Consider the following 144,179-nt stretch of genomic DNA (forward strand, 5'->3'; position numbering starts at 1 on the left):
AATCCTTGCTGAATAAAAGTGTTGATTTTATTAAAAAAAAGAAAGAAAGAAAAATTACTGACCCCAAATTTCTGACCAGTAGTGTATATTGTTATTACAAAATATTTATATTTTAAAAACATAGCTTCTTTTTTTAATTTTTTTTTTATTTTTTATTCACCAAAGTATCCTAAAAAAGTATCACATGTTCTGAAACAATATTAAGCAGCAGAACTGTTTCCAACTTTGATCATGAATCATCATATTAGAATGATTTCTAAAAGATCATGTGATCTAAAAATTCAGCAATTAATGATCATTTAAAGTATAATGCAATTAAAAACAATTATTTTAAATTGTAATAATATATCACAATATTACATTTTTTTTCTGTATTTTTGATCTTTGAGGCTTGATGAGCAGAAGAGACTTCTTTCAAAAACATTAAAATAGTAATGTTTCCAAACTTTGGAATCATAGTTTTTTTCAGTGTTTTCCATTTTCATTTTCATTTTGGATTTTTATTAATTATTTTAGTACCTCATGTTGTTAAAAATAGAAAATGTTTGTTTGACAAATTGACAGATTTTTTCTATTATATATATTTTATATATATTTTTTTATATTTATGAAGTTTTATGTATCAGCAACTACGTTTAATTTTTAAACTACATTTTTAATTGTGTTTTAGTTTAGTTATGATTTTTGATTTATGATTTTTGTCATGACAGCAGCAAATTTATCAAATCACCTCTGATACTGGATTTCATTTATGCTAAAGCAACGAATAAACCTAAACTTACCTTGAACTTTTACACGCAAACATAATATTTCCTACTATTTGTTATCATTGCTGTTGTAATTTTAATACATCTAATTATTTAGAGAACTGAATCAGATATTACGTCTGTTGACCAGAGTTTTATAAAAGGTGTTAAGGGCACTAAAAACCCTGTTGATTCATTGTAGTGTGGACTCAAGCGCTCTAGATTTCCAGGGCTCTTCCACAATTGGATTATCTGCAGGTGTGTGTTCTGCTTGTTCAAACAGCCCTCAGCCATAATTAAACACCTGTCTGTGCTGTTAATATGTCCATTTTAATGAAGAGACTCTGGTTCTGTATAATGTGTGCTGGAGAGCGTTCAGTCAGCCTGCATCACTCAGCATGAACTCTGTCCAGATGCCCACTCCCAAACAAGGTTATATGAGTTTGGTTTTCCTTTATTTATCACACTTTCTTCAGTGTTTTATATGTTGTGTACAGTAAGTGAAATGTCAGTTTTTAATCTTCACAACTCTGTATAATGACATGGGTATGAAACAGGTATTACAAGGAGAGGGTGACTTATGAGAACATAACCCATGTCCCTATTTTTCAAAACGCTTATAAATCATACAGAATGAGTTTTTTTTGAGAAAGTAAAAATGCACAAAGTTTCCTGTGAGGGTTAGGTGTCAGGTTGGTGTAGGGCCATAGAATATACAGTTTGTACAAACAATTACACCTATGGGATGAACACACTTTTCACAATATAAATTTTTGTGTGTGTGTGTGTGTTTGCTGATCTTGCTGAAACTAGCAGTCTGCCGGTGGAGGCTATTACTGACCATTTTTAACGTTGATGTCTCTGACATCTGCTGCATTCCTACAAAATAAATTTGATTCATATGCATTCGAAATGTATCGCTCATTCTCATTTTTTCTAAGTTGCACCAAACATCTAGATGAAAAATCAAAGCTATAAAGTGATTAATTCCCTCATATGGTGTTTTCCTATTAGCATTCTGATATTATTTTGCCCTTCACAGAACAAAAGAATGATGAAGAGGGTTCTGTGTGCACGTGTCCAGTGCTCAATACCTGCTCCCGCTGTCACGAGCGTTTATCTTTCTGTCCAAGTTTGTCTTTGCAGCTTTTGCTTATACTAGATTTTGTCATTCCATTTTTTTTTCTTATGCAGAAGACATGAGGGCAGAAAAACGCTTTGCTGAAGTGTTCTGGGTGGTTGCAAGGTCATTACTATATAGTTGATAAGGTATTCTGGGTGGTTCCCAATGTGTTGTTATGTAGCTGCATCCCTGTGCTGTTTGCTTTCACAAACAAGACATTTCCTGTCAGCCAGTCCATATAACATTTACACAGAGCTGAGTCACGCTGAACTCACTCACTGACAGCTGTAGTGCACACTACAAAGGCTGCACCCTGGGCTGTTCTATTTATGGAGCGGCTTTGTTCAGGCTCCATCCACTGCACCATGAGACTCTCAGTGGATTTCAATTGTTCTAGAATTCCCTTTTTTTCTTGTTCTTTTTCACTAAAGGGACATGCTTAACTTTCACAAATCATTGTTCATTCACATCAGAAGGTTAACTATGTCCTGCTGTGGGTGCTGCAACCTATATGAGGTTTGCTAGAATGTGAAACAGAGTTGCAGATTTATCTTAAATTAGGTTATCGGCAAGGGCTGGCTTGATTGGTTCCAGTTGTTTGCAGTAATTTAAAACGCTCCCTCTTAACTAAAGAAAAATACTTGTTCACAATTTTTAGTAACAGGATTATATGGTTAGCATGATATTTTTGGGATGCTACATATAGGTACAAATAATATATATATATATATATATATATATATATATATATATATATATATATATATATATATATATATATATATATACTTTTTTTTGTATTTTATAATAAATTAAATTTACCCAGCAGACACATCATAAGAGGTAGATATTTGGCTAACTTTCGGTTGTGACATTGGATGAGCAAAATGTAATGTCAATTCAATGTCTAATATCAATGTTTCTTTTATGTTTAATACCGACGTCAGCTGATGTTGATATTTTAGGTTGTGTTACCAAAAATGCAACGTTTGTCCAACATCATGTCCAACGTCAACCTGCCGTTATATTGCTGTCCTGTGCCTGCTAATAACAGAGGGTTTCAAAATTATTATATTTTTAATAGTGTATTTGAATTATTATATTTTGATATCTGAGATTTAAATTGTTGGACACCGGAAATAACATTTTACTTAATTAAAATTATTCTTTAAATTGATTTAAATTCACTTAAACTATTTAAAATTATGTTTTTAATTTCTTTTTATTGTTTCTATTTAAATCATATATTTTATAAATGTAGATAATTTTTTAAATATTTTTTTAATGAATACATTTAATTTAATAACAGTGGCTATTAAATTTATTGTATTTTTATTATGTTTAGAATTATTATTTTGATATCTGAGATTTAAAATTGTTGGATAAAGTCCAGAAGGTCAAGAGATATGATTTGGAACAGGCCAAAATCAATGTCTGAAGATACATGTAAATAATGAAATAAAGTTTTATATTTGGGGGGTGAACTATTCCTTTAAGAAGTCATTTGTAGCCTATTTGTGGAAAGCGAAAGCTTCTCAGTGGCTGAAGAACTGATGGGACAGAATGCTGTTTCATAGTTGCTAAGCTGTTCCTTTCTTTCTTTAGCAGAGTCTCTGTGGAGCAAAAAGCTCATTGCTTTCTCTGAGTTCACTTTTGACGTCATTAATGCATCAGAGCCTCAATGGATGAATCATAAGTCTTTGTTTTGAATATGCTGCTCACACACACACACACACACACACATTTTAGTTAACCTTGCCATGCCCGAGTGAGATGTGCTTTGTTTAAGATCAGTCAGCCATGTTAAGTGGATGATTCCAGCTATGCGACGTTTGCCTCCATCAGATAAAGTGTGACATCCATTCAGATTATACATGAAACAATCAGTTAATGAAGTATTACAAACAACATCCATAGTCTATGTAAATAACCTGCGCCAGATGGCCTTTGTGTCTTTATGACGCTTCAGCTGAGAGAAGAGGTTGTAAGCAAATTGTTCATCTTTCCTAAAAATGCTTGAGGTGAAGAGAAAGAGGATGCATTCATCCGTCTGATACATCACTTACACTCCTGCAGGTGAATGAAGTCACTGAAGCAAAGGACTTTCACTAAGCCCCGCCTTAAACACTTTACTGACCAATCCTGGCCAAACAACTGTTACCATCTGCAGTAGCTTTTGGGCTTTTCTGAGATGCTGCCTGTGTTTGAATTACTTTCAAGTGGAATATTTCAAACATGTTGTTGCCTAAAACAGTTTTATTAAATTAAATGTCTAATTTGGTACAATAACTTTTACTGACCTGTTTAGTGGTGAGTGCAATGCAAAAAAAAAAAAAAAAAAAACATCATTACTTTTTAGAGAAAAATATTGTTAAATGTTATTTAAGTAAACAAACATTAATTGGTTTACATATATGGTGAAACCTATGCAATGTTTATAATGTATATTTAATGTAATGTTTTTTTTGTCAGTAAAAACAATAAATTATCATATTATTTACAGTAATTTTTTTTTTTTTTTACATTTTAAGGTACAAAAGCAGTTTTTGCTTATTCAGATATTTTAACATTAAATCACTTAATAAATATATAGCTGTAAGTTATAAAAAATATACAGGCATCCTGAAAAACTGGAAACATTACCAAAGTATATTTTCCTGTGAATTTCTGGTAACCCCAGCTTCCATTTTTTCCCTTGTAAATTGTGTTTTATTATGAATTTATACATTGTCTTACTTTATTACAGTAATTAGTTAAGTTTTTATTAGTTTTTAGTTAAGTAATTAAGATTCTTTTGTATAAAAACACAGTTAGTAGTACTGATGTGGCTCAGTGGTAGAGCTTTGCATTAGCAGTGCAAAAGGTTGTGGGTTCGATTCACAAGAAGCACACACTGTGTGATGAGAATGCCCTGAAAGTCGCTTTTATCCAAAGTGCTGATTAATGCATAAATGTAAATATAGCAGTAATTCCATAAGCTCAATATGCAAATATATTGATGAGACAAGCTGATTTTGTAAATGCATGAACAACAACAGACGTGGGATTTATCTGCCTAATGCATGAGAGAAATATTGTGCCATTTACAGAAGAAAACATCCACTTAAAGCTGTTTAAATAATTAGTTTTTACACCTGTCTTTTCTTAGATATAGTGTTTACTGGTTTGTCCTCTGAACAGCTGGTGCCGTCCACATGTGACTGATAATGTGTGTCACGGCCTCTGAGTTCCCTCTGGGAACGAGGTGGGGTTTTTTGGATCAAGATGGTGTTCCCGCCTCTGTCGTCGCCCACAGCTGCCTGGAGCAGGGTCAGGATCCTCTGAATCAATCAGCGAGAGGGTACCACCACACAGATGGTCACACAGCAGGTGAACCGAGAGCAGAACAACACCTGAACTGAGACTGACCCCTCACCCGACGACCGCGATCATCTGATCAAGACCAGGAACCTGTAAGAACAGCAGTAAGGTGCTCTGTGAGATACCTGTGGCGAGAGAGAGAGAGAGAGAGAGAGAGAGAGAGAGAGAGAGAGAGCTGACAGATGAAGAGACCGCAGACAGTGATTCAGCATTTAAAGGTAAAGATAATATTTTGGAAGAGAGCTCAACTGATGGTGAGTGTGTGTGGGGGTGTTAGATTGCTGTTAAGTGATGTTTTAGCGTGCACGACGTGCCACACATACACAAGCACGGAGGGAGGCAGAAAAATATAAATGTTTTTATACCAAGCCTTAAATCGTTTCAGAGGAAGCAGATTAAAGTGAAGATTTAGCAAGCATCAGAAATTAACGGCTGGATTAATCCTCATTCTAGTTCAACATGACATATTTAATCTGCTGATGACACTTTGGAGAACGCTGATGTAATGATTCAAGGAATAGTTTGGGTCGATGACAACACTAAAACATTTCTGGAAACATTTACTGGTATTGTTATTCTAAACGTGCATTATTTTTGTGGACTGGGCCTGGTTAGCTCCATAAAAGGACCGTAAAAGAATCATAAAAGTAACTCCCATAACTCTGACTTGTTTAACCTAAGATGTAACCTAAGTTGAAAATCTTGCTTTAACCCCCGTTTGTTCTTCCAGTATGCAATCTATATGAAATTAATATTTAAAATATTAACTGAACATATTTATATGGAGGTTTTTTTCATTTGTAGTGGACAAAAGCTTATACATGAAAAATATTTGCACGAGATATCTTTCAAATTGATCCATCAAAAAATTGTGGAAAACAACTGTTTTCAACGTTGCTAATAATCAGCAATGCTGTTTGAAGTACAAATCACATATTACAATGATTTCTGAAGATCATGTGACACTGAAGGCTGGAGGAATGATGCTGAAAATACAGCTTTGATCACAGGAATAAATTACATTTTACAATATTTTCAAACAGAATACAGTTATTGTAAATTGTAAAATATTTTACAACATTATTGCTTTTACAGTATTTTTAATTAGGTAAATTCAGCCTTGGTGAGCAGAAGAGACTTCTTTCAAAAACCCCAACATTTAAACAGTATACATGTAGAATCCTATGCTCCACAGAAGAACGTTCTACAGTTTTGGAAAGACATGTTGTTGAGTAAATGACAGAATTGTAATTTTTAAATAGAATTCCGCCCCTTTAATGACCACATCAATACCCCACAAACACACATGCACACACTGTCACTCAGAGACATAAGAAATAATCCCAGTCTCTGTAATTAGTTTTCACACATGACTGGTTAACCATCCCCTGAGCTTTTGTCGCAGGTGAAATGTTCTGTATGAAGAGGCAGGAGACCACAAAAACGAATACTGAACTTGAGCTTCGGTGTGTAAGAACATTCTTGAATATCTCAAAGAGCGTAATTACGAATGGATTAATTACGTACTGGATTTATTCAAGTAAATCCATCTGTAGACTGATGGAGACCACTGCACATGTGGACCAGCCTCGGCCAGTCGAGAAGTGAATTACATTTCAGTGCAAGATTTTGAACACGTGAATCTTTTATTTGTTGAAACGTGTCAGGACACGGCAGAGAAACGTTGTGATGAGTCTTCATAAATGTAAAAGTGTGTGTGTGTTTTAATAGATGTTTACTGCTCATAAACATGCATGAGACATAAAAAAAGAGTTGAGAGATGAGAACAGAGAGAGAGAGAGAGAGAGAGAGAGAGAGAGAGAGAGAGAGAGCAAATTCCAGACCATATGAGACTTCATCCAAAGTTTGTGTGAGCATGAATTTTCATTATTTTTGATTTATTTTGACTGTTAGGCAGTAAAATAACTGTGCAAGTGTGTCAAATATGTAATGATCTTATCAGTGTGCATTACATTTCTTTTCCATCTAACAAAATAATGAGTCATAATGGGAAAATTCACTGTATATTGCCCCAATTTGTACATTTTGTATGTCTCACTATAAATGAGAAATCAAGCCAATGCATTGCAGCATTGGATACAGTATTATACACAGTGTGCATGTTTGTATGATGCACACTTTGGCGAATGCAGCAAGTTATCTGTGTATTCCATACTTATAGACATTTTGCATACTTTGCATAATAGAGTCATGGCCAAAAGTTTTAGCAGTGGCATACATTTTGTGTTTTGCAAAGTTTGCTGCTTGTGGTGTTCATTCACATTGTTTCTAGATTATTGTGATCAGATGCATTTTAAATAAGTGCTAAAAGCTTCATTGTGAAAAACTTTTCACACACACAAAAAAAAAAAACTAAACAAAATTTCCCAGTTTTTTTTATCCTGACACAAAATGACCAGCTAACATTAACTGAATAATTATATGAGCAGCACATGTGAACGTGTGAATAAGTACTGGTCAGGTTAATCACTATACTAATAATGTTGTAAAAGCAGACTGGTTGCTATAAAAGGAGGGAAGAATCACTTCCAGTCATTGTGTTGTATTTAGCAATGGTTACGTCCAAAGAAACACATCATCGCTTTGCATCAAAATGGACTCACATGCAAGGAAATTGATACAAATAATATTGCACTTGAAAGAACCATTGACCGGATCATCAAGAACTTCAAGGAGAGAGGTTTGACTGCAGTGAAGAAGTCTTCAGGACATCAGTAGTGTCCAGCAAGCGCCAGGACCGTCTCCTCCTGAGGAGCCAGCTACAGAGTTGTGTCTCCAGCAGTGCAGAGCTTGCTCAGGAATGACAGCAGGTCGGTGCGAGAGCATCTGCACATAGTGAGAAGAAGACTTTTGGACAAAAGCCTGGTGTCAAGGACAGCAAGCAGGTGTCTGTTCAGAGAAGAAAGGTGAACACTACCATGAGTCATGTGTTAACACAACAGTGAAGCATCCTGAGACCATCCATGTGAGGGGTTGCTTTTCAACCAATCTCATAATTCTGCCCAAAAACTCTTACAGGGATAAAGAATGGTATCAAAGTGTCCTGCAAGAGCCACTTCTTCCAATGAGCAATTTGGTGATGATCCGTGCATTTTCCAGCAAGATGAGTGATATAGAATTGGCTCGAAGATCATTACATTGAAATTTTGGATCCGTGGCCAGGCAACTCCCCAGATCTCTATCCCATAGAGAACATGTGTTCAGTCCTCAAAACTCGAGTGGACAAGCAGAAGCCCACAAATTGTCATCAACTCTGAGGACTAATCAGGCAAGAATGGATTAATCAGGAATTGGCTCAAAAGCTAATATCCAGCATACCCAGAGCGAACTGCAGAGGTTATGAAGAACAAGGGTCAACACTTTAAATATTGACTCATTTTATTTTTTATATATAGAAACAAGTGGGAAAATAATCTACAAATACTGAATAAGCAAATTTTGCAAAACACAAAATTTATGTCACTGCTAAAACTTTTGGGCATGACTGTTAACGTATTGCATGCTGCTAAACTAGCAGTAGCATAGTTTTATGTCATTCTGAACCATTATCAGTTCTTAATGTAATCCTTATATATCCTCAATATAGCGTCCGATAACATGTTGTTACCCGGTGAGGAAACACAAGTCACCGTGAGAATCTGGATCAGATCTCTGGAGAGTGTTTCCCCCTCCCATCCAATTAATCACACGCCTCGTCCCCCGTCCCTGCTAGTGTTCAGTACGGGTCTGTGAGAGAGGGTCTGCGGTCAGAGAAGACAAACACATGCAATGTTTCATTAGTCACACTGTACGCACACTGAACCCCTGTACACACACGAAGATCCAATTATGAGGGAGTGAGAGAATGAAGGGGTGGGCGTTCACAGAGGACGACCCAATGGGAAGACAAATACCCTCTGTATCCACAGATAAAAATGGCATAGGATAGAGAGAGAGAGAGAGAGAAGGGGCGGGCTATTTCTGTCCTCTGGTTCTCAGGAGATCGTACACTTGTATGGGTTCTCCTGGTCATGTGACCCTGCTCCAACCTTGGGATGAACAGAGATAGAAAGAGAGAGGGAGGAGAAGAAGGAAAAGAGAAATGGAAGTAAATATGGAAGTGGGAGGAAAGGGAAAGAGGAAGTGGAAAATAACGTGAAAAAGAAACAAGAAAAATATAAAGGAATAGGGTGTGGAAATATTCATATTTACAAATAAATATGACATAAATATATACATAAAACACAAGTGTAGACTAAATAAAGAAGAAATATGAAATATGAACATAAAGAGGAAGAGGAAATAGAAATGAATGTGGAAAAGTAAAGGAAAAGGCATATATGTATATATATATATATATATATATATATATATATATATACAGTGGGGATCGAAAGTTTGGGCACCCCTTGCAGAATCTGTGAAAATATGAGTAATTTTCAAAAAATAAGAGAGATCATACTAAATGCATGTTATTTTTTATTTAGTACTGTCCTGAGTAGGATACTGTACATAAAAGATATTAACATTTAGTCCACAAGACAAAAAAATTGCTGAAATTATTAAAATAACCCCACTCAAAAGTTTGGGAACCCTTGGTTCTTAGTACTGTGTTCTGTTACCTGATGATCCTCGACTGTCTTTCTGTTTTGTGATGGTTGTGCATGAGTCCCTTGTTTGTTCTGAACAGTTAAACTGAGCAGCGTTCTTCAGAAAAATCTTTAAGCTCCTGCAGATTCTTCAGTTTTCCAGCATCTTTGCATATTTGAACCCTTTCAAGCAGTGACTTTATGATTTTGAGATGCATCTTTTCACACGGAGGACAACTGAGGGACTCAAACACAACTATTTAAAAAGATCCAAACATTCACTGATGCTCCAGAAGGAAACAAGATGCATTAAGAGCTGGGGGTGAAAACTTTTGGAATTTGAAGATCAAGGTAAATTGTACTTAATTTGTGTACCGGGAAACATACAAGTATCTTCTGTTTCTTACGAAGGGCAGAACTAAATGGAAAAAAATTATATTTCAACAAAATAAGACAAATTTGGCCATCTTCATCGTGTTCAAAAGTTTTCACCCCCAGCTCTTAATGCATCTTGTTTCCTTCTGGAGCATCAGTGAATGCTTGAATCTTTTTAAATAGTTGTGTTTGAGTCCCTCAAATGTCCTCAGTCTGAAAAGATGTATCTCAAAATCATAAAGTCACTGCTTGAAAGGGTTCAAATATGCAAAGATGCTGGAAAACTGAAGAATCTGCAGGAGCTTAAAGATTTTTCTGAAGAACGCTGCTCAGTTTAACTGTTCAGAACAAACAAGGGACTCATGCACAACCATCACAAAACAGAAAGACAGTCGAGGATCATCAGGTAACAGAACACAGTACTAAGAACCAAGGGTTCCCAAACTTTTGAGTGGGGTTATTTTAATAATTTCAGCATTTATTTTGTCTTGTGGACTAAATGTTAATATCTTTTATGTACAATATCTTACTCAGGACAGTACTAAATAAAATATAACATGCATTCAGTATGATCTCTCTTATTTTTTGAAAATTACTCGCATTTTCACAAATCCTCTAAGGGGTGCCCAAACTTTCGATCCCCACTGTATATATATGTGTGTATGTGCATAAACAGTCATGGCCAAAATATTGTCACCCTTGATAAATATGATCAAAGAAGGCTGTGAAAATTCATCTGCATTTTTAATCCTTTTGAAATATCCTTATGAAATAAAGGTTTTTCTCAATTTCTCGTTGGACACAATTATTGGCACCCCTAGACATTCTTATGAGTAAAATATCTCTGAAGTATATTCCCATTCATATTCACAATTCTGAGCACTCCAGCGTGATTATAAACATGAAATTATCCGGCTCTGGCTTCCTGTTACATAGAAATAAAGAGGAGGGAAAACAAAGGCCAAATTCCCTTAATCATCCACCAAAATGAGAAAAACCAAAGAATATATTTCTGATGTGCAGCAAAAGATTATATATATATATATATATTTGTGTGTGTGTGTGTGCGTGTGTGTGTGTGTGTGTGAGTGTGTGAGTGTGTGTGTGAGATCCTGGACCACAAAACCAATTTAAAGTGTCAATTTTCCTAATTTGAGATTGATGCATCATCTGCAAGCTGAATAAATAAGCTTTCTATTGATATGGTTTATTAGGATCGGACAATATACAACTATAAAAAAATTTAGTTTTGAAGTTGTCCAAGTGAATTCTTAGCAATGCATATTACTAATAAAATATTAAGTTTTGATATATTTACAGTAAGAAATTTACAAAATATCTTTATGGAATATGATATATGATCTTTACTTAATACCCTAATGATATTTGGCGTAAAAGAAGAATGATAATTTGGAACCCATACAATTTCTTTTTTTTTTTCTTTTTTTTTTTTGGCTATTGCTACAAATATACCCCAGCGACCTAAGACTGGTTTTGTGGTCCAGGGTCTCTCTCTCTCTCTCTCTCTCTCTCACACACACACACACACACACACACACACACACACACACACACACACACACACACACACACACACACACACACACACACACACATATATGTATGTATGTATATATACAGGTTCTGGTCATATAATTAGAATATCATCAAACAGTTGATTTATTTCACTAATTCCATTAAAAAAGTGAAACTTGTATATTATATTCATTCAGTACACACAGACAGACATATTTCAAATGTTATTTTTTTTTATTTCATTTTGATGATTATAACTGACAACTAAGGAAAACCCCAAACTCAGTATCTCAGAAAATTAGAATATAACTTAAGACCAATACAAAGAAAGGTTGCTGGCCAATTAAGAACAGGGATACCACGGTTAAACCAGGTACTGGTAGCTTTGGCGCTGGAACTGAAATCTGCATCTCTATAACGTTGGTCAGCAGCAGGAAGCATGAAGTGCTCTAAAATTTCCTGATATATGACTGAGTTGATCTTGGACCTCAGAAAACACAGTGGACCAACACCAGCAGAAGACATGGCACCGCAAACCATCACTGACTGTGGAAACTTTACACTGGATCTCAAGCAAAGTGGATTGTGTGCCTCTCCTCTCTTCCTCCAGAGTCTGTGACCCTGATTTCCAAAGGAAATGCACAATTTACTTTTTAATCAGAGAACATAACTTGGGACCACTCAGCAGCAGTCCAGTCCTTTCTGGAGCGAGACGCTTCTGATGCTGTCTGTTGTTCGAGAGTGGCTTGAAACAAGGAATGCAAAGCTGAAACCCATGTCTTAAATACGTCTGTGTGTAGTGGTTCTTGAAGCACTGACTCCAGCTGCAGTCCACTCTTTGTGAATCTCCCCCACGTTTTTGAATGGGTTTTGTTTCACAATCATCTCCAGGGTGGGGTTAGCCCTATTGCTTGTACACTTTTTTTTTCTACCACATCTTTTCCTTCCCTTCGCCTCTCTATTAAAGTGCTTGGACACAGAGCTCTGTGAACAGCCAGCCTCTTTTTCAATAACCTTTTGTGTCTTGCCCTCCTTGTGCAAGGTGTCAGTGGTCATCTTTTGGACAACTGTCAAGTCAGCAGTCTTCCCTATTTAAAGGCCTTTGCAGGTGTTTCGAGTTAATTAGCTGATTAGAGTGTCGCACCAGGTCTCTTCAATTTTGAACCTTTTCACAATATTCTAATTTTCTGAGACGCTGAATTTCGGATTTTCCTTAGTTGTCAGATATAGTCATCAAAATTAAAAGAAATAAACATTTTAAACATATCAGTCAGTGTGTAATGAATGAATATAATATACAAGTTAAACTTTTTGAATGGAGTTGGTGAAATAAATCAACTTTTTGATGATATTAATTAAATGCATCTGTATATACTATATATATATATAGATAGATAGATAGATAGATAGATAGATAGATAGATAGATAGATAGATAGATAGATAGATAGATAGATAGATAGATAGATAGATAGATAGATAGAAAAAGATAGATAGATAGTATAAAAAAATCAGTATATGGAAATAAATTTAAAAAATAAAGTAAATGGAAAGGAAAGAAAGGGGATATATATGTAAATATTTGTGAATATAAAAAGAATGAAATAATAATAAATCAATGTGGGAAGGAAAATAATATAAATTGAAAATGTCAAGAAATTTGAATATGTAAAAAGAATATATGTGTGAATGAAGCAAAAATTTAAAATACTATGGAAAGTTTGAGAAAGAAAGAGGAAATGTAGAAAGAGGTTTCACTACAGACTATAACATACTGTTCTATAATAACATCCCAGCTGTGTAAGATGAATCATTTCTCCATATGTAAGGTAATATGTAAGTTTTTCATTTCTTTCAGCATGTCCATCAGTGAGTAAGACACATTAGGTTTTATGATGAATGTCGTCAGTCAGTAGGCGGCCAAGCTACATTACAGCTTTCGACGGTTTGTAAATAGCTTTCAGAAATGTTTTTCATGCAAGATCAAGGCTGGTTGGTGCTTGATGGCCCGAGGGAACATTAACAACACAGACTTTCTGCACAGTAACTTAAAGATGCGATTTAGATTTAACACTGTTGCAGTGACGACTGGCTCCACAGCAGCCCTTGAGCTGCTAAGATGACCTCCAAAAAAATTAAAAAAACATTCAATGTGTCCAGTTACTGTATTATAAATGAATAATATATAACTTACAATATATAACTCATGTTCATATAATGCTATTTAAAATCAGTGTTATTTAATGTCAGAACTATGTAGATAGATAGATAGATAGATAGATAGATAGATAGATAGATAGATAGATAGATAGATAGATAGATAGATAGATAGATAGATAGATAGATAGATAGATAGATAGATAGATAGATGTTTATACGGATCTGCTGTTCTGAGAATGGAGCACTAGTCTCCTCTAGTGGAGAATATTAAATAATGCAGTGGAATCTGAAACCAAAGCATTGCATCACGACGAACAATGGTATGGAATTCCAGACGTGTCATTTAAATATATTTAAATATGCATAACTTTAGGTTTCGGGTATGCAAATTCAAATTTGTAAAGCTGCATTGTCAAGGAAACATTTCCCAATTTTCTCGAAATAGATTTATTGAACTCTGTCAGTCATTACGTGTAAAACACAAAATATTATTCTTTACAAAAAAACAAGGCTTTTGGGATTATACAATTTGTATATTTTACTTCTTTTTTAAATGCAACTATTAATTTTAAAGGATTAGGTAGGCTCATAGATATAGTCATATTAAATAAATAGGCCGATGTAATACTATGTAATTAAATTATTATTAGTATTTTTTTATTAATTTTTTTTACATTGTATAAGAAACACGTGTTGAATAAAGCAAATGCCCATTCCTCCAAATCTGACCATAGGAATGACAAAGCCAAGTCTTGGTGTGTTTTGGGAAATGTAGTTCTTTCAGTGCTGATAAAAGTAGTAAACATTAACCCGCCCATAAGATTCGCAATAACATCAGATAGATTTGATCATCTCTGATTACATTAATGTAGGTGTTTCGTTAGTAACTTCTTGTATAACCGGCTTTTATTTGATCATTTACACTCTGGCAGTCAAACAGAAGACACAGGAAGAATGCGTATCCGCCCCTTTTTGAGTTCACGTACACTCTCAACTACATTTCCCAGAATTCCCTGCCCGCTGTTCGCGCTGTTGTCAGCGACACTGCATTATGGGAGCTGTAGTGCCAACAGGCCGTGCTACCGCCAGCTTGTTGCCTGACGTCTGGAGGAGCATTATACATGAGGATCTCTGCAGAAGGGAAGTCCATCATAGACATGAAAATAGAGGCCAGGTAACCTTGCTTTTCTTAAAATTTATACAAAAACCCACGTTTACGTGGAATTTAGAGCGTGTATGATGATTAAACACGAAGGTAAAGCGGACTTGGTCAGTTGCGCAGAGGACAGAAACGCCAGTGTTTTATAGCTGCGTTGGTGGTTTTCACGCGAAGCGGCGAAATGATCCGATTCTGTGGCTTTTTATAGATTCTCAACTCTCATTTAGATGCATGTCTGAAGTCTTGTATGGTAGTTAGGATGTGAATGTTATATATTAGACGATATATGGAGAAACAGCACAGTTTTCACATTTAAGACTTGAAAAATAAACCGGCCTCTATTATGCCGCAATACTGAGGATGTCTCATGTTCTGCGGGAAATCCACGTCAACTTTAACTCGATATTAAACCATAAACATATGAATACATGCCGCAGATTTGACGTAATTATGCAACATGGGCGCTGTTGAGTTATTGTCCAATCAGAGGCCAGATTAATGTGGCAAGGCTACAAAGTAACAAAAGACAGCATGACGTTACATACACTATGACTATGTATCATTCACAAGTCGCATCTGTTTAACAATATTTTAAAACGTGTAGCAGATTTAGGACTGAATAGAGCTGTCATAATCATGTGGCATATGTGACCCTATGCTGACACCCATTCAGTTTCTGTATGCTGAAATGAAAGTATTATCTGCAGTTGTGTTCATTGCTCTAAAACCCTTAAAAATACCACAGGTAAAGAATAGATTTCACCATACTTCCCAGCTGAATAAACAGTAAAAAATTCACTCTTTTTATTTGATTAGATTTTTTTATGAATAATATATTGTATAATAATAATCAAATTATGTATTGTATACATTTTCAGAATATACAGGATTAAAACTTTAAAGCGTGTAAATGCTTCTGAAGTGGATAAATGAAATCTTTTGGAAGCAAAATAGCCAAAAGACTCACAATTAACCAGTGCAGTAGTGTCTTGCTTGAAACCAAGACCCAGCAAACGTGTTGGTTTATTTGTAAATCTGTCATTTTTCTCTTCCAGGCTTATTTGAGGTTTTGGAAACATGTCCAAGAAAAGGGCCAGGTGAGTAAAAACAATAATGTGCTGTATTAGAATGACAATACCATTAAGATGATGTTGCAGGGATACCAGTATTTGTGCACCATGTTAATAGCATAGTAAATAATGTTTAGCACGATATGTGAGGATGCGCCTTTGATTGCCATCACTATTAGTGAGTGACTTAAAGGGATAGTGCACCCAAAATGAAAATTTGCTGAAAATGTATTCACCCTCAGGTCATTTAAGATTCTTCTTCAGAACAGGTTTGGAGAAATGTAGCATTGCGTCACTTGCTCACCAACGGATGCTTTGCAGTGAATGGGTGCAGTCAGAATGAGAGCTGATAAAAACATCACAATAATCCACAAGTAATACACATCACTCCAGTCCAACAATGAATGTCCTGTGAAGTGAATAAAAGAGTTGTTTGGATTTTTCTGATGTTTTTATCAGCTGTTTGGACTCTCAGTCCGACGGCACCCATTCACTGCAGAGGATCCATTAGTGAGCAAGTGATGTAAAGCTTATCTTGTTTGTTTTCAGTACATTGTATTATATAGCACATTGTCTCCTGATATGTTTCTGTATTTGCCCACATCGGTTAACCACTAATAAGTACAGTATAGTCCCAAATTGACTTCGATTATCAGCAGCTCCAGGCTGATAAGAATATTTTGGTAGCTGGCCGGATTATGCTGTGACATTTCCAGGAATGTGTTTTGAGCGTTAGAAACGTTGATTGACAGACGCAGACTGGTAGCAATGATTGATTAAACTGAGCTCTGTACTCTTGTGCTCGGCTGAACTAAACTCAGTTGTGAGATGCATGCTGGGAGTTTTATTTAAAGGTCAGCCATGTGGCTACTGTGTAGCTAGTCATTCTTCATCTCATGTGAGTGAGTAGAAAACATTTTTCAACATATTTGTCTGTACTTATTTCTATGTAGAGTCGATTTGATGTATCTCCTGATGAAAGATTATGATTATAAGACAATAATGTTGTTAAGATTATAAATGCTTTATTTAGAATAATGTACATTTTAATTCAGATGTTTTGGGTCACTAAGATACCAAGGTTGCATTTATGTGATCAGAAATACAGATATGTTGTGAAATATGATAATATTTATATAAAATCAAACTATTTAATTACTGTGTGATTTGCATACAGTAATTAACAGCATTAATATGCTGATTTGCAACTCAGTAAATATTTATTGTTATTAACAATGTTGAAAGCAGTTTTTTGTGGAAATTGTGATGCTTTTGGTTCTTTTTTTTTGTTAAATAGAAATTTCAAAAGAAGGGCATTTATTTAAAATAGAAAACCTTTTGTAACACAATAAATTACTTTGTCACTTTTGTTCAATTTGATACATCCTTACTGAATGAAATTATGATATTAATTTTTATAACTATTCATTTATAATCCTAAAATAATTCAATGATTATTAATATATTACATTTTTTTTATATTATGCCATTAAAATGATTATTAAAGGGATGCTCCACCCCAATATGAAAAATTTGTCAATAATCACTTCCAAATCCATCATCGTTCCAAACCCGTAAAAGCTTTGTTCATCTCTGGAACACAGTTTAAGATATTTTGGATGAAAACCGGGAGGCTTGTGACTGTCCCAGACTGCAAAGTAAAATACAATGTCAAGGCCCAGAAAATCATGTAAAGTATCGTCAGAATCGTCCATCTGCCATCAGTGATTCAGCCATAATGTTATGAAGAGACCAGAATACTTTTTGTACGTGAAGAAAACAAAAATAGCGACTTTATTTGTCTTTATTCGAATTTATATTCGACTTTATTCAACAATTTGTCTCCTCTGTGTGTGTCCACATTAGCGCAACTGCATTTTGGAGAATATGAGCTGAACGCAGGCAGCGGACGCTCTTCTGTATCAGCTGTGCCACAAGGATGCGTTTTCTACATATAATTACACTTTGATTAAAAGAAATCAGTGCAAAACAGGAGAAAAATTGTCGAATGAAGTCGTTATTTTCGGGGTGGAGTATCCCTTTAAACATAATCTATTTTTATTTCTACTTTTGTTTAGACTGCTGATATATATATATATATATATATATATATATATATTCAATATCACTTCAGACTAATGCACAACATTTGTATCTGTTACATGCACCAAATGCATTTGGCATATGATTCAATAGAGAATGTTGTGCAATGTAAAATCAATAAAATTGAAGTCATAAGCTCTGAGTTGTAAAACAGTCCTTGATCAGCACTGCATCAGACTTAATGCAGCCTATTACGTTCCTGTTTTGTTGTGCTCGACAGGAAGCGCAGCAGCGGCGAGCTGAGCGACAGTCTCACCCCAGATCCCAATAACCTGCTGGGCCGACGGATCCAGCACAGCTGGAGGGAGAAGGGCGCGCTGACCAAGTGGAAGGGCACCGTGCTGGACCGCCTCAGCGTAAACTCCTCCCTGTTCATGGTCAAGTACGACGGATTCGACTGTGTCTATGGCATCGAGCTCTTTAAGGACGAGAGAGTCTCTAACCTGCAAGTTCTCACAGAGAAAGTGGGTGAGTAGGTGGATCAGTGGTGATGTGAACAGGAAACAAGCCAGGGACAGGAAGTAGCACATGTGCAAAGATTATTAAAGTAGCATTTATAGTGCATGAATTAGTTTCTGATAATGACTCATCATACTAAGACATCGTGTGCTACTTTAGGTAAAATATGTATGGCCATCATGATATAGGTAATTCTGTATTCCAGTAATGGCATGGAGTCAGTTTTTTTTTACTTTTAATACTTTTTATTCAGCAAGGTTGCATTAAATTGTTCAGAAGTGAGTTATAGACTCTCATAATGTAACAAATGTTTCTTTTTCAAATAAATGCAAACAGATGTTTTTAACACTGATGATGATCAGAAATGTTTCTTGAGCATCAAATCAGAATATTAGAATGATTTCTGAAGATCATGTGACACTGAAGACTGGAGGAATGATGCTGAAAAATCAGCTGCGCATCAAAGGAATAAATTAAATTTTAATATATAGTCACATAGAAAACAGTTATTTTAAATTGTAATAATTTTTCAGAATATTACAGTTTTTACTGTATTTTTGGTCAAATAAATGCAGCTTTGGTTAACAGAAGAGGCGCTACCTTAAAGTGGGTGATTTTTATTTATTGTTATTTTTTTTTTTTGCATATCTTTGATTTTTCTCTCCTACTGCAGTGTTTTTATTTTTTACCTGTATGCAGTGATGTGCACATCTGTTCCCTAGTGATGATAAAACCGTTAGAAAAACTAATGAACTGAGTACTAAAGCACAAAATAAAAGAGACTGTCTTGGAAGGAGACATTTGTTTTTGATGATCTTTGCAGTTGAAATGATAGAGGCAGATTATGTTTAAGAAAAATGCATATATTTACACTGTCACAATGGAGAAGATATGAAAATGTTACACTGTCTGTTAAGTAAATATGGGTTTCATCAAGAAAGCTATGAATATGAAATATTGTTAGCAGAATTGTAGTCACTGTTTGTTTGGCACAGCTTTACTTTGTTTAAAATGTAATATCTTATAGTCTAATAAACTATTTTGCATTTTTGAAATGATTTAATACTTTTATTCAACTAAGGGACAAAAACAATACTTATTATAAAAGATTACCGTTTCAAATAAATGTTATTCTGTTTAGCTTTCTATTCAGTAAATAATCTTGAAAAATAAAATGCATCATGTTTTCCACAAAAATATGAAGCAGAACAACTTTTTTCAAAATTGATGATTTTCATAGATAGAATGATTTCTGAAAATTCAGCCGTGCATCACAGGAATAAATTAAATTTTAAAATGTATTAAAATAAGAAATAAAAATAAGTAATGATATTTTACAATATTACTGCTTTTTTTTAATCAAGTTAATGCAGCCTTGGTGAGCAGAAGAGACTTCTGAATCTGTAAACTATTGTTTATTTGATTTAATCCTATGTAAAACACACACACACAGTAGTGTAGGTGACTATATCGTATTGCTGTTTTGGCTGTACATACATGTATAATACACATTCAAACCAAAGCTTTTTACCAGGTTAAAATCACTGTGAAACTCAGCTTCTCATTCTGCTGTTTCCAAACCTTCAAAGTGAACAACAAGATCAAGGTTCCTCACGACGCAGAGGAGCTGGTGGGAAAAGCCGTGGAACATCTGTTTGAGAAGGAGGACGGAGAGAAGAACGAGTGGAGGGGGATGGTCCTGTCCCGAGCACCCATCATGACCAACTGGTACTACATCACCTACGAGAAGGACCCCGTGCTCTACATGTACCAGCTCTGGGACGACTACAAAGACGGAGACCTCCGGATCTTACCTGAAGCGGGTAAATAAGATGACGTTTTTAATAATCTGTCATCTCTCACAAGTTTAAATGAATGATACATTTGAATTGCACAATTCTAAATTCGAATGATGCATTTAGAAATTAATATTATAATGACAACATTTAAATTGCTGCTTTTATCAGGTGCTTTTAAATTGTAAATCTGCAGATTATCGGTTACTAGAAATCTTGTATCTTGATTTAAAATAAGGAATTAGAAAGAAAAAGAACGAAAAACTGTATAGCCATATTTAAAACAAAACTAGTAAAAATTACAAAAGCACAACAACAACAAAAAAAAAAAAACGTAAAAACTTTAGGAATGATGCTGAAAATTCAGCTTTGACCACAAACAATTACATTTGAATATATATATATATATATACATTAGGGGTGTAACGGTTCACAAAATTCACGGTTCGGTTCGATACGATACACTGATGTCACGGTTCGGTTCGGTTCGGTTCGATACGTTTTAGATACAGCAAAATGTAAAAACATCTCAACTTTTCAGAATGCTGCAAGTGCAACGCGGGTCATGTGACAAGAACCAACCAATCAGCTTCATCCTTTCCCGTAACAACGTTGAGAGCTCAGCCAAGATGAAGGAACAGCTGATCATAGTTGTATATGGATTGCAATTTTGAAATAAATTCAGTAGCAGAGCTACTGCAAGCGATTTTTAGAGCTGCAAATCCATTTATCCTTCGCTGAAATTTCCGCGTCTCATGGAGAGAGCACGTCATTGTTGCTTAGCAAAGACAGACGCCTCAGGAGAAAGACGCGCTTAGCGTTTTCCATGCGTTTTTAGGCACGATATGTGAACGGCCCCTAAGGCGCTCGCTCACTCAGCACGCGCTGAAGGCTCGTTGCAAAATGTCTAATGCATTTAACAGACCAGAAATATAAGATCTGGTGTTTGGGTTGGATTCCCTGTAAGCTATAGTGTCTAAATGCTGCAGGGATAGTTTGCTGCGTGCATGTTTCTCCTTTTTTTCGTCTTTTCCCAGATAGTACTGACGCATATATCCCAGATATTCCCGCTGCTGTTTTTTTTTTTTGTTTTTTTTTTTGTAATCCCGCTGGTGTACCCTGTCATGTTGCAGATGCGACATACCGTTGTTTATTTATCCACCACTCTCTTGCCATCACCATTATAGCTTAAAGGGAATCCAAAGTGCACCCAAACACCAGACCTGTTGGTTATTGGAGGATCTTCTCATTTCTAGTCTGTTAAACGCATTGGCTATTTTGCAACGAGCCTTCAGCGCGTACTGAGTGAGCGAGCGCCTGCTGAGTAGCCTAACATAAACATATAAGATGGTGTTTTTTTTCTTCTTCGGGAGTGTCAGGGGCGTTGCCTGTTACGTTGTTTGGGTTATTGGGCTACCTTGTTGAACGCATATCATTATATTTCTATCTCTCTCTTTTTTTTTTTTTTCAAATATAATTAATTACTCCAACGAACCGTTCGGTATACATAATGCGTACCGCGTACCGAACCGAAAGCGTCGTACCGAACGGTTCAATACGAATACGCGTATCGTTACACCCCTAATATACATATATATATATATATATATATATATATATATATATATATATATATATATAAAATAATTCACATTATTGCTGTTTTTACTGATTTTTTTTTATTATTAAATAAATGCAGCCTTGGTGAGTAGAAGTGTTAAAAAAATTAAATAAAAACCTTAAAGTCTTAACGAACCCATCCTTTTTTTTGTTGTTGTAATTTTAGAATTTAGTAATTTTAGAATTTTTGATTATGTATTAAATTATTGGTTTTGTTTGTAGTTATAAAATTTAGTAATATTATTTGTATTAAAGGGATTTTTCACCCAAAAAATGAAAATGACCCCATGATTTCATCCCCCTCCAGGCATCCGAGGTGCCCTGGCTCTTCATAATAGCATTGAATGGGTGTTAAGATAGTGTTTAAAGCCCAAAAAACTGCATCCATCCATCATAAAAGTGCTCCACACTCTAACATCGTAGGACGTAGGCATAGCGTAAGCTGAAGGAAGAAAGTCATATACACATAGGATGCTGTGAGGGTACATCATGGGGTCATTTTCATTTTTGGGTGAACTTTCCCTTTAATTTGAATGAATAAATGAATTAAAATATTATAATGTTTAATATTACATTTATTATTTTAATTTTATTGAAGTTGTAAATCTGTCATTTTATTGTAAAGTCAAGTCATTCCACTGTTTTCTTTGCACAGAGAACAAACACCTGCTGCCTGCAGACAGGAAGCCCGGTGAGGAAACAGAGAGCCTTGTGGGTAAGCAGGTGGAGTATGTGACGGATAAAGGGGTGAAGAGAACAGGCCTCGTCATCTACCAAGTTCCCGCCAAGCCGTCGGTCTACTACATCAAATACGATGACGATTTCCACATCCACGTGTATGACCTGGTCAAGACCACCTAAAAAACCACAGACAAAACAAAGAAACCCGCAGCGCTTTAAGTGTCCTCGCCTCTCGTTGTACAGTGTGTCATGCCTCGCCGTGAATGGCTGGCTGTCGAGGAGCTGTATGAAGCGTCCGTGTACAGGGTTTGTTATTTTGTGTTGATGTCACAGCTTAGGGAGACGATTTTTACAACCGTCATATCAAAACAGTGTATTTATACGTGTGCGTTGGGCATCATTTCGTATGTTTCTAATCTCATGGACTAGCTTTCATTCACCCGTAAACCATGGAGAAGGTTGCATTTTCATATGTATGAATGTTCGGGGAGTTTTGAATTGTAAATAGTTGTGACCGCAAAAAAAACAAAAAACAAAAACAAAAGTCACGTCAGAGTTACATTTAAAAGTACAGTGAGACTTTCTAACTGACCTATTTATTGAACTTATACGCTTCCTAACCCAGAATTGCTGTTAAAACCTTTGAGTTGGTATTATGCGACGCATATTGTGGCTTTTAGTTGAGTTTTCCCCCAAATCAGATCATATCTGCAGTGAAACACATGAGTGCCATTCGAGAGGGTTGCCCGTTTTGTCCTGTATGAAATAATTCATGCTTTTTTATTTGTTTTGTTGTTAAACAGCAGAAGAGCACTTGTATCTGAACACCAAACCAACCAAACTAAATCTACGATTCTGAATGCCAAGCATAGCAAAGATGTGTCCCTGGCGCACTAAAGCAGTCTTGAGTCAATTTGTAGCAACGGCCAAAAATGCATTGGGTGGGTCAAAAAGATTGATTTTTCTTTTATGCCAAAAATAATTAGGATATTGAGTAAAGAAAGCGTCCTACCCTAAATATATCAATATTTAAACTAATATTTTTTATTAGTAATATGCATTGCTAAGAATTCATTTGGTAAACTTTAAACGCATTTTTCTCAATATTTAGATTTTTTTTTTTTTTTTTTTTTTTACCATCTGATTCCAGATTTTCAAATAGTTGTATCTCGACCAAATACTGTTCAATCCTAATAAACCATACATCAAAGGACAGACTATTTATTCAGCTTTCAGATGATGTATACATCTCAATTTTGAAAAATTGACACTTAAGACTTGTTTTGGGGTCCAGGGTCACAAATGTCTCCTGTTGATTGTAGTAAAAATGATTTCAAATTTACAGACAAAAATAAGACCTGTTAGACCTCTACAAACATCATAACATCTGCCTTACTGTGAAACAGATTGGTCTGAATTCATTATATTCATGCTCATGTTTCTCAGCTGAGCTTCATGAGTAGTAATGAGTGATTCTTCATGTGTCAGATGGACTCGCAGCCCTTAATAGTGAAAAATCAGCACAACTTTAAATGTCTTTTGTGATGCTTTTTCATGGCTTCACGTTTTGTTATAAATGATGCACAGGAGCGTGATGATTGCCCACCTGTTCATGTAGCTGATTAGGCCTTTTTTCGCTTGTAGCATTTGCACTTTATTCTTTAAATGTAGTCTGTAGCTCCAAAGTGTCCCAAAGAAAAAATTAATTTTTCAGCTACAAAAAAATAAATAAGTGTCTTCCCTGATTGGCATCGTTAAAATAAAATATACAGCAAGCTATTTGAACTAAACTGAAATTGTGCAACTTCTATATGATATTACGAGTATATTTTTAACCCAATCCCATGTATATATGTATATTTATATATGGGATCACATCAGATTTATCCACTACTTACAATTGACTCGTATATGAATGGATTTGGTTATGGAAATGCAATGCATATAAATGGGGATTTCATATGTAAATGTGGGACGGTCAGCTCTGCTCTCTGATTGGGTGTATTTGCTGTGGTTTGCATGTGTTTTTCCTGGACAGACCGACGGTTTCTGAAATCCTTCAGTACATGAGCGCTTCACGCAGATTCATCAGTTGTTTATTGTGTAGTTTTATTTTAGTTAGATATTCAGTATGCCATTATCAAAACATTGCAAGTTTAACTTATTTTTGGGGGAGAAGATAACTGATTTGTTTCTCATGACTCAGTAGATCTTTTGGGCAAAGTATTGTTCAGTGAAATGCACAGTTCTGTAAATGAATTCAGCTTTCAGCTGTTCATATGGATTGAGTTTCCGGTCCGTTTGCCTTCACATCAGGTGGATCGCTCGCTGTATATTCTCCGTTGTGCTTTAAAAACACTTGTACTATATTTCTGCTTTGCCTATAGACAGAAGGTTTGATGATTTTGACACGTTCAAGGCTTCACGACCCTCGCTTTTTCTTTCTCCTAACTGTGAACGAGTAATTCTCTCTGGCTTCTCTGTAAATGTGTTTTATCGTGTGGTCTGCGAGCTTCTGCCTGTTCCTCTGGTTCTTCTGTTCTTTTGCTGCTTTTTACCAAAGTTATGTTTCAGTAGGTGACGTTGAGGAGTGTCAAACTATTCATCCTGTCTATTTGTGTAATGATGTTATCGTAAATAATAAAAGAGATATTTTTTGCACTTAAAATGTTGTCTCTGTAATTTCTTTCCTAATTATTAAATTTGTCTTATATTCTTAGACACATGAAAAAATTCTGTTAGATGACAGTAAATGCCTTTAATAGGAATAATAAACAATGTTTCACAAGTGTTCAAAGAAGGTGATGCATGTGACCGGAGACATGTCGGACCCCGAGAGAGTCTTGTGGAGAAACTGGGTGAGAAATGACTTGGAATAATTAAGCAGTAATGTTGTTTTATAGTAATATTTTTTATGTGAATATATTGTGAAATATAATTTATTGGGGTACTGCGCAGCTGTATTTCCAGCATCATTCCTCCAGTCTTCAGTGTCACATTATCCTTCAGAAATCAGAATAATGTGTGGATTTGCTAGTTATTTCTGGTTCAATGTTGAAATATTTTTTGCTGCTTAATATTTTTGTGGAACCCATGATGTATGTATATATTTATTCAGTATTCTTTGATAAATGGCATTTAAAGAACAGCATTTATTGAAAAAGTCTTTACATTTTTTTTAATGTGTCCTTGTGAAATAAAAGTAGTAATTTCTTACTTGAAGTATTAGATATTACCTTCTCTAAACAAATCAAATTGAATGGTAGCACAGCTGTTTTCAGCACTGATAAGAAAATCATCATATCATCAAATCATTAGATTCAGAATTTCTGATGGGTAAAAATTCTTAACAATTCGGCTTTGCATCACAGCAATTTATATATAAATTGTAATACTATTTCACAATATTGTTGTTTTTACCTCATCGTTTAAAAAACATAAAATGATAATTATTCCAATCTTTCCTGAACATATTCAGCATGATACTCCTGATTTCTGTCCTGCAGGTGGACTGGACTTTCCAGCGGTGAATTATGTTGGAAACACCAACACTGGAAACTCTGGAAAGAAGACTCTGATCACGTCAGGTCACCCATGCAGGTAAAACACAGGATTTCCTTGCTTCAGTGTTGCAATGTGTGGATTTGTTCACTTTCACACTGATCTCTCACGTGTTGCATGTAAATTTTGTGAGTTGCGTGCACATCTGCTGGATCCATCATTGCAGAGTCTTCAGTGGCTGTCAGTCTTTAACTTTAATGGTGCACTTTCAATTATTATCAATCTAAATTGAATTTTCCTGCTGAAAATCGAAAGAATACTTTTGGCTCTTTTCCTCCCTGATTCAGGTCCATCTGTGGCTATGTACACCACTACCAAGTGCACTATGAAGTCTTTCTTCAGAGCGCTGCACTCAAGAAGAGCATCTGATAAGACACAGAATCAGCATGAATAAGATCAGGTTGGTTTTCTGCTATAACGCTCCACTTCAGAAAAAAACGATGGCTTTGGATGTTGTTGTTTGTATTATCAGAAATGTTTTATTCAGCCATAGTCATAACCATTTTTTATTCACGTTTGTCAAGTATATCATATAAATAAATTATATAATTAAAGCCATTTGCTTGAATCAACATTTCTATCATATATCTCATGTTTCATAAGTGCAACAAAGGACTTACATATTCTGCTGGCAAATTTTTAGAGGAGATTTTAATCTAAATGTAATTTTTATTATCTAATAAATAGTAAGAGTCATGTTTATTGACATGCAAAACATGTTTGATTAAATATTCTAAACATATTAAACATTTTGATTAATTTGTTTGGAAAAAAACACATAAAACAACAACAAAAAATGACATTATGGCTTTGTTTATAATATGCAATTTTATTTTTGGTAGTACTTTACAGTAAGTTTTTAGTACATTTTTTAGCATTAATTAACTGCATTGTTTGAAATAACTAATGAAAGTACATTTATTAACACTAAGCTAATTTTAGCATGTACTTATTCAAGTGTTTGTATGGTCCACATGCAATCAATGTTTCTATTCTATTGTGTGCATCAATCACACACTGACACAACCACAAGTAACACTACATACAAACGGGATTTTTCTTTGTGCATTATATATTATTTATTTTGATAATTAATGTTTTATGTGCACTTGAGGCCATTTTTACATAGATAATAATAGCCAGTCAATAGTGCATCAGTAGTTTTTGTTAAAATATTATATTTATACCCCAATTTAAAAACCCAGATGTGTAAGAGGAGCCAACACAACATAGGACAAATAAAATGAACACAATACGCTGTTAATGACACTTAGGGAATTATTATTATTTTTTTGATATCTTTATGAAAGACTTTCAAGAGTCAGTGCATATTTATTAAAATGTTTGTGCATTTATTTGTCTGGTTTAATTAAGTGTTGAACTCCACCAAGACTCTGTGCCTTTGGGATCTGAACTTGCAAATATGTATAAAGTTTAATTGAATTAAATTAATTAAACACCACATCAGTGTGTATCCGCAGTCTTCATTTAAAAACTAATGTTGAAATATTAACGTCAGACGTGGGATTTGCAAAACTTTACCAGAATGAACAATGCTCTCGTTCCCCTGTGTGAATTTATTTTTCTCTTCCAAAAAAAGAAATCTAATTGTAGACTCAAAGCGTTTCCCATGAGCACTGTGGGACGCTGAGCACGACTTTGCTGAAACCACTGAAGGAAGTCAAATCTGAAATGAAACTGTTGTTCCTCTGGTTACTGTGACTCTCAGAGACATTGGGACAATTCATTTCCATTTGTGCAAGTCATTTATAATTAAACATTTGAAAGTCTCCAACCATTAAATGCTTTTTTCTAGTGAAGTTATTAAAGTTTTGACGGTATAACCATAATGCAAACATCACATATGTGTTATGTTACACGGGTCACACTGGTTAATGAGCAGTCGTGGGAGCAAGGTCAAAACCATCAAGAGTCTGTCAGAAACTGATAAATGTTAGAAGTGAAACATTAATCTGCCGTATGAAATTAGTTAATTGCATATGACAGTTTTAAGTTCATCTGAACCTGAAGTTAATGCACTTTTTAACTCTTTGAGCTCAACTTCATGTCATGATTTGATGTGCAGTCTTACTGTGGCCCGTGTTTCTGTGAAATGAAATACAATTAAAAGAAACAAGTAATATTTTTATATTTCCTATTGAAAAAAACGAAAAAAACGAAAACCAAATACTACTGAAAAGCAGATGGAGATACCACCGCAACACTTCTACTGTACTGTTTTATACTGATGTCGATATACAACACACTCGCTCTCAAAAAGAAAAGAAAAAAAGAGCTTAAATGCAAAAGATATTGTCCAGCTGATCTTGGATGTCTCTGCATCAGGCTTTACAGTTTCTCTCAGTCACTTTGGTGCATTTCTCAAATCAGAAATGAAATTCTCAAAACTACTTGTACAACCTCCACATCATCTAGTCATTTATACACATCACAAAAACAGTTTCTCATTCTTTTGAACAAGTTGCGATAGCTTTTGTACATTCATGCAATTGATTATGCACATTTATCTGCGGTTTCCTACATTATCAGTTGCTAATGTCATGTCGCTCAAAATGTATTATACAGTTTTCTGTTCAATAATCTTACTCCTCAAAACATCTAATTAATTCAATTAAATATGGTTAATCTAGTTTTCATAAACTGCCAAGCACTTTTATTTTTTACACATTATTATTCGACTTCTTGTAAATCTGGCATGAATTGTGCAACTGAATCTAATGAAGAGAATGTAGATGATAAACCAATGATAAACCATTTCTCTGAAATAGCTCAAAGGTTCATCTCATGAGTCTTCAGTTGGAAAGCTTATACTGTATAGACAGAGGACCACACAAGAGTTACATATTCTGAAAATTGACTTATTTTACATCTTTTCTTTATCACAATGACATTGTAAAGGTTTTTTTGTATAATTTTTTTTTGGTCAGACCACTAGTAAAAGTGTAACTGGGAATTCAATCCAGTCTCTTCCAGTCAATATCCCACATACAGTAATGTGTAAATGTGTACTTTTGTAATGGATATATGGCATACATAATCATATGGCATACTGTTCAATACAGTAACTGTCATCCAAAATGTTGCTATAGTTTACATCAGAGCATCCCTCCAGAGTACACTGTTATATTGACAACATGACTAAACAATACTGTCTTATCCGTACACAATGACACAAGGACTTGTCATTCGATGGCACTGACATGTTCATTGACACAGATATTTACTTTTGAGAGATGAACTAAAGATTTTGAGCAAGAGACTGGCTTTTGCAGGTAATCCAGGGTGTTTTGCTATTTGTATGAGTTGTTTTGAGAAATGCACTTACTGTTTTACATATGTCAAGGATGATTCGTGAAATGTACCTAAGCGACTGAGAAAAACAGTAATGAGATCTTGAGTTCTGCTAGAAGACGGCTCGTTTCCATGGTGACCTGCTCATGCACAACACTTCTTTGCCAAGATGAGATGAGAATAAATCCCAAATCAGCAACTAATCTATACAAGCCTTTCAGATGTATTCAGTGTTTATTATTAGAGATAAGTTAACAAAATGTATTATTTAGCATTACGTCATTTATTAAATGCTAAATTTCATAACAAGACTGACAATTCAACCAAAATAAATAAATAAAATTTAAAAGACATTCACCATATAAAAAAATATATAAAAAATAAATGCACCATAAGTAAAAAATGCTAAATAATTTCTTTTTTCTAAAAAAAAAAAAATATATATATATATATATATATATATATATATATTTACTTTTGAATATATATATATATATATATATATATATATATATATATATATATATATATATATATATATATATATATATATATTCAAAAGTAATAAAATAAATAAAAATAAAAATAAAAATTTCAAAAGTAAAAACAAACAACAAAGAAAAACAAACAAAACCCCTAAAAACAAACCAGAACAACATAATTTTTTATTTTATTTGAGATATGCAGATACAGACGCTAAATGTAACTAAAAATCATTTAAAAGCATGATTAAACATGTCCTAACATGCAATACATCTATTTCTATATAAAAATATGACTGTACTGGACAAATGAAACAATTATAATGTGCATTCAACCACACAGTGGCACTATAGGAAAAGAAATCAATGGAAATCAATGGGTTGGAAATGATATTTTTACCCCTGTCACCCCTGGCATTTCTTGCTTAAGGACACCTCAAAATTTACATCAGGAGATATTTTTAGGCATTCATTCATTCAGTGAATGCGGTGTTCCTATGAGATTTGTGATGATAATTTTACGTGAGCTGAAATATTACATCTAGAGATCATTTGTCTGCCACATAAACTTTTCTGTGATTACAGCTAGGCTGGTCTAAGGACAAATCTGTATGCATATTAACATTTCCTATTGCTAGTTAGATATCTCGAGGTCACAACCTCAGAGTAATGTCTCTGATAAAGAGATCGTAAGCAGATCAATGTCTCATTTTAACAATCTCTTTACAAATGATGGAGAGAATAGCAGGAGGGGATTGATTTTTACTTGTCTTCTTCTTCACAGAGAAATACATTCTGATCTAATAGGGCTGTTACTGTTAGTGAGATGTATGGAGCGCCGCTGTGATGAGATGTTTGTGGGAGAGCTGTCCAAACCAAAGTTTTTGTTGATTAAAAACTGATCGGGATGGAGAGGTGATGGCAGAGACTCAGCACTTTGGTTTGCAAAGCTCAGCAAAACAGCGACGAGCAAATGAACACTTCATCAGAGCAGAGAGATCCATCGCCATACATCTGATATCTGCAGTTTTCCTCCACAGATCCAGAGTTACTCACTGTACAGTGGATTATTCACAAATGAAAGCACATGCAACTTGTTACGAGACCGTTTTCAACTTTAACCCTCTGATGCTCAAAACATGTTGTACTCTAAAGCTGTGAGAAAATAAAAGCCAAAAATCTAAACAAAAAATTTTTTTGTTCCAAATTTGAAGTTGATATCACAAAAATAAGCTGGTTTACCTTGAATAAGTCAATGTACATTAGTCAACATCTGAAGTGGATCAAAACCTTTCATCGAAGTTGTCCTTAAACCTAAAACCAAAATGCATTCTTGGCTTAGGACAATTTCCTGAACTTTTTTTTTTTTTTTACTATATATTCAATACATTGACAGCAACTCCCTTCCCAGTAAAAACTAATAATAATAATAATAATAAAAAGAAAACACAGTCTGGTATACATATTTATGCAATATTTTACCAAAAGCAATGCATAATTTCAGTGACACTTCACTTTTATTATTATTATTATTATTATTATTATTATTTTTACAATGCATTAAAAAAAGATGAATAACAACAACATTTTGTCAACCGAATATTACTCAATAGTTGTGATGATGGCCTAAAGTCAATAAAAGACACAGGACTGTTAAAGGCACTTAACACACCACACAATTATCAAACATAAAGGAGGTTAAATTCACTGTGCACGTTTAAGATATTAAGACATATTTATAATTCACATATATCAATGCTAATCAACATACTCAACTCACAACACTCAGTAAATAACACATCAAAGCAACTTTTAAACATTCATACTCATTAGCATTATATTAAACAGTGTTTATACTCAAAAAGCTAGTGTACCTGCTGAAAACAAACACACATTTACAGAAGTCTGAATGGTTTCCTCTACTGATACAATAAACCCCCCCCCCCCCCACTGTTAACCATTAAAACAATCACCTGTAGTGTGTTTTGGGCCATATCCTATTAGGGTTTAATGGTTTTAACATGCCACCAACAGAAGCAACAATTTACCAGCACAGACCCACAGGGACCATTGCAGTTTCCATTAAAACCAATGCAATGCCCATTCTAGAAAAAGATCTGTACTTCCTCAGTGGTGGTTTACCTTGAATAAATCAATATATTCAGCAGTAATAAGACAAAAACATATTTTACAAATACTGCACCTGCAATCTTTTAGTAAAGGCAACGTACAAACATAGTATTTCAGAGACTTGAGTCATTATTTTTCTTGGTTTAAACCACATTGTAAGAATATTTTCGAAGAAACAGATGAAAAAAGCAATAGGTCTAACATTTTGATCTCAATCCTTCGTCTTTAAATTCAAGCAACACAAACATTTCGTTAAAGCTGAATCAACAGGAACAAAAAGGGTTAAATGTAGCTACTAAATATGAAAGATTAAGACACTGTTTACCTTTGAAACTAGCATTATAAACTTTTGATTTAAATTTATAATACATTTATAAACATTTATAATACTTAATACAGTATATAACCACATTTTTAACAGTAATAGCTCAATAGGGTTTATGCTAAACAGTGTTTATCCTCAAAGCGGAAGAGTGTGTTGTGTATTTTGACAAATACCTTGGCTTCCTCAATGGTGGTTCACCTTGAATAAAGCGTGATATGTTGGATGTTCAGTCATAGAGTCAAACTTATTTCACTTCAGATGTTTTTTACTCCACAGACAGGATTTATAATGATGCAGCAGACGCGATGCTTGTCCTTCATGCTTCAACACAATCAATCTGTCCGTTTATCGCTCTCTCGTCGTATTTGGTCTCGTATCTCTCACAGGCCGCTGCCCTTAAACTTTTAACTCTTGTCAGACTTTCACCTTCTGCTAAGAAAAGCTTGAGATAGTCTCACAGACGGCTACATTAAGAGAGTTCATTATGAGAATACTAATTCATAATCTGTGACCCTGAGAGAGTTCAGATGAGACGAGAGTCAGATTGATTCTCATTAACTGACGGTAATAAAGATGAACTGATGCCTTCAGTCATCCACCACATCAGTCCCTTCATTATAATTGAACATTTATTGAAGAAGCCACTAAGTCACTGTCTTTGGTCCTTTGCCACATTCAAAGGAAAGGAAACTTTGTGTGTTTGACTAAAAGTGTTGAAGTAATGTTCTCCTTGAAGATGACATTGATCTCTCAAATGTATTCTCTGTTAGTTCGAAATGAAAAGTGTTGTTTCAAGCTGTTTTCAACACAGTGAAGGTACTATAGATACAAACTTAATTATGAGCACACATTTCATATTATAACATTATTTTTGTTAATATTGTAAATTCGATTTGGGCTTTTTGTTTTCATTTTTATATATATATATATATATATATATATATATATATATATATATATATATATAAATATATATATAATGTTTTACAAATATTTTATTTTATTTAGTTATAGTATTAAAACAAAAAACTAAAAGTTGTTTTAAAATGAAATGAGAAATATTTAAAGTTGAATTTAAAATTATTTATTTATTTATTATTTTTTAATATTAAGGTTAATTTTATAAGTAACATAAAAAATATATATATTTTATTTTAAATGTGTATGATATATTCACATAATATATTCATATATTATATATTATTATTTATATTCACCTTTCTTCATTTGTGGTCCATGTCTGGGCTTCAGCAATTTTGTTTTTGTTTTCATATATATATATATATATATATATATATATATATATATATATATATATATATATATATATATATATATATATATATATATATATATAATTTTTTTTACAAATATTTTATTTTATTTAGTTTTAGTATTAAAAAAAACTGAATGTTGTTTTAAAATGAAATGAGACATATTTAAAGTTGAATTAAAAAGTATTTATTTATTATTTTTTTATATTAAGGTTAATTTTATAAGTAACATAAAAAATATATATATATTATTTTAAATTTGTTTGATATATTCACATAATATATATATATATATATATATATATATATATATATATATATATATATATATATATATATATATATATATATATATATATATATATATATTATTATTTATATTCTCCTTTCTTCATTTGTGGTCCATGTCTGGGCTTCAGCAATTTTGTTTTTGTTTTCATATATATATATATATATATATATATATATATATATATATATATATATATATATATATATAATTTTTTTTTACAAATATTTTATATTATTTAGTTTTAGTATTTAAAAAAAAAAACTAAATGTTGTTTTAAAATGAAATGAGAAATATTTAAAGTTGAATTAAAAAGTATTTATTTATTTATTAATATTAAGGTTAATTTTATAAGTAACATAAAAAATATATATTTTTTATTTTTAATTTGTATGATATATTCACATAATATTTTAATATATTATATATTATTATTTATATTCACCTTTCTTTATTGTGGTCTATGTCATCAAAAAGACCTAAAATATGGTCACAGTGTATATATATATATATTTTTTTTTTTTTGTTTGTTCTTGTTCTTTTTTAAATTACAATTGAATGTTAGTATTGTGTGCATGCTAACTGTCTTACATCCTGATGACAATTTTTATTTTATTTTATTAAAAGTTTAATTTTAATTTTAAATATTGTTCTGTGCTTTATCCCCTTTTATTTATTTAACATAATGCATTCCATCCTTTCACTATGATTCCTTTGTGACTGCATCAACACAATGATCCGAGAGTGCTGGTAAGCATTTATCATTTTTATTGTAAAATTGAAAAAAGAAGAAAGACAGAAAAAGCCCCAATAATCATCATTTATACATATCATGTCAAATGATAAACTTAAAGTTCACACAAAAATATATAAATAAAACCAATGCAAATGATCAAATTCTAATAATAAAAATAATCAAATAAATTAATGAGCAAAACAATAAATAGATCACCATAATTACACATTTAATTGTCAAAGCAGCAAGTTCAAGAGGGAAGATAATGGGACAAAATTGGTTCGTAGTTGTTCAAAAATGAAACGGAAAGGAAGGTTTGCTCCTTTACACCTCCGGAGAAGGGCTTAAAACTCATTACAGAAACATCTGCTCGTGTCCCACACTTCCCTATATAGCATTTAAACATAGATTCATTTTTTAGCTTACATCTGTTTGTATATTGTGCTAAGAAACCCTAAGATATAACACAATCATCCATAGCAAAGCCGACCCGAGTTGTTTTCCGTCGCCGATCCGGATCTAGTGTTGGACTCCAGCTCCCACATAGAGCTGATCTCAGATCAGTCACGACACAAAACGCCGGGAGCTTTTGCTCTCAACTCCCCATTGTACCTGAAAGAAGCGTTCTGTGCTATCAATATCCCCAGCAAATACAGATTTCATGAGCCCGTCCCTTCGCATTCATTACCTCCACAAATATAAACAGAACCGTTCATAGGAATATCATACCACTAGATTAATCTATAACCATTTTCTTCTGTACAAAACATTCGGAGTATTGGCTGGAACAAATCATTCCATCAAAGACGCGGGAAAGAAAAGCAAACGTGGATGGAAAGCTTGAGGTTTGTATGTTTGGATGCTGTATGCAGCGTTGGCTCTAGCAGAGGACTATGGCAGTATATGGGGAGTATATGAAAGAAGAGGACATGGCTTAGTTCAGGTAGTAACATCGTATGAATAAAAAACACAGTTTGTAAAACATACTCCCAAAATAGCCCGAACCCCGAAGAGCATGTCCAGCGAGTCCAAACGCAGCACTGTGTTTCCATGATATCTGTACTGCATGATAGTACGCTTGAAGACTACAGAGCGTGAGCTCCTCTAGTCGCCTTGAAGCTTCGACCGTTACCCGAGGAGGTACTGGTTAAAAAATCAAACCCAAAAACTGGTGCATTTTTATCTTTTCTATGTCTTTTACTACAAAAATGTCTCTCTACGTCTCTAGCAATTAGCATGCACAAAGAGTGATTTAAAGAACTATAGGCAGGGCAAGCTATGAAAGAAGAACTCCTTTTCTCTTTTTTGGCAATAAATAGAATAAAAATGGACATAGAGCATGAGAATTCATGTTTATACAGCATGTATGTTAGTATGAGCCACAGGTTTAGAAATATCCAGACAAAATAATTGCGTGTGCCACTGTGCAAGGATCAGCTGCCGCACGGCTAGGAATGTCCTGTTGTTTGGAATGGAACACTAGTGTACACTTCTCAATGCACACTGCATACTGCATACTGTTCTTTTGTTTCAAATGTCAGTCTGTGATGCAGAATGGAATAATACGTTTCAAACACACTGTAAAAAATGATTATTCAAAATTGTAAATAAAACTACATCTAGTTCAAAATGTAGCTTTTTATTTAATGTGTTACATGCAATTTCTTTGCAATTATTTGTGAAATATACTAGCAGTGAAAACAAGTTATTTTCCAGTGCATTTGTAAAAATAGGCAAGTAATGGGCTAGAAGTATATTTAATTATGAAATTATGAAATGTGATACCAATGCCAATGCTAATGTATATGTGTGTGTGTGTGTGTGTGTGTGTGCGTTTGTTTTTGTGTGTGTGTGACCCTGGAGCAATAGCCAAAAAAACATTGTATGTGTCAAAATTACACTTTTTTTTTATGCCAAACATCTTAAGGATATTAAGTTAAGATCATGCTCCATGAAGATATTTTGTAAATTTCCTACCATAAATATATAAAAACTTAATTTTTGATTAGTAATATGCATAGCTCCGAACTTCATGTGGACAACTATAAAGGAGATTTTCTCAGTAGTTATATATCCTATCCTAACAAACCATACATCGATGGAAAGCTTGTTTATTCAGGTTTCAGATTATGTATAAATCAAAAAACCTTAAGACAAGGTTTTGTGGTCCAGGGTCACATATACTGTCACATATACAACTACACTAAAGAAATGATATGTAGACAGTCAATTTCACAAACACAAACGGCAAGTAAGACTGAATTAAACATGAAAAATGAATTTGTATTATCTTTTAAAACATGTTCCATAATCTTAGTTAATAAAAAATAGTTAATAATAATCTTAGTTGTTATTTACAATTTAAAAAATGCATTGTTTACAGTGTATATAATACTGTATATACAATTCATTGCTATGCGTTTGCATTCTGTGTATTTGATAAATGCAGTAGAGAAAAGAACAGTATGCATACTGCAAAAATAGTATGTGGAGTAAGTTAGTGTGCTTCTGCCGACACACCACTGATCTCACTGGGTCGCGTCTTAGAATGATGACATCACTTAATAGTAACCAAATCAGTTTTACAATATTAAAACACAATGAATGGAAGATGTCAAAGTGAAGAGAACTGTGCCCTTGAATGTTGATTATGTAGTGACCTTCTGCTGTGATCATCTGACGAGTCTTTAATTGAAAAGCTGCTCCATCCCTGATCACTAATTTGAGTGTGTGTGTGTGTGTGTGTGTGTGTGTGTGTGTGTGTGTTTATGGACCCTGCTGGGCTACAACTGGCTTTAATGATTCATTCCATATTAGGAATGACAAATAAAAGTCTATTTTAAGACCATTACATTATTTATTATTATTTTTTTTGCTCCATTATTTTGAAAGACAATTAAGCACATTTTTTGTACTAAATTCTCATTAACATAATTAATAAAAAATCTTATGCTCATAATAGAAAATTAATTAATTAATAAATGTAAGTACATATGCACCATTATAGTATTTGTGGTTAATTTATTATCTGCTTTCCGACGTATTCATTATTGTATTTCAGCTTTTTATTTTGGATTTTATATTTTGAATTACAGTAATAAGACACAAATAATAACTGAGAATAATGTCAATTACAAAACTCAACAATAATATAATGATGACTCATAATAATAGATTTTGCATTACATTAATGAGAATTTGCATGACTGGAAAATGTGCTTAATTTCTAAATATCCCATTGGTCCTCAAAATTGCTGTATATATATGTTTGTGTGTGTTTGTAATATTTTTTACAATATTTTTTAATGTATTTATTTATGCTATGCATATATATGATACAATAAATATATATGTATATGAAAAAATCTTAAGAATTTTGAAGAATTTTTTTACGAATGTATTTATTGTATCATATATATATATATAAATAGCAAAAGTTACTACAGTTTAAAAATATGTATATTTTTTTATTTTTTTATTTTTTTGTCCTGCTGAATAAGTTTTTAACTTGGGAACTCGTCCATTTCTAAAGGGAAACCTTTTTTTGCCTTAATATTAAATCATGTAATTTGTTTGACCTGTAAAGCACTTAAGATCCATTTTGTCCCCTAAATATTAAGCGAGAGACTGACCACTTTTCAAGATCCAGAGTGAAATGTGCTGTCCAGTCACATTAGCTTCAAGAAAGTAAACTCCTAGACGAGAGGCAGCGTTTATCTTTTCCTGAAAAAAGACGGCACTGAGAAAGTATCGCTTGTTTCGATTGGAGGAAATTGTGCTGTTGTGGCACATTTGCACGGTCAATTATCATGGCAGGCTGTGCACGAAAACATCCTGCTATCAACATAACAGGTTTGGTCCAAAAAGTGTGGGTCAAAACAACTAAGCATGATGTCAAAGTCAACATGAAACGGCATTTACGACCCATTTTACTTCCGCAATGTGCCATATTTCTGATTAAACATGAATGCATTTATTCATTTGCAAGTATGCGCACTGCAGAGTCAATCAAAATAAAATTAGAAAAGTGTTTTCAGAAAGCAAACGGGATTTCATGTTGACTTTAAAATGAACGTCCCCATGTTTTGCAGTGGTGATGTGGCCTCGCTGATTCGTATCTATACGTTTTCACCTCTAAACACTATTTTTCATACATTTTTGCTCCTTTACATCACTTCTCGGTCGTTTAGGCCATAACTGTGACCTGGCTCTACATAAGTACTACGTTTACATAGGCATGCACAATACAGTGAGACTATGAGCAATTACCAAGTTCATTTAAGTGTAATCACACATGAAATACCTGAATAAAGCATGAATAGAGGAAAACTACTGTCTTTAAAAGTGTCTCTCAAGGCTATAGAGATGTTGAGAGACTGCTCATCTCTCTGTGTGCTGTGTGTTATGGTTTGATTTGTCTAATAGAAATCTTCTAGAAGGCCCTTCTGGCAAACAGCATATTAGTGTAAGCCACTGAAACAAATTCAACACTTTACTATGGCACACTGTACTGTAGGCTGTTTCTAAATGAAAGGTTTTCCTGAATTCTATCTCAAAACAGCCCGTTCTCACAATGGAAACTTCACTGCAGCGTGAACCTGCAAAACCCCTTTCTCTGGCTGTTTTTAACCTCATTTCAGAGGATTCGGTAAAGCCTAAAAATTCTATTAAATAGTTTTAAATAGTGATTGTGCTGTATGAATAGCATTAGTTTAATCACTGGGTATTCTTCACTATTTCAAATTACTTAATGCAACGTACACATTAGCACGCAGCAAGCTAATATACAAGATTCAATGTAAAAAAAAAAATGCAATGTATTTTTAATTCTATTAAAATAATGAATTAATGCATGAATAAATAAATAAATAAATAAAATTAGAGTAATTTTAATGTATGTTATGATTTGATGATCTGACAAATTAAATTAAATAAAACTAAACTGAATAAAATAAAATAAATAAATATAAACATACAGTAGTGTTAATGTATGGCAGGTAGTGTATTTTTATTTGATTGTTATTATTTTTTTTTATTTTAATGTAAGCCCTGCCTTGTACTTGGTAAGCTGACAAAATTAAATTAAAATAACTAAATCAAATCAAATAAATAAAATAGAATTGTCAGTTATGTTAATGAAAGACCTGCTGTGTACTTTTATTAAAATAAAATAAAATAAAATAAAATAAAATACTTGGTATGCTGACCAATTATAAAAAAAAGAGACTTTATTAAATCCTCAGTTTGAACGTTAAAAACAGCCGCTAGGAGTTTTGCTGGTGCATGTTTCCTTGCGAGTCTTTGTAGCTCAAAAACAAGAACTGTTTTGTCAAAAATATCCTTGTGTTGTTGTGTTTGCAGTGGTCATTTGTTTACAGTATGATGCATGAATTAAACGATATCGCGATGGATCGAATGCCCTTTTCTCCACCCGGCAGCTTTCTGAAACGAGTCGTGCCGATGAACAGCAATTCAGAATGTGCCCAAATCAATATCAACACACTACATAGTCATATAACAAGAGCCTAATATACCCCACTAATCTATCAATATCCCTTCGACTGTTTTGCGCACATAGCATGGAAACTAGTTTTTCGCCAAAGGTTTTCAAATAAAACACACCCCAAGTCCCCGTAAACCTACACTATACACCCTGAATGAATTGTGTCTAACTCTTAATTGGCATATTATATGAAGTAGCATGTAAGATAATCGCTCAGTGGTAATATTGTACATGGTTATGGTACCGACAGAGATGAAAAAGATTTGGTCCTCTGGTCCCTACTGGAGAGTTCGTTCGTCAGTGGCATATACACATTTTATCGGTTAAACCCTCATTATTCCACGTGAGTAAAAGCTACGGCTGTCTTTTGATATGTGCATGGATCCGTGTTTAGCTTTAGCGAACTCTACCAGTCCCAGCCATGCACTGCTCTTCCAAAGTGTTCGGTATATAGCGTTTTTCAAAAGAGAAAAAAGTTTTCAGTTCATTTGTTTTCGTCCTCGTCTCCGCCGTCGCTGTCGTCCCCTCGTCACAAAACACACGCTTCGTTAAATGCGATATGCTTCGCTCCCTTATGCGCTTGTTTTTCCACTTTGTTTGCTTCTTCGTGTGTTTTTTTTTTTTTGTGTGTTTTTTTTTTTTTTCGTGTGTTAGTTTTTCAAGAAAAGTTTCCATCCATCAAAACGTCAAAACTACAACTGTTCAAAACCTGCCGGAGAGAAAGAGAGAAAGAGAGAGAAATGTCAGAGTTTGACTCGGGAGACAGACAGCAGCAGTAGAGGAGGAAAACAGCTCAGCTTCATGCTGACAGCTTGATACCTGGATGTCAAACCAGGAGCCATCAGACACAGCCGGAGCCGTGTGAAGCTCAAACTCAGGCCTGCGCTCTTGACATCACATTAAATATGACAGAAGCATCCAGAGAGATGACATGATACAGGTGTGTCGATGGATTGCATTATCTGCTCCGCGGCTTCAAGAGAACACTTTTACTGTTAGCCGGGAGAGTTTAGCGGAGAACTTTGCAGCTTTTAAGGAGAGATTACTTGATTCAGCACATGCTTTTATACTAAAACTTGGGATGTAGCCATACAGACATCTGGATGATGATAATAACAACTGATTATGTCTCATTGTGGCCCATTTAATAATAATAATAATAATAATAATAATAAATCAATTATTTATTTTTTTATTTAAAAACACAATTACTTATTACTAATAAATATTTTATTGAGTCTTATTATTAACAGTAATAATAATAATTTATTTTTGTTTCTTTTTTTATTTCATTTAAAAATAGAATTATTAATAACAATATTTTCCAATTACCAAAGTATGTACTTATTATTATAATTAGTAACAACATCAAAAACAACCATAAGACAAATAATAATAATAATAATAATAATAATAATAATATATTTAAAATATAATATAATTTTTTTATAATTTTCTTTTAATATAAAATATTATTGTTGTTGTAAAAACACTAGTTAAATCAGATATTAAAATGTTATATAAGTTACAAATATACTTTATAATAATAATAAGGAATGTTATTATTTTAATTATTTAAAAAAATATATATGCCAAAATAATAATAATAATAATAATAATAATAATAATAATAATAATAATAAATATTATTTTTAAAAGTTGCAATATACTTTAATAATATCATTATTTATTTTACATTAAAATATAAAATATTATTGTTGTTGTTGTTGTAAACAACATTAGTTAAATCAGATATTAAAATATTATATAAGTTACACATAGAATTTATAATAATAAATATTATGATTTTAATTATTTAAAAATATTCAAAAATAATTATATATATATATACATAATATATATATACATATAATATACATATATATATATGTTGCTGTTGTTGACAAAAAATATCAGTAAAATCAGACATCAAAATATAAGATAAGTTACAGTTATTATTTACATTTATAGATTAGAAAAGACATATCTGTTTGTACTTGGCATACAATAATGTGTTGGCAAAGAGTATACTTTGAAAATGATGCTTTCAGATAATTGCAGTAAATAAACTTGAAATATAACAGAATTGTAAATTGTATTTAATCTTTACGCCATGTTTTTTAAAATGATCACTGAGCAGAATATTAAAAAGTTTGCAAATGAACAAAAGCAACTCAAACCAGGCTTTCCACTTGTTTTTAGAGTAAAAGCCACACAATGCTCTCTTGCAAAGCCAAAGTATCTGCATAACAAACATTACGGTATGATTCTTATTATAGGTAGGCATATTTAGATCATCATAACTTAATAACTGCAATAGAGAGATGATATATTCTACACAAACGTCAATTAAATTAGGCATCTTGAGTGAGTCAAGAAAGCCAAACACTTTACATAAGCCTGCAGTACATTATGATAGATAGCTCTGTGTTTATTAAAATATTGACTTTCAAATGTGCATCCCTACCTCTCCTAATGGCTGAGAGTGCACGTATGCATCCCTGGCTGTGGTCAGTATGGACGGCTGGCGTCCTTCGGCCGTTTCAGCTGCACTTTCAAGCGTTTCATGCCGATCTGGAAGCCGTTCATGGCCTGGATGGCAGCCTGAGCGCTGGCGGGGTTATCGAAGCTCACAAAGCCTGCAGACGAGAGAGAAACCGAGTCTGCTGTTCATGTGTGCGTATCTTACAGTCCCAGCAGTATAACGGCCACACACGTCCAGATTTACTCATTTTAAATTCATGTGGAGGGAAATGGACAACAAATCCTCAAGGAAACAAATAGACTGAGAGGACTGAATCAAATTAAACTAATGGGAGCGAGAGGGAGAGATTTCAGCGCAGGGATCGTGTTCCAGAGAGCTGCCAGTGTGGTGTGAAGAGAATGAATGTAAATATATGTAATTCCAGACAGGCAAGGCTTTTGGGGTGAGTGAGGAGACCAATAAACCTTCATTAAGCTCACTACAGTCTCTCACACACACACACACATCTGGGATGTGGCACATCATTGGCTGCATGGCACCCTGGATCCAAAATTTACATTTGGCAAACACTGAATGCATGCTAAAATTGTCTTTGGGGTGCAAATAAAATGGGTTAATTGGCAATTGGCTGGTTGCATGTCAGAAACTGAAAACTAATGCGTGCATTAAGTGAAAATGTTAGAATGAAAGATGTTTATAAGGGAAGCCATATGCTTGTATTTGTTATGTTTTAATAATCAAAACTCTGCATGTCAACAAAACAATAATATGTGACCCTGGACCGCAAAACCAGTCTTAAGTCGCTGGGGTATACAGTATTTTTAGCAATAACCAAAAAACATTATATGGGTCAAAATTTTAGATTTTTCTTTTATGCCAAAAATCTTTAGGATATCAAGTAAACGTCATGTTCTATTAAGATATTTTGTAAATTTCCTACCATAGATATATCAAAACCTAATTTTTGATAAGTCATATGCATTGCAAAGAGCTTTATTTGGACAAATTTAAAGGCGTTTTTCTCAGTATTTAGAGTTTTTTTGCACCCGGAGATTCCAGATTTTCAAATAGTTGTATCTCGGTCAAATATAGTCCGATCCTTTCAGTGGAAACCGTATTTATTCAGCTTTCAGGTGACGTTTAAATCTCAATGTTAAGAAATTGACCCTTATGACTGGTTTTGTGGTGTAGGGTCACATATAGGGAATATCGCGTTGTGGCATGGGGACATAACGTCTCCATCGCTTCGATCAGGGAACGAGGGTTATGTACATAACCGAGACGTTCCCTATCTGTCATTCACTATGAGTTGAAATTTGCTGACCTTGGCATCTGCAGGGACCAAAAGGTGAGTTCATTGCTGCTGGATATAGCCAACACGCTTAAGTGAAGGGATTTTGGCTGTCAACAGAGTGGCATCTTTAAAAAAAACGCAAACCGACCGTGACTTGCTCTTTTAGAGAAAGTGCCCAGGGGATTGACTGATGACAGGGACACCACTGTTGGCACCGTAACACAAACCAGGAACAGCTTCTTCCAGTCAGACGAGTAAAGGACTTTGTGGAGATCAAGCACTATTATCCACTCGGTCCCGAAGCAAAAATCTGAGTGCATGCACCTGTCACCTATTTATGCCCGTATGCACAGGGAGTGGCTAAGGTATGCAAAACCCATTAGCCAAATTTCATTAGCATTTTCTCCTAAAGTCAGAGAGGATTGGGGTTCCCAAGTGAACCCCCTATATATCATCACGACATAACTCTTAGTGACCGACAGATAGGGAATTATATATTGTTCTTATGTTGACTTATTTCCTCTCTCTCTCTCTCTCTCTCTCAAACACATACACACACACAAATATGAATACATAAATATAAATAAAAAAATATTATATACATATACATATACATACATAAAATCAATCTTTATAGATATAGATATGCACTGTTCAAATGTTTAGGGTCCGTAAGACGTTTTATAAAAAATGCTCTTATTACAGTGAATCCTATGTTGTCACTTTTGATCAGTTAAATCTATCCTTGTCCCCAAACTTTTGACCAGTAGTATACTGCTACAGAGATGCAAGCGTATGTAGATCTAGAATTGGTTGAAAGCAGGGAGGCGTGTCTGACCGAAACATTTGCTCTGATTGGTGGCTCGGTCCATGAACACCTTTGAGGAGATGACGGATCCGAACGGAAGAAACATCTGCATTAGCTCGTTATCACCAAACTCCTGCGGCAGGTGATAGATAAACAAGTTGCAGCCCTCGGGACCTGAAACAGACACACGCATATTTAATATGCTGTCGCAGACATGAACATGTACTTTTAGAAAATTATGGAAACACAAATGAAACATGATGGAATCATACGACTTAGCGCCAAGATTTATTATTTATTTAATGCAACAGTGAATTATAATAGAAGCTTGTTTCCACCACGGAATAAATTTATTTAAAGTAAAGCAAACCTTTTATTTTTATTTTTATTCTTTAGAATCAGTAGTAAAAACTGAAAAAGAAAACTGTGAGATATAAACTCAGAATTCTTCCTTTTTTCTAGTAATTGTGAGCTTCTATTTTGCAATTCTGACTTTTTTCTTTGGAATTCTGAGTTTGCATCTCACAAAAGTGAATTGTGACTTTTTCATCTCACAATTCCATCTTTTCTTCCCAGAATTCCGAGTTTATATCTTGCATCTCTGCATATATATATATATATATCTTAAATTAAATTAAATTAAAATTGTTATTCTGACTTTCTATCTTGCTATTCTGACTAATTAAAAAAATATATATACTTTTTTTTTCTCTGTTCTGCTTAATCGTGAGAAAAAAATTCAAGTAAAAAGTCTCATTTACCATGTGTATTATTTTTTTCTTGGCAGAATTGGGCTTACGTAAAATATATTTAATTAAGAAATTATTTAATTTACATAGGCATCACAATCAAATAAATCATAACATCATATAACTGATGGAATCAGTGTTGTTTTGAGGGTCTTGAGAGCATTATAGTCTTTATTTTGCATCTTTGTGCTTCACTTGGATTGTTTCTTTTAATGTTTTATGATTTGTGGAATTTAAAAAGTTCAAATGCTGCTGGCCAATCAGGAACCATCTGACATGTGATGTAACTGAAACTGAAGATTCTAAAATGGAACTAGTAGAATCTTCACAGGGAACCAGTTGATTCTACCTTGAAATAGGACTATCTAATCTGAATTTTATTGGCTTATTAAAGCACAAGGGGCCGAAGAGATGCCTCTACGCCAGAGACTGTTAAAGATAGTGATAAGTAAGAGAAATGAAAGCTGTGGTTTCTATCACTCACCTTCCCGCTGCTGCTGCTGCTGCTGGATGATTTGAGCAGGCTGTGGCAGTGTCTGACCTATAGGAGTCAGTGTTGTGGCAGGATATATGGCTGCAGATATATGCATGATCATACATGAGAGACAGAGAGAGAGAGAGAGAGAGAGAGGTACAGATGAGGCAAGAATAAGGACAAGACGAAGGTTGACCTTTATATGCTAATGAAATATGACAGGATCACAGTGCAATGAAATCTGAAAGCACGTTCATCATATATCAAACTGATTTAAAATGACAGATCTCTAGGCATCCGTATGATAGCTGTAATATCCAGACAATTCAAACACAACCTGAGGTTTCAATCACAGCAAAGTCACCTACCAGCAATAACACTCCATGAGGAAAGTTCTTCTTCTGTGAAAGTGACATTTGTGAAAATATCAACAATCACATCAGTGAGATCTCTTTAACATCTCAGCTCAGGTTAGGAAAGATACCATTGTGATATCTCAAACATAATAACTCTGGATTCTTCTAGACAATACTGAAATAAATATTTTTAATATTTTAAAATTTTGTTGAATTTTTTTAAAGTCTCCTGCTTCTCAGATGTCTCTGCCCTGAAAGAGAAATACTCCAGTAATCTCACGTCTCAAAATATGCTCTTTTGCAAAAATACATGATATATTAAACAGCATTTCTAAAATTGTAATCTAAAATATGTCAAAATAGAGTTTTCATGCCTCTAAGATATATATAATACCCCAGTAATCTCAAACATGTCTCCTCTGGAGTTTCCCTGCACATTTTTCTAAAATGTGAAATAATCTGTAATACCTCAATTTTTTTTCTTCTAGACAACAACAAGATCAAATGGAGAACAAATTGAGAATTTCACTGAAGCCTCCTGTATCTCATATGTTTCTCTTGAGAAAAAGACTACATATTCGAGATCCCATTTGAAACCTCAGAGGAGACACATGGCATTATGAGAGTCTGTTTCTTAGAATACAATTGAGGTGTTTCAGATATTAAATGCATGCAAAAATCGTATTTTTTTCTTTCCATTTAATCCCAGCATTGTCTAAAAGAAACCGTATCTCCTCTAGAGTTTCAGATGAGTTCTCTGTTCTCAAATGCATTTCACAGCTCTACATTCTTGCTAGATGACATTAGTAGAAATACTGAAAATCAAATGTGTGTGTGCAGTACCTGTGTATTGCTGGACGCCTGTGAAGGCCTGCTGGAGCGTGTCGGCTGCGCTGGGGCTCTGGGTGGAGTACTGCGGCAGGCCGTTGGTGTACATGGCCTCCACCGGATGACCGTTGGCTTGGTGATGGATTCCACCGAATCCGTTAATAATGGGAGTCACAATGCTCGGCATGGCAGAGGAGGCCAGATTAGCCGGCGGAGAGCTCAAGCCTGCGGCGAGACGGACAGAAATCACTGATCTGAGACCAGCGCCATGTCCACACTGAACTTCACAAGCTGGAATCTCTTTTAATTACTGCCGTTTTAATGATATTGTGCTGTTTCGACTCAATTCTCCGCATCGATTCTACATCCCAATTGATTGCACGTCAGAATGTGCTGACAGATGATATCGATTCAGCACACTGTGGATGTAACCAGTTTATGCCTGCAGGGCAATTTCAGCCATGATCTGGGTTTTCTGAGTTGCACTCAGAAAAACATATTCAATTGCAGTACATTTGATGCTTTCCTGTAAACAAACTAAGCCACTTCCTGTGAAATGAATCAGGATTATAGATGCTGATTTATTTCATTTTGTTTCGTTACGTAAGGTGCTGAATTTAATCAAATAATTAATAACAGTGCACTCCTGGATCTGCAGATAACCCTACAGATGTCCATGGAATCAAGCTCCAAATTCTACACATACCGATGATGGTGTTCCTGTAGCTCAATTGGTAGAGCACTGCGTTATCAAGCGTAAGGTTGGGGGTTCGATTCCCCGGAAACACATGATATGTAAAAATTGATAGCCTGAATGCACTGTAAGTCGCTTTGGATAAAAGTGTCTGCTAAATGGATAAATTTTATTTAATTTAATTTTAATGTTGACATTAATATTGTGCTTATATTTACAATGCTTTCTAGGGATGCACCAAATCCAGATTTTTGGGGTTCGGACGAATACCGAATCCACTGTTTAAAATTCGTCCGGATCCGAAACCGAAAACCGAATCCTACTCGCATCCTTATTCCATTAACACAGTAAAACACATTAATGAAGTAAACAACGTCCACAGCAATGTATTTTTCACTTTATTTCATTTTAACTGTTAAAAAAAAAAAGAAAAAAAAAAAGAATAGGCAACATTATGCCAGGATGACAAGTGAGAAAAACTTTTTTGACAATTACCAAGCTTATGCTTACCCAAGTAAACAACCAAAACCTTTCAATAATAGTGCAGCAATGCAAAGAAAAGGGTTTTTCTTTTCTTTCTAAAAATCATAATAAGTTTGGTGACTTAACTGAAATGAACGTAATTGAACATTAACTCAATAAACATGGATAGTAGGCTGTTTAGTTTTCGTTTATAACAGTATAGGCTACGATTAGAACAGTAGCCAAATATTACGAAAAATATTACGGAAGATCACACACATCTCCTGCGTCATAATTAAATTAATGTAAAACCTCTAATCTTTCACATGAAATGAGTTTAATAAAAAAAAAAATTATCTAAATGACGTCGACCAGCGTAGCGCAAGCCTAGGGTTCGGTTCGGTGAAAAAAAACCCCTAAGGTTCGGCCAGAACCGAACCCCGTCAAAAAGCCGCATTCGGTGCATCCCTACTTTCACCTTACCAAAGTGTTATACTCTACCTTTTGTAGCGAAAAAGTGCTTATTCAGTATTCTTGTTTTCCAGCACAAAAACCTAAACATTCTTAAATCAAGATGCAGTTACTTTAGAAGTAAAATGATTGTTTTCTGAAAAACTGGTAAAAATGTGCTGTTTATGCTTAGTAGCATTAGAAAATCGTCTTAAATTAAAGGGAAAACAAAATGTTTCTTGTCATTTTCGTACCCCATTTGCAAGTTTTTTTTTTCTTTTTTTAAAACATAAAGTTGTTTAAAAAAATAATACATTTTGATTCTCAAGTAAATGTATCTTGATTCAAGAATGTTCAGATATTTGTAATAGAAAACTAGACAAAAATACTTTAAACAACCTTTTTTGAAGCGTGTTTACATCCATATCACATTTTATTTTTTACCCCCAAATCAGCTCAGAACATGTCATGTGCATATCGCAGTTTTCACAAAAATATGAAGCAGCACAACAGTACTTTAACATCGATATCAATCAGAAATGTTTCTTGAGCAGCAAATCAGCATATTAGAATGATTTCTGAAGATCCTGTGACACTGAAGACTGGAGGAATGATGCTGAAAATTCAGCAGCGTATTACAGGAATAAATTTAATTTTACACTATATTATAATAGAAATCAGTTATTTTAAATTAGAATAATATGTCATAATATTACAGCTTTTACTCTATGCTGTTCTAAATAAATGCATCCTTGGTCGAGCAGAAGAAACGTCTTTCAGAATTATAAAAACTAGGGCCAGGACTCGATTAAAAAAATTAATCGAATTAATTAGAGGCTTTGTAATTAATTAATTGAAATTAATCGCATTTTAATCGCATATAAATATTTGACCTGAGAACAGTGAGAAGTAATTTTTTTTTCACATGGATTTATAGTATACCATTGAATAATGACTGAATACATAAGCTTAAGCAACAAAATATTGTTTATTTTTGTTTAACCAAGTCTAGCAGACCAGTGCAATTTTTGCCATGAAGTGTAGCAATAGCATATTTAGAAACAATTTAGAAATAGTACATTTCAGAAATTCAGGAAGCTTATAGGTGCTGGAACCTTCTGTAAAGTGTTTTTTAAGTAAAACACAATACTGTCAATTACATTCAGAACATTGGAAACACTGACTATTAGAAAACATCTCTCTGTTGCTTCAGAGGCCATAACATACTAAGTCCAACTCTCAATAACCTTGGCCAAAACAATAAAGAGTTCAACATAAACTGCCAGTTATTTACATAGTTCAACATAAAGTGTAAAGTCCACGCTAGCTGCTATATGTTTTGTGTTGAGGTGATACTTGAGGCTCAATGTGCTGCGGTGATGTGCGAACGCTAGTTGGTGCTTCAGTATAATCGGTCCCGCCGAAACTCATCCAGTGAGAAACGTTCCGCGGTGCAAAAATAAGTTATTAAAAATGCGGGAAATTTTTTTCTGTAATTAATCTTAATTAACGCGTTATTTTTTGTGTAATTAATTAATCTCAATTAACGCGTTAAAGTCCCGGCCCTAATAAAAACATTAGGTCTCAAAACAAAGCAAAGCCTCATAAATGTTTCTGAACAGCAGAGTACAGCAGCTGTGTACGGTCTGAAGCAGAAGCGTGATTATGTACATGTCTGATGTGCTGCTGGCTGTAACTAATGTTGGACAGATCAACACACTTCAACTTTACTGTCAATCAAACCGCACAAGAGCAGGAGGTTAGAAAAACAGCTCGGTTAGCCCTAGAAGAGGAGCAAACAATACAACATACACTACATAGGAAAAAAAAATAAAAATAATTCACTGGAAAATGCACTGCATGTTAGATGTTATGTAGAATAAAAGCTTTCCATACAAGGAATATGGGAGTCGATTTAAACACTACAAAAAAGTTTCAAATAGGATAAACAGTGCTCATGATGAAATAGCAGAGAAATACAAACACCTGAGAGAGCCAGAGAAATCGCATCATCTCTCATTCCCGCTGTCTTTGTGTAGTGCACAGTGGGTTTTGTCGACTTTGAAGGGTGTCTACTGCTCTCTCTGAGGACTGCGCTCTTTAATGTCTGATCTACAGTCGAATGAAAAGAGTCGTGTGTTTCTGTGCTGTCCGGTCTTGTGTAACACTCCTGTTCATTGCTGAAAGACCCAGCTTAAGTTAGTAGATGGATTTTGTAGCATAGTAGATGGTTTAAGTCAGTCTGGACCTGGTTAAACTCTTGGTTAAGGGCCCTTTAAAAGGGACAGTAAAGACATTTATAATGTTCTGTTTCATATAAATGCTGTACTTTAGAACTTTCTATGAGTCAAAGATTCCTGAAAAAAAAAAAATATTGCACAAAAATATATAGCAGCACAACTGATTTGAAAATTTATAATAATAATAAATGTTAAAATCAGCATACTAGTATGATTTCTGAAGGATCGCTCTAGAATGGAGGGATAACGCTTAAAATTCAGATTTACATCACATGAATAAATTATATTTGTAAATTTATATTAATATTATATATATAAAAAAAATTATTTATTATTTTACACAAAAATAAAACATTTTTTTTTCAGTAAGTGTTAGTATTTTTTTATTTTTTTTATTTATTCATTTACTTTCTAAAAAACTCTAACAAAGTTTAGGTATTTCAGTTATTTATATTTCATTTATTTTATTTTTTATTTATTTTTAGTAGTTTTAGTTAACAATAACAACACTGTTATTTCTTAATCATGTTATTCCAAAACCTACATGACTTTACTTTTTGTTTGGAATATAAAAGAAGATATTTTGAAGAAACTGTAAACTGACTTCCCCCTTACGGTCAAAGAAACAAAGCCATTCTGTGCTCCACTGAAGAAAGTCATTCATACAGGTTTGGAACAGCATTGAGGGTGAATAAATGATGCCATATTTCATTTTTGGGTGAAATATAATTTTACAATTAACAACAACACCTAGACAAAAGCTCAACGATAATTGACCACCTTCATTTTCAGTCATTCTGGTTAAAAATTCAGAAAGGAATGTGCTGTTCTTAGCCAGAAAAAGCTGCAAATAGGACCAAAATTTATGCTGACAGTCTAAAATCTGCTTTAGTCGCAAGACTAGAGGAAAAAACAGAAGCTGTGAAATCTTGCCCTACAAAACTTGAAGTCGCTCAGGGTATTGTGTATGTACAGCTCCTGACTGCAAGCTAAACAGGTAATGAGTGCATTTGCATTTACTGTTGCAGAAAGTCACATCACAGCACAACTGTAGACAAATATTTACTCTTTATGGAGCAGAAATCACTGTGTGTGTGTGTGTGTGTGTGTGTGTGTGTGTGTGTGTTTGTGTGTGGGACAGCACGGGCCCAGGAGAGCTTTTGTGTCTTTTGCAGTGCTTTGTGGGTCCCATGGAGCCGTGATAAATTAGGCTGCCATGTCTACTACTGTCTGTTCCACAGACTCCAAGATACTCTCTGTTTCTCCTTACCACACACACACACACACTGGGAGTGAATGCATATTCTGTAAAGATCTATAACACACACACACACACACTCACAGCTACAAAGGTCAGTAGGCGGTCAGAGTAACAATCAAATCAATACACAGAGTGGATGCTGGGCGAGTGTATGGTGTTATTGTGTTTATAAATGTGTTTTTATGTTCACTCAGTATATTACATGATCAATGTGTAGAAACCGAGTGTATTATAACACACTCTCTCTTGTGTGGTCCTAAAGAATCAGTTTACACAACCAATGCATGACTTATTCAGAGCCAAAAACATGCTACAAACACTATGAAGCCTGCATATACTGTAGAGCGCAGCATTAATATTTGTGTCCCTGGAGAATAAAACCAAGTCTCTGGGGTATATTTGTAGCATTTGTTCCATTAAGTTATTTGGTTATATTAATTTCCTACCATAAATATATCAAAACTTCAGTTTTGATTAATAATATGCATAGCTAAGAGTTTCATTTGGATAACTTTAAAGGTGATTTTCTCAGTATTTAGATTTTTATAATTTTTTTTGCACCCTCAGATTCCAGATTTTCAAATAGTTGTATCTCAGACAAATATTGTCCGATCCTAATAAACCATGCTTTAATGGAAAGCTTACTTATTTATTATTTATTCGAAAAATGTACACTTAAGACTGGTTTTGTGGTCACTTATAAATGGCGTTTAAACGTGTTGTAGGTTAATACGCACATTGTATTAATTAAAATATTAAAACACTATATATTAATAGTAGTATTATACTATATTATTTAATACTATGTCATGTAATATCAATATAATTTGAACTAACTAATATTAGTTGTATATAATAATAATTATATAAAATCTGTATATATATTTGTAAATATGAATATATCAATTTATAAATCTGAATATTTAAATGTAAGCCTGAATATATGTATGTATATACACAAAACAGAATACATAAATATATAGTTATAAGTCTGAATATATACAAGTAAATCAGAGTATATATTAATAAATCTGAATATGATTTGAATTAAGCAATGACAGTAAAAAAATATTAATTCATAAATAATATTGACAAATATATTAAATTATTTAACAAATATATTTTAATATTTATGTATTTTTTTTAACGAATCTTAATATATATATATAAAGTATATATTAAACAAATCAGATCAATAAATCAAAGTAGAAGGAGAAGAGTGTCAGTTAAATGTGATCAGTAGCTGTTTGTTGGAGGGGACAGATTTGCACAAAGCATCAGAGCGCACTGATCTCAGATCAACATCCTGCTGGTCACATCATTAGATTGATATGAAAGGCAAACGCTGAGCCAGAACAGCACCCAGACTAAAGGTCATCGTGTGCGCAGATGAAAGCATCTGTTCTGTGTGGCACAGATCGCTCGAGCTCCAGACGATTACGCTTGTCAGTCAAAGGCCTGGCATTTCAAACTGCGTGCAATTACAGGAGACTCCAACCAATCGCAATCCAGCCGAATCAGATTCATGTGGCTTTTGGGGAGCCGAATGTATACCTAATTAAAGAGCCTATGAAATCAAAACTGGACTATGAGTTCGGTACATGTGTGTCAACTACAAGCTACTTTTTCCTCCTAAACATGGTCAAACATGTTTTGTCGAAATCCTGAGTAGTGGATGGATTTTAAAGTGCTGCTCAAATTCAGGAGCTTGTTTTCACGCGGGACCCTGTGGACTATCTTGTATCCCTGTCTTTAAGCGTCTGCTACAGGAGTGTGAGCCTGCAGCTGTGTGTGTGTGTGTGTGTGTGTGTGTGTGTGTGGTGGACATTCATGAGATGTGGTTCACATTCAGCTGATCGATTCCCACGGATCGATAGGAATCTCTAGCGTGTTCCAGTCTGTGACACTGATCAGGTGAGGTGGGAGTGAAAGCAGATATTCAGCGTGAGATGTGCTTCGATTAACAAACCGAGCGCAAATCTGACCGAGTGACTTACTGCCAGTAAACTTAACAAAAAATATAGTGACATGTCACTATCTACACACACACACACACACACACATACATCTGCAATATATATATGTATATATATATTTTTTTACAGCATTTATTAATCTTTTGTAATGTTAGTAAATCATTACAACTGAATTACAACTGATAAAAATTTAATATAACTGTTAATTATTCATGTTAGTTTACTGTGCATTAAATAATGTCAATACATAGAGCTTTTCATCTGAAAAAATGTATTAATAAATTATGAAATTAATATTAACAATGTGTGTGTGTGTCTGTGTGTGTGTGTTTGCTGTTTTTGTAGTTTTAAGTAAATTTATATTTATATTTATATTTTCTGTTTTGACTGTAAGATAAAGATAATTTTGTTACGTCATGTTTTTATTCATTTTTATCTATTAATTTGAGTTGATTTAGTTTGAGTTATTTTTACTACTTCAAATTAAACTGAAAAAAAGAAATGCTCCCTTGCAACTCGCTAAACAAAATAAATGTAAGTTTTATTTTAAATAATTATTTAAGTTATTTTACATTTTAAACTTTTTTTAAACTTATATTTTTTATTTTAAATAAAATAAGTTTAAGCTTTTTTATTTTACTTTATTTCACCTTACTTGTTTCCAATTAATGTAATTTTTTTAGTTTAAGTGAACTATAATATCCCTCTTGTAAGTTCATGCTAACTAATGTAGTTAATTAAAAATGGAACCTTATTGTAAAGTGTTAAAAAAATACTTCTTAAGAACTTAATCTGTCTAAAAAATATATTTCACACATTAAAGCAGAAGCCTTCTGATTAGATTTTTTAAATTAACATTTAAGGATAAAGCCTTACCCTTCTTCTGTTGTGTTGAAAATCTGAGATCGGACTGACACCTAAATGCAATTTTTGTTAAGGCTGTGCGTCGGACTCACCTGACACAGGTGTCATCGGGGTGGGCGGCAGGCCGTTCATGTTGAGCGCCCCCACCTGGTGGATCTGTGTCGCTGGAAAGGCCACGCTGGGCGCTAAATAACCGCCGTGAGAAGCCGCCATGATCGCCGCCTGCTGCTGCATCAGCTAAACCCAGAAAACATGTGACATTATATTTAATACACATACCATAAAATAAAGTGTAATCCACATTACCATGGCATCTCGTTCACAAAAAGTAGCAGAGTTAGTTATATAACTTGACCCTGTCAGAGATGCTACATGTGTCTGTAGGTGTTCAAATAAGTTTGATCAGAGTACAATCCTAAAGTGAATTAATGAACACAAATGCACTGTAGCATAGCTAATTACTGTAATTATATCACAACCGTCTGCACAAACACAAGAGTTCAAAACAGATGTCATGTTCCTCGGAGTAAATAAGCCCTGAAATGACCTCATATTGCACAAATAGGTTTTATTCTGGCCAAATAAAATATATTTGAAACACACTGAAAATGTATGGTATTAACAGTTCAGTTGAAATAAGTTTTTTAACCAAACTGAATTTTTTCAAATGATTTCCATATTTTCCAAATGTCAAACTATATTGTAAAATAAAATCTCCTGGCTTCAGGGGCAAAATATATTAATATTTTATCAAAGTGCATTTTAGATATATGTGCAAATGTGGGTGAACTTGAACAGACTTTTTAATTTTCTACTTCTTTTAATTTCATGAGGTGTATTTTGAAAATATTTCTAGGGATATATACACACACACACACACACACACACACACATACAAAATAAAAAAAATTAACTAGGGATAAAAATCTAGGGATATCACAATATTATAATGATTGTAATTTTGCATGACACACACACACACACACACACACGCACACACACACATAGCCCATAAAAAAAAAATATATATATATATATATATATATATATATATACACACACTCCCACACACAAACACGATTAATACATTTAATTTATTAATTTATAAATAAAATATGAGGTAGATGATAGAGTGTGCCTTTGTGGAACTGATACAAATGGACTTTCTAGAAGACGGCTGTAACTACACACACACCAACTGACCACATCTTGACACGGACAGAGTGTGTAATCTATTCACACATCAATATAAACCACACTGATCTATAGGATAAACCATTAGCATGCATTCTTAATGACCGTGCTTTGTTTAGCCGTGATGCTGGAGGATGAGAAGCTCTGTCAACACCAGGATCCACATTCATAGTATGGGATTCTCTGAATTACAGTACCCTGGAGTACAATGCAAATCCAGTATATAGTGTTGTATGAATATTGCAATCATTTAGTAGTGGAGTGCATAACAGCATACCATAATATATCACTAGCATACTGTTGATTACTACAGAAAATCATTTCAAATTGACATATGTGTGTCTGCATTTTGCTTCAGCAAACCCTAAAATGTCAAATAAATGCAACTATTGTGCTGAATATGTTTCCAGCAGTTTAATTCTACACTTCTGCTAATCAAATTCACATGGCAAATGAACTCCCGTCCAGCCCTTAGACACAAAGACGAGCAGAAAGCCTCTGTGATAAACTCATTTACTGTGTGTGTGTGTGTGTATTTGTGTATGCATCTGCGATTTTATTGAATGCTAATGTGTGCTGAACTCCCCAGGTACTGGGAGGCAATCAGCGCTCCATCATGGGCCAATTACTTGTGTAGTGGCACTGTGAGAGGCTTCATATGCTCACATGGGGATAAGGAGGACGGCACGCGTGTTTATGTATGTTTGCAGGCACATGCTGACACGTGTTGGGAAAATGGAAGTGCTTGGTGCATGAAGAAATGAGATGACAATAATCACTTGTTTTGCTGCTCAGTCTAAGTGTAGCTGTAGTTTAAATGGTTGGGCAGCTTCAACGTGCAACAATATAAATGTGTCAACTGGTAGATATCCTGCTGAGGTGTTTATACGCAGCAGACAACACAGCATGCAGATTCGTTTTTTGTGAACTAATTTATTATGAATAAATAGATTTTTGGTACATGTGCATCAAAAGTGCATAAAAAAAAAGTAATGGAAAAAAATGCATATATATATTTTTGTTTTAAATGTAAGTTTTTGTTATAGAAGTTTGTTTTTGCTACAGGATGAAAAAAAGGATGAAAAAATATAATTGCAACTTTTTATCACACAATTCGTTTTTTTATTTTTTTTTTATTATTTTCTTAAAATTCAGAGTTTACAGCTAACAATTTGCCCTTTTTCTTGCAATTCTGACGGGAAAAATAAGAATTGTAAGACATCAACTGAAAATTGTGAGATATAAACACAGTTTTGGAAGAAAAATAAGAATGGCAAAGATACAAATTAAAAATATGGATTTATTTCAGAATTTATATCTTACAATTTTAAGTTTATAAATTCTGTTTTTTTTCTTACCACCACATAATTTTTTTTTATTTTTACTTTTTTTTTTATAAAAAGTTGTATTTGAAAGAAAACAGCCTGCATTAAGAGATAAAAGTCACAATTATCTTTTTTATTTAATTATATATTTTTATCCCATGGTGTAAAAAAGCTGCACCAAGGCTGCATTTTCATTTAATTCAATATCCAGTAAAATCATTAATATGGCCATACTTTACTTTTTAAAATAGCATTTTTCTATTTTAATATATTTTAAAATTTAATTTGAAATTTTGAATTTTCTGCATAATTATTCCAGTCTTCAGTGTCACACGATCCTTCTGAAAAAATGTGTTTCTAATATGCTAATTTGCTGCTCAATAAATATTTTTGATTGTTTTCAATGTTTAAACATTTGTGCTGCTTCATATTTTGTGGAAACTATAATAAATCTGTTTTCAGAATTCTTTGATGAATAGAAAGCTCAAAAGAACAGCATTTATTTTAATTCAATTATATGTAATACATTTCCAGCCAAAAACAATAATAAAATGATATATGCACAGTATCATAACCATGACAGAAAATTTACGCCCACTCGTAGCAGAGGCTCATCATTGCTGTTTTGTTTGTGTGCTCAAGTCGAACAAAGCACGCACAACTAGATATGAATCACGAAAATCACATTAAACAACAAGAACGCTGGGAACAAATCATAATTAGCATGACAAATACTCAAGTCAGGTTAATATCCTCTGAATTGTTTGCTTATGATTAGCAAAAGCTGATTTTCTGTGCAAGAGCCAGGCACTTGCTGTGTGCAATTGTACGGCGATCCACCAGGAGGCAGTGCAAACCACCAACCGCTCCTCAATCACAACACAACACAACACACCCACTCACTCATGCTGTTTTCAAACTACAGCATGTTTTAACATCAGTCTGGAGCTCTGTTCACAAAATGAACACCATCATTATTGTGCACAAACCCCTTTCATGGTCACTATAAAAGGCTTTGGATTGAAGCATGACACAGCAAAATTGCACCGCCATAACGTGGTTGAAATGAAGTGGATTTGTGCCATGTTCTTTGTTTATATTGAGAAGGTTTCTGAAATGCCCTTCATTGCTCGACTGCTCGTGCCTTGGTTCTTGAGCAGTGTAGCCTCAACATTACAGCCTCCAATCCTCTTTCTCTCTCACCTTTATTTGTGTCTTCTATTCCAGTGCCAGGCCTTTAAGACATCAAAGCTGAGCCAGAGAGAGTACAGTGTCAAATAATCCTTACTGGTGCATTGATCATCATTTCTAGTGCACAAATTGAGATGTTACACCTGCTGTGCTAATTTTTCAACTTTAAAAGGAATAAACCTGGAAAAAGGATATAGAGATGAGATTGTCAATCCATTCTGAGCATGAAAGAAAAACACTAAACAACCACAGGCTGATCTCTTCAGGGTTAACCTGCCATTTCTAGCACTGAGCAGATATCAAAGCTGTTAGTTAGTATTATCATTAACGAGCTGAACTGCAGCTTCAAACAGAAAAGTACTCAGCCGTTCTGTAGAGAAACTGCCAAGCTCCAAATTCCACCGACCCTAGTCATGTGGCAATACTTCATTCTGTTCAATTCTATATGAATTCTGCTGTATTCTATTCTGTTTGTCTGTTCTGTCGTGTCTCGTTAGATTCTACATAGCACCATTCAATTCTATATGATTCTATTTTTTTCACTGTATTCCATTCTATGTGGTTATTTTCTGTTCTATACTATCTCTTTGTTTTGTTAGATTCTTTATCGTTCTGTTCAATTCTATGTGGTTCTATTCTATTCTATTTCATTGTATTCAATTCAAAATGGCTCTTTTGTGTTTGGTTAGATTCTGTACAATATCATGTGGTTCTTTTCAGTTCTATTCTATTAAATTCTATTCCATGGTATTCAATTAAATATGGTTAGTTTCTGTTGTGTTTTGTTGGATTCTATATAGTTAGAAAAATGTTGTGACTCTATTCTATTCCATTCTATTCCCTTTCAATGTATTCAACTCTATATTGCTCTTTTGTTTTTGGTCAGATTCTATACAATTTCATGAGGCTCTATTCTATTCTATTCTATTCTATTCTATTCTATTCTATTCTATTCTATTCTATTCCATGTTATTCAATTATATATGGTTAGTTTCTGTTCTGTTTTGTCCAATGACTATTTTGTTAGATTGTTTATAGCTAGTTAGTACAGTTTTATGTGGCTCTATTCTATTGTACTCTACTGTATTCCATTCTATATGGTTCGTTTCTGTTCTACACTATCACTTTGTTTTGTTAGATTCTATATAGTTCTGTTCAATTCTATGTGGTTCTATTCTATTCTATTTCATTGTATTCAATTCTATATGGCTCTTTTGTGTTTGGTTAGATTCTGTACAATTTAATGTGGTTCTATTCAGTTATATTCTATTAAATTATATTCCACGGTATTCAATTATATATGGTTAGTTTATGTTCTGTTTTGCTGGATTCTATATGGTTAGAACATTTTTGTGACTCTATTCTATTCCATTCTATTCCCTTTCAATGTATTCAACTCTATATTGCTCTTTTGTGTTTGGTCAGATTCTATACAATTTCATGAGGCTCTATTCTATTCTATTCTATTCTATTCTATTCTATTCTATTCTATTCTATTCTATTCTATTCCATGTTATTCAATTATATATGGTTAGTTTCTGTTCTGTTTTGTCCAATGACTATTTTGTTAGATTGTTTATAGCTAGTTAGTACAGTTTTATGTGGCTCTATTCTATTGTACTCTACTGTATTCCATTCTATATGGTTCGTTTCTGTTCTATACTATCACTTTGTTTTGTTAGATTCTATATAGTTCTGTTCAATTCTATGTGGTTCTATTCTATTCTATTTCATTGTATTCAATTCTATATGGCTCTTTTGTGTTTGGTTAGATTCTGTACAATTTAATGTGGTTCTATTCAGTTATATTCTATTAAATTATATTCCACGGTATTCAATTATATATGGTTAGTTTATGTTCTGTTTTGCTGGATTCTATATGGTTAGAACATTTTTGTGACTCTATTCTATTCCATTCTATTCCCTTTCACTGTATTCAACTCTATATGGCTCTTTTGTGTTTGGTCAGATTCTGTACAATTTCATGTGGCTCTATTCTATTCTATTCTATTCTATTCTATTCTATTCTATTCTATTCTATTCTATTCCATGTTATTCAATTATATATGATTAGTTTCTGTTCTGTTTTGTCCAATGACTATTTTGTTGGATTCTTTATATTAAGTACAGTTTTATGTGGCTCTATTCTATTCTACTCTACTGTATTCCATTCTATATGGTTATTTTAACGTTCTATCCAATCACTTTGTTTTGTTAGTTCTATATGATTCTGTTAAAATATATGTGGTTCTATTCTATTCTATTTTATTTCACTGTATTCAATTCTTTATGGCTCTTATGTGTTTGGTTGCATTTTATTCAATTTCATGTGGTTCTATTCAATTATATTCTATTCAATTCTATTTCACGGTATTCAATTATATATGTTTTTTTTTCAATGTTTAGTCCAATGACTGTTTTGTTGGATTCTTTATGGTTAGTACAATTTTATGTGGTTCTATTCTATTCTATTTTATTTCACTGTATTCAATTCTTTATGGCTCTTATGTGTTTGGTTGGATTTTATTCAATTTCATGTGGTTCTATTCAATTATATTACATTCAATTCTATTACACAGTATTCAATTCTATATGGTTTTTTTTCAATGTTTTGTTGGATTCTATATGGTAAGTACAATTTTGTGGCTCTCTTCTATTCTGTTCTTTACTCTATGCCACTGTGTTCAATTCTATATGGTTATATATGGTTCTGTTCAGTCTTAAGACTGTTTTGTTGGATTCTTTATGGTTAGCACAATTTTATGTGGCTTTATTCTATTCTACTCTACTCTATTCCATTCTATAAGGTTATTTTTCTGTTCTGTTTTATCCTGTGGCTGTGTTTTGTTAGATTTTATACAGGTCAGTTCTATTCTGCTCTGTTCTATAATATTCTGTCCTCTTTTGAACACTCTGCTGAGTCAGAGTTGGCAATCTTTATGAAACCACAGCACACTTTTCAACCAACTCAACCCAAACCACTGACAAAAAGAACCACAATTCCAGAAATCTTCCTAAAAAACTCTCATGCTATTATGCAAATGCTGTTGGCAGGATGTATAATCCCAACACTTCCTGTGCGGGATAACAGAGCTGCCTGTGTGCTGCAGTATCACACTATGACCAAAATGAATAGTCTATTTCACTTAGTGTATGTGTAAATGAGTGTGTGAGAGAGTGTGTGTTCGTTCTGCCTGCTTTAGGGCAAGATTTCACTATTTAAGGCAATGTTTGAAGTGCTACTCATTCCTATTTAAATAATCCACATGCAATTTAAATCTGAGAGTCTGAACATGCAGAGAAACTGGGTTTGTGATCTGCAAGACACTTTGCATGGCATATATCTAGAAGGAACATACTGTAAGTATGCACATGTGAATGCTAGGTTTGTGTAGATAACTGATATAAGTAGAGGTTGTCAGTTTAAAATAACTTTCATTTGCTCAGAATGATCCTGTTACTCTCTATTCACTCTCCATTTGATGTAGTTGTTGACTGTTCTTCATGGGTTGCAGCTTATATAACTTTTCGTCTATGCTAGTTGCCAAAACAACATTTCTAATTTTATAATTTTATAAATAACTTACAAATAAAATAAATAACACTTTCTCACACAATATGATGAGCATTTAAATCTATTTTTCCAGATTGTAAATTAAATAATACATTTTTAATTTATATATATTTTTTATTAAATATATATCATTTGTATATATTTTTTTTCAAGATGCAGGACTATGTATATCCATGATCCTAAAATAACACTAAATTCCCATTACACTGCCCCTGAAAATGCAACGCAAACTCACACTATTAATTGCATAGCACTATAATGCATTACACTGTGCATTGCATTCTGGCACATTATGCAATGCAACAATGTGTGAAATCAAACTTTCACACATTGTGTTTCATGCACAAAATGTTTCATGCACTTAGTTATTTGTGTGCACATTTCAAGTTGTATGTGTGATTATACATGTGTGGTTGTATTTACTGTGTACGGGGACACAGAACAGGTGGATGATGGGATACCTGGGGGTTTTCCTTCTGTTGGTTCCATGTTTAGATGTCACAGAAGGAATTGCACACAGATAGCACAGTATAATAAGGGATAATAAGAGGCGAGCCGCTTGCATGGTGAGGAAGCACACACGGTTCTGGCGAAGCATCATATGGATTATAAAATCAAAGCTGTAGTTTGAAATGTCACACACACACACATATGCACACATTTTATCGCAGTGTAATTAAAAACTGAACGCCTGCAGGGTATATGCTATATATAGAGCACGGCGCTCGGTTTGACACGTGATACGGATCCTCATACTTCCCACTTCTGTGAGACTCTGTGAGCTGAAAAGTATTTAAAACAGCAGCTAACTTCCACACTATCAGATCACAGGCTTAATCTGTATCTAATGCTGTTATCATTTCAAGTAATACGCTTATGAATATGCACAGAAATCCATGTGCTTTGAATACATTATCCATTCCATAAATGAAGTGCGATTCATCTAAAGAAGATGAATTACTCAAAGACGCATTTGGTTTTTCTAAGCCCGCTGAGTGTGCTGAACTAGGCCAGGATGATGATACTAATAATAAAAATCATCTTGATATTTTTCAGCCTTTTGATAATATTTGATATATATCTCTATATTTATGTATTTACTCTGAAATGGCTTAAAAGGAACCATCATTTCACCCAAACAGCCGAGGATGCCAAGTCGATTTAAATGATTGATGCAAGAAGTATAAGAGCTAAAATCTAATTAAAATTAATCATATTTTTCACTAAACGGAAAACTGATAATCATTTTCATTTACGTGCACCTAAATTATCATATAAAGTACATTAAAACTATTTTTAAATGCTATGCACAGACTTCAGTAAACATTTTAATTGACTGACACAAACTGAATGAATCAGAGCTTTGAACCGACTGATTAATGCAAGAACACAGCAAAAATCGAATTCAAAATAATCGTTTTTCGCTAATAGGAAGAATGATATGTAATTATTTTCCTAAATAATCATACAAAGTAAATTTTAAGACTTTTTACATGTAACATGCATACTTTAGTGAAAATGTTTCAATGACTGATGCCAAAAGTTTATAGTTGCTTAATTCAAGAAATGAAATGCAAAAAACGAATTTAAAATATGTTTTTCATGATCTGACAAAAGAAAGAATAACATGTATTCATGTCATTTACATGCACCTAACATATTTTATAAAGTACATTTTAAAATGCTACATTCAAACTTCATTCAATATTTAATAATTTATTTAATTTTTAACTGATTCATAGAAATGGCCAACTAATTGGTGCAAGCTGCTTATTTTGTATACTTATATTCAAATGTACTCTGAATATTTAATATTTCACTCAGCTCTACTGCAAACACATCAACTCAAAACCACAGGTAACAAAAGTGTCCTTTATAATAAAAACCAAATACTCAAAATGCAAATAAACCATAAAAACCGCACGCTAGATCAATTCGATTCATGTTACTTAGTCCAATGGGATCAAGAGTTCAAATTGCACAGGAACTCTTGGGTTTTTCTGCAAGTGTTCATGGGTCGGGAATTGAAATTATGTTAATGCATTATTCAGCAGTGTAGTGAGCGCGAAAAGCGGCTTCAGATATGGACAGTGGTCATTAATCTGAGGCTATTACAGGAGACTGTGCAGCACAAAGGCACAGGATAAGTGTGTTTGATTCTTTAGGCCCTTTAGACACGTGCGATGCATGTTGTGTGTGCTCACCGCGTGTGTGTAAGTACTGTAGGTGCTGCTGTAGGTGCTGAACGGCAGGGCCACGGTGGGGTTGAAGATGCCAAACTGGCCGACCATCTGTTGCATGCGGCGTATGGTCCTCTCTTTATCAGTGTCAGCGAACTTTACCACCAAACTCGACGAAGCTCCCTGCGAGAGACACAAGGACAGTTGTACTGTTACACTGCAACATGCACACGTACATGAATGAAATTCATCATACTGTATTCTACGCTTCTGTAGCAAATGGTAGCAAATTTGAAATATTAATATAAACTACAGGCAATTAGAATAACAAAATAAAATTTGTCCCTTTTGAAATGTCAAAACATCAGTGCTCTTTTATTGTAATTGCATGCAAAAGAGAAGAAAGAAAATCATGTGGGTATTAATACAATTGTTTTTTGCAGTCTATAGCAACATCTCCATCTTTGTCACCTGTTATTTTACCAACCCCATCTTTTTTCTCTCTCTTGGTGCTAATAAAAAGTGCAGTGCAACATCTCACAATTGCAAACACGTGGACTCATTAAAAGATTCTTGATGATTTACTGCACCACTTGACCTTTCGTTTGCTCGGCCTCTCTGACCCGCTAAACCAGCACGAGATCGATCGGCCTAAAGGCCACAATATTCCCCTCATCTCCCAGAGGCTCTGAAGATCTGGACCTCTGGGGATTCCATCAAAAGCCTACACAGTACTTCAATACAGATTAAGGGTGAAAGTGAGCATCGTACTGAGGGACCCAGCACTTGAAGTGAGCACTCAGAAGTACTGTATGTGTGCATCCTACACAAAGACTTGTCACTGCCACTTTGGTCTAAATTAGCACTGATTTTGAAGTAGCAAAAAAAAAAAAAAAACATGTGCATCAAATCTAGTATTGTTATGTAAAAAGCAAGAATGCCAGAACAGCTTTGAGATCTGACACTGAACAACAATGTGACAAACAAGCTGTAAAGTGATGCTGAAATATATTAATGCATTAAAATTGGTATGGTGTAAAGCGTAGCTCTGTAGGACTCAAACGAACTGTAAGGCTGAGCTGTTAATGAGGACTTTGCTAACTCAACGCATGGCTCTGAATGTGTAATGAGGAACTATTAAAATGTCCCTGAAACTCAGTACAGCTGAATGCTTTCTCATTGGCTCTGTTCCAAAACCTATGTGAGCTGTCTACACAGTCAGCAGCCTTCACACGCAGCATGTAAACTAGCTTGGAATGCACTGCATTAGCAGCAAATGCACCAAACTAAATTGTTATGGGTTTGACAAGATTTTTTAATGTTTAAAGGCATCATTTAAGTGATCAAAGATATTATAATATTGTGAAATATTATTAAAATTTAAAATGACTGTTTTCTATGTGAATATATCATAAAATGAAATTAATTCCAGTGATGCGCAGCTGAATTTTCAGCATCATTCCTCCAGTCTTCAGTGTCACATGATCCTTCAGAAATCATTCTAATAGGTTCTGATTTGCTGCTCAATAAACATTTCTGATTATTATCAACTGTGAAAAAAGTTGTGCAATTTTTGTCTTTTTTCAGGATTCTTTTCTTCAGGATTCTTAGATTAATAGAAAGTTCAGAAGAACAACAATTATTTGAAATCAACACCTAACATTATAAATTAATTTCCTGTCATTTTTTATATATTTAATGCATCCTTGGTGGAAAAAAACTATGAATTTCTTTAAAAATAAATAATATAAACAAATATAAAAAATAAAAAAATAAAAATAAATATACAACTTTTGACCGTTAGTCTCTGTGATTAATTTTTAAATTTAACAATGCGTATAAAAAAAGAAGAAAATAATAATAGTGAATACTGAACCTAATGGTGCTTCTGCTCTGAGCAGTTTTTGATCAGAATCTCCTCATTGATTTCATTCTCTTTTTAAGTCAGATTGGACGCCAACCACCAGCTGTTATCTTACCCAGAAATTTGACAAAAGGTCTAAATCCATAATGAAGGTGCACCAGACAATGATATTACAAAGACATTCAATAGGTCAAAAATGAATGAGAAGCAGCTTTGTGAAAACAATTTACCGTAATGACAGACATTGCTTTCTAGACGGGATTAGATTTCTCAGAGCAAGTCATTTGATCTGTAATTTTGTGCAGGAAAATTACAGACTTGTTTGATTTTGGCAGAATTAAAGTCACAAAGCAAGTCTGTAAAACACACATTTACCTGACCTCCTCGGGGAGGTCTCATTCACCCAAAAATAAAAATTTGCATAGAATTTACTTACACCCTCAGGCCATCCAAAATGTAGATGTGTTTGTTTCTTCATCATACATTTGGAGAAATGTAGCATCATATCACTTGCTCATCACTGGATGCTCTGCAGTGAATGGGTGCCGTCAGAAAGAGAGCCCAAACGGCTGATAAAACATCACAATAATCCACACTACTCCGAGCCATCAGTTAACGTCTTGTAAATAAAACCAATCGATTTGGTTAATAATCCATAATAACGCTCCCCCCAGAGAAGAAGTCCATCCCCTGTTGTCCTCTCAAATCAAAATCCACCAAAATATTTGTTTAGAACTGTTTTTCTGCATGTAAACAGTGCTTGATCTCCTGATTCAGATGAGTTAGACTTTTTTCACTGGAGAAAGCAATTTTATGTATAAAGCAATCTTATTTCAGGTTTTGAATTTGTTTCTTGCAAGCACACAGATTTTGGCTTCACAAGATGTTAACTGACGGACTGGAGTGGTGTGGAATATTGTGATGTTTTTATCAGCTGTTTGGACTCTCGTTCTGACGGCACCCATTCACTCCAGAAGGTCCGCTGGTGAGCAACTGATGCAATGCTACATTTCTCCAAATCTGTTCTGATGAAGAAACAAATCTCGAATGGCCTAAGGATGGCTACATTTTCAGCAATTTTTCATTTTTGGTGAACTGTTCCTTTAAAATCTTGGCTGTGTTGGCCATTCAAACTCATTTCTCTTACTCATCCGTTCTGTCGTCGAGTATGTAAATGCTTTTAATTATCGGTATGCGAAGTGTGTGTGAGGGTGAGATACGGCCTTGAACGTTCATTTGAGGATAATTACTCTCAAGGTTGAGCTGAACTCCAAACACACATTTACAGTGGCTCATCAGAGGCATTTCTCCACCTGTCTTTCGTCTCGGTGACAGTTAGACGCTGTCTGAGTGTTTGATCATCTGTACTCCTCCCTCTCCTTCTCTTTTTCTCTTCTTCTTGTCCTGCTCTCAGGGGATGGAGAAATACACCTCTTTATCTGTCCTTTCAATGCGTGGCAGAGGAATTATTCATCTGAACCTCAGAGATGAGGTGGGAAACATGCAGAAGGAGTGTGATAAAGAAAGCGAGAATAGCACACTAACATACTGCTTGTGTGCTGTATTGCAGTGTGAATTTTCTGTGTAAGGAATACCCAGATGGTGCATGAGGAATCTGCAGCATTTTCTGTGCTGATTTTGACTGAAAAGCTTTGGAATTCTGCAAAATAGACTTAAATTCTGTGTCTTTATTCATCCAACCTCACAACATTTCGAACATGCATGACTTGTTCTGTGAAGGAGAAAAGATTAATCATAGTAGTGGATCTTTTGCATGCAATTAGACCCCAACTGTGACAAAAAAATCAAACGAAGACATCATAAAAGTTGCTATAATTCCACGTTTATGGAAATCATACAATAGGTATGCTGTTTGTGAGAAACAGACTAAAACTGAAATTTGTGATAACATTTTACGATATGTTTCAAGATGTTCCTCCTGTATAAGGTTTGTTATTTTGATATATGTTCAAAAATACTGCACTTTAAATTAGCTATTTTTCATAAGCAGGTTGTTATATATCTTATACTTCATAAAAAGAGAAAATTTTGCTTAATAACTTTAAATATTTAAATGAATATAATATTAAAACTATTATCTTTGTGCAAGTTAAATATTATTATTTTATTTTTTTGCTGATTTTTAGAGAAGATTTACGATTTTTTTATTCAAGTTTAAATCAAACCATTGTAAGATAGTTTGGATATATTTTATTAGAATTTTACATATTAAAAATAATAGTTATTAATATTTGCAAATGAATATTATGCATGCATATAAGTTCATATTTACTGTATATGCTTGCAGTAAGCTAGTAGTCCATTCAGAAGAGAAGGCAGGACGAAACAGAGAGCCTGACAGCAGCTCATTTGCACTTATATTGGGACTGAAGCTGTTTGAGCTCGACACATGACAGCAGCTCTGCCTTCAACATCCACAGTTCATGTGTGCGCTTGCTGTCCGTTAACTTGTTCAACATTCTGTCAAAATGCATATGAATGCATAGGTAAAAGTGAACATTATAGGTAATTTCCCTTTAAATGCATGCACCTCATACCCCAATTAATACGATCTTATAAAAGCTGTGTGAATAATAGTGTGTGGTTGTACTCACTGGCATGGTCTGACTCCCGTGCAGCCCACCGATGGCAGACTGAGCCTCGGTGTGTGTTGAAAACTTTACAAAGGCGCAACCTGCAAAAACACACACACACACACACAAAAGAAGAGCAGAGAAATAATGAGGAAGACTGGTGGAGGTTATGAGCAGCGGAGTGTGTGTCTCTGGTGAATGCAACACTGGAGATGAGAGAGAAGACGTGCACATGCACACAAACAAAACACTCTCTTAGAGCACCTTATTATCCATATATGCACTATGTATGATTTATTTTATGACTGTTTCTAACCGGATTAAGCTTACTGTACTGTATTTGATATGCAAGTTTCTAAGGCTCGACATGATTCAAACTCAGCTAAAAAAACAATGGTACACAATCTACTCCAAGCCGAATTCTGTCGTCTTGTCAGAGAGTTTAGACTTTTTAGTAAGTGAAAGGTATTTTAGTGTAATAAACAAATGTCCACCTTCAGCTCATACAATCAAATCTTTACTGATTTTTATATATTATATTTGAATGTTTGACTCAAGCGGGTTGAGCGGACCATTACATGCCAGGCTTTACAGTGGTAATAATCACAACATATCCGTGCATTGAAAGGTCACGTGATCGAACGGCACAGCTGATCATCAAATCTTAATGATTTCTTGTTGAGTGCAAAACCTCTCACATCGTTTCTCTCTTCATGATTGACCTCTCTTGCTCTCCCTTAATGGACACAGCGATCGCAGTCGGTGTAAATAATTCCTGCCCAGACCGAGCCGGGGTTTGTCAGGCGATATCGGCCCCCACCGTTCTCCAGAATGGTTTCTTCCATGTTTGCACTGAGAAATCCCATCACAAAGCGTCGGCTTGACGTGCACGTGTTCGAATAGACTGACGTGGTTTAAATAAAAGCACTTCTGCTCAAGGTTCAATGCTGCTTTTCTGTTTGTTTTTACTTTGTCTTTTTCTATTGAAGGTCACTATTTATCTATTTATTTTTTACACTGAACATAAAATACCCCTCAGACTTTACCCTGAAAGACACGCGGATGTCTGTCATCTGTCATTCACTAGCGAGCTCATAAAACTGCTGTGAATGCTGAAGAAAGAAAGAAAACTCACCTTTACTGTTTCCATCAGGGCCTCGTAACACGGTGCACTCTTCAATCACTCCGTAGGGCTCAAACAGACGGTACACGTCCTCTTCTGTCTGCTGCTTATTCAACATGCCCACAAACAGCTTCCTGTCCTCTGAAACACAAACACACAAAGAGAATATATACTGTATCTCCACACACACAAATGGCAAGAGGACAGAAAATCTGAAAGAAGATTAGATATTTAGGCCACGAAAATCAAATTTGCAGTTTGTAGACTGAATCATAGTCCTGGATGGTGTCAAATAATCCCAAAACAATAAAAAATCAACAATTGTTGCTGGCAGAAATGTATCACATCGGGGGAGTCCGATTCACAAACAAATGACACTGATGAACAAATGACTCTTTTGAATTGATTCTTTAAATGGATCAATCAAAAAGACTCCCACTGCTGCTTAAAGGGGTAGTTCAGCCAAAAATTAAAATTCTGTCATTAATTACTCACCGTTACTGTCGTAAAGCTATGGTTTGAAACACTGATGTCACATGGATTATTTTAACAATATCCTTGCTATGTTTCCACCTTGATCGTGTCTATGCTAGGGACAGGGGGTCTCGAAAGGCTTCAAAAATATCTTAATTTGTGCTCCAAAGATGAATGAAGGTCCTACGGGCTTGGAACGACACGAGGGTGAGTAATTAATGACAGAAATAACATTTTTGGGTGAACTATCCCTTTAACCGTTTTAATCATTGTAATGAATGATTCACTGAATCAGATTCATTCAATGATGTCAGAATCAAACTGTATAATATATAATGTGTAATACATATTATATGATATTTAGATATGTTTTAAAAAATACATTAAAACAAATAACAAAAAAATATTTAAACATTCACAAAAGATGTTTTTTTGTCGTAGGCTATACATAATTAAATAATGCAAATATTAGAGTACAAATACAAATATCAAAATGAATATACAAATATTTTAGACATGTATATTTCTAAAAAATGCATAAAAATAAACTAAAGTAGAACAAATTTAATAAATAAATATTTTTAGTTTGTAAAACATGTTAAAACATATTGGAGTCTGAATTCTATCATAAGGTCTGGTTTGTGCATTATCAGGCCTGAGGCTGCAGCAGACTTCATCATCTTTATGAGTCCAGGTCTGGTCTCTCCCCATCAGCACTGAGCTATATACAGCAACACACTAACGGCCAGAGACACAGACGGAGAGCTGCGTCTATATACAGCATCAGTAAAACGCCATCAAGAGCTATGCAAGGCCAAAACCTGGACACACACACACACACACACTTCATGGCCCTGATGGAAACAGTAAAGGCTACACATCCTTCACTAAGCTCTCCTCTGGGATGTGTTACATCTGTGAAGCTTTCACTTAGCTGTAGAAAACACTCGCACCTAATCCCAGAATAAAATGCATGCAAATAGATTTTATTTTAAAAATGTTTTTAATGTTATTTTGGATTCCTTGAGATATTAGTAGTCTTTATTTAAATATTTTTATTTTTACATTTTAAGTTACATTTTTATTAATACTGTTGTGTGTTTTAGTAATTCAAGTAATTTTAGTCTTTGTGTGTGTGTGTGTGTGTGTGTGTGTGTGTGTGTGTTTGATGCAAAGAAATATGTAATATTAATTTTAAGGGTGTGGCAGGAGAGTTGGGTCAGTTTGAAATATGTATCAGAAATATCATAATGAATCTGATTCCTAAAAGTGGAGCTCTCACGATCTCCACCAGATTGTGAACTGATGACCACATGACGGAGTGTCACAAATCCAGTTTTTTTGTCCTTGCTGTTCAGCATCCCGATTGAAATCAGTGCTTTCTCTGTGTTCTGTAAAGTGTAGTGTGCACGTGCCCTGAGTTTGAGTTGTTGATGCGCTGCTTGTGTTACAGATGCAGAAATAAACACACACCAGCACAGTATGTATAAAACAAGACTCTCAAGACATCTCACAGCGACACACTCTCTTACCATCCAGACACTCATTCCCACTGCTGTTTACCCTTGAAACCAAGTTGCATCATCTGTGTGTGTGTGTGTGTGTGTGTGTGTGTGTGTGTTCAGTGCATTGGAGGCAGTAAGTCTTTGAGATCTCTCTGCGCTGCTGGTTGCAGACTATTGCAGTTGAGTTGCAGTGCTGTGGATCTGTGACCTGTAGCCTTTAATGAGAGAAACCACCTCACACACACATGCACACACACACACACACACACACACACACACACACACACACACACACACACACACACACACACACACACACACACGCGCGCACACACACACACACACACGCACACACACTGCCTGAAACACAGGCAATATGCTGAAATTCAGCTGGGTTTATTTGTGCTGCTGCTCTCTAGAAATGGACCGTAGGAAAGAGAAATCATAATGATATCTTTGTTATTTCATTTGTGGCTTCTTGACTACAGTGGAAACAAATGGAGAATAAATGGACATGTTTGCTTAAGTCTCCTGTTTCTCAGATGTTTCTCCTGAGAAAATCAAACATGTCTCTACTCATTCTCACGTCTCTACATTTTCTGTGGAGATTTCCAAAATGTCTCTTACACAAGGGATTCAAAACATTTTTCAAAATTTATTCAATTTTTATTTTCCATTTTAGTTTAGGTTTTAGTCATTTTATTTTTTATTTAAATATTTCTATAAATAAAAATAGTTTTAATAATTGTATTATTTATACTAAAACTAGTTGCAGATGCAACATTTCTAATGTTCATTTAAGTTGTAAAAGTTTTTCATCTAATATTTAAATTTATCAAATATCTTATTTCATCTTCATTTATATGACCAAAAATTGTTTTTCCTGTCTATATTCGGAAGGCTTTTACAGAAGGGTTTTGTTCTTATAGCTTTTGCCAGATTTTACACATCATTTTTCTAAACAAATGGTGAAAATGTATTATTGTAATATAAAATGTATTATTTGTATTATGTATTATTATGTATTATAATAATTAATGTATTATTTTCTGGCTGTTGCCAGTATTTTCTGATTTGTCCAAAATCCTCTCAGTAAAAAAACATATTTTGACTGTAATTTGTCAACAACTTGCACATAGTTCAAAATGCATAAACTTTTACCCCATTCACCTGTAAAAGAAATAGAGATGAAGAAATCAAAGGTAAAACATCGGCCACGCAAGATTCAGAAAATAAAAAAAGTTATATTCACAAGATTAAATAATTATAAAACTGACTTTAGTAATTTTAGGAGAAAGATCTGGAATAAAGTTAAATATTAAATAAAAGCAACTAAAAATATATATTGAAACTGCACTGTGCAACACACTAATAACTAACAGACAATCCTGTCCATCTACATGAGATACTCAAACAAACAACAGTGATTCGTAAGCACCACAGTCCCAGTGTTTTGGGAAATCAACCTAACTTAAAAGTTGTCTCTGCATATTAAGCTGGTACAGAAGAAAGTATTCTAAAGGCAGCATCTCAAGAGCAATCTGTGAGTAATAAAACGCTCCTCTCGGTAACTGTCACTTTGATTGACAGACGCACTCAGTTGCTGATGATGCAGATAAATTACCTTATCCGTCAATAAACGCGTACTACAGAGACACCATATTTACAATTTATATTAGACCACTGAAGCGTCTCTCTCTTTCGTGCCAGATTCTGCTGGCCACAATTCTAATTATCCACACAGACCCCCTCATTTGCTTCTCATTAGCATGTTGAATATTCATGAGTCTAATCTGTTAGCCCCTCCCTCCCAGGGGTCCGTCGGAATCTACACACACCAGCTCTGTTCCAAAACCTAGTGAGCTGCTTTACACACGGCACCTCGAAAATAAAGGATTTGATGCCTTAAAGGAACAGTTCTTCCCCCAAAATATGCTCCATCCAAAACAAAAATGAGGTTCTTCATGGGAACAGATTTGGTAAAAATGTAGCATTCCATTACTTGCTCACTCATAGATTCTCTGCGGTGAATGGGTGCCGTCAGAGTCCAAACAGCAGATTGCTTACAGACAATGCTACATTTCTCCAATTCTGATGAAGAAACAGTCATCTACATCTTCAATGGCCTGAGTGTGAGTACATCTTCAGCAAATCTGAACTATTACTTTAAACAGATGTCTAAAAACAGAGCTATTGAATAGCTTTTCAAGCATTGGAAAAGCATTTCCTTTTCATTTCTTTGGAGCGTTGCATTAATGTGTGATGAAAAACCCACTGGTTATTGTTTCTGTGAGCTCTTGGAGAAAAGAAAGAGAAAGACATCAGAGAAACGAGTGGAAGAGAATGGAGAAACAGTACATGGAGGAAAACGGAAAAGGCAAGGAGAGATGATGCAAGGATGAGTAAAACGCATGCAGTCCTGAGCTCTGCTGCTTTGTGCTGGAGGGAACATTAATGTTCAAGACCTGTTTGGCAATAAAGGACACACACACACACACACGTTTAAAATGTGCCATTGGGGATTGGAGTAAAAATGGGAAGCAGTGTGTTCATTCTCTTTTTCTTGACTGGAATTTCTAAATTGGCTATAATGTCTGGGTTTTAGTTCCCAAAAAGAACCTTTCAGTGATCAGTTCTTAAACCAAACATTTTTCTCTTAGTGTGAAGAACATTTGAACAATCTAAAGAACCTTTTTCCAGTATAAAGAACCTTCTGTGGAATGAAAAGTTTCCATTGATGGGTCATCGATGCCAATAAGTACGCTTTATTTTAAGAGTGTAATTTTATGTTGCTAGCATTAGCTATTGAAGCAGACTGCCTCATTTCTCAAAAACTCCTCTTGTACAAAATCATATCAGCAAATCTGATGTTATCTCAATGTGACTGACAGGCTGAGACCAACTCAAAGACTTCTGATTGGCTAAACAGGCATGTGTTTTTGGGCCTAGGGCCGTCACACTGACAGGTGTGATTTCTCAGGACTCTTATTTCAGTGATGTCTGTCAGGAAGTGGGACATTTTCTGTATGCTGTTCCATAAAAATATTGCTTACGGCACATTTAAATAATACAACACAGTCACATACACACACACAGACACACTGTTTTGCTCCGTATGTAATCTCGGTTTGCCTCAAACTGACAGAAAACTCGCCGCAGATCAAATAAACGCCTTTATTAATAAATCAGGAGACATTAGAGTCTGTCAAACAGTGTTTGATGATGACAGAGCGGCAGGCAGAGACTGCAGATTTTCTACAGCGCTCGGACATTTCATCCGTCTGATCCTCATCCATAAAGCATTTGACTGTGACATTACATCAGACGCAACCAGATGATCTGCAGCTGTTTAAAGCAGTGGTCAAACGATATGTGTTTTTTGACAGCCGATGCTGATGCCGATAACTTGGAAAGCAGGGGGGCCAACAGCCAATATAAAGCTGATATAATTTTTTTTATTATTTTTATTATTAATATTTAAGAAATTTGAAATCATTTTGCAATGGATTAAAAAATAAATGTGTAAAAGAAACATACTTATACGTCAGATATTTTTCACAAATAAATACATATTTAGTAAAATTATAATATATATATATAAATAAAAAAGTAAACACTGTAACCAACAGGGCACTCAGTATTCTGGGAAGTTTTTGTGAATTGGGAATAATATTTTTCAAGTAAAGCCAGGGTAACCCTCATTTATATATATATATATATATATACACACACAGGCACAAAAAATTCTGTGATTCATTTTAACACTGTCCTCACATAAATTTTGCATCTGAAATTTGGAAATTAAACTCCTATAAATGCATTTTCAATAAGGTCAGTCGCAAAAAATAACTGTGTCCATGCCCTTTTGGTGCTGATTCTTGAGCATCTTTACTAAATCCTGACAGTACTGTTTTAATGCCAAAAGATGGTTTGTATTGGCGCAATCTGGCTCTCTCTATATATTGTACTATTTCCAGCTAACTTTAATACATACATTTGTTGGTACATATGAATCTATTTAGGTTGATTCAGTGACGTTAATAGTACTTTTTACTTGACTAAAACAAGCTCATTTTATGTTTCAGTTTCAACACACACACACATTTCTGTAAACAGAAAATGTGTATTAACCATTGTAAAGAATGTAGAGTTTTGGAAAAATCATAGGTGCACAATTTGGTTAAAGCTGCATGGTTATTAGTTTTTTCCAATAATTTAAAAATTGCTTCTGTTTTGCAGACCAGTCTATATATATATATATATATATATATATATATATATATATATATACACAGGTGCCGATCATATAATTAGAATATCATCAAAAAGTTGATTTATTTCAATTCAAAATGTGAAATTTGTATATTATATTAATTCATTACACACAGACTGATATATTTCAAATGTTTATTTCTTTTAATTTTAATGATTATAACAGACAACTAAGGAAATACCCAAATTCAGTATCTCAGAAAATTTGAAATTTACTTAAGACCAATACAAAGAAAGGATTTTAGAAATCTTGGCCAACTAAAAGTATAAAAATGAAAAGTATGAGCATGTACAGCACTCAATAATTAGTTGTGGCTCCTTTTGCCTGAATTCCTGCAGCAATGTGGCGTGGCATGGAGTCGATCAGTCTGTGGCACTGCTCAGGTGTTATGAGAGACCAGGCTGATCTGATAGTGGCCTTCAGCTCTTCTGCATTCTTGGGTCTGGCATATCGCATCTTCCTCTTCACAATACCCCATAGATTTTCTATGTGGTTAAGGTCAGGCGAGTTTGCTGGCCAATTAAGAACAGGGATACCAGGGTCCTTAAACCAGGTACTGGTAGCTTTGGCGCTGGAACTGAAATCTGCATCTCCATAAAGTTGGTCAGCAGCAGGAAGCATGAAGTGCTCTAAAACTTCCTGGTATACGGCTGTGTTGACCTTGGACTTGAACACAGTGGCCCAACACCAGCAGATGACACGGCACCCCAAACCATCACTGACTGTGGAAACTTTACACTGGATCTCAAGCAACATGGATTGTGTGCCTCTCCTCTCTTCCTTCAGACTCTGCGACCCTGATTTCCAAAGGAAATGCTAAATTGACTTTCATCAGAGAACATAACTTGGGACCACTCAGCAGCAGTCCAGTCCTTTTTGATGCGTGATGCTTCTGATGCTGTCTGTTGTTCAACAGTGGCTTGACTCAAGGAATGCAAAGCTGAAACCCATGTCTTTCATACGTCTGTGTGTAGTGGTTCTTGAAGCACTGGCTCCAGCTGCAGTCCACTCTTTGAGAATCTCCCCCACATTTTTGAATAGATTTTGTTTCACAATTCTCTCCAGGGTGTGGTTATCCCTATTGCTTGTACACTTTTTTTTTTTCTACCACATCTTTTTCTTCCCTTCGCCTCTCTATTAATGTGCTTGGACACAGAGCTCTGTGAACAGCCAGCCTCTTTTTCAATGACCTTTTGTGTCTTGCCCTCCTTGTGCAAGGTGTCAGTGGTCATCTTTTGGACAACTGTCAAGTCAGCAGTCTTCCCCATGATTGTGTAGCCTACAGAACTAGACTGAGAGACCATTTAAAGGCCTTTGCAGGTACAAACCGTCTGCAAAATGCATAGATTTAAATTTTTAAATTTTAAATTTAGAGTGTGGCACCAGGTGTCTTCAATTTTGAACCTTTTCACAATATTCTAATTTTCTGAGATACTGAATTTCGGATTTTCCTTAGTTGTCAGTTATAATCATCAAAATTAAAAGAAATAAACATTTGAAATATATAACAAAAAGTGTGAGACAACTGAAAATATGAAATATTCTAGGTTCTTCAAAGTAGCCACCTTTTACTTTGATTCCTGCTTTGCACACTCTTGGCATTCTCTTGATGAGCTTCAAGAGGTAGTCACCTGAAATGGTCTTCAACAGTCTTGAAGGAGTTCCCCGAGAGATGCTCAGCACTTGTTGGCCCTTTTGCCTTCTGTCTGCGGTCCAGCTCAACCCCTAAAACATCTGGATTGGGTTCAGGTCTGGTGACTGTGCAGGCCAGGTCATCTGGCGCAGCACCCCATCACTCTCCTTCTTGGTCAAATAGCCCTTGATGCCTTCTACAATTTTCATAAGTCATGAAAATAAAGAAAACTCTTTGAATTGGCCTGTCGCTATTAAAAACTCTTACAGAAATCATAATATAAGTGCATTTTAGTGCACAAGACATCACTGACGAACTCCTACGGGAATTGATGAGCTGCCCTTTTCACCCTAATCTTAACAGACAGCAGGAGCGAGACAGCTGCAGATCCAGGACAGGCCATCCGGCAGGTGAACGCTTCAAATCTGCAGAACAGCATGATTGCAGACTTTCTAGTTTTTATGTGTCTGTTCTCGACTGAGAAGGGAGTATGAACCTGCTCTTGACACAGAAATCAAACCGGCTTTATATGTGTGTTTGTGTGTGTGTGTGTGTTTGTGTGCAGACAAAGAAATAGAAAGAAAAACTTTTAATCTGTGTGGAGAACAGTCAGCGCTTTACATGGCGAGAAACAATGTGGTGTATTTAATGCATGGAGTGTTTAAATTCTGAGTGCTAAACCTCAGATTAACCCCGACCTTCAGTCCAAACCCTGATCAAAACCATCAAACATCAATCCCTGATGGAACTTCATTCAGACATTAGAAAGCAGAATGAGTCATGTATAGATGGAAATCCTATATGATGTTCATTCATATCTTCATCTAAACCTTGACTTGAGTTTGAATCCGGTCTGCGTAACATTTTATGACACCTCAAACTCTTTTAATGTTACCATGCAAAATATACTAGTCATATTTCAGTGTAAAACTTAAATAAATTAGTTTGAGTTGAACTGATAAAATTACTAAAACTGACAACAAACAACAATACCAAAAAAAAAAAAAGAAAAACCCTGCAAATAAATAAATAAAACAAATTCCGCTATTGGTAGTACAAAGATTGTTTTTGTTGTTTTATTTGATTTTGTGCTATTCATTTTCTTACTAGCTGTTTACTTGTCTTTCATAATTGACTCGAAAAGCCTGAAGCAATGTTTACTTCACTGAATTATAGTTATGGCGTCTTATGAATGTTTTCATTGAATGTGTTGATATTTATATTAAAATTCTTAATTAAAGAATATCGTTAAATATCATATGGCATGGAAACTGCTATTCTTATGGTATGGCATTCATATATGAACTCCTGAATTGTTGGTATATCATGTAAAGCTGCGCGACGTGCAGGTATTGAGAAAGGAGCTTGTGTCTTAGAAAGTAAAAAAGGAATGACAAATGCTCTGACGCGCCGCTCATCTACTGTAATGCTGTCATTTCAGAAGTGAGGAGGATCAAATAATCATCTCAGCAGAGGAATCCAGCCGAGCTCCTCAAACCTCCTCTCTCTCCTGTATGAAACCAGATCAGCTCAATCTCTCTTCCCAGCTGAGCCCAGCACACACACACACACACACACACACACTCGTCTCAGATGGCCTGCTGGGAAGGTCCCGTTCAGAGCTGGAGTGTAATTATTCCGTATCAAACCATCCGCTCTCTGGGAATACAGTGAGTTTGCTGTGACAATACTGTCTCCTCACAGACGTGATAAATGTTACTCTGGACCACAAAACCAGTCATAAGGGTCAATTTTTCTAAACTGATATTTCTAAATTATCTGAAAGCTGAATATTAAGTTTGTTTATTAGGATAGGACAAAATTTGGCCAAGATACAACTATTTGAAAATCTAGAATCTGAGGGAGCAAAGAAATCTAAATACTGAAAAAATCACCTTTAGACTTGTCCAAATGAATTTTTAACAATGCATAATACTAATATAAAAAATTTGTTTGAATATATTTACACTAGGAAACTACAGCAAAATATCTTCCTGGAACATGATTTTTATTTAACATCCTAATGGTTTTTGGCATAAAATAAAAATTTATAATTTTGACCCATTCAATGTGTTTTTGGCTACTGCTACAAATATACCCCAGCGACTTCAGACAGCTTTTGTGTTCCAGGGTCACATACATGTGTAATAGAATGCTTTAAATTACTACTTTAAAACAAAATAATTCAAATCGAAATAAAAACTCTTTCATTATGTAATCCGTAAAGATGTATTTTATCTATTTCTCCCTGGCATGTCCCGAGGAGATGGCAAGTCAGGATCGACAGTTTCATCTTTGCAACACAGACTCAGAAAACACTAGAAATTAATAAATAATTTAACATCTTATTAATATTTGTTATTTGTTTTTTGTTTGCTTTATGTGCCAAGATTGTGTTCGTATGCAGTACAAATACAGCACCATTTGAAAAATATCTTACTAGTTAACATTAATGTGATAATATTTTAAGAATAAAGTCAAAATTATGATAATAGAAAAAACTTTATATTGTGTCTAAAAGCCTGTGACACATTTAACAAGAAAAACAGCAATAAATCGTAAGATTCAAACTTTCCTTTGTATTAAATTGTTATGATTTTTTTCATCATGCATTCAAATATTTGTTCATGTTTATTTCATGCCGCAAATATTACAGAAGAAAATATCACTGATTCACATGCTGCTTGGACTGAGGTAAATAGTTATCTCACTATATTTTAAGAGCATAAAAACACATTTATTTTTTGTGTTATTTTATCATGAAGTTGACAGAAGGCTGAGACTTTTTGTTTTAATATAAATAAAGCACAAAGCACAAAGCTTATTATTAGGTGGCTTGCATGCTACAAATGATGAATGGACTTGAAAACATTAAATATTATTTCCAAGCATTTATATCATAAATAAAACAGCACGTGAATAGTCATGTAACTTTAATTACTTCAGAAAAATCAACAATAGGGCCTTTGATTGCGGTGTATGCACACTCAGATTTAACACAATAACATACACAAAGCTATCAAAGTGGCTGCAAACATATCAATAGAGTTAACTGCTCGCATTCCCTTTCTTCTCTGCAACTGCTGATTTGCAAACTTAGTCATTTAGCAGGAGGCACTTTTATCCACAGCGACTTACAAATGAGCAACTGCTCGGCCTTGAATCACTTCATGGACATTTCTCGCAGCAGAATGTGAATTATTTGTTTCACCTAAAAAATAAAATAAATAAATAAATAAAAGCACTGACAAATAAAATGTAATGACATACTATAAAGTTGTTTCAAGTGCCATGTGGCTGATTATAATATATTAAAATCATTTCTCCAACTAAATAAATACACAAACAAATAAATAAATAAATACGTTTAAAATAAGCACTGGCAAGACATCTAATTAAATATAACAACATTTTACTATATATACATTTTAGTTTGCAAGTGACATCTGACTGATCATACTGTAATAAAACTCCTTATTTTACTGAATAAATAAACAACAAGTAACAGTTATAGTTAAATAGTTAAATCTCCTTAATAAATAAACTTGCTGATAATACATCTACTAACTATATAATAATAATAAATAATAATTTAATATTTTGTCGGAACACACATATGCTTCTGAATGAAGAATGATTTTGCTCACATCGTGATGCACTTACAGCACCTGTCCAGCAGGGGTAAATGCAAAACTAACCAAGGTTAACATACTGTACGAGTGATAACACATCAAAACAGACTCCACACACACACACACACACACACACACACACACACACACACAATGTTTAGAGATTGCAAAAGTCTTCCAAAATTTTACAAAAGATGGTTGAAAAGGGAAAAATGCAAAAACTAAGTGCAAAAGTGCAGAGCAATCTATAAATGCTAAGCATGAGGCATTGAGTTTATAACAATATAATTTGCACCTGCTTAAACTTTCATCAAAACGCACACATTAGCATTCCACAGTTCTCAGAAGCATGCTTGTGTGTGTCGTCGGGTCTTTCGTGGACATGCGCTGACACCTGCTCTCTAAACGCAGACCTCTCCGAGTCAAGATGTGAATTCTCAGTGCCGCTTTAACATGAATGAACTCACACTGGAGTGGAAGAGACAGAGCGCACGGGTGCTCCCATCCATCATCTCATGACAGACCGACACCAGACCTTATGAGGGAGCAGAGATGCTCACGGGAAAAACACACATGTGCTCCAGAAAAGCAATAGAGGCTCGTAATGAGTCTGTGCTGATGGCAAATGTGGAGAGAAAATGAATTAATTTGTTCATATTATCATATACTGACATGTACTGTGATGGGAATCACTAGGTATATAAACACACAAACACACACACACAGTGTGTGTGACCAGTTATACATGTGTCTGAGAGAGGCAATATATTGACACTTGAAAACCATGCTGTCTATTCTATAACATACTCTTCCAACTTCATCTGCTATTGACAATCTTTCATCAGATTGTTTGTGTCAAAATGAAAGACTTTCATCTGCTGCCTCTGTGTGTGTGTGTGTGTGTGTGTGTGTGGCACAACAGGAAGCCAAGGTCCATCTGAAAGCCTTTCTCTCCTATTAAAGGACTCTCACATATAGTGAGAACTGCAACTGCTCATGTACCAAAGCATCTTTATCTCAATTTAATGTGTTTCATCAGAATTCACAACTTCTGAATGCAGAAAGATGCTTTTTGTTATGCAGTTTAGGCATCTACCAGCAATGGCTAAAGTGATCATGCTAACCTGACAGGTTCTAAGTCTGGAAACAGCTATGTACATGGTGGGCATGACTTTGATGAAAACCAAAACTGGTTTTGTAAGACTACACGGCCCCTTCCAGTCTAAATGGACAGTTATTGATCAGAATAAGCAATGATTTGGCCTGGACCTGGTCTAAAAGTCAAAAGTCTGACTGTTATTTATTTTCGTCTAAAGATACTGTCAACGTCAAACCATCAAAGTCTTGTGTTGATCTCTCTTCCACTTTCTCTCTTTGTCTTTCTCCTTCAAAAACACTCACAGGTGTCCAGACGAACGGCTCCCTCCGCAGATGTAAATCCTGGCGTCTCTTTGCCCTTCACGCTCTGTGCCGGCCGGATCAATGAGCGCTTGCATCTTCCATTTATCTCAGAAAACACCCACACGTGGCCAACAGGCATCAGAGTGTAACCACTTCAATTAGCCCTGCTGAATTTACTGGGTCTGGTGTAAGCGCTCAGATGTTCAACATGCAAAAGAATGATAGAAGCTTGTTTAATGAAGTCCTCTTATGACCCAGAGTGTTGTTACAACACTCATTTGATTATAGAGAGCCATTGTATTTAATGAGAAACATTTGCCTTATGTTTGCGCCGCTTTATTAGGTTCTCTAAAAGCGGGATTGGGAGGCTGGTGTAAATAAAAAGGATATTCTGGGATGTTTTCACCTTAATGTCCACTTACAGCATCTGTGGCATGCTCTTGATTACCAAAGACAATCATCTCGACCTGTCCCTGAGTTTGCATAAACATAGCAGAAAATGTGTTAACTATAGTACACTTCCAATGCAAACCAAGCAGGCCAGCTGGCAGCACAGCTAATACATGCTTAAAAAAATGCCACCAAAACATGCCATTATTACAAAACAAAACAAAACAAAACAAAACAAAACAGGTAGCATAATCAGTCTGTTTGTGTAAAGATATATTGTGTAACGAAAAAAAACCCATAACAAAATAAAAAAAACTAAATATGAAAAAAAGTATAATTCTATAAAATAAAATAAACAAATAATAAACAAAATATGTAAGCAAGTAAGTAAATACATAAATAAAAATAAACTAAATAAAATTGGGAAAAAAAAAAAACAGTCCCCTAAAATATATCTTAACATAACAACACACAGTACTGTAAAAATAAAATGCAAAACACAAAAAGCACAAAATAAACTAAACTAAACTAAAATAAAATCACTCTATCTGTGTTAAGATTATATTGATGTTTAGGCATGCTGGAGGATTTAAAAGAAGAAATATTAAAGTGTATAACATGAGACTGAAAATAAGCCAGAAAACCTTTCAAATTAGAAGTGATTCTGTTCTGTAAACTGTCAGAGTACGGAGGCGCTCTCTCTTTACATCCCGTCTCGCGCTAATTTACACCTGACCAAAAATATCTCCCAATGGTGTGAAAAGCGCAGCAAATGAGGCGCACGGCATGATGGGACAGGATATATATCTCAGAAAAGAGCTCCAGATGGAGAAATACTATTCATTACTCTGTTTTTCAGGAGAAATAAAGAGGGTGAAGGTGTTTCTTTTAAATTATGATTTAAAAACGGCAGTACTGTATCCCAGGGAGCTTTTATATGAAAGCAACAGACAGATGCTATTGAAGCAAAATAATTAAAACCATTTTCTGTAATTTTCTACGAGTCCCTCTTGCCGCACACATCCCTGCAGTGTGTCTCTTTGGAAAGGCATGGACAGCCCAGAGCCTGCTGGGAAAAATCATTATGTATAATTACTGCGTCTCTGCCTATCACTTTCATTTCAACCACAAATACAATTTCAGCTCTCATAAAACACAAAGAGGAAGCGACAGAGACGAAAAAATTAGATGTTCATATCTGTTCCGTCTTCCTGTTTCTGTTCTCCAGTGTTTTACTGTCTTAATGTGTGTCTATAATGGAGCACAGGGTGGATGCTTAAAAACAAAACACAGCAACTAGATGAATATTTACAGCAAATATCAACTCAATATTAAATTGTCCAAAATATTATGCTCTTATAGCTTTCTCATGCCAAACTAAAGTCTGTGTGAAAATCTGGACTGGATTTGGGCTCGTATCAGTGATCGTTCATATTCAACTATTCATTTTCTCTATGTTTATTTCATTAAAAAACTTCAGTAAGAGGTTTGAGGCCATGAACCAAACCAACCAGCTCTAATATTAATAACTTTACAAGCTTTGATTTAAAGCAAAAAATAACTGAACTGGCAAAGCACTTGACAATACATCTAACGAGGCCCTGTGAATGACAGAAAAGAATCAAAATTATATAATATTATATTATATATTATATAAAGCCACAGTATACAACTATAAACTTGTTGTCATTAATTATAAATGTAAGAACAATATATATTTAATATTATAACACAATTTCCAGAAATATACTAATATATACAACATCATATAAAAGTTTGGGGTGCTAATATTTTGTAAAAAAAAAGTCTCCTATGTTTAGAAAGTGTGCATTTATTTGATTAAAAATTGCAGTAAAAATAATAAATGATATTCTAATTTAAATTAACTGTTTTCTATGTAAATATATTGTAAAACGTAATTTATTCCAGTGTTGTAGAGTTGAATTTAAGCATCATTACTGCAGTCTTCAGTGTCACATTCTAATTATTTTCTGCTCAAGAAACATTTCTGATCATTGTCAAAGTTGAAAACAGTTGTACTGCAAATATTTTTGTCATGATGATGATCATATGATGAATAGAAAGCTAAAAAGGACATTATAAACATCTTTATTGCATCTTTTGATCACTTTTTTTAAAACTCATTATTCAACTGAATTTTCAAATGTTAAGACATTTTAACAAAAAAAAAAATAACAAAAAAAAAAAAACAAATATATATATATATATATATATATATATATATATATATATATATTTGGTGCATACTGTCTCACAAATTGTATTATTTAAACACAAAAAAATGGTTGGTAGAATGTATAGAAACACAGCCACAGTCTATCACACATAATCTCATCAGCATCTATCGCTGATGGTCAAAGTCATTCTGTCTTTAAGGAACAGGGTGAGCCAATCACGGTCATCGCTCTAGTGGTTCCCATGGTAACAGGATGCCTGTATGCTGCAGCCAATCAGGAGTGTGATCATGCACTCACATTCTGTTGTCCTGTAAGTGATGTGTGAAAGGTGGTAAACAGCCGGTCATGTTTGTTTTGTGGGACGCGCTTGCAAGGCCTCGACCTTTGGGATTGTTACAGGAATTGCAAGAGCATGTGCATATTAAAGAAGTAAGGGGAACAAATTTAAACACACACACACACACACACAGACAAACTCTTGTCCCTCGGTAGAGACTCTCATTTCTTACCCTGAACTTGACAAGCATCAAAGCAGAACAAAAGTCGGCTAATTATATCCAAAATAAAATGAATGCTTTCTGTGACCATGAAAAAATCCCAATTGCTCCGCTCAGCAGGACACACACGCGACTCATTCTCACGGCTTAAAGGCATAATGAAAGCTGTGGTCACATGTTTTTTAAGAAATAGCTGACCCAAAAATGTAAATTTGCTGAAAATTTCATCACCCTGAGGCCAACCAAGATGCGTTTGTTTCTACACTAGAACAGATATGGAGGAATGTAGCATTAAATAATTTACTCAGCAATGGATGCTCTTCAGTGAATGGGTGCCGTCAGAATGAGAGTCTAAACAGCTGATAAAAACATCACAATAATCCACACCACTCCAGTCCATCAGTTAACATCCTGAGAAGTGAAAAGCTGAGTGTTTGTAAGAAACAAATCCATCTTTAAGACACTTTAAACTTCAAACCTTTGCTTCTGGCTAAATTATGAGTACTTTGTGCATATTACGGCTTTCTCCAGTGAAAAAGTAATCTTGTTTGAATCACAAGAGGAATCTGCACAGATCAAGCACTTTCTAACCAAAACAGTCCAAAACAAACGTACTGTGGGTGGATTTTGATGTGAGAGGACAACAGGAGATGGACTTGTTCACTCCAGGGAATGTTATGATGGATTATGAACTCATATTTTGGACAGAAGCAACAATTTAAAGTAATGCTGCAATTTGTTTCTTACAAACATGCATCTGTTGGCTTCACAAGACATCAGTTGATGGAATGGATTGGTGTGGATTAATTGTTGATTGTTTTTATGTTTTTATCAGCTGTTTGGACTTGCATTCTGATGGCACCCATTCACTGCAGAGCATCCGTTGGTGAGCAAGTGATGCAATGCTACACTTCTCCAAATCTGATGTTTCCTACATCCTGCATGGACTGAAAGTGAGTAAATCTTTATTTTTGCGTAAACTATTCCTCTAACAACTACGTTAAACATGTAATCTATCTGTCCTACAAGACCGAACCACTCAACTCATCCTCAACCACTGATTTCATTCCAGATGCTAGGAGCTGCATGCAAATGACTTCACCAAAGTCAACGTTTCATTGGCAGGCCAATTGGGACAGGGGCGGTTCTGCAATCATCCGCAGTTTATAACATCGGGACGTTTGCTGCGTGCAAGTCATGCGCTGAATATTCCACCCGCATATCACTGTTAATTTGTATGCAATTATGATAATACTCCTCATTCCGTGTGGCTGATAAGCATCTCTTTGCAAATGGAAGGAAAAGTGAGTGAAAGTGAAATGCGGATGAGGGAACGCTGTTGAGAGACTCACTAATGAGGGTTTCTACAGTCTCTCTGGACTTATGTGGTTGATCCCTAATGGAAAGCAAATTGAAAATCAGTGGTCCCGTCGGGGGCTGCGTTAACCTCTGCTCCACGTGCACATGCTGCAATCAACAGTCCCATCAGGGATGGCATTAACGCTGGGAAAGCACGGTTGCTGTGGTGAAAACGTATGACATGCAGACGGGACACACACGGCTCCCAAGGGTTCAGCTACTACGGATTAGGGCTGTGCAAAAAATCAAATGCGATTTTCATGCGCATCTTGTAAGTAAAGGCACTCCTGTGATTAGTAGTATCTCTCCAGCATGTGCGTTCAGAACAGGATTGCCAGGTTTTTAAAACAAAACCTGCCTAATTACTTCTCAAAACTAGTCCAATCGCGTTTTGTTCTGGGCGATACATTTTTTTTTTTTGCCGGGGTTCCCTTGGTAAAATTAGCATTTTAGGGGCTAAACATCACGTTATTTGTATTGGGGTTTCTTCAATCCCTGGAAATGGGAGCAGGGCTAGTTTTAGACTAGTTTTGAGAAGCAAGTGTGCAGGATTTGTTTTGAAAACCTGGCAACCCTGATCTGAACGCATGTGCTTGAGATATACTACTAATCACAGGAGCTCCTTTACTGATGAGATTCGCATGAAAATCGCATTCGACTTTTTGCACAGCCCTATAACGGATGCCCTAATGGACACTTTTTGATGCCAAGGACCCCCTTGCGAGAGGTCTGTGGTTAGAGAGCGATATATTTAGAATAATTTCAAATATTTCGAATTCTAAATATTTCTAAAACAATTTTAAAGATGGAAAAGCTAGAAAAATACAGCAAAACCCTACACTTACGATGGCTTGAAGAATTGGAATTAGTTTTTTATCCAATCCAATGCAGCACATTTAAAAACAACCATACTTGACCAAAGTTCTGCACAGGGTTTGCAAAACACCCTGTCCTGCAGTCAATGTAGATTTTGTTTTATCCACTTTCATATGCTACTTTCACATGCATATATGTGAATGTTTATGTACTGTACACAAACAGTAGCCAATATAGCTTTTGTAGAGCAGAAATCAGAAAAAAAAATACACACATTTTAATATAAATATTATAAATATATAGTATATTTATTTTTTCTTTATAAATAACTTTTTTATTTATTATTTTGCAGTGCAACTAAAAATTTTGTAATTTTCTGAAATAGTACACTACTATAATTTAAGTAAAATATTTAGTATGCAATTTTTTTATGTGATGAGTAATGACTTGGCAATTTCAGCTTCAAACTATCTCATAGTTTAGACTTTTTTAGGTTATAATTATAATGTTTGTCATAGACATTTTGTTGAATGATTATGAGTTTATTTATATAGATATGCTAGGGATGGTTCGGCATGTGCTGGGACCGCGGTTTAACTTTTATCTGACAACACATCTGTAATATGGTTCGCTATACATAACATGTAAAACAAACAGGGTTTGGCTAATATGTTTCTGTTGATGGATGCACATTCTGGCTTTCCAATACATTACAACAACAGTGACAAAAAAAAAAAAAACCCTGGACAAACCATTTACTCTTGTACAATGCGAATGCCATATGCTGGAATATGAGCAGTCATTTATTCTGTCATTGTGCTTATAGCGCGCGTGCACAGGTGAGACCTGAACAGCACACATTGATATCTGTGTTTAAACTAAACTTGATCACGTGCGCAGTGAGAAGATCTGTGCGTGCGCTCATCCGAAGTGCCTTAGAGCTCCCTTTAAAGTATATGTGTTTAAATAGACAAATGCACACATAAATTGTCAAAATGCCCACCTTGGTAAATATCTTATTGCAGACATAGCCAGCTGAAAGTGCTGTATCAGTGCATTCTCTTAAAGTGACAGCACATTCTTATTAACCAATATTAATCAAACAGCAACATTGAAACATTGATTAGCTTTTGCAACTTTAATAAATATTGATTTTTAATTTATACAGCTGAATATGCAATGCTGTTTTATATTTCATTACTTTATTAAATTTCTGTTCCTAAAAACTAGGGTTAGCCCTACCTAAAAAAAAAAAACTGAAAATCAGTTTATTTTATTTGTATCTTTAATATGTTGTATTTATTTTTGCTGTTGCTTGTAGTTAGATAGATTATTCTTATTTTCTTTATTTTTATTTGACAGCATAGTCAATATTTTTGCCTAGACATAGCACATACCGAACCATACTGAAACCGTGACTCTAACCATGAGTAAATTGAAATAAAATAATTGCATCATCATCATCATCGCTTCATATGAAGTGCAGAAAGATAAGAAGAACCAGGATGAGTACAATAACAAGTCATGTTGGTCAAACAGCCTTTATCAGGTTAGAATGAGTCTGAATGAAAGCGAGGGATGTGAAAGCTGCTCTTTAGTAGGACAAACACACTCCAACCTCATTTACATGAGCCACCCGCTCTGGAAATAAAGCTTGAGTAGTGCCGCCCCGCAGTCAGGCCACTGAACCCAATTAACAACAGACACAAAGAGAAACCAAGAAATACCAAGCGAGAAAATGCATGGACATTAGAAAACACTAGATTTATCATTTTGGAGAAATTGCACTATTTTCCCAGACTTCCCTGCAGCGTGATGTGTTAATTGAAAGCGGGCAGCTGTTATGTGTGTTTACATTAGCGTGCTGAAGTGTTTTACGGTCGGGGATTACAGCGTGCCATTTCCCTGGGTCTGCGATGTGCAATGGTGTTGATAAACCTTGGAGGAATTCTTTATCCTCATCTGCACGCTTTCCTTCACTCCTACATTTCATTCTTTCCCTATTCCCTGCTTTTTCCCGGGAAGCTCTAACTATGCCAGTGGAGTATTTTCATGTATCCATTTCCTTTAATTCAGTAGCTTTATCACAGAAACACACCAGCAGGGACTCATTTTCATCAATAATGCAGCTAAAGTGCCTCGATTTTTCCCGAGCTTACACAAATCACCTGTGCTGTCATGTTGCTGCACTCGCCAAGTATGAGTAATAAGCTACTTCAGATCCGAGCGTGTGTGTGTGTGTGTTCTGTGCGCTGACCTATATTTGGAAGAAACCGCGAGGCATGATCTGATTAAATAATTTGGAGAAAGTGAGCACAGATGCACTGAGATGTACAGACTAAACACGGCGTGGAGCTGCTGTCGGGTCGAGAAACATTTCACACTGCACAGTCATTGACTCTCAGCTCATCTAACCCTGTTCACATGGACAATTCAACAAGCCAATATGTTTTTCCTTCTACAGAAATATGCACTGCATTATTATTTTTCAATAGTACTTCAAACTAAATCAGGGGGGAGAAAAATCTACATTACAGTATGAGGTGATAAACCAAAATTATGAGATGTAAAGTCCAAATTATGACAGAAAACTCAATTATGAAAAAAAAAAAAACAAGTTGTTTTTTGTCATAATTATGACTTTTTATTTTATACTGCAGTTATGACGAAGATTCAAGGTTTTGTAATAATTATGCATTTTTATGCATTAACTGTGAATTTCAAATTCAGTTTGTCCTAATTTGCTTAATTATTTAAGGTTTAAATAATACTTGTGTTATAATATTTCCATTTTGGCATAACCATGACTTAGTACATCATGATTATAATTTTTTATATCATATTTGTGACTTTATCTGATAAATATTACTTAGTAAGTAAATATTTTCACTTTAATGTCATAATCTTATTTTCTCTCTCTCTCTCTTAAACATTACTTAAAATGTGGGAATTTTGTCATTATTGTAATATAATATATTATATTAATATAATATATATATATTATTGTAATATAATATATTGTAATATACAGTATTTCATAATATTAGTATGTATATTTAGATTTTGGCATAATTGACTTATGTAATAATTTTGATTTTTCATCTCTCACTGTATATATTGCTTAGTATGAATTTGACTTTATATTTGTAAGTCACAGTCTCACAATTTAAACTTTTTATCTCATAAAATTGGTATGTAAATATTCTGACTTTCTACATAATTATCATTTATAATTTGTCTGTTAATATATATATATATATATATATATATATATATATATATCAATTTGTCTTTTATTTCATAATTTTGATTTTTTTGATCACAAAAGATTACTATGTACAAATTACGAAAATTATAACTTTCTTTCATAATTATGACTTACCCCGATTTAGATTTTATATGTAATTTATGACTTTTTCATCTCTTAATATTTAGTATGTAATAATTTTGACTTTTCTTGCCATAAATATGGCTTATGTTATCATTTTCTTATAATGTTATAATCTTATTTTAGCTGTTTATCTCTAATATTACTTGGTATGCAAACTGTTAGACTTTTATGTCATAATTATGACTTAGTATGTCAAATTGTCTTTAAATGTCATAATTATGATTTATGTCATATTAACTTTGTTTTGCATAAATATTACATAGTATGTAAGAATGTGTAATTTTCATGTCATAATCATGATTTATTTTTCTCAGAAATGGCCTTGTAGAATACTTTTATAATATATACTATACTAAAATATATGATTCCTCAATTTGCTCTTGCTAGTATTACAGCATTGAAAGACCACAACAAATGTTTTGTTCTGGCTACAATACTTCACGTCACTTTTCTCCTCATCACTTTTTCTATTCTCACTGTTACACACTGCAGCTAGCTTGCTTTCTTGAGGCTTTGTCATGTTTTCTTATTAACACAGCTCACCTATAAACCTAAACACACACATAATTCCTCGAGATGCTGTTCACGGTTGAATTGTTTAATTGCATTAATATCACCGCATCAGCTCACAGATTCTAGGGCGTCACGAACATCATCCGACAAGGGACCGTCCCACGAGTGTGTGCACACGAATGCATGAGAAACACACACGGCGCAGTTTTCTGGCCTAGTTTGTGCAGTTTGTTAATGCTCTGTGCTAATGTCAAGCCGTATCTGTAGCAGGGAGGAAGAGGAGAGGTCGTTACATAAGCGTCTAGACATCAATGACAGTTCAAAGGATTCATTGCAGAAAAAAGTTAATTAGCCAGTGATTCCACCCCACGTATTCTCATCATCTCCTTTCCACCTCTGTCTTTCATCTCGGTGGCTTTTGAAGCACACAGGCCTGTTCAAATACCGCACGGGATTGTGGCTCCCGCTTTCCGGTGACATACTTACAACAGAAGTGCTTTTCAGGCGAGAGATCTGAGATGACGGTGAGCTAAACCAAACGATTTTTAGCGTGTTATTTTATATTTAAGTATTTCAGGAGTTATGTAAGGTAATGAAGACGGGCTTTGGGACTGACTCGCCGTACTAGACAGAAAGAGTCTCTGAAAAAAGATGTGGGTTTAGACTAAAAGGGACAGTTCACCTGAGAATTAAACATTTTTCATTATTTATCACATTTTTCCAAACTATGAGTGTGTGATTCCCCCATCACGTGTGTAATGATGCTGAATATTCAGTTTTACATCACAGGAATAAATTACATTTCAACATATATGCTAAAAGACATTATTTAAAATGTAAAAAATATGAAACGATTTTACAGTTTTATGTATTTTCGGTCTAATAAATGCCATTTTTGGGAGTATTGACATAAAAAAAAAATAGTCTGACATCCCATTCAGATCCTTGTCAGATTAAACAAAAACTTATAAACTTATAAAATAGCATTTTTGGGGAAACATGAAGATGCGGAGAACTGTAAATAATGACCATTTTCATTTTTGGGGCGAACTATCCCTTTAAATTTAAACTGACAGACATTTGTACTATTATGCCCTCATTTGTTTCTTCTTAAAATGTTTTATAGCTAAAGAAATGAAGAGTAATTTTGACAAAATAACCCAATTTGCCAAGATTCCATCACAGGAATAAATTACATTTGAACATATATGCAAAAAGACATTTTAAAACATTATTTAAAATTTCAAAAATATGAAACGATTTGACTGTTTTATGTATTTTCGGTCAAATAAATGCAGATTTAGTGAGTATTGACATTTTAAAAAAAATAGTCTGACATCCCATTCAGAACCTTGTCAGATGAAACAAAAACTTATAAACAAAAACATTTCTTTGATTGAGAAAAACAGCAGTTTTGAGGAAACATAATGGTAAATAATGACCGTTTTCATTTTTGGGTGAACTATCCCTTTAAATCCAAACTGACAGACATTTGTACTATTATGCCCTCGTTTGTTTCTTCTTAAAATGTTTTATACCTAAAGAAATGGGGAGCACTTTTGACAAAATAACCCAATTTGCCAAGATGCCAAAGTCTCAAATAAAATTCAAAGATGTCAATAGGAACCACATTCATTTTATAGCTCTAAACTCTCAAACAAATGTACTTTTGAAGAAACTCTGATGAATAAAATACTACCGAGAACTCCACCAAGACTCCTGAGCTATCTAATGACCAACCTCCAAACAGTAAAATGTCCCTTTTTGTCGAGTTTGTGAGACATCTTTGTGAAGGTCAGTGAAAACTCAACCTGGAAACATCTGCACAGCCATCTGCCGGATATTTCCTCACCACTCCAAAGACATCTGCTGCTCTGGGAGTCATGGCAACTTGCCCATGAGCTGCCCAGGGTCCTGAACTCAACATAGGAGTCTGTGTTACTGCCTGCTTGAAAACTAATTCTTCCTGTGGGAGAATATTGCACGTACTGTATGATTGCTTTCTTTGTGCAAACATGATTGTATGTGCATTATATTCTGCTGTGTGCTTTACACTAAAGCTCCACTTATACTTCGCCCGAGACAATGGTTCAAAACACTTATGTAAACTATGAGCAACATTAACAGAAAAGCTTGACTCAGCAAACACCACTAAATATTGCAGCATTTATCTTTTTGAAACTACTTCTATCTCAAAGCATCAAAACGCATGCAAAAATCCAAAGACGTCAGAGGCTTTGAGAAATCTTCAGAAACAAGACTCCTCCTGTGAGAATGGGCTGAAAAACAATCTTTTTCACAGATCTGGAGATGAATGGAGCTGAATGAATGATCTACTGTACAGAATCACACTAAATTTAACCTTGAAAGTAGATCGTCTGATGCAGTACTCTGTGTTATTGTTACTCAAGCAATACTGCAAATGCACAAAACATTTTTTAAGAAATGCTTTGTTGTTTTTTTCATATTCTCTCCAACAGAGAGAGAGAGAAAGATGAGGGGGAAAGCTCTAAGCCGATTAAAAGCTGTAAATAGGCTTAAACATTGACACAACTGAGAGCCCAAATAAATATGTGCCTTTATTTTTCAGCAGGACTCAAACGGAGGATTGCGAAAGCCTGAACGTAAAACGTTTTCCCTCTTTGCTACTAAATCCACCCCACCCACCCTTTTTCTTGAACAGATAAACAGACTTTGTTCTATCCCCGGGTCATATTTTTCTAATATGCTAAGCAGTTGTCCTACAAACAGAAGCATCGCAGGTGGAGTGGTAGTTTACACCTTAATCATGTTGTGTGTGTTTTGTTTGCTTGGAGAGCAGTCAGATGGGACTGGCGTGAACGGGAGGGCTTTTTATCTTTGTTTGTTTCTAAAAGCGATGACAGAGAACATCAGTGAATGCTGCCGCAGCAGAGCGTGCGTGTGTGTGTGTGCGTGTGTGTGTGTGTGTGTATGTCTGTGTGTGTGTTGCAGATAAATGAAAGCGTTACCCCGTTTAACCCACATCAACACACTTTTGACTTGACAGATGGAGAGAAAAGCATGATAAAGTTCACTTTAGCATCAAGTAAATGCAGTAAATCCAGTAGCCGTGTGATGCAGTGGTTTACTGCAGTTAGCAGGTGCAGTGATATAGATAACTCTGACAACTGAATTATTAGACAAATACTACACTGTTTCTTACATCTCACAAAGGAAAAAGTTAATACAAAGTCTCTTATGATGCTGCACTGTTGTGACTTGTTTCTAGGGTGTTGCTAGGACACTGTGAGAGGTTTCTGGGGCGTTGCTAAGTAGCTGCAAGGATGCTGTGTGTGATCGCTAGGGTGTTGTTAAGTGGTTGTGAGGGTGTTGTGGGTAGAGGTGTAATCGGGCCATAAAAGTTAGGCCCGACAGGACCTGGTTTCAGCCCGAGCCAGACAAGTACATTTTGATTGACAGCTTTTTAAAAGCACGAACCCGTTTACAGCCCGACATTATTCTAATGTATGCACACACACAGCTCTGTTGCCTTTGTCAAGAATGAGTAATTTATACATGTTTTAATATAATTTATTCATAACTAACGTAGACTAGACCACTTGGAAGTTGGAATAAAGAAATAAAATAGGTCCTCTGTGACATCTTAACATCTCAGCACTCTAAATAGACATAGGCTCATTTAGCTTATAAATATACCAACGCACCAATAACAACGAGTCTTTTTTAACAAATTAAATTAAGATACATTTTAAATTAAGATGGGTATTTGGCAATAACGAAATTAAGATAAAGGCTCCGCCGGATTTGCTTCTCCACATATCAGCTGACATTTAATAAAAGAATAATGCCAACATTAGCGTAAATACTCTGTCCACATTATGCATTTAAGACTCAATGAATATTTAGGTATCATTTGAAAAACCTTTACTCACAGAGATTAGGCTAGTCTACATGTTTTTGTAGAGGAAAATGATTGAATCCACTGTAGATGTCTTCAGCGTGTTCCTGTGCTCACTGATGGTGCGTCATTATTCACTCATTATGAACATGGTCAAAACTTTTCCACACCTCAGACTTTGCTTTAGTCGCCGGTGCAACTAAAACGTAATGGTAATGGTAAAGCCTCTGTTAAACCTACTCAGCATTCATTTTCACATCTTTCTCGCGCTAATCGAAACACATCACATGACCTCTCGTTTACCTCGCAAACTGGAGTGCAACCCCGAGCCCGCATAAGATGAAATAAATTAAGCCCGAACCCGACCGAACCAAAGATTGGGCAAAGATCTTAAGCTCTAGTTGTGGGTGGTTTCTAGGGTGTTGCCAGGATGCTGTGTGGTTTTTAGGGTATTGTTAAGTGGTTGCAAGGTTTTTTTTATGTGTGTTTGTTTTGCACAAAACTATATCCAGCCTTTAAGCAGCTCATCCAATCAGATTCAAATGCACAACTATCTGTTTTATAAAGTAAATAAAACCTGCTTGTTTCTTTTTCTGTTTTGGAATAACAAAATATAACTGTAGTTCATCTGTTGACAGGATTGCAAACACAGCTCCAAACACACACACACACACAGCAGTGTCAGTGGAGCCTGAATGTTCTCTCTGCATTGCAAACCCTTCAGATGAAATCAAATCAGCCCGGCTGAGCGCAGGACACACAGGAGAGGCTAGATTTACCTGCTAATGCACACAACAACAAACACAGCTCTGAGATGGTCATTAATGCTGAGCGAACACTTTACTTCACAGAGTTCACCAAGGTGAATATTTCAGCTTGATACAGCAAACCGCTTAAGTTAAGGAAAAACCCTACTAAACTTAACTTAAGGTCTGTGCTGCAAACTGGTCCAGGTCCTTCAGTCCTGGCACTGAAGGTAAATGAGGAATTACAGAAACGGACAGAAATAGAAGTAGACCCACATCTCTACAGTTACACAAATTTCACAGGATCAACACGTCAAGAGGCTTTCCAAGTAAGGTCTAGTCATGAAAACCTTTGTATCTAAAGCATTTGGCGGTGCATTTTATTATTTACTATCATCTATCACCATCATTATTTATATAAACTAAGCAGGTCCAGCATGTGTTTTAAAGCAAGAAAACTATCAAAATTGTTATAGGCTCTTTAAAATATAATTTACAATTCAGCTTTGAAATTAATATGCCATTTTCAGAAGCCAAATAAATTGCAATAACGAAAGAAAATCTCAAATAAAATTGGGTTGGTGATTAACTCTGCCATTCCTGTTGCCAAAAAGAAGCAGTGAGGTGACAGTACTGACGGCATCCGTGTTTCATATCACACAGCAGAAGTGAAGACAGATGAAATCCAGTGGCATAATGCTGGACAGATCCCATGGCAGCAGGAGAATATTAGAGACAGAAGTCAGAACAGAAGGACTGAGACACATGCACCTACAGCGCCTCAACGACAGCTACACCTCGCCGTACAAGAGACACGCAATCCTCGTCACCTCGCCGGATAAAGATGAATTACATGCTGAGTGTTGCTGGTTTACAGCAGGTTTTATAAAGGTACATTTAAAGGGGGGGTGAAATGCTCGTTTTCACTCAATATCCTGTTAATCTTGAGTACCTATAGAGTAGTACTGCATCCTTCATAACTCCAAAAAGTCTTTAGTTTTATTATATTCATAAGAGAAAGATAGTCTGTACCGATTTTTCCCGGAAAAACACGAGCAACTGGAGGTGTGACGTGTGGGCGGAGCTAAAGAATCAGGAGCGCAAGTAAGCTTTTGCGTTGAGAGCATGTGGAAGCTGTGACATTACCGTGAGGAAAAAAACATCCAAAACAAACCATGGCTAACAGTCAGATTCAGCGTATATTTATGATCCAGAATCAGATCCAGAGGCTGAAATTGAACAAGAGCAGCATCAGCAACGACGTCTCTATGTGGTATGTACTGAAACTGTATATATTTGCTTAGCGGTTTTGGAAAATGACTAAGTTCCACTTTGTCATCTTTTTTTTTGTACATGTGGAAAGTGCAGTTTGATGACAACATCGCATGTTGTTTACTTGATGTGCTTACACGCGGATAGCTAAGTTAACAACACAGAGATATTTGAAGCAGTTTTACTCACCGCCTGCGGTTCCAACACACGATCGTGACCCTTTTTCGTTGGGATTGCATCATCCTTAAGAAATAAACAATGTGCAAATCCGGCGTCAAACTGGGCCTTGTTTGTAAAACAAGCATCTTCGAAATGCAGGGAACAAACACAAACACTTGCACAACTCCGTTGATGCTCTGTAAAAATAAACTCCATCCACTGGTCCCTTAATGCTGTTTCTCTTTTGGTAATCTGTGCAGGGTTGTCTTGCCCTGGCAACCAAAAACACACTCCTTTTGTGACATTTGGCGACGCTCTCGCTCTGATCAGTGAAGTCTGTTGTGCTCTCAGTGCTCTGTTATACGGGAGCGCGCGCTCTTCCGGCAGAAGTGCCTCAGGACCCATATAAGGAAATTCCACTCCATCTAACGTCACACAGAGCCATACTCGAAAAAAACTTTCCGAAACTTGTGACAAACCGGAAGGAGTATTTTTGGAACAGAAATACTTCTTCAAACGTACAACTTAATTTTTGAAACTTTGTCCATGTTTAGCATGGGAATCCAACTCTTTAACAGTGTAAAAAACTCAGTATGCATGAAATACTGTAGCATTTCACCCCCCCTTTAAGACTTTTTTAGACCAAGTACCAACAATTTAACAAATATATTAAATAGAACTCTAACTCTGATCTAAAAATGATCTTTTTGGCCTTAATTTGTAAGTGTCTTGAAAACCCTTAACTACTTATAGAAGGGTTTCTTATTGTTGAGTCGCAGTGATTGCTGTGTCCTCTCCATGTTAAAATTGAACACACCACCATGTATAATGCAACACACAAGTCAGCAGTAAGCAGGCTAACATAAATGATGCAATGGATTGAAAGCCATAAAAAATACATAAATTGACAGTAACTTCATCACAATGAGATCCCTGCTACATTTATTTTTTTAATACATGTTCACAGTTTATTCACGCTGTTCCAAAGAAAAAATTAAATTAATGTATGCAATAATTGTAATATTTTACTCTGCCTATGGAATGATTTTCCTCTCACCCAAAGCTTCATGGAGAGGGAAATGTCTTTGACTACCGTTGCAGGTAATGCAGCATTTCTGTCTTTAACTACATTAAATAAAATGCAATGTTAGACTACAGCAATATTGAGAAGACAACTGTTCTATTGCAATATAATGTAAAATGTGATTTATTCCTGTAATGCACAGCTGTATTTTCAGCATCATTACTCCAGTCTTCAGTGTCACATGACATTTCATTTATCTTTCTAATATGTTGATTTGCTGCTCAAGACACATCTCAGATTATTATCAATGTTGAAAACAGTTGTGCTGCTTCATATTTTTGTGGAAACCATGATGCCTTACCCCCAGCATTCTTTGATGAATAGTGAACAGAAAGTTTATTTGAAAGAAGAATATTTTGTAGCATTATAAATGCCTTTACTCTCACTTTTGATCAATTTAATGCATCCTTGCTGTAAAAAACTATTGATTTGTTAAGAAAAAAAAAAAAAAATCTTACCCAGTAGTGTAAAATCTTTGCAATTTAATGTTATCTAACACAAGGTTGCGAGGTTAAAAACGATCTATTTATAAATCTATAAAATCACGGTCTGTGTGTAGCAGGCCAGAACTGTTCGACTGAATTACACAGCGATGGCCGTTCCATTAAGAAGGTATTGGTTTCTTGAAAGAGCAAGCAATAACCAGTCTAAACCCACATTTACGTTTCAGTCAGCTAGTTCTGTCCAATTCAATACATCATGAGCCAATTAACTTAAAAGCTACAACAAAATCTATGATGCAGACCGTAATACAATCATAATGTACAATTAGCCACAGTTTGCATCATTAACAGAATGTAGTACGCCAAATCTTTCCATGCGAATAAAAAAGCTAACGTTCAGTCTAGTGACCCTTAAAGAGTGGAACAAAATGTCAGAGTTTAACGAGCGTATAACAAATATCCGTCCTCATTTGTGTGTGCTGTGATTATGAGATTTTAATGGTGGTTCTACAGCACAACCCCGAATGACCTAAAGTGACCCGACGTCTGGATGGAAGTTTTTCAGAATAATTAGCCTTAACTTTGCATTTGCTTTCGCATTGCTATAAATAATGATTGCATGGACATTGCATTGTTTTTTGCTTTTTATGAAACTAGCTGCAGGGCAATGTCTAGTTCACCCAAAAATCAACATTCGGTAATCATTTACTCACCCAAATATTTCTTGTTTCTGTGGATCATAAAAAAAAAAAAAAAGACTTGTAAATTCATACAGTGAATGTCAATGGAGTCCATTGTTGTAGGATGTCAACATTCTTAAAAATATCTTACAGGTTTGAAAAACAAGAGTAGACAAATATATAATGCATTAGAAAGAGTTATCAAAGGGTATAATTGCAAATACCCGTATTTTTCAGACTATAAGTCGCACCTGAGTATAAGTCGCATCAGTCCAAAAATACGTCATGATGAGGGAAAAACATATATAAGTCGCACTGGACTATAAGTCGCATTCATTTAGAACCATGTACCCTCAAGCGCCCTCTGGCGGCTGGAGACGGTAATGCTTTCTCTTGGTTAATTTCTCTCGGTTAATTTCTCTCGGTTCATGTCAAATTAATTTTTATAAATAAGTCACACCTGACTATAAGTCGCAGGACCAGCCAAACTATGAAAAAAGTGTGACTTATAGTCCAGAAAATACGGTAATTATAACCAAATTTAAAATACATAATGTAACAATGAATTGATATATGTTTTACAACGCATTATGCATAAAGGCTAAAGTAAAGTGTAGGGGTGTCCCCGACTAAGGATTTTCATAGTCGAATCTGAATTTTCGAATCTTGCTGATATTCGACTGATAGTTGAATCCTATGTTTGGGGGCAGGGCAAAATACATTAACAAGAGTCAAGTCAGACATTCAACTAACATAATTACTGATGTTGATACACAGGGAAAAGCTGTGACAAATGCCTCACAGATACAAACGGGGTAAATAATGTTTTCATGTTTTGATTAAAAGATAGTTAACACTAAACGTCAGAGTGAGCATTTGATAGCACATTTTTAATCAAGGGATAATTTCATGTAGAATACCCTTTCGCTATTTATACAACATAACATTAATATTAAGACTTATAGGCTATTTGCAAAAAGATCCTAATTGCAAATGAACATATCTGTGCGGCTCTGTATGCAAACTCCTTTTGTGGATGCATTCTTCACGAAACAATGTGCAGAAACACAGCAGCTAAACTCTAAAAATTCACAGCGTTTTATTATGATGGTTTTCTCGTTACAATGGTATGGGTGTGACAGTCCAGTCATAGTTATTAATATTCTGCATTGTAGTTTGACCTGCTTGCGCTGTGCGCTGAAGAGATAACCACCATAGTACTACAATGAAGCACTTGAATCAAAACCAAATGCATCTTATATCAGGTAAATAATATATTCACAATACATATACACCAGCTGAAATGTTTTGAAATCACTTGAATCCTTCCTGATCGATTGAAAATTCCAGTCTCTGCCTGTATCAGTGTGAGTTTTGGTAAAGTTTTAAATCCCTGCCACCAAGATGCTCCTCTGGCATCAATCAAAGCATCGATTCGTCGACTATATGGGGTCACCCCTTTAGTAAAGTGTTACCGAACTTTTTAACTAGGTTATGCAGTTACTTGAACCATCAAAGGGGTCATGAAATGCCCATGATATGATGGGCTAATAGTTGTGTATGTTTCCTTTCCTTTCCTCTTTGTATCGTCTCATTGAGCCACAGAAACCTGCATCACCCATCCCAACAAAGCAGTCTCTAAAATATGAATCACGAGGAACACGGATAAAAGAAAAATGCAGGATTCGAAAAAGACAACGCACCACGCAGAGTTTTTGATGAGGGTTTTCAAGGTGCCTATTTAGCATTTTAAGACGATTTCTATTTTTGTGGCACAGAGGAGTTTCGGAATGGCTCCCAAATGCACCGTAAAACTCTGTAATGTCTCTCCCCTCCTCTGGTATAAATTTTCCTCTGTTCTCCTCACATCTATTACCGCTTCGCCCCCCAAAAAAAGCCATTACCAGCTCATGGACAGCTGTGATAGGTGGCCCTATTTACCTCTGTATACCTCGGGGATCCATAGTGAGTCCTGCGCGGGCCGACGAGAGCATGAGCACATCCCGCATTGGCCGAGAGCAGGCCGAAGGCACGTCTCTGAGAGAACACAGCCCATTTGCTTTGATTGTAGATCAATAGCTAAGAAAATGAAGGTTTTCTTTATCACGGCCATAATGTGTCAGGTCATCTGTTTGGTGTCTCCACTAATGACCGAAGCCGGACCTTTTCGGCTCATATCATCTCAAAGCACCATCCATCACTCGGGCCAAACCAGACACGCACTGCTGCACACATGCAAACCCATCTACAGGAGCTGGACAATGACCTGTCAATGCAATCAGTTAATAAGTGGACAAATGATCATGTAAAAAATGTATAATGCTCATTCCAAGCTTTAGTGATAACACTATGCTGACTCAAACCAATAAGAAACCACCTACCTAATAACATTTACTTATCAAGATATAAAAATCTACTTTTTGCCTATGTCACATAAAGATAAACAATTACATGACAGGAAATGTTAAGGAAGATTTGTGCAACATTCTTTAGAAAAACTCTATAAATAATTCTAAAGAAGGGAGGACACATTTATGGAAAAGTTGAAACAGAAAAACTAGGAAAATCATAATTTTTTCCCCATTAATAGCTTGAATTAGTTTTTTGATATTTTACATTTTAAGTTTATTTAAAGTTGTATTAATTTTGTTGTGCTTTTTACATTTTTATTTTTTATGTGGTTTTAGTTTTTATAATTTTTATTTCTATTCTAGTTTTAGTTTAGTACATAAAGTTGAACTAAATGAAGATGAGAAATTTTTACTTAACAACTTTTATTTTATTTAATTTAAAGTTTATTTATTTAGTTTTACATTTTATTCAAACGGCTCAATTTAGTGTTACTATTGTAATTTAAAGTAAATGGTTTTAGTTTTAGTGTGCTGTAGAAATATACAACCATGCCAGAAATATACAAATTTAACCTAAAACCTCTGAAGTCAAAATTGTAAAATAAAATCAGATTTTACACCTTATACACTGTAATTACTTTAATCATTTGTTAATGTATATGTCCTAATGTATCCCTTTGTTAAATGTATTTCAACATTGTACTGTACTTATAAAATAACATTTGTAAACCTGATTTTTACATACAGTACTTATCAAACTCAGTAAAACAAGTAAACATACAAGCATATATTTTTCATTCTTTTTATTGCATTGGTTAATATTAGTTATAATTATTTTGAATACACAACTATTTGGAGTATACAGTATATCTATTTTTCTTTTTATTTATTTGACTTATTTTGCTCTCTTTTGGCAATATAAATATACAGTTTTTTTCATTCAAAAATTGAGAAAAAAAAACAAGAATGACAGAAAGAGAGAGAAAGAGAGGCAGAGAAGACAGGTGAATAAGTACAGTGATTAAAATGTATTGTGAGCTCGCTGAACTGGACATAAATGATGTAGCAGCCAGTCAGATGGAGTGAACTTCAAAGAGAGACAGAGAGAGAGAGAGAGAGAGAGAGAGAGAGAGAGAGGGAGACGGGGGTTGGGTTTTCATGGAGAGACTCATTTAGCATCATTCTCTCAGAGCTTTGAGGGACGGGACTCAACCGGCTTCCCATATCACACCCAACCACTTAAATAACAGAAGAAAATGAAACACACCAGAAAGTGAAAGAGAGCAGAGAGCGGCGCTTTGCTCTGATAGCTAGTGTGCTGACTACATAGACAGCATTTCGATTCATACTAGACATGAAGGCTGTGCAGAAAGCTTGTTTCCACCACAGAATTATTATGACTGTTCTTCTCAAAAAAAAAAAAAAAAAAAATGCTATAGTTTAAATGCTATAGTTCAAAAAAATTTTGCAATTGCTAGTTAACATCTTACAAATCTGAATATAGAAATTCTGAATCATAAATTCACAATTGTGAGTAAACATCGCAAATCTGAGAAGAAGAAAAAGTTGCGAGAAATAAAGTCACAATTCTACGAAGAAAGGATTGTGAGCATTAAACTTAAAATTGCGAGATAAATACTATGAATTCAGACTTTTTTTCACATAATAGCAAGTTTATATTCAAATTCTGAGCTAATATCTCTGCAATTCTGATCTTTTTTTTTCAATAATTGCAAGAATTCTGAAATAAAAAGTCACAATTACCTTTTTATTTTTTTTAACATCACACACTATTGGAAGCAATGGTGAGTTGGTGTGTGTGTAGAGTGTCCAGATCACTCACAGAAGAGATTTTATTCCAGTCCGGATGCTGTCTATGTAGGCAGTAGACAGAAAGGCAGCTCACTAGAGCTAATCTGTGGAAACACAGAGTCTCTCCTTCTCTGTTTCTGTCCTTCTCGCTCCATCTGTCTGTCTCTCAGTGGTATCAATCCTAAAGACATCCCAGAGAATCAGGACGGGGCTCAAAAACGACAGGCAGAAAGGGTGAGAGGAGATAAGGGCTCTCCAAAACTAGGGCATAAAATCAAACATTGGGCCTCGGCCAGCCAGAAAGAAAGAGAGGGAGAGAGTGAGACATCTCCCTTTGATGTAGCTGCTGTATGAGAGAACACACACACACACACACACACACACACACACAGTCACTGCATCACTCAGAGCTCATCTCACACTCCTCCCAGTCAAACTCTCTCTCACTCTTCTGTTATTCTCACCCTGCTGAGGAAAAAGACAAGACACCAGCTCACTATTTTAACCAATCGCTAGTCTGTCGCTCTATTCTCTTTTTAGTTCTACACTCGGTTGTATGCTATGCTGTTACTCTGCGGTTTTATCTAATTTTATATGGTTTAATTTGGCTCTTTTATTTCTATAAAGCTGTATTCCATTCCAAAATGGTTGTATTGCTTTGTATATTATTTTTGAGTTATATTTTATACTATACAGTTCTATTTTGTACTATTTTATTCTATATGGTCCTATTTTTTTCTTTATGGTTTAATTATATTCTACATTGGACTGCTATTTTTAATTGTATTCAAGTATACACTATTGTTCAAAATAAAGGTTTTGACAGAATTTATTCTTAAGTGGCAGTAAAGATATCATAAGTGGCAATAAAGATATTTATAATATTACAAAAAAAAATACTTTCAAATATATAGCGCTTTAAAAAAAAAATTCTTAAAAAAATATATCACTGTTTCTACAAAATATGAAGCAGCACTACTGTTTTCAACACTGATAATAATAAGCAATTTTTCTTGAGCAGCAATGAAATTTCAGCATTGCATCACAGGAATAAAATACATTTGAAAATATATTCAAATAGAAAATAGTTATTTAAAATTGTAATAATATAAAAAAAGGCAGTATGACTTCACTGCCTTTGATAAAAAAAAGGTGAGCAGAAGAGACTTTTTTCACCAAAAAAAAGAATCATTTTATATTCTATTCTATGTCGTTCTACATTGTTTCATTTTAGATACCCATAGTTAATACAGTCGTACCACATTCTACAATGATGCTTCATAATATTCTTTTTTCTTTACTGTCCGTTTCTATAATGTAGCGTGACACATTAGCTAAAAAAAATATTTATAACAAGGTTGAAACTGCAAAAACATTTGGATCCATAACCATACAATGAAAAGAAGCAAATGCGAAGCAGATATCAATATCATTCTGTGTACAACTGCATCATGTTTTGAACTGTACTACTGTAGATGACCTCCACTTGGGCTGTTATCATGTAAATCTGTCCTCCAGGCCTGCTGGACTGAATGAGCTCAGCAAATGAGTTCGCTTCATTATAACAGAGTGTTGCCAGATTGGAACAAAAGCACTTTTACTGTAGTCTCAATGAGGCACGAGCCGACAATAAGAGCGTTACACAAACACACACAATCATACATCACCTAGATAATTGCATATAGGAAACAGAGCAAACCCCACCCATCCACAACGAGTAGATCCGTTACGCCGCTAATCAATACTTATCACTGCACAGAGGCAAATAGAGCTTCGTGATGAATGAGACGTTAGGTTAACGATCAGGTCGAGATGATAAAGGTCAAATCTTTATGGGGAATTCTTAAAATAGCAGAGCAGGAGGTGCACACTACCAAAAAAGACACCTAGGTTGCATCTCCATTCGCGTACTATATGCCCCAAAACTCTGAAAACAGTACGGCAAAATTCAATTCCTAGTACTGTGCTATTTTTGGGCTAGTATTACATACAAGCCCTTGTACTAGAAAGAGGAGAGGGAAGTGAAGCTGCCACAGCAGTCTTTAAATGCATTATACAAAATGAATACATTTAGCAGCATGCAAATGCAAACAGTATGTGACAATGGAATAGGTTTTTGATGCAATTTTACCACATTTGTGTAACATTACACTGATATTAGAACATACTACAAATGATGTACTTTCCTTCCACCAGCACAGTGCATAATATCGGTGTTCAGTGTTTCATGCTGCTATTGCAACTATGGATAAAAATACTATAACGTAAAGCATATACAGACTCATTTTTATTTTATTTTGTATAAAATGGCCACAAGACCAATATGTCAAGATACGAGTACTCAATAAATAGTTGATGTTAATAATGCAATTAAGAATAAACAATAAAAGGTGGTCACATGTTTCAATTTCTCCATGATTTTTAGTCACTGATGATGTCTTGGTGCTGAAACAGACTATATCCAGCATAGTTTTGTTTCACATCACATCTGACTGCCTGAGGAAAAGTGTGTCAATGCAAACCAGAATTGTGCATCATTCAGAATTGAACTGAGAACAAACTTTTAATTGAATTCGAATTGAGGTCGCAAACAGAATGCAGGACTGCAAGAAGGCAATTTAAAATTATTTAAAGGGAGTTTTAAAATATTCATAGAACTGTCATTGTTAACAAGAATGATACATAGAGCGGTAGAAAGAATGATAGAACAATAGATAGAACCATATATCTATCTGTTCATTCTGCTTGTGTTTCATAAACAAGGGTGAGTGTCACACACATAAATGTTAAAACACTGTCAGTGAGATGTTATTTTTGGGCACAGTGCAGGTGCTGATTGAGAAAATGTCATTTCCCAGCACAGTAGATCAGTATCGAGCTGCTAATTGACCCTTGGTTAATTACAAATAATTAGTTTAAGCTAATTCGATAGCGTCCTTTATCGGTGGTGTTCTGATAAGCTATTGACAGGAGCTTCCCTTCCGCTCTGGACTGCCAATATCAGTGACATCAGCCAGAGAAGATACTGTGTGAAGCGTTTGTGGCTAACGAAAGCTAAATCTGAGAGGCTGAAGAACTACTAGAGGGCATCTGTGCGATCAACATTCTCTTATAGTCTTGTAGCATCAATAGTGAAAGCCATTTACACATCTTTGAAGGACAATGTGGTAAGAATGCAAGACAGGGATGAGAGTAAGCAATGTAACAATTACAAAGGCCTTAGCAAAGAATACAAACAATGGCCAAAGCAGGAAAACAAGGGCCATTTAATACTGAATTAAGAATGATTTTCTAAACTTTTAACTGATTTTGAATTGACGTAGCAAATAGGATGCACATTTTTATTTAAATTTGAATGTAAGGAAGTAAACCGAAATTATTTGAAAATTAAAAGAAATTCAAATTGCAAAAGCCAAGCCGTGTTATGCCAATAAAAACGTTCAATGTTTTAAATACAAGGAGATGGAGTGATAGATAGAAGGATGGAATGGTAGAACAATAGAGCATATAACAATATAACGATATAAAAACATATAACAATTTAACAATATAACGACAGACAGATCGATATAACTATATACAATGATATAACAACATATAATGATATAATGACATATAACAATATAATGATATAACAACATATAATGACATATAAGGATATAACAATATAATAACATATAGTGAAATGACAATATAATGTTATATAACGATATAACGACATACAATAATATAACAAAATATAACGACACATAACGATATAACAACATCTAACAATATAATGACATATAAGGATATAACAATATAATAACACATAACGATATGATAATATAATAACATATAATGATATAACATCATATAATAATGTAACGACATATAGGGATGTAACAATATAATAACATATAGCGATATGACAATATAATGACATATAATGATATAACGACATAACGATATGTCAACATATAACGATATAATGATATAATGACATATAACGATATAACAACAAATAATTATATAATGATGTATAATGATAATGACATAACGATATAACATCAAATAATGATATAATGATATAATGACGTGTTATGATTTAACAATAAAACAATATAATGATATAATGACATATAGCGATATATATATATATATATATATATATATATATATATATATATATATATATATATATATATATGTATATATATATATATATATATATATATATATATATATATATGTATATATATATATATATATATATATATATATATATATATATATAGTTAAAGCGACATATAACGGTATAATGGTATAACGACATAAAACTATATAACAAAATAACGACATAACGATACAATGACATATAACAATATGTTGTTATGGAATAGCTCTTCATTTCCCAGAACGCATTACCTATGCTGAATTTCTTTAAATTAAAAATCTAACTCACACTGATGAAGTTTAACACATTTAGGTTGTTGGTTAGTGCAAGATGGTTATAGCTAGCGATAGCCAGGCTAGTGGTCTCCACTTATGAAGATATGATCCCCACATAAGCTGCATTCAAACACCAGACAGTTTCTCTCACAAATGACTTTTGTTTTTTAGCTTACTCTTCCTCATACGTCCAAAGAATGAGACAACAAATCAGGGCACAAAAGATCTCTCTAAACCCTGGCACATTTGGCCTGTCAGAGCTCAGATTTGGAGAGTCATAAGCCGAGAAAGCTCTTTTGTTTGGGGCGCTAAAAGCATTTTGGTATTTTAGACACATCCCTCTATTTTCTGCGTCGGAGTGGGCGGCAGGCGGGGGATAAACACCGTTTATGACAGAGAAGAGTGAATTTGGCCTTGTGACAGATTTTTTGTCCATCTGAACCATTACGAAAGATATGGCTGTTTGCTATGAAAGATGGCGAGCTACGGCTCAAAATTAGATTTTTTTCCCTCATTCAACAGGAACGAAGCTTGTGTGTATTGGTGTGTGCTCATGAATGGTGACAATAACCTAGTCAGTAGCTTTGTTTCTCTACTGTCTATGGGGAATGATTTCCTAAACATATTCAGCAGTACACTTTTTTCAACATTTCTTGAGCAGCAAATCAGCATATTAAATTGATTTCTGAAGAATCACATGACAATGAAGACTGAAGTAATGATGATGAAAAATTCAGCTTTGAATCACAAAAATAAATTACATTTTAAAATATATTACAAAAAAAACAGTTTTTTTAAATCATAATAATGTCTCACAATATTACTGTATTTTTTTTTTACAAAATGCAGCCTTTCATCCTTTAAATACACTATTCTTTCCTATTATTGTGTGTGTATAAATGGTTATATAGCTTAAATAATATGATAAACAAGTTTATCATGTAGCTACTCATGTCAAGGTGAACTAAAAAGTACAGTTTCCTATACTAAAAAAAATAGTTTCCAGTATTTTTTAATAATGAAATTATTTATCTTTTGTAATGAAGTTACAAAACATGTTTTGCTATGAAAAAAAAAACTGAATAAATCAGAATTTCGAGATATTAACTCACAATTGCAAGTTATAGAGACATAATTGTAGGATATAAACACGCAATTGCAAGAAAGTTTATATCTTGTAATTCAGACTTTTTTCTCGCAATGGCATATTTATATCTTACTTCTTTTTTTTTTGTGCAACTGCAAGCTTATATCCCGCAATGTAACTTGCGACTGCAAGAAAAAAAGTCAGAATTGTGATTATTTTTAATTCATTAGTGGAAACAGGCTTCCACAGAAAAACATAATTATAAATAATAAATAAATATTATGACCTACTTTTCAACATCCATCCAATCCCCATGGATAGAATCAAGTCCCACCCTACATTTCATTATTATCACAATGTTCTGTTTCACACACAAGACACACACACACACACACATTACAGATGCAAATGCACCATGCCAAGCCGTGTCAGGGAGACCGAGATCTTCGTCTTGTGTCAGCCCAGAAATGTTACATCACATAGAAAACATACCACGCTTATTCCAGTAAAGTGACAGCTCCTCTCTGTTTGTGGTCGTGCATTTTAACATCTGCTGATACATGACACGTCCGTATGCCTGCGACCTCCTGACACACACACACAAAAGCTTCAAAAACAGAGATAGAGACGCTGGCAAAAGTCTCTTTACTATTTTATTGATTAGGTGTTCATTTAAAAAAAGCAGGCTGAGCACGGGACCCCTGCGCGCCCACCCCCCACCCCTCGTCACAGTGGCAGATCGAATGACTATTTCATTTACAGTCTTATGCTAATGCACTTGGCAGGAGAGGAACGAGGTCTGTGCGCACATCTGCACTCAATAACCCAATCACTTTAACCGGAATTAATACCCACAACAGACAGAGAGACTAACAGCAGAGAGAAACTCTGAAGAGAGTGACAGAAACAGTCACAATGCAAAAACAATCAGTATTATGTAGTTCTACAGTATAACTCTCCTTGAAACAACATGCACTACCTTTCAAATAATATATTTTTGTAATCTTTTTTTTCCAGTAAGGATGCATTACATTTATCAAAAAGACATTTGTTGCAAAATATTTATATTTTAAATAAATGCTTTCTTTTAAACTTTCTATTCATCAAGGAATCCTGAAAAATCTAATGTTGCATGTTTGTGCCACTGATGCTGTGACCCAGAGGTAAAATATTATATAAATACTGTACAGTTTCATGCACAGACCGATCGTTTTGTGTCTTTACACATCAGTGTATCATCACAAGCTGCAGGGATTCATTTGGTTTTGTTTGTATATGTTTTTTTGTTTTTTTTTTTACTTTCAAAGCCATGGTTCCCATTCACTTCCATTATGACTGACAGACTGCACCGGTTTGAGTTAAAAATCTTTGTTTGTGTTCATCTGAAGAAACAAAGTCACCTACATCTTGGATGCCCTGGGGGTAAGCAGATTTTTGGCTGAACTATCCCTTTGAGCACTTAATGTTTGATGCAAGCTAAATATTACAAATATAATATAAAGATATTACACAGTTGCATCCATAAGCATTAATATGCTTAATATGCAACTCCTGCTTCCTATAATTTGACTTTAATTGTAAAATTAGATATTACAAAGCACAGCAAACCAAACTATTTACAACTTGATACAGCATCTTGCATGGCGTGAGACACAGAAAATCAACAAGATTCAACGCCTACACAAACCAAAGACGTCCATCTGACATTATACATGTGTTTACAATAAAGCCCCTAAACTTTCTTATATCCTCTCCTGCTACCATGTCAATAAAAAGCACCAAAACCTTAACCATTAAATGAATCATATCGATTAAAAAGCACAGACTCTGAAATGTAGACCCCCAAACAGAGTAAAATCAGCAGTCAAAGCTAATATCACCAGCACACAACGGCCGAAGCAGAGAGAGAAAATAAATGAGTTTAGAGCAATAGAGTGAGGTAGAAATGAAATCTCTTTACCTCCTCGACTCTCGCTGTCAGCTGGCTTCACCTGAATAGGCCGTGTCATCTGCGGGAGAGAAAGAGAGAGAGGGAGAGAAAAAGGTTAATGTGGAGGTGTAAGACAGAGACAGCCAGAGGAGCAGGTTAGGAGCGCGTCGTCTTGCTCTCGGATTCACAGCTGTCAGAGCCACTGAAGCTCAGAGACGTCAACTCCCAGAAGCCCACGGGCCACTGGAAACCGCATACACACACGCTTCCATGAGTCATTTCAACATCATGCTCATATCGTGACTTCAGTACAGCTGCTGTGGTTTGAGTCAGACTGAGGTGTTGGACAAAATGAGAACTGAAAAATTACAAATGAGATCTAAATGAAATTGCATCTCATCGTGAGATTAATAGAAATCCAGTTGAGATGTCGACAGTATCTTAAGCTGCACTATGAGTTGCATTAAGTCAGCGGCAAAGTCAGAGCTGCACAATTTTAGAGGCAATTTTTTTTTGGGGATGTGTTTGGATTTGTTTATTTGTAAAGTAATGCAAAATATTTGACTATATATCAATGTGGCAAAATACTAATTAGAATACTAATACAAATACAAATACTAATATAAATACCATCAATATTTTGGTAGAAAACGGCAAGAAATGTATCTTATTATTATTATTATTATTAAAAATATTATACTTAAGATTACTACTGATGTGTTTTATTGTAAAATAAAAAAGAAGCATTTACGGAAAAAATTATATAATTTCACAGTACAACTGGAAAATTACAATATAAATGTCTTCATTTCTTTATTTTGGTGGAAAATCACAGCTTAAAGCTTATCAGTTTATAGTTTCAGTTTATAAGTGCTTCTCATTACAAGTCTGAGAAGATGCTTGGTGCATGTAAAAGCATGATATAACGACGCAAAGTCAGAATGCATGCAGAGATGAAGTTCATGTGAAACAGCATTTACTGTGAGCTGCACACACGTAACAATGTCCATAGGAATATAAAGAGGAACAAAGTTTACACTTCAATAAAACGTAACTGTGATTCAAAAAGAGCAACCACTGAGCAATCTGAGGTCAGGCAAGGTCTGTAGCATCTGTTTAACCCTGCTTTGTTCCATCACTCCATCTCTGCATTTATTATTTGCTTCTTAATTTCTATCTAAACTTCTCTCTCTTCATTGCATTTTCTCTTCATTACAGTTCATGCCTAAAAGTTGGATGTTTCTGAATTAGGTTAGATGCTTTTTTCCCGGAGCACAGAGGCACAAATTCATTGTGTCTTTCATGAATCCAAAGCGTGTGCTGTGATGCACAGAAAAGCCCAAACACGCACATTTGCATTTGTTTAGTGTCTGATGTGAGGAGGAAGACGAGCGTGTGAAGATGACGAGAGAGAGAGAGAGAGAGAGAGACAATCTTACACATCTAATAAGTCAACACTGAGGTTGTTTTGTGTGGAGCAGCTTTAAAATCTGTAATCTGATAAGAAGAATGAAAGCCGATCAGATCACGCCAGCGTTCTGCATCCTGTACGTGACTCTGCCCTCGACAACAGGAAATCACAGCACCTCCTCCAAATCAAAGCTGACAGGCCACGGACAAGGAGCGCCGTATATTAAACCACTGAGACTGAATGACGGAAACACAGAAATATGAGTTAAACTTCAGTGCATATTTCATCCAGTGATGCAATGGTTTGTGTCACTGAATCAAAAATAAAAAAGTAATTGCAACTTTTTTATATATCTTATAATTCTGACTTCTTTTTGTATTTATTTCTGGAGCATTTAAGGCTAAAAAATCATAATAATAATATACAATCAAGCAATTACCCAGAACACCCCGGCGACCAGCTAGCAACCGTCTAGCAACCCTAACCCCGTAGCAATGTGACAAAAACACTCAAAACTGCTGAGCAACTGTGTGGCAAGGACACAAAACACACCAATGACCACCAAAGTCACTAGCAATCACCTAGAACCCTAACCACATAACAATGTGCCCAAAAGCTCGAAACAGCTGATGTGGCAACCTCCCAAAACACACTTGTGACCACCTAGTGTTAACCTAGCAACAACCCAGATCACCAAAATGCCTTAGTGACCACCCAGTGACGCCCTGTGCAGAACATCAGAACACTTTTGCAAACACCTAAAAGCCCTAGTGATGTCATCATCATGAGTGATGTCACTCAGAACATCAAAACCCCTTAGCAACCCCTGTGGCAATTCCTCAAAACATCGAAGCAACCACATAACAACCCCCTAGCAACCACCCTAAACAGTGAAAAACTTTATAGCAACCACATGCAAAAAAAAATTAATAATAATAATATACTATATAAACATTTTGTTTTGAATGTACAACTAATTGAGATAATGAAGGGAGACGTAAAAAACGGACATCGTGTTGTTTTCATATGGATTACTTTATCGCAGAATATTTGTTTTCGGCAGCACTTGTTTAGTTTAAAAGTAGACATGTCAAGCTTTCAAGTTCAGTTTATTTTAATGACGCGTGTCTAAATGAAAATCAGCGTAGAGAAAGGCTGCAGACAGCACACCTTGTTTGGTATCTTTATTTTATAAATGCACAACGTTTTGTTCTTATTATGTCTGTATACAAAAAAAGTAGAACCTTTGTAGATTTGATTGATTTACTGCTCTTATCTGTACGATCAAAAAAAGTGTAATTTAAGTTCTACCAGAAAGACTCGGAGAAGATATTGTAACAATTCATCCATTTTTTTATGAACCAGAAAGCTATATACATTTGGTAGTATTTGGTGTAGGCCCCATCCGTAAATAGCAGTCCGAGGGTACGGATTCAGTATTTCCTGCCTGAAGATGAAGGCAGGGGCGCAGCCGACCCCCGTGAGGTTTTAGGAGAGACCATCCTGGTGGTGGTGGGGAGGTTGAAGGGGAAGGAAGATGGAGAGAAGAAGCTTTGTTATTGGTGAGAGAGGAAACCATCTTGGTGGTGGAGGGGTGGCTGGTGGTGAGTGAAGCATTCAGCATCTGCAAACTCAGACTCAAACTCAAGTATAAGCATGGGTTCTTTATACTTCTTATATTAGAACGTGATTGGACAATTGAGAAGGTAATAGGTGACGCTAACAATTGAGTCTTCCTGGCAGAACTTATGGTAAAGCTTTCATTTCTTTTCGGGGATATTAGGGGAAAATTAGAGGCATTTACGCATGAATCGACTCCAGAGGGTTAAAAGAACAATTCATCTTATTAAACATCACAATCACAAAACAGCATAAAGACCAATAAACATTTACCCTAGAATGCATAAAAAAATATTTTTATTCAACATTAGTCGAACAAAATGGAAAAGCAATAGCAATTCTTGACAGGGAATGGCAAATAAAACAAAGGAGGGGAGAAGAGAACAGGAGCATGCAGAAGCGCTACAGTGAGAGAAATGAAGATGTACAGAGAGACGGGTACAGCAGGTGAGCTGTGTGGTTGCCCGTGGCGACATCGCTGTGGCAGCGGTGATAAAAGACTCTCCTGTATGGAGTTGTCACGGCGACGGCACACAGGGGGCTGAGTCGCAACAGGAAGCGGGGGGTGAGACGGGCCACAGCCGCGACAGGAAGTCAACATCAGTGCTAATGGGGACCTATCACTCACCTAGGTGGCGAGCCATACAGGAGCTATACACAATAACAACACAACACCACTCTGCACGCCTATGCACATTTGGATTCTCACAAAGCGTTTTTTTTTTTTTTTTCAGGATTGCTCTCGCTTCACGTAGCATTCAAAATAAATTATATGCCACGCTCGCCAACGGGAGGTGAATTGCGAAAATTGGGCCGTTTTTCCTTTCCATTTGCAACATACAGCGTGGGTCGTGGTGTCAATAGGAAATCATATATTATGCAGGCTACACATGCTTGTCGGAAGGTCTTACTTCCCACTTCTGAAGATGCAATCAGGAATCCATCTCATTCAAGTGCTTTGTGCACGTTACACATCTACTGTGCATGCAATCTATGTACACACTGCGGCTAAATTTGGTTGCCAGTTTACCTTTTAGTGCCTAATCTTGTTCTGTACACACACAGTTCAGTCATTTACGGGATTGACTACTGCATTCTACAACTGAATTTAGATTGCCAAAATTCTTGGCAGTTTGCATTGAATCGAACGGAACAACTAAGTGTTAATGATGTATTTGAACGTGTATCAGAGTGGTATTGCAAAAAATTACAGAGAAGGAGGTGCTTTTTGACTCTTAGCCGCAGAGTTGCCAGGTCTATGTAACAAAACGCAACAAAACGTGACAAGACAAGTTCAAAAACGCGATTCCCAGGGGGTTGGGTTTTTTGATTAAATCTGCAGACTTAAAAAAAACAGTGGCAACATTCTGTGGAAAAAATGTGGACTACTGTATGTAACACTGTTTTTATTTTTATTTTAATTTTTTTTATCTATGATATGAAACTCTGAAGTAAAGTAGTTAAAATAATACCATGGTACCATGTACAAAAACATGGTAATACTATGGTATTTTTTGAAAGAAGAGGGTTTAATTGTTGTAAACATTGTGCCTCAGTACATTTCAAAGAAATGCTCAATAAACCACAGCCTGTCCAAAAAGAATCAGCATTGATGAGCGTGAAATGGATCAACCTCAGACAATATCACAGAACAGAGTCACACGAGGGACAGATTTTAACCCCACACCGCCAGACATCACGTCTTCGATTCATATCGATTCTCAATATATATTACAGCAACATCATCTTCAACATATAGACTGTTACCACCAAACTGCTCCCATGTGAAGCGACTCAGACGAACATGAGGCTGTCAGCGCTCAAATATGCTTTATGATGCTCATTTTACAATAATAACTGTCATAAATGTGTTTGTCATAAAGACAAATGATCACACACACACATGGTATAGTAAATACATAAATCTGGATGCATGCAGTGTTTATTCTCATGTTCTACTGTACTTAAACCTGTCCTGTATAACTGATGACTGCTGCAGATTTCTGGGCAAAAACACTGAGGCCACATTATTTATACGGGGCTTCCACTTTATGGAATTCCTGTTTACTAATGGTTTTCCTGTGAATGAGGGGAAACTTACAAACATACACACATCAAAACAAACATAGCTTTTTGTATATATATTATTAACTGGAAAATATGCATCAACAGTATGCTAGGAATACTTGCTTCAGTCATGGAATTTAAAATACATTTTATTAAATAAATAAATAATTTTTATCTCACAATTCTGAGTTTTTTCTGATAATCCTTAATTAAATTAATCATCAATTATTTTTTTAAAAAATATTTTTTAAATGATTTTTTATATTTTTTTATATTTTTGTTTTTTATTTGAGTTTACATCACACAATTATTTTTACATACATAAGAAATATGACTATTGGTATTTTTTCTAGTTTTTCTTTTTCTTTTTTTAATATATATCTACAAATTTCTCAGCATGGTTTAAATGCATTTGCTCTATTTTTAGTATCATTACTAATTTATGATGAATCACATTTGGGTAGAAACTGAGTTAGCGAACAGTAAAATAGCTGAACATATCAAAATACTGATGTAAAAAATATATATCCAAAAAATAAAGAAACCAATCGTCAGTTAAACAACCCATCTTCGACTCTTTAATGAGATGCAACATACACTGTAGACACAGGTGTCTGCAATGCACACATCAGAACACACACACTTCCATGTGCGCATACACACTCTCATGTGAGGATACACAGGTGAGAGTGGATTGTGGGTCACGGCGCAGGCCGCTCATCATCTGAAGATGTCCTGTGAGCGGTGACCCCTCACGGCTGTGAGGAAACCATTCATTTTAATGTCTCTAGAGTGCACCTATAACCTATTAGCATTTCACTGCTGCACACAAACAGGGCAGTGTTATGCAGGAGAAACATATGAAGCAGCAGGACTGCTTTCAACATTGATAATAATAATAAATATTTCTTGAGCAGCAAATCAGCATATTAGAATGATTTCTAATGGATCATGTGACTGAGTAATGATGGTGAAAATGCAGCTTTAATCACAGGAATAAATTACATTTAAAATATATTTAAGCAGACAAAACTGTTTTAAAATGCAATAATATTTTACAATATTACATATATATTTTATTTAATCAAATAAATGCAGTCTTGCTGAGCTTAAGATACTTCTTTCAAAAATGTAAAAAAAAAATCTTACTGACCCCAAACTTTTGATGTGAAATGTAGTATAGGCCTATATCGAAACATTGTGGAAGAGGAGAATATGGCTACAGACTCAAGAGGGCATTGAGCAGTGAGGTTCATTATCTTGTTATTTAGAGAGTGAAATGAAAAAGCGTCTCACCATCTGTCACGTAAACCTGAATATTCCACATAAACATACAACAGAGCTGAAGCAGATTATCTCACCTCAAGACACACATGACATAACTTAAAAAACACACTAATATATACAGTGAGTGTCTGAAAAACCTGACAATGTCTGACAGTAAACCTCCCAATCCCAGCATTCACTGCTGATCCCTAAAGGAATATTCCAGTTTATCTTAAAGCCTGCAGACAGCATCTGCGGTCTCCTGTCGACCACAGACAATAAAGAGAAACGCATTTACAGCAATGCATTTACAATGGAAATCAAGCAGGCAAGCAGACGGAGGGTTTACAAGCCGAAGTGTAAAGCTTGTAGATTTGTTAATGAATTCTTCAATAAAACTGTTTGTTATTTGAGCTGTAAAGTAAACAGTTCACTCAAGAATTTGCTGATACCCTCAGGGTATCCAAGATGTGCAGTAGATAAGTTTGTTTCTGCACTGGAATAGATTTTGAGAGAAGTTTTGCATCACTTGCTCGCCAATGGATCTTCTGCAGTGAATGGGTGCCGACAGAATGAGAGTCCAAGCAGCTGATAAAAACATCACAATAATCCACAGGTAATCCACTCCAATCCAGTCCATCAATTAATGTCTTGTGAAGTAAAAAACTGCAAGTTTGTAAGAATCGAATCCATCATTAAGAATTTTTACTTCAAGAGTCTTCTCTCCATAATATTGCTTTCTACAGTGAGAAAATGAAAGTAATCTGGACTGAATAAGGAGAGAAATATGCACAGCCAAAACAGTTCTAAATAAAAATGTTTGTGAATTTTAATGTGAGATAAAATTTTTACAAACACACAGCTTTTCACTTCACAAGACATTAACTGATGGACTGAAGTGGTGTGGAGTGGTTTTTGTGATATTTTTATCAGCTGTTTGGACTCTCATCCTGACGGTACCCATTCACTGAAGAGGAGCCATTTGTGAGCAGGTGATGCAATGCTACATTTCTCCAAATCTGATGAAGAAACAAACTCATCTACACCTTGGACAGCCTTAGGGTGAGTAAATATTTGCCAAATTTTAATTTTTGGCTGAAATATTCCATTAAATCATTATTTTTTGCACAGATACCAAACATATTATGATTCATTTTTTGATCAATGTAAGAAGAGCATCATGTAAACTCAAAATGTGTTGTGCATAACCAAAATAACATCATGATTTTGGAACAAGACATGAGGACGGTTAAATAATGACAGCATTTTCATTTTTCGGTAGACTAGAGCTTTAAGCCGCTCATCCGAAGCACTGCGTCCCCCTCACTCAGCGGTCATGAATACAGCGGATCAATGCAGGGGTCTCGGCTTCAAAAGGTCAGCCATTCAATCGCACCTGCCTTTGTGTGGCCTCCAGCCCCTGGTTGTAGCGCACAGTGCCGCTAAGTGGAATTAATGGACGTATTGATTGCATTCACCACAACTCAAGATTGAACGAGTTGAGACGAGCTCTCTGTGAGCCGGCGGCCACTGAAAGACGTCCAAGACCTCAAACTCACACAGTGAAAAGACTTTATTTAGATAACACTGCAGCACCATTGATTAAAGCAGATGCTTTGAAGCAAAGGTGAGGCTGTTGTGTGGGTTAGTGAACGCAAAAAATAGAGCTCATCTGAAATCATCAGAGTCTCGCTATAAAACAGAGCTTGATCGCATTTCATCAGGGACTTTTCTTCATTATTGATCATTAGAAGCAAGGTGCCGTGTCTTGCCAAATCGTTTTCGCACTTATCAAATCATAGCACCCTCTCTGTTTGTAATGCCTGCACAAAAAACCCTTGATTGTATTTACATTTTTATATATCTGTATAATTGAAGGTTGTCCCTGGCAAATGAATTCCTCCATTGCTATCATGCTAGTTTCAAGTCTCTTGCATCACTCTCGTTTTTCTCAAACAATAAAATAATTTACACTAAAATCAATATTTGATCTCTTTGTCTTCAATTATTTGGAGAGTAGCAGCTTGGTGTCTGCATCCTCATCATCTTGTCACACTAAACCTCCATTGACTGAAAAAAAATTGTTTAATTAGACAATATATAAGAAAGTTTTATCGTAAAGTTTTAAGTTTGCTCATTTGAGAGTCAGAATGTTATAATATTCATGTATTTTTTATTATATTATTTTCATTTCAGAATATTACATTATTCTGTATTGCATTATATCAGAATATAATTTTGCACATTCGATTATTATATTATTTGCATTATATCAGAATATTATATTTTTCAATATATCATTTTCATATCTGAATATTTTATTATTTGCATTAAAATCAAAGAGTTGCATATATTATGCATATACATTTGCAATATTTCACAATAAAATTCAATTGCTGTGTTTTGATTTTAGGACTAGATAGATCAAGGAGGTATGTAGGATTTATAATCAAGAAAAAAGTACCATAATAATGCCTTGATTTACTTGAATATGGTGATTATTCAGTACCACGGTATTCCAATCTGATATTAGCACTGTCCCATGGGATCTTGACAATATTATTACAATTTAAAATAACTGTTTTCTATTGTAATACTGTAAAATGTAATTTATTCCTGTGATGCGCAGCTGAATTTTCAGCATCATTCCTCCAGTCTTCAGTGATGCTCAATAAATTTTTCTGATTATTATCAATGTTGAAAACAATTGAGCTGCCCAATATTGTGGTGAAAAATGTGATATATTTTATTTTTCAGGATTTTTCGCTGAATAGAAAATTCAAAAGAACAGTATGTATTTAAAAGAGAAATCTTCTGTAACATTATAAATGTCTCCACTTTTTATCAATTTAATGAATTCTTGCTTACTAAAAGTATTTATTTATTTTAAAAAAATCTTACTTAGCCCAAACTTTTATATATGTGTTGGCGACAGCACTGGGATCACAGTTAAAGAAGGCTTGTGTGTTTTCATATTCGTGTGATCTGATGACATTAACATTAAGATCCACACTAGCTGTGGACAAGTGAGTCGCTCTCCAGAATCCTTCTTCTCTCTGTTTCTCTCTCTTTCTCGTTCTCTGTCTCTCAATCTGTCCCTCAGGGCTCAGCTAAAACATATCCTGCTCTGCTCCAAAATAAAATCAATACAACAGAAACATACACACACACACACACACACACACACGGCTTTATCTAGACACACGGAAGATGACTGTATGTGACTGCGGGCAACAACAACATACTCTTCTAATCCAGGTCACACAATCTGTAAGAGAGAAAGTCAGCTCATAAGAGAAATACACATAAAACTTATTTCTTCTAGAAAACAATGAGAATAAGCAGTTTGGAAAATATCCCCATGAACAGCCTTAATGCATTTCTTCTAGTGTGTAGAGTTTGTTCCTTCTTGTAAAAGATTTGGAGAAATTTGGGATTAGATCAGCATTGAATACTTTCCAGTGAATGGGTGCCATCAGAATGAGAAAAAAAAAAACTGATAAAAATATCACAATAATCCACAAATAATCCACACCACTCCAGTCCATCAATTCACATCTCGTGAAGTGAAAATATGTGTGTTTGTAAGAACGAAATCCATTATTAATGTGTTGTAACTATAGGGTTGGGAATCGAAAATCAATTCCAGTTCCAGAATCACATACTTAAGATCAGGAATGAGACACATCTTTTTTGTAAAATTAACATTTCAATTCCGACTATCAATTGCTGAGTGCGCATCTTTTTTTTCTTTTTTTTTAGGTGGTAAAAAAGTATTACAAATGTATTTGTCTTTGAATAACTCATTCAAAACACTGATACATCCAGTAATGAAACATGAAAATCTTAAATCATTGAATCATTCCAATCATAGATTGCATGCAATTTTTAGTTGTGTGATATCTTTTCTTCAGAATTGTGAGAGAACTTCAAAAATTGATAAGATTCTGAATTGTTAAGCAGAATTGGAATCGGAATTGATTGATAAGAGAAAACAAAAAACCTAGTTGTACCTTTAAACAGACACTTCTGACCAAAATATGAGTCCATAATCCATAATAATGTTTCCTCTTGTTAAAAAGTCTCCTGTTGTCCTCTCACATCAAAGTCCACCCACATATTTGTTTAGAATGGTTTTCTTCTGTAAATGGTGATGGAAACAGTGGTGCAGATTTCTCTCCTGATTCAGACAAGACAACTTTTTCACTGGAGAAAACTAATTTATGGGTGGAGGACAACTGTGAAAATGTTTTATAATGTATTTGTTCCTGGCTTCTGGCTTTACACAATGTTAATAGATGGACTGGAGTGGTGTGGATAACTTGTGGACTATTGTGAGGTTTTTATCAACTTTTTGTACTCTCATTCTGACGGCACCCATTCACTGCAGAGGGTTGTTGAGGTTTTTAGGTTAACTGTTCAGTTTCAAGACAATTGAGTTAAAGAACAATAACTAAAAACTCCTGATTATGAAAAAGCAACATATTCTCCTCTGCTAGCGTACAAGAGAGACAGAAAAGAAGAAAGACAACCGAAGACGCACAGAGAGAATAGGCGGAAGAAAGAAATCAAGGAATGCTGACGGAATTGAAGGAGGGAAGGGGAAATGAGAAGGGATGAGAGACTAGACAGTAGTTTGAGGCGAACGGAGGCCAGCTTCTACACGATGAAAACTGTTTCGACACCAGATTTCATATTCATACTTCTGTAAGACTCAGCACAGAGAAATGTCTACATAGCAGAATGGAGAATAGCCCGGAGAAGAGCTTCTGCTGCGCTGCAGATCTGCTTGTTTGTACTCTCACCGTGTTAATTCGCCTTTGCTCTGCGCTCAGCTTCCTCCTCGGCTCGTGTGCAAGTCAAAAAGGGATGTGAATGCATGCTACCGTATATCACGAGTGTGTGTTCTTCTAGCATTTAAAAGGAAATGTGTTTTTTGGGCAACATTAAGATGCTCCGGTCTCAGAACACATGCTTTGGCTGCAGGCTTATGCATATGTGTTTGCATTTAAACAGGGCAGCTGTCACTGAGAATTACATCCCCTCACGTCGCTCTGCCGGAGATATGACAGCTGTGATGTGAGAGGACGAGTCGAATTGAGAGAGAGAGAGAGAGAGAGAGAGGGAGAGAGGGTGAAGGCGACAGCCAACAGGGGAGAACGACGGAGTAAATCCGTAAGAGGAAGGACAAGATTACACTCATTCACACTCACTCCTGTTTACACCCATGACCAGATCTGAAGAAGAACGCCTGCGAGGAGAGGCATGCATCTGCTGATGTTAAAAACTGACTGTTTAATAGATCTGCTTTTTCTGAAAGACTGAAAGAATGGTGTTGGTTCTTTAAGTCTTGTGAACTCTCAGACTTTCCTGTAGCTAAAACAGTAGAACAGGGTACTATCAATGCCACGGTCATAGGTTCGATTCCCAGAGAAAGTAAGAAGTGATAAAATGTAAATGTGAACTTTGAACACACTGGAAGTCCCTATGGATAAATTAATCTGCCAAGTGCATATATGTAAATGACTTCATAAACCTGCATGAGTAAAGGCCATGAGACCGCAAGTTCTGCCATTTGGCTCACGTTAAATGGTGAAGAGAATATTCAGTAGGCAAATAGATGAGGAAAAAATATCTACTACTATCCAATATGCAAATATTATAATGACATTGTCACTTTAACACACATATTTTCAGAATGTAAAAATTTTACTGTAAATCTAAGTCATACAAAAAAAAAGTACCATAAAAAGACTAAATTAAAACTTAAGTCTTTAATTGTGTATAAACCATTTTCACTCATATTTTAGAATTGTACATGTTATTTTAGAAACATCTTCTTAAATAACTACAAACAATATTTGTAATTATTTGAAAAAAAAAAAAAACAGTGCATATTTTAAGCTGTTCAATTAGTTTTATACCTCTTTGATGTGATCAAATTCTGCATAACATCTGATTTGCATGGTTACAAGCTCCAAAATTGACAAACAAAAAATAAAATAAATAAATAAAATATGTAATCGTCAAAGCCTGTAGGAAAATTACCAATTACCAAATAATAGTCATTTAAAACGTTATTTATTTTTGCTCTCAAATCTAGAAATATAGACATATGTGTGCAAGAACATGCTTATACTGTACAACCATGGGGAAATAAATAAAACAAACAAACAAACAAAAAAAGTGATTCTGACAAATACACAGGCACACATTACACACGTAAGTATGAAAACACATACTCACACAGACATACACACACACTTCCTACTTAAATGTTACGCTGATTGGTGCCAAGCTAGAATGCGGCGGACGCCAAATGCCAGTGACCTGCTCTCTGCACCTTTGACTTCCTGTCAGGCAGGAAACGCATCATAAATGAGTGCTGGGCGCTGGAGGGCGAGTGCATGGGTATAATTTCAGCGGCAGTGGCACCTGCCGCACCGAGAGTGTCTGGCCATCAGAATGAATGGGGTCACAGCCCACGTGATCGCCAAACTCTCATTTATATGTAAATGATGCTAGCTCTACATCCACACACACGTCAACACTCGCTACTCGCTCTGGCTGGAACACACACACACACACAAAGCCCCAAACCCTAGTGAGCTACATCACTGTCTACATGGACTAAGGGCGCTGGATGCAGGTTCAGAGGACATGCTTTAAAACTTCTTGATGTGGCATCTTGAAAAACAGGATATATATATATATATATATATATATATATATATATATATATATATATATATATATATATATATATATATATATATTCTATGCAAAGGACAAATGAAATGCAGCTTTAGGCAGAATAAGATAATGATTGTGTAATGATTGTATATGCTGCCACCTAAGATCCCTTAAAACCCCTGTGCTCATAAAGACAGCTCCCTAAGTTTTGAAGACAGCAAAACAAACACTCACTCAAAGCACTATAAGCACAAAGAAGACCTCTCAGAAGATTCCTGTGAACTCATAAAGGAAGATTGCTTGATATTCCCCGGACACATCAGAAATCTGTTTAATCAGAGACGGATCTTCACTACACTGCTGCATCTTAACAGCCTATTTATTCAGGCCCAGAATCCAGTAAACACATCCACGGATCCTTTAAACGCTTCGGGCTCTTAATGCTGCAGATTTAGGCTCGGTAAATAATGAATGCGCTGTGATCTTCAACTCCACACCATCGCTGGACCCAGAGAGCGAGAGACGGATTCTCTTGCTGAGATTTATATGACAGTAAAATATGCATGCATACATGCGTTCACGTCGGGAATGAAGTGTGTTGCAGGCCATAATGACATCAAGCATCAGTGCTGCAGTAGAGTGAGGAAGATGAACTTACATGTATAATGTTAGACAAGGTTTCTTGCTCATTATATAGTTTTACATAACCACATTAAACCCTCTATAGTCATGAAATCAAGACAAGCTTTTTTAAAAAGCACGTTTAATTTGTAATTGAAAGCACTTTACCAGGAAAAACAAATATAAACATATAAAACACTAAAGTTAAAAAAAAGTGTTAAAAGGATCAATATATTAAAATTAAAAATATTAAATCTAAAATATTAAATCTAAAATATATATATATATATATATACTATATATATACTATATATATATATATATATATATATATATATATATATATATATATATATATAATTGTAATAAAGAATAAATATGAAAATATAAAATATGGAAGATAAAATAGTAGTACAATTACTATTCAAGCAGATGTTTTTACTTACATTCTATTACTCATACTCAAAAAGATTCATATAAAAGTATTATTATATATTAATATTAATAGTAATATTAATACATTAAATAGATTTTAAAAATCTATATAAAAGTTATTAAAATATGAAAAAAATGAATATGATAAAAAAACATATAGAACATAAAATAATGGCAGAATTACTATAGAAGCGGAAATATATTCACCTTTTAAAGATGGCAAAAAAATCTAAATCTATAAATCATATTTAAATTAACCTGACCTTTATATATTAATTGAAAATGGATTAAAAAGAATGAATAATGGAAATGAAACAATAAATACCAGACATAAATTAAAATAATTACATGTAAAAAAGTAGATTTAAATATTGCTTTTTACAGCTGTATCTTTAAAAATCCCATATGTAAATGTCTCTAAAGACGTAGTTCATCAGGATGGGTCAAGTTGTTGAATAATCAATAGGATAAGTAAATGTGGGTGGTCATATGATAATGAGCACAGCTCTTTAACATAAATGGGTGGAGCTTTACATATTAACTTATAAAAAAAATAAATACATATTTTATCTTTTTACTATCATGCCATGTGACCATTAGCCAACATGAGAGAACTGTTAGCTTGCCAATTAAGTTAAATGACTGAAATATTAACTTCTCATGAGGACTTTGAGTTATTATTGTGATTATTATGTACTGAACATTGGCGTCTTTTCTCCTATCGCTCTTGACTGATCTGCAACCAAAGCTCATCATCATCACCACCATCATCATTCTGATCTTCATCGGCATCATTAGAGCTGATTTCTTCGCAGTGTGACAGCGCGTCTAACCTCTCCAACCTATAATTACACCGTTTCAGCCCAACAATAGCCAGCTTTTTAATAAGAAGCTTATTTTCTTTATGATTCCCTTAAATGGAGGGTAAATAAACTCCCAAGACTATATCCTGCCCTGCTGACTCCATGAGCTCTGTAATTATGTTCAGGAGAAAGCGCCGGCCACCTATTGATACAGCACAAAACCATGGGAAGCGTCTGGAAGTGTAGCGTTAATGAGGAGCGGGAGGATGCATCTCTGGAGGGTTCTGCTTATCTTGCGTCCCCGAGGGCAGAAACCCAACACCGCCTGCGTGCATTTAAACCCTTTACAAACGCTGTAATCACCTGAACCGGCGATTAATGGACCCTCAGCTGCTCAGATAAAACTACAGCAACCAGAAACCTGACAGCGTGAAAGACACACACACACACACACAGAGACGTGAGCCGTCAGGAGGAAGACACAGGTCCTGTCCCAAACGTCACACTTAAATGCTGTCCTGAGCCCCAGTCTGCTGTCTACATAGGCAGCTACCTACTAAAACTAAAACTAAAACAGAGCCATATGGAGTGCTCCTCTTCAGAAATACTTCAGTCCGTCTGACCACACACACACACACACACACACACACACACGGCTGCCATGTCAGCTAACCCCAGTCATACGCACATCTCAGATCTGACAGATTCCAGACAGACAGAGAGAAAGCTGTAAGGTTTGGGGTAAACATCGATCTTCCTCTTCCTCCTCCATCACTCAGATGAAGGTGGGAGATCAAAGCAGGTGTTAACAGCAGTTTGAGAGGGACAGAAGCGCAGTCTCCTCCCCTCAGGCACTTTAGCCAATCAGAACATCAAACGCCCGCGCTGTTCATCAGCACTCAGCCTGAGGTGGCCAGTGACGGGAGCGTTTGATGGATGGCGTATCTATAGATTGAGAATCCAGTCTGACTGACAGCTCTCATAACCCACATCACATCCTGACAGATAATCGTTGATCATCTAGCGGCTCGTGGCACTACAAACCTTTTTTTTCTCTCCTCATCTAGTTCAAAACACTGCTTTTCTTCTCCAGAAGACTTTTCTGCTCACCAATGCTTCATTTTTTTTTTAAAAACAATAAAAACAGTAATATTCCGAACATATTTGTACAATTTAAAATAACTGTTTTGTGTTTGAATATATTTGAAAATGCAATTTATTTCTGTGATCAAAGCTGAATTTTCAGCATCAATACTTCAGTGTTACATGATTTTTCAGAAATCATTCTGATATTTGATTCTCAAGAAACATTTCTGATTATTACCAATGTTGAAAATGGTAGTGCTGCTTAAAGGGGGGTGAAATGCTATTTCATGCATACTGAGTTTTTTACACTGTTAAAGAGTTGGATTCCCATGCTAAACATGGACAAAGTTTCAAAGATTAAGTTGTACGTTTGAAGGAGTATTTCTGTTCCAAAAATACTCCTTCCGGTTTGTCACAAGTTTCGGAAAGTTTTTTTCGAGTATGGCTCTGTGTGACGTTAGATGGAGCAGAATTTCCTTATATGGGTCCTGAGGGCACTTCTGCCGGAAGAGCGCACGCTCCCGTATAGCAGAGCACTGAGAGCACAACAGACTTCACTGATCAGAGCGAGAGCGTCGCCAAATGTCACAAAAGAAGTGTGTTTTTGGTTGCCAGGGCAAGACAACCCTGCACAGATTACCAAAAGAGAAACAGCATTAAGGGACCAGTGGATGGAGTTTATTTTTACAGAGCATCAACAGAGTTGTGCAAGTGTTTGTGTTTGTTCCCTGCATTTCGAAGATGCTTGTTTTACAAACAAGGCCCAGTTTGACGACGGATTTGCGTATCGTTTATTTCTTAAGGATGATGCAGTCCCAACGAAAAAGGGTCACGATCGTGTGTTGGAACCGCAGGCGGTGAGTAAAACTGCTTCAAATATCTCTGCCTCCTTGTTAGTGCGTTCCCTTCCATGCCAGAGACCCGGGTTCAAGCCCCGCTCGGAGCGAGTCGTTGCTGCTGCTGCTCTCTTTCAGTTTCAGCCTCTGGATCTGATTCTGGATCATAAATATACGCTGAATCTGACTGTAAGCCATGGTTTGTTTTGGATGATTGGTTTTCCCTCACGGTAAAGTCACAGTTTCCAAACGCTCTCAACGCAAAAGCCTACTGGCGCTCGTGATTCTTTAGCTCCGCCCACACGTCACGCCTCCAGCCGGTCATGTTTTTCCGGGAAAAATCGGTACAGACTATCTTTCTCTTATGAATATAATAAAACTAAAGACTTTTTGGAGTTATGAAGGATGCAGTACTACTCTATAGGTACTCAAGATTAACAGGATATTGAGTGAAAATTAGCATTTCACCCCCCCCCCCTTTAATTTTTTTTTTTTTATGAATAGAAAGTTTGTTTTTTTTAATAGAAAATTCAAATTTTTCAAAATTACAAATGTCATTTTTGATCAATTAAATGCATCCTTGCTGAATAAGAGCATTAATTTCTTCTTCTTCAATAAAGTTTTTGCTAATTGTTTATCATACGTATTAGAAGTAATAATAATAAAAGTATGATTTTACCTCTATTTGGCTTTGTTTAAAGTATCATGAGATCATTGTCGTTTATTGAACCTAATTGTGAGTGTTTTGGTATACAAATTGTTTTTACAAAAAACACTACTTAAGTTTTCTCTTTTTTTATCTTGAGTTGTTTTTATCAATTTTTTTATTTTTTATGTTAAGTTATTAATATTATTATTTTTTTGCTAGTTGGCATGATGAAAATATCTTAATTTCAGCAAAATGGTTGTAATTTGAAGTGAATGAAACTGAGGGAACTGAGAAGGATTTGTTTTACACATTCAGTCAGCTATATATTAAAAATACATAAAAGTTAATGTAAACCAGAGTGAATCGAACTGTTCTTGAATCCCTCAGAGCCCCGTTTTCAATCCCATCAAAAGAAACACACAGTCTGGTTTGACTAGCATCAGCTGTGTTTGGGCCAGAGCTTTGGTCCGGGTTGATCTTCCGCGTCCAGGCACTGTGAGATACTTCCTGATATTGACCCTGCTGTCAGGACGTTCCTGTATCTGCAAAATAAGTGTCTTTGATAAAGCAGGTTACCATTGATTAATCCTCGGGAACTCTGGGCCTCAGAAAAGAAACGAACGAGCAGCGTTTTCCTGTCGTCTCCTGAACACAACCCAGCCACTCATCTCATTACAGCAGCGTGTCCCTGTTAGCGCTCCGCCAGCACCTTCGTTTGGGAGGGAAGGACAACAATCGATGCACGGCTGATTTGTCCCAATAAGGAGTTTACGAAACACATGGACTTTCTTTCTTTCTTAACCATGATATTCTATCCTTATTTGGCCCTACCGCTCCAACATTCCTGTGAGATTTGCAGTATTTCCCAACATTATCATTCCAGATAAATAAATACACATCATTCAATTCATACAATATCAATAAAAAAAAAAAAAAAAAAAAAAACTTTTTTTTGTCCCTGAGGAGGAAATTTATTTTGGAAAATTCCTGTCTTTTATCGTATATCTTTGTTTATAATATCATTTTAACATTATTAGGCTGATATCTGAGCCATTAACAGAATGAGCAGATTAAAACAGATTTAAAATATTTTGACATTTTATACAATATCTTAGTTTAAAATTTGCATGAATACACTGCATTCCTGTCTTCCATTGTATTTGTTTATCTTCATTTACATTACTATTTTAATATTTATAAAATAGAATAAATAATGACTGCAAGACTGCCTAATGGTAAAAAATCATGGTTGAACACACACACCACAGATATGGTCTAATGCACCATTCATTTCACACACACACATACACACACACACATGCATGCACACGGTTGCCAATTTCACACATACAGAAATGTCCTACTTAGAAAAAAAGGCTTTTATTTCACAGAATGACTTGAGTGCATTTTTATGAGAAGGTACTAGAGGAAAGGATGATAATGCTGAAATGATGTTGAAGCTTTAATAGAGTTGCACTTATATAACACATAATCCACTGAAACTGCGTACATGAACCCACCATCCGTCTAGACGTCAAATTATGAGGAAGTAAAGGAGAGAAGGATCTGGCGTAGCAGCGTATGCTTACTCAGTATGATATAAACTCAGCTTGGACGTGTCTGGCCTTCATAGGGTCTGAGTATGTACTCATGTTAGTAGCATTCATGTACAGCAGCACGCTGGATAACTTGTAATTTCGTTTGCTTATTCAGTTTTGCAAGTTTTGTCGGAAGCATCTTCCTGCTGGATCCTATGAGCATTTCTGGAAGGATCTCTTCCACACATACATGTTATAATGGAAGCCTATTTCAGTGATTCCTGATACTCTATAAATGTACAGCTCTTTAAAGTGATGAGAAAGAACATTTATTAGGATTTCAAATTACTTCAGATAAAAAAAAAGTATTTTAATGCCCCTTAAAATAAAATAAAATAAAATAAAATAAAATAAAATAAAATAAAATAAAATAAAATAAAATAAAATAAAATAAAATAAAAATGAGAACACTGCATACTTTTAATACCAACTAAATTAATATGCCTTCAGGAAACATACAATAAAAGATATTTTTACAAATGAAAAAATTTATATATATATATATATATAACATGTAATTTATAATTTTATTTATTTAATTTTAGCATTATAATATTATTATTTAAGATTTATAATACATTTCTCTCCTTCACTGCATATTTTTATTTTTGCAATATTAAAATTTTAGGCATATAGTCAATTTTCCGTACTATCTTGGCTTGGGATTCACTAAACCATAATAAACACTATTAAAATAAACACTATTTGTGAAATTTACTAGCAATTTCTGACAGATTTTTTTTTCAGGGTATAGGCTGGACATTGCGAATTGGGACACAGCCTGACAGATAAATGAGAAGTGCAGGGTGAAAGGCAGGTGGATGATGTCAAAATAACCTGAGGTGAAATAGTGAGACAATAACACAGTGACCCCCGGGCAAACACAACCACTCTATCAGTGTCAGCTGACCTTTCATGATCTCTAAAACTATAAGACACGATCCCAAACAACTGATGTTTGATCCAAACGCTAGATCAATAACCCCAACAGCAGCATTCAAAACCTCAATAAAGACTCGAAAGCACTGATTTTCGCACTCCAATGGATAGAAGTCAGTTCAGCCATGAATGTGTCCAGAAATGTCTCTGATATTCAAATGACATTTACAGACCTTTCCTCTGTCCGATCAGTCATTTCGAGCATGGACTGATTGGTCATTCACCTATTCAGTTTGTAATAATTCCAGGGTCGGCTTTAATATATATATTAAAAAAAAGAGATTTGAGAGCGGTTTTATCTCTAATCTGTTTTCACTCTCCTCCAGGATCAATACGAGGCAGCTTTAGCCATGTGAATCAATGCGCTTGCACTGCTGGGCCGCTACCTTGGCCCGATAACTCTTCCACATCTGTCACGGTTTGATCTAGATATGTCAGAGTCTATTCCCCCAAGGAAAGTGACCGAATCGCTCTCTTTATGCAACCTTGAATGGTGATTTGCTGCTTTAAAAGCCTACAGCACCTTTGATTGGCTACAGGGAGTTGGGTTATTGCTCCGTTGCTATTCCATAGAGCTAAGAAGACCATTTTAGACTCGTGTGAAAAGCATGATGGCACATATAATGGTGTGTTCATACTGAGTGCGATTGGTGGGACTCAACTGCAGTATTTCTTCACTATCTGAACTCGCATTGGTGGCCATTGCACATCATGTCACTATGAATTTGAATAAAGTTGTTCAGCCTTTGTTGCTCATGTTGCCTCAAATCTCCATTAGAAATAAATGGCTTTAGGTGCTATGTCACTTCAAATTGTTGTCAGTGTGAATGAAACTTAAGGCTTCATTTGGAAATAGGGAAATAATATAAACAGCAATTGGACACACTGCACTGAATTTATGATTCTCATGCTTGAAATCAGTTTTGTAGACAAAGATTCTGGCAATGCAACATTTCCCATTTTCATTTATTTTATAGTAATGTACTAAAAAAAACTCAAACTAAAACTGAAAATTCATTAAAAAAAAGTATATAGGCAAAAAAAAAAAAACTATAAAAAATAAAAAAGAACATCTCCCAAGAAATTTTTAAACAGGTAATAAAATATAATAATAATAATAATATTAATTCAAGCTATAAATACAAATAACAGTGTCTTTAAAATTCTAAGATAGCACTGGTACATATACTGTGTGAATATGCATTTCAGATTTAAATTACTATCATATATATTTTTTGGTTTTTCTTTTGTAAATCAGCAAAGAGAGAAAATATTCCTACTCTCGTATTTGTCTGTGAACAGAGCATTAAAATGGATGAGGTTGTGTGTGTATGTGCGGGTCAGTGAAGTGACCCTTGGGGAATTGTAGTGTGGGTAATAAACAAGACACTAAGTGAGTAACCGAACGTTGTGTGTGTGTGTGTGTGTGTGTGTGTGTGTGTGTGTGTGTGTGTGTGTGTAATGAGACAGTTGTAGAAATGTGACAGCATTGTGCCGGACCTCACAGTAGTTAATTTTAACAATAGCAGCTCCCTATAGACCGCATGCTTAATGTCGATATTAATAGACACACACACCTACACATACAAACACTACAATAACAAAAGCTCTGCTCCGAAATCTAGTGAAAGCATTTTAATGCCAAACACATAAACAAAGCATTCTTGGATTCTCAATCCAAGAATGCATTGTGGATTTACAGTGTGGAAGCTCACTAGGTTTTGAAACTAATAATACCCCTATGAAAATGCATATAAACAAAAAGATTATGGCATGAGATCAAACATGATCATACACATGCTTACTGTGCTTACATGCCACATCTAGACCATGTTTACTTACGCTTCTAATAAATGAATATTTAATTTAATTAGAAAGCTAAAACAAACATAAACACAGACAATAATCATATTTATGTTTTCAGATGCATTTGATTTAGGCTATTAAATGTAGATTTCTAGATCATATACTGGGATTTTAGGGATGTATATGCAGTGCACGGGCTGCCTGAGGAATCATGGGTAATGTTATAATTTAAAGCTGGCTGCATGTTGGCTTTCCTCCAGTGTTCACTTCAGCATACAGTCGAGAATGTGAGCAGAATTCATCTGAACGTAATCAGGATGTCTGTGTTGTGTAGGAATGCCTCTGGGATGTGTACAGAATGGCCTGCGAACATACTGCTACTGTAGAATAAGAAGTCCAATGTGAAGACTTCAGGCGGTATGTGAGAATACAGTAAAAACAGTATTATTATTATTTAAAGGATCTGTTTCTATGTGAATATTTATCACATTTTAATTTTGCTGTTAGGGTTAGGGTTAGGCGGCAGAGTCTTAACTTTGATAAAGAATTTCTCTTTGGATTTCAGACTTTAGTCTTTTTAACTTTACAGATCTAATTGATGCACCAAGAGCTTGTTACACTCCAAAGAGAAAGGAAAAATTTAAATAGCATCAAATGGCCCATATAATGAAAGAAGATTCTCATGATTGCTGAGGCTGCATTTATGTGATCAAACATAAGGGGGAACAATTAAATTATGAAATATTATTACAATTTAAAAAAAATACTTTGATGGAAGGAAAGTTCAAAGAAACAGCTTTTATGTACAATATAAATATTTTGTAACATCACAAATGTCTTCTCTTTTGACCTATTTAATGCATCCTCACTGAATGAAAGTTGTTTTGTTTTTTTATGAAATCCAGCGTTCATTTACTCAAATTAACTCAAAAGTATTGGAAAACATTAAATGTTCTTTATCTATTGACAAATCTGTCAGCTGATTCTGTAACTGCCACATCAGTTATTGATAATCATACAAAACAGTATGCAATACACAGTACAGTATTCTAGTGTTCCTCAGTTTTGAAAGCAATCCATGACACACACTGAGGTGTGTGTGAAAATGGAGAGGCTGTCTAATTTCTGGCATATAATATTGATGTCTTCACTTTGAGCACACAGACGGGGCATGATCTCGTGTTTATAATTCATGTCTGAGTTTCTCACACAGGCTCTGCTCTCCCCATTATGAGCCTCTCATCAATATTTTACCACTGAAGAGGGTTAAAAGACGTGCATGTGTGTGTTTGAGCGCATCTGTGAGAGTGTTTGTGGAAGGATCCATTTGAATGCACAGTCACAGAGCCTCTGCGGAGTGTTTCAGCACCACATGTGCTGGACAGCTCCCCTGAGACACCACTACAGCCTTGATTTGCTGGGCCAGAAGAACTCCTGAAGAGTGCTGTGCATGTTCACGTGCACGTGTTCCTGAGGACATATGAACATGTGCATGCTCCAAGCTTCATTTCGCTAATTGAAAATCATATCCATCAAGCACTATTATGGTAATATGCAGTAGAGTCACAGACGATGTCAGCAGAAACCATTCAAAAACTCAATGTCTGCTAATCTACAAATGTAAATGATTTCTTATATTAACACTCATAAATGTATGCTTTGTCTGACCGATCAATCATGGCATTCTGTTGTCAAATATGTCATATAATGGCCACTATATGTAACTATACAAAGTATAATTCATCATCATTCTAAGCAATTGTTTTCAGCTGAGCTGTTGGAGCTTCATGTCTCTTATACCAATCCATACACTCTTTATATATATATATATAATACTTAAAATGCATATACAAAAATATATAAGATCACAATATTTATTAAGTAAAAATAATCTCATTTTCACAAAAATTACACAATTGTTGTTACAAATGTTATTATTATTATTTTATATGTATATGTATTATATTATATTATTATTTTAAAAAATATATATACACAAATTATACAAAATTAAAATATACTATATAAAATATAACTAAATTAAATATAATATATAATAAAATATAAATACTTAAAAATATACACTTAAAAAGACTTACAAATTGTACATATTGTATTGACAACTAATTGAAATTAGTACTAAAATTATTAAAACTGATATAAATAATAAAAACAACAAAAGCACATAACTTAATAACTAAAACTTAAATGTTTGACTGAAAACTGAAAATAAAAAACAGTGCATATATCAAGAGCATATAATTCATATATAAATAATACTAAAATAACATTCTACAACAAGAAATAAAAGTAATTTTAGTAAAAAAAGGCCAAATTCTGATCAATGAATCAGTTTGGTCAATATATAAGTCTATTACCATCTATACACATGATGCTGAGACTTCAGTGGTCATTGACCCAAACACACACACACACACACACACACACACACCATGCTGAAGTGAGCCCTGATTGGTTCTGATTGGATCTGATTGTTTTCCACATGATCAGCGAGTCGCAGCATCAAATAAAATGGCAGGTGTGACAGTGGATGAGGCGTGACATTATAATCAGGAGCTATAGAACGGAGCAAACCCCTCTTCACAAGTCTCTCTCCCTCGCTTCTTTTCTCTTTGACACGTTAATCACTGCAGAATGTCACGCTCCCCTTTCAGACAAAGGACAATCATTGCTGTGATAATTTGACCTCTCCTTCAATCAGTTTCACTGTAATTGCATCAGCCTTAGTCCCTGTGTCATATCTCTCCACAGCTCTAATGAGAGACCGAGACAGAAAGAATACGAGAAGAAGTTCGACTTCTGGCCCCTGAGGAGTTTCGCTCACATCATCTATTGTTAGTCTAATAAAGGTTCCAGCTGGAACCAAAACGGGTTTTACAGCCTGATTTCAAAGGAACCACTTTTCATCCTCAACATTCTTAAAAATAAAGCTGTGTTGGCATTGATGGTTCCATTAAGAATCTTAAAAGTCCATGGAATCTTTGGATTCCACAATGGAGAAAACATCCTTTAGATTAATGTTCCTCACCCTAAGAAAAAATATTATTTGAAGAGTAAAAATGGTAATTCTATAGAAAAAAGAAATAAAAAGAAACCTTTAAAGAACTGTGGCAATCTCATTCTAAAGCAAAGAAAGCACAAATAACCCAAAGTCAGAGAAACAAAGATTGCTTTCTGCAATCATAAGTGTCTACAACAGCAATATGATAAATAACCAGTTATATTAATAATATAACCACCACAAGAAGCTATTTCTAATGTTTTATTGGCTTTATAAACTTGCCTGAATTTGTTTCTTCCATCTTATGTTCCTTATGTTCCATCTTCATTCCATCTTATGCTCCCCAACAGATCCTCTGTAGTGAATGGGTGCCGTCAGAATGAGAGTCCAAACAGTTGATAAAAACATAAAAATAATCCACAAGTAATACACAGTCCATCAATTAATGTCTTGAGAATCCCAAAAGCTGCTTCTTTGTAAAAAAAAAAAAAAAAAACTTTAAACTATTGCTAAAATTACTTTATTATTACTTTATTTTCTCTTTTATTCTGACAGCGACCATTCACTGCAGAGGGTCTTAAAAAAATGTTTTGATGGCCTGAAGGTACGATTTTAAGCAAATTATAATTTTGAGTGAACGATTGCTTTGACATGCAGAATCCTATAGTATAAAACACCAGAAATAACCCAGAGTAAAAGAGACAGAGAAAGGTGGGATGTTTCATCGCCAGCGAGAACATCCACGTGGCTCCTGCTGTGCCGAACCGGACACACAGATCAATTGAAATGATCTATGAGAGATATCAGTAATGACATTTATGAATACTTTATGGAATGTAGAAAATGTCATCATACATTTTTATTCGGGGAAATGAGGCAGCGGCTGAAAGCAAACAGCATCAATGTTTGAGTACAGACACAAGAAGGAAATGAGAGAAACGAAGAGGAACGTCTCACACACACACACGATGGATGATTCTGCATTATAAAAGATGTTTGTATTTTGAGCGGCTGTGATTTAATGCATAATAAGACACTCGTGGTTGTGAGATTTTACCACATTTAGTTTGTTTCATGTTGTAAGATGCAACATAAAAACACTCCATAACCATAGTAAAACTTTTCTAATGTGCAATCTAATGCGTTCTGCAATAAAAGACATCAGTACTCAACAGATATAATGATAACCATCGCAAGAAGCTACTTTCCTATCAAATAATATAATTTATTTTTCCAGCTATTTATGGTGTTTACTGCGGTTTGTGGAAACTTGCTGCATTAAGTCAGAAATCTGCATATAACAGCAGTTTTATAAGTTGAATAATTAAGTTATAAGTTTTATAATTTTATAAGTAAAATATAATATACAGTGCAGTAAGCCAGTCATTAATGTAAAGCAAATGCATTAGAGCCTCTCATCACAGCTGAGTGTACATTATCTTGGTTACTGCATAAATAAGCAATAAATGAATGGATGTGAAATATTGATTTGAGTTCAAAATATTTCAGAACAAAGAAACAACCGATATGGAACTAATGCAGCTTGGTAGGAAACCAGTTGGCTGGGACAGTTTAGCATCTTCATATAAAAATATTTGACTGCAAAAGCTCCAAGTGACCAATCAGAATCCAGTATTTTGGAGTACCGTGTCATAATCAGATGCAAAAAACTTCTGCTTCATTGTCCATTAAGACAACAGCTGTTTGTGTTCCTGTTCATAGCCATAAACCTGCACACGTGTGTATCTGACACAGATTCTCATTGTCCAGTGTGACAGCATGCTGTTACAAACACACACACACACACACACACACTGCTCTAAAATGGTATTTTACAACAGCAAATGCAGCGTTCACCCTGAATTCAGCACAGCAGGGAAGATGGTGGAGTTTGATTTCTCCTGTATATCTGTGGGTCAGGTTTAGACTCTATTGTGAGGGTCTAATGTCCCCGTAAGGATAGTGGAACCTGGAATCAACTATACAGGGAACAACAACGACGGTCCCATGAGGAAAACAGCTTAATGCACATAACTAATATCTTAATGAAAATCTATAACTGCAGAAAGGTTGAGTGAAGGTTTTAGGGTTAAAGGATAGAAATTATCATATGTAAAATTAAGAAATTAGATATGTGTTATATTAATTTGTTATTTATTATATTTATCAGATATTTATTATAGTTTTTATTAATATTTTTAATTTTTTTTTTTTTCATTTTTATTCTTTTTTTTAACTGTATGTCTATTGTTTTTATTTTCAGTTTTTATTATTTTTATAAATAAAGTAAAAAAAAATTCAAATGAGAAATAAATATTTAAATATATGAAATATATATATAAATTTCTTTCAACATTTAATTATAATAACCCTGCACAGAATTAAAGGGCTGGCCAGTGTGAAACAGTCAGAAATGTGATGTTCTGGATATAATAAACTCACACTGGGTCTCCTTGGCAACCCTGAGCTGGATTCAGCCTTTTATCAGACTCTTCCCACAGGGGCCAAAACACTTGCCAAAAACCAAATGCATGTAAAAACGGCTTTGGCAAATGGTAACAATAAAAGCCCAGTTTGCATGCAACTATGAAGTTCAAAACTACAGATTAGGAGCAATTTATCATTGCATCACTTGCTCGCTAAACTGATCCTCCGCAGTGAATGGGTGCCGTCAGAATAAGAGTCCAAACAGCTGATAAAAACATCACAATAAATTACAAGTAATCCACACCACTCTAGTCCATCAATTGTCTTGTGAAGTAAAAATCTGCAAGTTTGTAAGAAACAAATCCATCATTAAGCTATTTTAAAGCATTCCTTCCAGCTAAAATGTGAGCCCGCAATCTGTAAAACTACTTTCTTCAAGAAATCGTCTGAATGAGGAGAGAAATATGCACAGATCAATTGCAGTTTACAAGCCACATAACAGTCCAAAACAGTTCTAAACAAGTATACCTTTGAACTTTGATATAGGAGACAGGCTTTTTCACTAGGGGAAGTGTTATTATGATTGTAGACTGGTATTTTTCTAGAAATTGTTTAAAGGTAAAATTGTCTTTACGATGAATTATTTTCTTACAAACATGCAGCTTTTCTCTTCACAAGATGTTAATTGATGTACTGGAGTGGAGTGGATTATTGTGATGTTTTTATCAGCTGTTTGGACTATCATTCTGACGGCACCCATTCACTGCAGAGGATCCATCAGTGAGCAAGTAATGAAATTCGACATTTATCCAAATCTCGTCTACATCTCAGATACCATGAGGGTGAGATACATTTTTAGGTGAACTGTTCATTTAAGATGTTGAGCTGGTAAAGCAAAGTTTCCTGTAAACAAAGGTAAACAACGTTTCAGGTGCAATGACAGCTAAAGGTACATTTTTTAAGGACAAAAATGCATGCAAAATAATCATATCCAGAAATATATTTAGGGAAAATACTTTTTTTTTTAGGAAAATTCAATTTTGGCCCTGTGTGCATATCTTCATATGAGCATCTGTAGATATATTTATAGATTGCAGCACTGAGCTTAATGAGAAAACTGGCATGAGTTGATATTGATCATCTGTGCGTCTCTCTAGGGTCTTTAGCAAGCATTGCTCCCCTGGGTCTGTGAGTATTCCAGACCACAATATTCCTCCTAGGCACGTTTGCATGGCGAGGCACGTTTGCATGGCGAGACATCGATGATTGGTGTTAAGGATGTAATTATGCAAAATGAATAATGGCTTGTCACTGGTGCCCACCATATCTGGAGATCATCAAGTGTGGGTACACACACTCTCGGAACACACACCACATTCTCTGCAGTTAACTACACTGACCTTTAACCTCCGGCGGCCGTATGATTGACAGGCTCGGCATGATACTGCCATAACCTTATCAACAGTGTGTGTGGAGAGTTTAGCTGCTGGGCTGTGGTTTAATAGAATTAGTGCAGCATTTGAAACGCACCTGTCAATCAGGTGAACTGACAGAACGACTAGCAGTGTGACAGACCTGAAGTCAAAGAACATGGAAAGTCACCAACAAAAGTATAAAAATTAAAGTGGGGGTCTAATTTCTGCCAAGATACAACAGTGCTGCTATGACATTTCCATGCAGTTGTAATGTGGTGTTCTAAATGGATGTTATGCTGTTGATGCTATGATGCTGTGGTGTGCTCAAGGCATTGCTATGTAGTTAGGGCCCGAGCACCGAGGTGCGAGGACCCTCTTGTATCTGCTTTGTTTTTAGGGCCCGAGCACCGAAGGTGTGAGGACCCTATTGTATCTGCTTCGTTTATTATTATTATTATTATTATTATTATTACGGTGCCAAATGAATCGCCTTTTTGAAGGCCTAAACATACTCAAAAAGTGAGGAAAATTTGCACACACCTCCGAACTGGCGAAAATTTACGTCTGATATGGGTTTCAGAAGTGGGCGTGGCAAAATGGCTCGATAGTGCCACCTATACACGTTCAGCGGTGTGCGCCTCAAGCTACGTTTCACACACATGTATGAAAATCGGTACACACATGTAACACACCAAGACCTACGAAAAAGACTCTTGGAGCGAAATTCTAAACCCAACAGGAAGTCGGTTATTTTTAATATTATGAGCATATTTTGTGTAATTTTGGTCATTTCCATGTGTTGTATTTTAACGAACTCCTCCTAGAGAGTTCTTCAAATCAACACCAAATTTGGTATGCCTAATCTAAAGGCCTTTGCGATGTTAAATTGCGAAGATCTTGAGTTTTCGTTGAAGGGCGTGTCCGTGGCGGCCTGGCGAATTTCGATGATTCGCCATGAAAAATGAAGTTGCTATAACTCACACATACAATGTCCAATCTGCCCCAAACTTCACATGTTTGATGAGACTCCGAACCTGAACAGATTGACATGCCCATATTCAGTTATAGTCATAGCGCCACCTATTGGGAACAGGAAGTGACATATTTTACGCTGCGACGAACTACTCATAGAAATTTTATGACATCAATGTCTTTTTTGTGGTCAGTCTAATCTAAAGGCCTGTGCGATGTTCAGTTGTGAAGATCTTGAGTTTTCGTTAAAAAGCTTGTTCATGGCGCCGCAACGAAGTTCGATGTCTCGCCATGGGAATAAAAGATGTTATAACTCAGGCATAAAATGTCCGATGTTCCCCAAACTTCACATGTGTGATAAGAGTCCAGACCTAAACAGATCTGCAGGCCAATATTCCACCGGGTCTGGCAGAATGGCTCTATAGCGCCACCTATACACTTTCAACGGAGTGCGCCTCGAGCTATGTTTCACGTACATGTACAAAAATTGGTACACACATGTAACACTCCAATACCTACAAAAAAGTCTCTTGGTACGAAATCCGGATACCAACTGGAAGTCGGTTATTTTGAATTTTCCCTGCAAAATTGGTGCTGTTTTTGCCATTTTCAGGGGTTGTACTTTAACGAACTCCTCCTAGAGATTTATTCAGATCAATACCAAACTTGGTCAGTGTAATCTAAAGCCATTTGCGATGTTAAATTGCGAAGGACTTGAGGTTTCGTTAAAGGGCGTGTCCATGGCGGCCTGACAAATTTCGATGTTTCGCCATAAAAAGGAAGTTGCTGTAACTCAGACATACAATGTCCAATCTGCCCCAAACTACACATGTTGGATAAGACTCTTGACCTGAACAAATCTACATGCCAATATTCAGTTATAGTCATAGCGCCACCTATTGGCAACAGGAAGTGACATATTTTACACTGCGACAAACTATTTCCAGGAATGTTATGACATCAATGTCTTTTTTGTGGTCAGTCTAATCTAAAGACCTGTGTGATGTTTAGTTGTGAAGATCTTGAGATTTTGTTAAAAGGCGTGTCCATGGCGCCGCGACGAAGTTCGATGTCTCACCATGGGAATAAAAGATGTTATAACTCAGGCATAAAATGTCCGATCTTGCCCAAACTTCACTTGTGTGATAAGGGTCCTAGCCTAAACAGATCTGAAGGCCAATATTCCATCTAGTGTGGCAAAATGGCTCGATAGCGCCACCTCTACACTTTCAACGGAGTGCGTATACACTTTAAACGGAGTGCGCCTCGAGCTATGTTTCACATACATGTACAAAAATCGGTACTCACATGTAACACACCAATATCTACAAAAAAGTCTCTTGGTACGAAATCCGAATCCCAACAGGAAGTCAGTTATTTCGAATTTTCTCTGCAAAATTAGTGTTGTTTTGGCCATTTTCAGGGGTTGTACTTTAACAAACTCCTCCTAGATATTTATTCAGATCAACACCAAACTTGGTCAGTGTAATCTAAAGCCTTTTGCGATCTTAAATTGCGAAGATCTTGAGATTTCGTTAAAGGGCGTGTCCATGGCGGCCTGACAAATGTCGATGTTTCGCCATGAAATAGGATGTTGTTGTAACTCAGGCATAAAATGTCCAATCCTCCCCAAACCTCACATGTTCGATAAAAGTCCTGCCCTGAACACATCTGAAGGCCAATATTCCATTATAATGATAGCGCCACCTGCTGGCAACAGGAAGATTGGCACATATATGGAATAAACATTGATATATTCTACTTATATTTATGAATTTAAACGCATATTTCTCACCGTTCACCTGTTAACTAAAGCCACTCGCTGCCGGTGAGCCCGGGTGCGAGGGCCCGTTCATCGCTGCTTGCAGCTTTAATTAGGGCTCAAGCCTGGAGGGCGAGAGCCCTATTGTTTTCCTTAGGATTATTTTTTTTTTTTTTTTTTTTTTTTTATTCTTCTAATTTTTTTCTAAGGTTTCGGGGGCTTTTGGGGTCCTTAACATGCTCAAAAACTCTTGAAAATTGGCACACACCTTGGAACCTGCGGCCATTAGGGCCGGGCAGAGTCTGATACACGGGCGTGGCACAGGGGCTCTACAGCGCCCCCTGTAGTACCGAGGGCCATATATCATGCATACTTGCACGTATACATATGAAACTTGGTACATATATATAACTCATCAA

General features: G+C 35.1%; 2 protein-coding genes across 3 annotated transcripts; one reads left to right on the forward strand and one right to left on the reverse strand.

The window, feature by feature from the left end:
• Positions 1 to 14,932: 14,932 nt before the first annotated feature.
• Positions 14,933 to 23,309, forward strand: LOC113045286 (spindlin-W-like). The gene is made up of 5 exons (XM_026205556.1): positions 14,933 to 15,062; positions 16,103 to 16,144; positions 18,441 to 18,688; positions 20,269 to 20,502; positions 22,751 to 23,309. The coding sequence occupies exons 2-5, from the start codon at positions 16,125 to 16,127 to the stop codon at positions 22,954 to 22,956; spliced, it is 708 nt and encodes a 235-aa protein (XP_026061341.1). The 5' UTR covers positions 14,933 to 15,062; positions 16,103 to 16,124; the 3' UTR covers positions 22,957 to 23,309.
• Positions 23,310 to 40,075: 16,766 nt separating this feature from the next.
• Positions 40,076 to 112,537, reverse strand: LOC113045287 (CUGBP Elav-like family member 5). Of its 2 annotated transcripts, XM_026205557.1 has the most exons (11): positions 112,363 to 112,537; positions 70,388 to 70,516; positions 69,274 to 69,353; positions 64,819 to 64,977; positions 55,423 to 55,567; positions 47,399 to 47,608; positions 46,568 to 46,600; positions 46,209 to 46,298; positions 45,006 to 45,149; positions 42,856 to 43,027; positions 40,076 to 41,097 (listed from the first exon to the last, which is right to left on the reverse strand). In XM_026205557.1, the coding sequence occupies exons 1-10, from the start codon at positions 112,409 to 112,411 to the stop codon at positions 42,900 to 42,902; spliced, it is 1,167 nt and encodes a 388-aa protein (XP_026061342.1). In that variant the 5' UTR covers positions 112,412 to 112,537; the 3' UTR covers positions 40,076 to 41,097; positions 42,856 to 42,899. The 2 variants fall into 2 exon arrangements, with proteins under 2 accessions (XP_026061342.1, XP_026061343.1); XM_026205558.1 differs by lacking the exon at positions 46,568 to 46,600 and having other exon boundaries at positions 112,363 to 112,534.
• Positions 112,538 to 144,179: the final 31,642 nt, after the last annotated feature.

The sequence above is a fragment of the Carassius auratus genome, chromosome 27, assembly GCF_003368295.1.
Source record: "Carassius auratus strain Wakin chromosome 27, ASM336829v1, whole genome shotgun sequence".
NCBI classification, from domain to species: Eukaryota; Metazoa; Chordata; class Actinopteri; order Cypriniformes; family Cyprinidae; genus Carassius; species Carassius auratus.

Bases quoted from the DNA above. Each gene is read 5' to 3' on its own strand.
- LOC113045286 (XM_026205556.1), top strand. From the start codon at position 16,125: ATGTCCAAGAAAAGGGCCAG. The intron at 16,145-18,440 runs GTGAGTAAAAAC...TGTGCTCGACAG, and splicing joins ATGTCCAAGAAAAGGGCCAG to GAAGCGCAGCAGCGGCGAGC. The intron at 18,689-20,268 runs GTGAGTAGGTGG...AAACCTTCAAAG, and splicing joins AGTTCTCACAGAGAAAGTGG to TGAACAACAAGATCAAGGTT.
- LOC113045287 (XM_026205557.1), bottom strand. From the start codon at position 112,411: ATGACACGGCCTATTCAGGTGAAGCCAGCTGACAGCGAGAGTCGAGGA. The intron at 46,299-46,567 runs GTAGGTGACTTT...ATATATCTGCAG, and splicing joins CTCATGGAGTGTTATTGCTG to CCATATATCCTGCCACAACA. The intron at 45,150-46,208 runs GTGAGTGATAGA...TGTCTGTTTCAG, and splicing joins GCAGCAGCAGCAGCGGGAAG to GTCCCGAGGGCTGCAACTTG.